General features: G+C 39.7%; 6 protein-coding genes across 13 annotated transcripts; 3 read left to right on the forward strand and 3 right to left on the reverse strand.

Moving 5' to 3' along the window:
* Positions 1–19,421: 19,421 nt before the first annotated feature.
* ddx6 (DEAD (Asp-Glu-Ala-Asp) box helicase 6) lies at positions 19,422–27,908 on the reverse strand. 3 transcript variants are annotated; one of them, XM_087795248.1, is made up of 15 exons: positions 27,808–27,883; positions 27,305–27,355; positions 26,686–27,221; positions 26,535–26,598; positions 25,493–25,597; positions 25,198–25,327; positions 24,882–25,028; positions 24,116–24,210; positions 23,911–24,033; positions 23,619–23,747; positions 23,398–23,514; positions 23,054–23,117; positions 22,383–22,484; positions 22,127–22,306; positions 19,422–21,988 (listed from the first exon to the last, which is right to left on the reverse strand). In XM_087795248.1, exons 3-14 carry the CDS (start codon positions 26,865–26,867, stop codon positions 22,131–22,133), a joined length of 1,434 nt encoding a protein of 477 aa, XP_087651374.1. In that variant the 5' UTR covers positions 26,868–27,221; positions 27,305–27,355; positions 27,808–27,883; the 3' UTR covers positions 19,422–21,988; positions 22,127–22,130. The 3 variants fall into 3 exon arrangements, with proteins under 3 accessions (XP_087651374.1, XP_087651373.1, XP_087651375.1); XM_087795247.1 differs by lacking the exon at positions 27,305–27,355 and having other exon boundaries at positions 27,808–27,908; XM_087795249.1 differs by lacking the exon at positions 27,808–27,883 and having other exon boundaries at positions 27,305–27,693.
* A 1,518-nt stretch (positions 27,909–29,426) lies between these two features.
* cdca9 (cell division cycle associated 9) lies at positions 29,427–34,272 on the forward strand. Its single transcript, XM_087794909.1, has 10 exons — positions 29,427–29,529; positions 29,587–29,718; positions 30,862–30,887; positions 30,953–30,998; positions 31,060–31,103; positions 31,164–31,219; positions 31,280–31,330; positions 32,159–32,240; positions 33,367–33,453; positions 34,107–34,272. Exons 1-10 carry the CDS (start codon positions 29,427–29,429, stop codon positions 34,158–34,160), a joined length of 681 nt encoding a protein of 226 aa, XP_087651035.1. The 3' UTR covers positions 34,161–34,272.
* Positions 34,273–35,033: 761 nt separating this feature from the next.
* st14a (ST14 transmembrane serine protease matriptase a) lies at positions 35,034–46,742 on the reverse strand. The gene is made up of 19 exons (XM_087795791.1): positions 46,584–46,742; positions 42,745–42,904; positions 41,808–41,938; positions 41,672–41,742; positions 41,214–41,377; positions 41,100–41,135; positions 40,687–40,921; positions 40,238–40,380; positions 39,576–39,679; positions 39,414–39,514; positions 39,218–39,354; positions 39,032–39,136; positions 38,387–38,494; positions 38,206–38,319; positions 38,019–38,141; positions 37,762–37,945; positions 36,738–37,009; positions 36,457–36,593; positions 35,034–35,449 (listed from the first exon to the last, which is right to left on the reverse strand). The coding sequence occupies exons 1-19, from the start codon at positions 46,623–46,625 to the stop codon at positions 35,291–35,293; spliced, it is 2,526 nt and encodes an 841-aa protein (XP_087651917.1). The 5' UTR covers positions 46,626–46,742; the 3' UTR covers positions 35,034–35,290.
* Positions 46,743–48,516: 1,774 nt separating this feature from the next.
* On the reverse strand, positions 48,517–112,031 carry aplp2 (amyloid beta precursor like protein 2). Of its 4 annotated transcripts, XM_087795060.1 has the most exons (18): positions 111,818–112,030; positions 78,492–78,665; positions 76,446–76,575; positions 67,424–67,536; positions 64,832–65,055; positions 63,247–63,470; positions 62,666–62,833; positions 61,244–61,377; positions 60,446–60,520; positions 60,195–60,353; positions 59,054–59,182; positions 56,863–56,962; positions 55,917–56,099; positions 55,171–55,206; positions 52,902–52,984; positions 51,193–51,270; positions 50,780–50,935; positions 48,517–49,729 (listed from the first exon to the last, which is right to left on the reverse strand). In XM_087795060.1, exons 1-18 carry the CDS (start codon positions 111,887–111,889, stop codon positions 49,628–49,630), a joined length of 2,340 nt encoding a protein of 779 aa, XP_087651186.1. In that variant the 5' UTR covers positions 111,890–112,030; the 3' UTR covers positions 48,517–49,627. The 4 variants fall into 4 exon arrangements, with proteins under 4 accessions (XP_087651186.1, XP_087651188.1, XP_087651187.1 ...); XM_087795062.1 differs by lacking the exon at positions 51,193–51,270 and having other exon boundaries at positions 111,818–112,031; XM_087795061.1 differs by lacking the exon at positions 55,171–55,206.
* A 3,451-nt stretch (positions 112,032–115,482) lies between these two features.
* On the forward strand, positions 115,483–129,662 carry prdm10 (PR domain containing 10). Of its 2 annotated transcripts, none has more exons than XM_087796351.1 (23): positions 115,483–115,729; positions 116,799–116,913; positions 117,933–118,094; positions 118,165–118,224; positions 118,285–118,389; positions 118,695–118,851; positions 119,617–119,858; positions 119,937–120,137; positions 120,333–120,405; positions 121,280–121,397; positions 121,768–121,888; positions 122,742–123,017; positions 123,829–124,173; positions 125,036–125,191; positions 125,727–125,906; positions 125,981–126,091; positions 126,158–126,358; positions 126,433–126,576; positions 127,172–127,342; positions 127,405–127,542; positions 127,623–127,797; positions 127,865–127,962; positions 129,009–129,662. In XM_087796351.1, exons 2-23 carry the CDS (start codon positions 116,842–116,844, stop codon positions 129,192–129,194), a joined length of 3,492 nt encoding a protein of 1,163 aa, XP_087652477.1. In that variant the 5' UTR covers positions 115,483–115,729; positions 116,799–116,841; the 3' UTR covers positions 129,195–129,662. The 2 variants fall into 2 exon arrangements, with proteins under 2 accessions (XP_087652477.1, XP_087652478.1); XM_087796352.1 differs by lacking the exon at positions 115,483–115,729 and adding an exon at positions 115,738–115,818.
* An 859-nt stretch (positions 129,663–130,521) lies between these two features.
* LOC148075268 (uncharacterized) lies at positions 130,522–135,666 on the forward strand. Of its 2 annotated transcripts, none has more exons than XM_087795646.1 (9): positions 130,522–130,676; positions 131,497–131,740; positions 131,808–131,869; positions 132,363–132,501; positions 132,560–132,666; positions 132,728–132,908; positions 132,968–133,051; positions 134,834–134,917; positions 135,065–135,666. In XM_087795646.1, exons 1-9 carry the CDS (start codon positions 130,573–130,575, stop codon positions 135,281–135,283), a joined length of 1,224 nt encoding a protein of 407 aa, XP_087651772.1. In that variant the 5' UTR covers positions 130,522–130,572; the 3' UTR covers positions 135,284–135,666. The 2 variants fall into 2 exon arrangements, with proteins under 2 accessions (XP_087651772.1, XP_087651773.1); XM_087795647.1 differs by having other exon boundaries at positions 131,500–131,740.
* The last annotated feature ends 8,513 nt before the right edge of the window (positions 135,667–144,179 follow it).

Raw genomic sequence — 144,179 nt, forward strand, 5'->3', positions numbered from 1 at the left:
ATCAATTTGCCTAATCGTGGCCGATATTCATGAGCGGGATCGAGAGACGATGAGGTGACGACGGACACGTCGACCATTGGGTCAGGAGCGATCGAGGACGTCCGATTCTTCGTGTTCTTGACCCTTGTGTTGTCTCTGGGTCAAGTTGAACGACCTTCACCGCTGCATATGTATTGATGGAAGCCAGAGAGGTCGTTGAACTTGAGAACACAATGGATACCAAAATCACATTTGTTTTCTGGTCACTGGGTCAGCTTGATCCAGACACCGCACAAGGGATACCACAAACACATTTGTTTTCGGGTCTTCAGGTCATCTTGACCCAGAGATAACACAAGGGATACCACAAACACATTTGTTTTTTAGTCTTTGGGTCACCTTGATCCAGGAACAACACAAGGGATACCACAAACACATTTGTTTTCGGGTCTTCAGGTCATCTTGACCCAGAGATAACACAAGGGATACCACAACACATTTGTTTTCTGGTCACCGGGTCAGCTTGATCCAGACACCGCACAAGGGATACCACAAACACATTTGTTTTCGGGTCTTCAGGTCATCTTGACCCAGAGACAACACAAGGGATACCACAACACATTTGTTTTCTGGTCACCGGGTCATCTTGACCCAGATACAAGCTCAAGGGATACCACAAACACATTTGTTTACTGATCACCGGGTCAGCTTGACCCAGACACAACACAAGGGATACCACAAACACATTTGTTTTCGGGTCTTCAGGTCACCTTGACCCAGAGACAACACAAGGGATACCACAAACACATTTGTTTTTTAGTCTTTGGGTCACCTTGACCCAGACACAACACAAGGGTTACCACAAACACTACTATACTGAAAAGTGCACTTTTACTTACTTACTTTGATTCATCATATGTGGAAAAAGTTTTTTTTTTAGCAATAAATACTGGAGTTAATTTTCAAAAAATGACAAAAACTTATGTTCTCTTGAATCCCAAACTGGGTATTTTACACAAATTTCTTTTAAATACTTCAAAAGATGTTATAAACAACAAAAATGTTAAAAATCTAACAACTGATCAATTTTTGGGAAAAATGTATGGAGTTCAGTAAATACTGCATTTATGCCATTATTATTTACGCTAACATATTCCTATAATAAGGTGTAATATCTGTTTTGTATTTTGTTTTCATTTATATTTGTATGAATGAAAATGACTAAATAAACATATGATACAAATAAATATATATAATAATAATAAATAACAAGTAGGAAGCTTTGAAAATAAAAATTGTATTGATACTTTTTTATATTATTATGTTTTTGTTGGGCGTCTTCCTCGTGCTCGACCCGCGACACGATGACTTCCTCCACGAATCACCAGCTGACGCCTCAGGAGCAGATAATAAACATCATCAGCGAGATAAACGACATCAACAAATTAGTAAATAATAAGTTAAACGGCCGCGGCTGTTCACGGGCGTATATACAGGGGTGACGTGCGGGTGATTGACAGGCGCTCCACACAGATGTCAACTCTGACAGTTGCGACGACACAATCCCGCCGTTCTGTCGCCGGCAAATCAAACCAATTTGACTCTAAATGTGTTATTTTGATTGACGGCGCCGCCTCTCGGATTTTGCATCCAAATAGAGTTCTTTTATTCTTAGTTAAGCGCCGGGATTCTCGCCTCTGATACGATTCTCTGGCGCTGAAAGCGCGACATTTGAGCGCGAGCTAATGTATTCGTATTGTGCTCGACGGCGCCGCCGAAGAAATTGGGGTCAGTTGGTACGAAGAGCCGAAGTCATGTCGAGAGAAGGAGGTTTTTTTTATTTTTCCTGGAAGGAAGGAATTAAAGCGAGTCTTGTCGGGAATTGAACTGATCGGGACGAGCGGCTGGTGGTGGTTGTTGGGAAAATGGCGTCACGGCGCCGCGAACGTTTGGCGCGAAAAGCTTGTGCCGTGTCTCAAATCGCATACTTCTCTAAGTATACTAGAAGTTAGTATGCATCAGGATAGTGTACGTACTCAACACAAGGGATACCACAAACACCTTTGGTTTTTTAGCCTTGGGTCACCTAGACCCAGAGACAACACAAGGGTTACCACAAACACATTTGTTTTCTGGTCTACGGGTCAGCTTGACCCAGACACAACACAAGGGATAGCACAAAAACATTTGTTTTCTGGTCACCGGGTCACCTTGGCCCTGAGACAACACAAGGGATACCACAAACACATTTGTTTTCGGGTCTTCAGGTCACCTTGACCCAGAGACAACACAAGGGATACCACAAACACATTTGTTTAACTAACTAGTACGCAAATTCTCCACAGATAGTATGTCTCAAATCAAACACTGCTGCTACACACTAACAGGAAATGACGCGACAGCTTCTTCTTCTACATAATATATATATATATATATATATATATATATATTTGACGTAACTTCCGTTTACAACGTCAACATCCCTAAGATGTTGGCCGTTTAGGGTAGATATGCTGTGTCTCAAATCGCATACTTGCGTACTCAAAGTTAGTATTATAAGTGCGTAAGTGCGTCTCAATTCTTAGTATATGAAATGTAGTGCGCCATGCACACTAAATTGACACTAAAACGCCCACAAAACTGAGTATGGTTCGATGGACACTATCTACCCTAAACTGCTGCCATCTTAGTGACGTTTTAAACAGAAGTTACATCATATATATATTCATATATATTCATATACTTACAGGTGTATTTTCAGCAGCAGTAGGAGGATAAACACGTCTTCGGTGCTGATACCGCCGTAAATATCTTGCGAATATTTCAATTCTCATATTTTTTCTTTATTTCTTCTTCCAAACTTTTAAAACGCGCTGCCAGCAGGTGTCGCTAGTGTTCCTACAGCTGGTTGCAACCATCGTTAAATAGAAGTAGAAGAAGAAGCTGTCGTGTCATTTCCTGTTAGTATGTCTCAAATCAAACTCTGCTGCTACACACTATCTGTGGAGAATTTGCGTACTAGTTAGTATGTACACTATCCTGATGCATACTAACTTCTAGTATACTAAGAGTAGTATGCGATTTGAGACACAGCTTGGGTCTCGTCGGGAATAGAACCAATCATGACGCGCGGCTGGTGGTGGTTGTTGGGAAAATGGCGTCATGGCGCGGTGAAGTTTCGCGTGGATCAGAACCATCAGAACCGTCAGAACCTTTAACTGCTTCCCCGGTGACGGAGCTTTTGTTCGACCCAATTTAGCTTTTTTTTCCTTCCTGCCTGAGCGTGAGGACGACACGACGATGAAGCGCTTTAAAGAAAGTTCAGTCGATGAATGTTTCACGGATTTGAAGAAGAGGAAAAAAAGGAACGAGTTCGGAAATATGATCTGACGCCGGATGAACGAATCCTTCACATGTTAATTGAACGATATGAAAGCAGATGAATCTCTGAGGCTAACAAGCTGCTCTGACTGGTGGTCCGTGAGCACCCCCTGCTGGCTCCGCAGTGTACTGCATGTATTTTTTTATTAAATATTATTTCAATTTTAAAAAAAAGTTTTTATTTCATATATAAAGGAATATAAAATAATATAAATTATTGTTTTTTATCTGATAAGTAAAAAGATGTATTTACTTATATAATCCAACGTTTTGTTGTGTAGTAAAAATGTAAATACAAGTAGTTTAGACGATTAGCAAGAAAAGAGATGAAACTGAACTGAATAAAAAAAACACAATAGTGAGGATCAGTGAAGATCAATAAGCAGAAGTCTTCAAATTTGAATGACAGATTCGTCTGAAGAAAACTATTTTATTGGAAAAAATATATATTATTTTATCAGATATAGTCTATTGTTATTTGTTGTTTAATACAAGAATGGAAATAAAAGCAGATAAGACTATTAATACTAAACAAAAAGCGATTTTTTTTTCTGGTGTTTTTGGGGGACATGACGAACCTTATAGGACCCCATGAGATCTATCTTTAATATTTTAATATATACTGTATAGAAGTGTTATCAATAACACTTTCACGTTTATTATCTTAAACTTATAAAAGTTTATTTAAGGTTTTTAAGCTGAAAAGTAGTTAAATGGCCATAAAAATGATTAATTCATGGCCATAATTAATTAATTAAATTAATTCATTTAAGGAAATTAATAGAATATTATTTAAGATATTTAGTATATAATTATATATCTTAATTAGGATTTTAAAAAAATGATTTAAAGAAAACTATTATTATTATTATTTTAGTATTTGTTGTTGTTATTTTAACAGTACAATTTGTGTAAGAAAGAACAGTTGAATTATTTAAATGGAGTCATTCAAGGGTTTATTTAATAAAATAAAGATAATAAATGACATAATACATTTAAAACAGGATGATGGTAATGAGTATTTATAAAACTGGCTTCAGATCTGTGAACTAAACTATGAACTAAATGATGTTAAGTGTAGTGTGGGCCGGAGGTGTTTGTCTAATGAATGTATCCGAGGGAACAATTAGAGAATTTCTGTTTTCTTCGCTCATCAAAACAAGTTGTTCGGTGGCAAGCTCCGCGTCGCCGTGGCAACAGCATCGCTCCTCTTCCTCACACTGGTCTTCACCAAAACACGCTATTAATTAAAGACTTTAAGATTCGCACCCGGAGGACCGAGGAGTCGTTCTATCAGAGTGTTTGGATTCCAGTTCAAGTTTGAGGTGAAAGACGTCACTTATTAACGGCGTTGATGTTGAAATGGTTATTCGAGAGGCGTCCGGAGGATCTGAATGCAAGTCTAGACTAAACAGTCAATTAAAAAAGATGCCAGTGATTATTAATATTATTAAAAATAAAAATATAAATGAATAAAATAGAGATGTCTTGAGAAAAAAATGAACAATTATTACAATATGAACTGAAAACCAACAAAAAATACTTATTTTAAATTATATATAAAGTGTCTTAGTTGAGACTATATACACAGTGTTTATATATATATATATATATATATATATATATATATATATATATATAGTTGTTTGTTTTTATTCTAAAAGGAGAGAGAAAACATTAGTCCAGTTGAAAAAGATGAAACTGAATAAAAAAACACAATATAGACTAGAGTCTTGTTTGATTGACAGATAGAAAAACTTACATTTACAACAACAACAAAATACCTAGTGCCTAATTATTATTTAAAGTATTATTTGACCAACTATATGCATTTCGATGTCTTGCAGGTATGAAATGAGTTCACAGGCTGGATTTGGCCAGTTTCATGAAACAGTGTCATGTTGTTTGGAGGTCAGTAGGTGGCGCCATCACTTTAAAAATGATGTTTCATTAGAACAGTTGATCAAAACGGTTTGCTTTTTAAAAAAGGAAAGAAAATTAAACTTGACATTTAATTTTTATCCCAAAAAAAGGAAGAAAAATAGTTAAAAATACGTTTTTTTAAATGTTAAAATTGTTTTTATTTTTTCTAAGGAAAAACTACAAGTAAAAAAAAAATATAAAATCATTTCTAAAACTTGAGATATAACTAGACCTGAAAATGAAGTAAGACATTCATGTTCACTGAATTCAATTTTTAATTGTTGATAATAATAAAAAAGATTGCGGTGTAAACTTGATAGTTTACAAGTCAATACCTATTTAAATGTGAAAATAAATAAAAACGAAAATAAACCAACCACAGTGTTGTCAGACCAGGAAGTGACAAACTGAAACGAAAAGCCTGGAAAATGATCCGATTGATATATTTTGACGGAAAATAACAAGAATCTTTCATAATTGGTACAAAGGGTCGTAAAATACTTCAAACTTTAATTAACACGTCAAAATGCTTTTAAAAACTGCAGGATGTGACATCATCACTCAGTGAGTACGAGAAACTATTTATTTAGACATTATTGTGACAATGAGTTTTTGTTGTTGGTGTGTGTGTCAGTGTTGTTGGTGTGTGTGTGTCAGTGTTGTTGTGAGTGTCGAGCCAAGATCAACAATATTGACTTTGAATAAACGTTGTTTGTTGAACAAATGTGTTCCTTTGTGTGTTTGTTTAATTGTCATCATTAGAGAATGATGAGGGTGTTATTAACCATTATGAGTTGCATCTTGTCGTATGAATAATTAAATAATATGCTATTTTCCTCTTCTTATAATTGACTTCATTAAGTACTTCAAAATGTAATTATAAAGCTACTGGTTCAGTAAATAGTTTTCTTCTAATTGCTTTAAAAGTTGTGTTTTGTACATGAATAAACTTGCACAAAACGATCGTTGATCTCTAAAATGTTTACTTTAATTTTTTGTTTTTTTGCGAAAAAGTTATAAGTTTAACGACATCCGTCAAAACATCGTCAACTGTATTGCGATCTAAATAGTGATCGACTGCTTCTGTCTGGTCGCTGACAGAGTTAGAGAGACCAGTGCGCATGTTCGTGTGAATACTGTAATCGTGTTAATCCTGTACCGACAGGAAGAAAAAACAGGAAGTAGGTAAATGTCGCCCCGACAGGAAGTGGTGTCACGTTTACTGTTTTTTTTTTCTGTTTTTGAATGTAAAAATAAAATTAAAAAAACACCTTTAATTAATTTTATTTTCTGCGTTAGTGCCACCAGGTTTACAAAGCTTCTAAACAATCAAAAATGACCCAAAAAGATAAATATTTAAAAAGGTCAAGACAACATAGAGACAAACACAAGAATCTCACAGAAAAGTGCTCTATAAATACTAGTTACTTACGTACTTACGTACTTACGTACTTACTTACGTACTAAGAACTTACTTGCGTACTTGCGTACTTACTTTCTTACGTACTTACGTACTTACGTACTTGCGTACTTACGTACTTACTTTCTTACGTACTTATGTACTTACATACTTACTTACTTACGTGCTTAATTACTTACGTACTTACTTTCTTACGTACTTAATTACTTACGTACTTACTTTCTTACGTACTTACATACTTACGTACTTACATACTTACTTTCTTACGTACGTACTTACTTACTTACGTACTTACTTACTTACGTACTTACTTTCTTACTTACTTACGTACTTACTTACTTACGTACTTACTTTCTTACGTACGTACTTACTTACTTACGTACTTACTTACTTGCGTACTTACATACTTACGTTCTTAAGTACTTATGTACTTACATACTTACTTACGTACTTACTTACGTACTTACTTTCTTACTTTCTTACTTACTTACATACTTACCTACTTACTTACTTACGTACTTACTTACTTACATACTTACTTACGTACTTACTTTCTTACGTACTTACTTTCTTACTTTCTTACGTACTTACATACTTACTTACTTACGTACTTACTTACGTACTTACTTTCTTACGTACTTACTTTCTTACTTTCTTACTTTCTTACGTACTTACATACTTACGTACTTACTTACTTACGTACTTACTTTCTTACGTACTTACTTACTTACATACTAACATGACATTCTCACTATTCATTGACGTGTCATCATCAGTAAAATAGCATTTTTATTGCCAATATTGCGATTTGGCTTCTTTCAAAGTCGTCAGTATCGAAGAAAAGGTTTCATCCAAGTTCAGCTTCATCACTTCAGCCCCTTGACTTCCTTGTGACCCCCCTCACTGACCCCCCACCAACACCACCACCCACACTGCCCCCTCCCCTCAATTATTCACATTCTAACCTAATGAAGTTCTGTTTGACATCATACTTAGCATTGTTAACTGCTCCGGGGGGGTCACAGAGTTTCCTCCAACACTGGTTGCATATTAGCACAGGGTGTGTGTGTGTGTGTGTGTGTGTGTGTGTGTGTGTGTGTGTGTGTGTGTGTGTGTGTGTGTGTGTGTGTGTGTGTGTGTGTGTGTGTGTGTGTGTGTGTGTGTGTGTGTGTGTGTGTGTGTGTGTGTGTGTTAGCCTTGGCGTGCCGCTGCCTCCACCAAAGGGCGTCCACGTCCAGCGTCTGATTAATTAAACATCTCCTGAGGTCGGGAGTCACGGACGCCGGTGCAATTCATCATCGGGCCGGAGCCTAATGGAGTGTGGTCCAGTCTGAGCGATAAAGTCGCTTGTTCCGGCTCACGATGCCTCGCCGGGATTCTACTCAAGCGCCGCGCAATCTGTGTTTACCAGCCGAACCCGTGCCGGACCTCCATTGATCCGAGCGCTTGTCAGTCTTCAAGGTCGGCTCCAGGTCATATGCGCTGGAAATGATGATCTCTTCTTTTTTTTTTTAAGTTGACTTTTTGGGACCTTCAGACCTCATGCTCGGACTCTCCTGACTCACTAACATGTTTCAAATGTTGAATCTTCCTCTCCAATATGCAGTAAGTCTCTCATCATGACCATGTTTTTGAACTTTATAAAGTTCTCCCCCGTCTGAAATCTTGGCGAACGAGAGGTTACAAGAGCACAGTCAATTATGACGTAATAATAGCTTCACTCCTCCTCAAGCCTGCTGTAATCACGCCTCGATTTGTTTCAACAACGAGTCCCTTTGAGGTGTAGACTTCCGGGATCGATGACTAACCTCAACGTTTGACCAATCGCAGCAGAGTGGGCGTGGTTATGGTAACTAAGGGTGTTCAGTGGGCAGGGCTTAAGCACATTTTCTAATGTAAATATTTGAATTAAAAAAGAGTTTTGTACAAACATAATGATGAGTACAATAGAGTCCAACATCTATTTAAGACACACTTAAATCAACACTTTTGTTGAACTTTTGATTAAAATAAATTGACACTTCCGATGTCGCTCAAGTCCTGGTCCGGTTTTGTCCTCCTCAGGTGTCGCTCACCTGACAGACGTCAGCCCTGATCCCATATTCCCCGAAAACCGAGGTGTCCTTCCGCTCCTGAGAGCCTCATTTGGCAGGATTTAGAGATTACACGCTTCACGTGGCACCACAGACGAGGAAATTGGGTTCTTCATTATTCAGCTCCGCCGGGACGGAGCGAGTCTTCGCCGGACAAAAGGCGGTTTTCGACCCGTTCTGAATATTCCTGGCTGGGCGTGAGAGAGGAAGAGAAGACGGGAACGTGAACGATCGAAAGGACGAGCTTCGTCTTCTGACCATCGCTCGGTCGGAGATCGATGGAGCCGCGAAGGTGAAGGAAATGTTCGGAATTTGAATCAGGATTTATTCGAAGCTGCAGGGATGAGGATCAGCACCTCTTAGTCTGGAGTCGGTTTCAAAAGTCTTGTCAAGGATGTTTTGAAGGTCAATAAAAAGGACCAAACTATGATCGAGGGATGAGAGGGAAGTAGTTGAATGTCGCGCAAACAAGAAGTAACCGAAGGTCCCCCAAACAGGAAGTCGGTGTTTGTCGCCCAGAACAGGAAGTCGCCAAATGTCACCCTGACAGGAAATAATCGATTGTTGCACCAGATTTCACCAGAACAGAAAATAATAATAAAGTTAATTATTTCTACGGTCGTCTGAGGGAGCAGAAATAAAACATGTTTATTTAAAAATTACACAGTACATTAAGATCTGCACAATGAAAAAAACAATATTATAAAATACAAGATCGATATATAAAATAGCACACGAAAGAAAAGCAGAATAAAATGATTAATAGTCGGTAAAAACTCATGAATAAATTAAAGTTAAGAGAAAAGAGGCTCAGACTCAGAAATAGTGCAACACAAGGTATCATCTTCCTAACAGGAAGTAGCTGAGTGTCACTCTAACAGGAAGTAGCCTGATGTCTCTCTAACACAAAGTTACCGTACAAGATCGGAACAGAAAGTAGCTAAACGTTGCCCAGACAGTAAGTCGCCTGAACACAAAGTAATCAAAAGTGACCCCAAACAGGAAGTAGATGAATATCGCCCCGAACAGGAAGTAGCTGACCGTCTGCCGAACACAAAGTCAACAAATAAAACCTGATCAAAAAGTAGGTAAATGTCACCCAAACACAAAGTAACTAAATACCACCCTCACAGGAAGTTACCAAAAAGTCGACTAAAGACATAGAATAGAGTAACAAGAAATTGTCGATTGTTGCCTAAACATAAAGTAACTAAATGTCACCAGAACCAGGAAATAATAATAATGTTAATTATTATTGTACCTTTTAGACATGCTTCTGAACAGGAAGTAGGCGATTGTCGCCTGAACACAAAGTAATCAGAAGTCGCCCAAACAGGAAGTAGCCAAATGTCGAGAGAACAGGAAGTAGCTGACCGTACAGGATGTAGATGATTCTCACCTGAACACAAAGTTATCAAAATTTGCCCAAAAAGGAAGTAGCTGAATGGCGACTAGAGACATAGAAATAGAGTATGACCTGAACAGGAAGTAGCCAAATGTCGCCCAAACAAGAAATAGCCAATTGTTGCCTAAAAACAAAGTAACCGAATGTCCCCAGAACAGAAAATAATAATATTGTTTATTATTTTTGCACCTTTGAGACATGCTTCTGAACAGGAAGTAGGCAATTGTCGACCAGACAGGAAGTAGCTGACCGTCTGCCGAACACAAAGTAACCAAATAAAAACTCAACACAAAGTAGGTAAAAGTCGCACAAACAGGATGTAGGTGATTCTCACCTGTACACAAAGTAATCAAAGGTGACCCCGAAAAGGAAATAGCTGAATGTCGCAACAACAGGAAGTGGCTGACCATCTGCCAAACACAAAGTAACCCAAAAAAACCTGAACAAAAAGTATGTAAAAGTCGCCAAAAAAAAAGGCACTAAATGAATGTTGGATAAACAGGAAGTAGGCGAAAGTCACCTCAATACAAACAGGAAGTTACTGACTGTCTCCGAAACAACAGGAAGTATGAAATAGTCACCTGACCTCAAAGTAATTTAAAGTCACCCAACAGGAAGTAGCAGAAGGTAGACAAAGGAGACAAGTTTAACAGGTTTTTTTTCACTGACTTCATTACAGTGTGGCGTCGCTCAGATGTGTGAATAAAGTATTTAGCGTGAATAAACGCTTCGACATTTCACACGCGGTTAAGCTAGCAAGCTAACGACACCCGATGAAGCCGAAGATTAAACACGAGATCAAAACCTCTTTGTTGGTTATTATGAGATAATATTTGTGTGGGTGATTGGTTTCTTTTTTTTATTGACTGTCGCTGTTTTTGATTCATTTATCAATCTCTGCCTACTCTTTGTTGTGTCGTGTGTTTATGTCAGTTCTTTTGCTTTTTTTTAACAAAGTTGATCGGGCCCTCAGAATATTGAATAGTTAATTTTTTTTAAATGATTAAACTTGAATTTTTTTCATTTTATTTAGCATTTAATTATTATTTTTGGATAATTAAATTCAATCACTTTTATATTTAATGTTTGAATTTTTTTTAGTAATTTAATTAAAAATATATATATTTTTATAACACATGGAGTATTTTTATAATGCATTTTTTTTTAATTCAACACTTTTCAGTTCATAGCCTTTTACATTTTATAGGAAAATGTTGGTATAATAGTCGTTGAGAAAAGTAGCAAATAGAGAATGTCATCAGATTTTCAGCCGATCATGGTGCGAAAAATATATAAATTAAATTATTAAAAAAAAAACAGAAAATAATTTAATAAAACGATTCAAAAATAATAATTAAACGCTTAAAAAAAACATTTCAATTAAAAAAATTACAGTTTTTACATTTCGAAAAGTTAAATTCAAGCATTAAATATTCTAATATCACTTATATCACAAAGAAACGTAGTCACAACAATGGCAAATATTGTCTACAGTGGCACACATGGTTGCTAGGCAACAGCTGGTATTTGGGTCAAACACAAAGCTGAAGTTTTGTAACCTATGAGTGAGAGTTTTTTTTAGACTCTGTGCCATGAGTTTACTACAAGAGAAGAACATGCTAATGTAAGATTTGAATAGTTTATATCAAGCTCTGTAGGAGGGTCTCGGCTCTCGTGCACAAACACGTGCGTCTTGAAGAACATTCTGAGTCTCAGAAGCTTCTCACGCTCGTTCCCTCGTAGCTTTCAAGCCATATGTCAGTTTTAAATAAGTTAAAAAAGTGAGTCCTCAGGGAAGCGTCGTCCCTCAGAGCGCTGGGTTCACACTGTGAGTCCATATGCTGTGAAGTTTCTCCATCAAAAGTGTCTTCATCAACTGTCAGGAAGACTTTTGCGTCAAAATGAAACAAAAATGCAACTTAATGTGCAACATATTGGATCTTCAGTGTCTTCCCACGCAATTAGATCTTACTTTGTATGTACACGCAAGTACATACACTTTGTATTTGAACAATAATTTGTATTTATGCCTAAGGCCGAGTGTTTCGCTGGACTCGGTGGAGGAGGTGGGAGAGAGGAGGACACTCTCCAGACTCTCCTCCATCAGGGACAACGCTCTCCACCCACTGCACCTGACCGTGGAGGAGCTGGCCAGCTCCTTCAGTGGCAGGCTCAGGCACCCCCAGTGTAGGACGGAGCGTTATAGAAGGTCCTTCATCCCAACTGGTGTCAGGATATTTAACTCTCTACTTTAAATATCCTGATGCTAATCCGTAGTGTTTTTCTTCTCGTGTGTTTTTTATTTTATTTTTTTCCGTTTTTATTTCTATTTTATTTTATTTTTATTCTATTTTATTTTGTTAATAGTGTCAATTTCTAATTTTGTAAATAATTTGTATATTTTTAAGATCGTTTTTATTTTATTTTGTATTATCTCTTTTATTATTTCTTTCCTTGCACTTTATCTTTTTCCAACTGCGCTGTTGTGAAAGTGTGTTTCCCCTCTGGGGATGAATAAAGCTTTTCTATTTCTATTTAATATAAGATAAATAGAAATTGCTAACAATTATATGTCCAATAAAAGTAAAAGTAGTAACAAAAGGATTTTCAAGGACAAAACCGGAGATGGATTGAGCTTCTAAGATTTATATAAAAACAACATCCATCTCATAAAATAAAAAATTCTGTTCGCATAAAAGTCAAGAAAAATACATTTGATTTAATTTAGAACAATAATCCAAAGTGACCATTTCAACTTTACAAATCTGTTTTTAAATTAACTAGATATTACTATTATATTGTGACCCTGGTCTAGAAAGGCGCTTTATAAATAGAGATTATTATTATTATTATTATATAATTATATTAAATATGATATGAGATCTTAGTAGTGGCTTGTTTGATACATAGACCCTGCAGCTAGTGGTCTGATGAAGCTTCATGAAACAGTGTCATGTTGTTTAGAGGTCAGTAGGTGGCGCCATCAGTTTAAAAATTATGTGATGTTTCATTAGAACAGTTGTTCAAAACAAAGGAAAATAGTGCAGAGACCGCCATCTAGTGGACTCTGAAGATAATGACACTGCTTCATGAAGCTTCATCAGACCATCACTAGTTACAGCAGATTCACCTACTCTTTTTTTTTTTTAAACATGAAAGCCTTTAGGGAGTCAGTCAGACTTCGATCTTCAGTTCCATCTGGATCTAGAATTGTTTTGAAGGTTTGTTTAAATAAATAAAAATATTGTGTAGTAATAGTAACAATGTGTCTTAGGTATCCCTTGTGTTATCTCAGGGTCAATGTGACCCGAAGACCCAGAAAAATGTTTGTTCTTAATCTCGCTGCAAGAGTAAATTCTGTTAAAATGAACATTTTACCCAAATTCTCATTATCTCTTTCAATCCATACCAGTATTTCTCCCACAGGCTTTTTTTCGAGAAAAAAAGACACATCAATTTTGGAATTTATTTGGAATAAAAAGAACCCAAGGATACATAATGAACTTCTGCAAAGGTCAAAGTCACATGGAGGGTTGGCTTTATCCAATCTAAAATTATTGGGCGAAAAAAATATCCGTATTGTTGAGTACTGGATCAACTTTGAGGGTCTCACAATCGCCCGTCTTGGATAGCTATGGAAGCTGCATCTTCCAAACCAGTTTCACTGTCTGCCCTGAAACATTCTTCTGCTAACTGTCCCACTTATGCTCCTATTAAGAATATTATAATCAAAAACACCTTAAAGATTTGGACTCAGTTTAAACGTCAATCCCCATCACTGCTCCCATCATTAGAAACCACATATGTTCCCCCTCATTAGTAGACGATGCATTCTTGACCTGGTCAAGATGTGGGATCAACACTTTTAAAGATCTATTCAAGGACAACACATTTGCGACCTTTGAAGAATTATCAGAATCACACTCTCTTCCTAAACAACACTTCAGATATTTACAAATCTGTACTTTTGTCCAAAAAACATTTGATCAACTCCAAAATTTGCCTGAAAAAACTCAGTTGGATACATTTCTTTCACAAACTCCAGTGATGAACAGCTTAATAACAAACAACTATAATAGAATCCGAAACTCTCACTTCATCATCTCTGGAGGGGATCCAGGCTCTCTGGGAGGAGGAGATTGGGGAGATCATCTCTGAGGACCAGTGGGACAGAGTGACAAAGTATTTGTGCCAGACATGGACTGATCCAATGCAAGATTGTTCACTGGACTAAACTGAAACTCTCTAAAATATACGACCACGTTGATGCAGTTTGTGTGAGGTGCCATAATGGAACAGCTAACCATCTACACATGTTCTGGTCATGTCCCTCTCTGACCATCTTTAGGACGTTGTCAGAGGTCACTGAGACTAATATCGGACCGAATACATTGACTGCTTTATTTGGTATTTCTGATCCACCTCTAACCAAACTCCATGTATCTTTACTTCTTTTCATATTTTTTTTTTATGCATATACTGTATATGTTTGAGTGTGTGTGGATATATACTGTATATACTTGTATTATTACAGCTGCTAAAATGTTTCTCTAAAATTTCTCTTCTTCTGATGGACATTTTCTTCTTTCATATTTTTATTTTCTCTGTGTATTTACACTGTTGAGCTGTACTGGTTGTTTTATGTGAAAAATCAATAAACAACTTAAAAAATATATATGTTTGGTGTATCCCTTGTGTTGTCTCTGGGTCAAGGTGACCCGAAGGCCAGAGAAAAGCCTGGGAGGTCACTCACCTTGACCCAGAGACAACACAAGGGATACCTCAAACACATTTATTCTTGGGCCTTCAGGTCACCTTGACCCTGAGATTACAAAAGGGTTAACAACTGTGTTATGCTGCAAACATAAGTATTCAAAGGAGCCGTTTATTGATTCGATTGGTCCTTGGCAGAGGTATGCGTCAACCAAGTGCTTTTCAATTCAACTGAGCAGTGACTAAATCTTCTCCACACTTCTGTGAAAACGAAAGTTTCCCCTCGTCATCGTCTGCTCTTGTCTGACCCTCAACATCTGCCCGTCTGCTGCTCCCCTGCAGGACTCTCCGTCTGTCGCTGCCTCCTCCTGCTAAATTAATATTTCTCCCTCATTTGTTATCAGCCGTGACACGTCCGCGGCGGCGGCACAATAAATATGAGTGTTTCTGTTCCTCACTCCCTCTCCATCATTCTCCCTCGCTCGTCCACGGCACCATCTGTCCGGCGGCGCCACGCTGGACCACTTCCTGTTGGCTCCGGTTCCTCACGGGTCCGACCTCCGCTAATCTCGACAACTTTGATCTCCTCGGAGACCAGGACACTCGCCGTGGAGACTTTAGTTGGAATACGATCAGTTTCTGCGATGAAGCACAAATTCTTCAGTCAATTAGTCGTTTGATTAAGAACCAATTGAAACGTTGATCAATGATAGAGTTAGTGACCAGGGATGGATCAACGCTGGCAGAACTAAAAGAATCGTGGTTTGTTGTTTTCAATGTACACAAACGCTAGTGTGTAGTTTGTGACAACACATTTTTCACGTTGTGTTTTGATTTGTTTTTAATTTAACATCCTACAGAGAATAAAGCATCACGTCCAGACGTTTCATTAATATCCACCTGAAAGCTTAACCACTGTGAAATAAATTTAAATGCATTTTTAAATATTAACTTTACTTCATAGTTGTGTTTTTTTGTTGAATTACTGGGATGTTTTTCCTTAATCAACTATAGTCTTACTTCAACTGTATAGTGTCTTGAGATAACTTTGTTATAAGACACTTTAAATAAAATTGAATTAAATGGAAAGTTTTTGACCTAATTTCGAGCTGTTACAATACAAATATAAAATGTATATTCTAGTCCAAGCGACCAACTTCTTAGTTCTTTTAATAAACTGCACTTTTTTCAGCTTGATCTCCAAGTGACTTTCATGTTTGATGACACTTTTGATGTTACAGACGAGAAGTATTTGGACGTTTTCAAGTGTCTTTGGAGGAAAGTGAAGACGACAGATCTACATTAAAATGAACAAACATTTTTGCCTATAACTCTTAAAGGAAACCGATTACTCTGAATACAATCCCAACCCTTAGTCAACATGAGTAGAAAATGAGTGAACTATCACTTTAAGTAGCAACATGACTTGCAATGTATATCTATATTTAATTTAAATTCAAAAGAGAACCGTTGAGAAAACATAGAAACATGAGCAGTTTCACCAATGTTTGCCCTTAAGAACTTTCCAGGAACCAGAAACAAAATAATAAAGTGTTTCATTGTAAGCGATTACACGGTTTGTCGTTAGTCTCTTAAAAAGGACTTTCAGACGCTCAATCGATCGAGTTCTTCCGCTTTAGAAATGGTTTATTTGATAAATATTTAAGACAGCCGGTCAGAACTCTGGTCGAAAGCAAACCGTAGAGGAAAAAAAAAAAAAAAAAGTCTTCCTGAGTGAAGTTTGTTGTTGAATCTTTGTCGAGGACTCGACAAGGACACGCTGCTGGTCCACTTCATCGATCACTCATCCTTCACGTGGAGTCTCTGGAGGGAGAGCGAGGCGTGTGGAGCTGTGTCGCCTCCTGGTGGCAAACAGAGGCATCGCATCATGACTGAGCTCTGAGAAAAATATAATAGAATAATTTAATAAAGCTTTATTTTAACAGTGTCTTCACCTGACAAAGGTAGAAACAACAAAAAAGCAGAAGAAGATCTGGACGTCACTGACTTCCATCAATAACTAGTTAAAGGTTTCTTCGATCATTATCAGCTCCTCAGAACCATCTGCTTAAAATCCTCTGAATGTTTACCTTCCATGGTTCGACCTCCAAACCTGCAGATTTGCCAAAAACCCTGGAGGCCTCCAGATCTTCAGAGCTCCGTGGAATTGATCGGCGATCGAGGCTTTTTTTCCCCCCGATCGACCGCCGGAGTTGAACCTGCTGATGAGAGTTTAGGTCCAGCTCTGAGCAGCTGGAGGAGGAACCTGAGAAAATGGATTTGTATTAGAAACACCAACCACAGCGCCACCACATGGTCAACCATGATACCTTCACAGCAGATGGTCCATATTACCAGAATATTTGTTTTACCTCATCAATGACCAAGAACCTTCTTCAGCTTAAACCTAAAAAAAACAACTGAAAGTGTACATTTAATGCTACACAACTAGCACGTGAATGTACACATGGTCAAACGCACAAAAAAACGCACTAAAATAGACAAAAATACAAATGGCAACAACTTGTGAGCCTCAATGATTGATGCACGCTGAACACAAAAGCGTCACACACCTACATAAAAAGACTCACTGGGGAGCACACTTTACTACGGACATTATTCTTGCCAGACATTTAAACACAATAGACCATTAATTCAAACAAGACACTGTGCAGTTAAACACAAGGACACGACAAGTGTGAGCACCAGGCGACACCTAGACTCATTAAACACTAGTGTTCCACTAAACACCAGAGCTGGCACAAAATACCATTTTAAAAGAAACGCATCACTTGCAGCAAACTAATGTTTGATCACGTCTGTGACCTCAAAAGATGTGTGTTTAAGATAAGAAAGTAAAGCTGACAGAAGGCAACGGAGTCAAACTGGTTTTGAAAACAATGAATTTGTTGAACACGGATAACAAAGACAAAAAGTGAATAAACGTGTGAAATGGACTCGTCCTTCCTTTCGAGCGGTTCGAGCGGCAAAAACTGTCAAACGGCAAATACACGACCATCTACTAGTGATGGTCTGATGAAGCTTCATGATACAGTGTCATTATCTTCAGAGTCCACTAGATGGTGTCTCTGCAATCCTTGTTTTGAACAGCTTCTAATGAAACATCACATGATTGTTAAACTGATGGCGCCACCTACTGACCTCTAAACAACATGACACTGTTTCATGAAGCTTCAGAGCATCACTACCGTCTACAAATGTAGTGAATCTAGTCAGTTAATCTGCATATGGGAAAGACTACTTTTATCTTGAGTGTTTTCTCTCTGTGGTTGAAGCTGGACTCACTGGTGACAGTTGCTAAGAGGAGATCACTGGACAAACTACTGTCCATCATGGATGATGACAGTCATCCTCTCAACACTGTCAGTGAGCAGAGAAGCAGATGGAGCACAAATGCACCTCCCACGATGCAACACTAATAGACTCAAGGACTCATTCACTCCTCGTGCTATTAGATTGTACAATTCTGAGTTTGGGGGCAGGAGTGAAGTAAAAGTATCATGATGTTCTATTCCATGTTCGTCTTTGATATACATCATTTACCTTATCTTAAGACTTCGATTGTATCATCTTGTTCTCTTCATTTCCCCTTCCCATTTTATTTTTTATATGAATAATTGCTTATTGGAATAAAAAAGACACAATGTCTCTAAGGAGACCTCCTGAGGGATCAATAAAGTTCTACCTACCTAGCTTGAAATACATTTTATATGAATACATTGAATTTCTTGTGAATTTGTAACGACTCGTCAGTAACCCTGACCAACACCATCAAATACAAATGTTTCATTGGACTCCCATTCCAGTGTAGTTTTGTCTAAAGTTAGCATGTAAAAACTCAGATGAGGGGACATTTGAGGCCCTAATGAAGATGTAATCTGACCAACATCCATTAATTTACTTTATAGTTCAGGTAACAAATGATTTCAGAAGTTAACAATCATTTAACATGCGTTCATGATGCAGCCGTTGCCATCGTCAGCCCCTGCTCGTTAGTCATTTTGATATTGTTAAATCGAAAGACCCACAAGGATGTGAAAATGAAAAGGGAATAAGGAGAAAAATGTAGGTTGGATTAGTTTGTCAGTTGCATTTCAAAAAAAAAAAAAAATTAGCCAGTTTAACCTTAAATTATTCTGCGGCAACAACGCATTTACTGACCTCAAGAAATTTTAAGATGATCGAAACAATTTACAAAAAGAGCACTTTAACTTACGGAGGTCAAAAATCTGAAGACCATTTCATTAACAAGTGTTGTACTAAGGGGGGGGGGGGAATAAAAATAAAGAATTGGGGTAGAGGGAGAAAACAAATGTTATCATTCAAGACGATAAACCAGAAGATTGATTCATTAAACCATGGCTCACCCGTCACGCGGCGGCAGACGAGCAGAACGGTTCTCTTCACGGCTGTAAACCCAAGAGACACTGAAGCAGTTGAGGTCGGAGCTCGGCGTGAAAATGACGAAACACACCGGAAGGCCAGATAAATTCAGTGAGCTTTTATTTCCAACAGAACTTTAGATTTTCCAAATAGACTTTTGAACGCTCCAACAGAACTCCCACCTTAAAATGAGCATCACTGAAAAACAAACTGCCAATTGAATAAGGATTTTTTTTTTTTTACGTCAGATAAAATTGAAATCAGGATTTTACTTCACCTAAATTTGGAGCCTGCAATGTGGACATTGGAAAGAAAAGAATCCAAATACAAGGGCAACTTCATTACCCATTTTAAACCCTTCAATTTTTCCAGACAATCCTGTAGTTGGCTTCCCACCCCTTCCCCACTGATGCAGAATCAGATCCTCTCGAGTTGCCAAACTCAAGAAGATCCACGTCGGCATCAGGGCAGTCCTTCGCCAAATTAACCTCCCAAATTTAGTTTAAAGACCTTAAAGACTGAAGCAAATTCTCAGGTTGAATTTTTCCAATTGAACGATTCCGATGCGAGATGCCACCGCGTCAGTCTTTAAGGTTCTCCCCGCCTTCCACCACCAGCAGCGCCGATTCCCGACAGATCGATGGCTTTGGTCTGGAAACGAAACAACGAGGCGCTGCTGGTGACAGGCGGGGAAACAGACGGCTGCCAGGTCTGTTAAAGGTCCCTGCTCGCTCCTCTACTTAATATTTAATTTAGATTGAAGCATTAAAGTAAAATACACGAATATTCCGGATTGGTTTGAGAACATCAGGGGCCACAGTAGAGGCACAAGAGCAGGGACCGCCGCTCTAAAGGACGAGAGGGACGATGCACAATGTTACACTTCAAATTTCAAGCGTGCAATACACTCGTCCGTTTAGAAACGGCATGAAAAGCATCTCACACTCATCAGGGGAATCTTGTTTTCATTAAGGGCCCACGCTGACATAGTCAAGGGCCCCCAATGAAAACAAGACATTAAACAGTAACCCCCCCCACCCTAAACAAATAAAAGAAAAATGGCAGAGAAACAATCCCAAACGTTATCGGAGTTGAAAGTCCGACCGTCAACATCCTTCACATAGTTATGCCCATTTTTTTTTAAGCTCAACATGTTCCATTCTCGTTTTGGGCTTTTCTGGGTTCAAAAAGAAAAAAGCGTTGCAGTCCATGTTATTGCCTGAAGTCATCTCTGCAGCTCACGTTGTTGCATTTTTTCGTTAGCCATTTTCAGTCAAGTCCGCCAACGTGCAATGAACAGAGATCGACATTGCTGCTACATTTTTGGGTCGGACGCAATGCTCCGGTGAGCCCAGTGGGCCAAAACAAAGTGGTGAGCGAAAATGTCCGTCCTTCCGAACTCGAGGGTTCCTTGTAACAGCGCGTCAGTCCACAAGAACCAAAAGGGAAAAAAAAAAAAACTCTGCCAGTCGAGCTGCACTGCAGCAAGTACAACATGATAGTATTTCTCTTCACAAACAGCGACAAAAGGAGGTCCAGCAGAACCTCGGGTCAGTTGCACAAGTTAAGGCTGACGACAACACAATTGATAAAACGCACAAGTTGGCATCAGCCAGGGGAGGGGAATAACTTTAACGGGCCACTCAAATGGGAAAATTTTGCGGCTTCTTCAACTTAAAGTCTGATCATGCAGAGACAAGTTTTGGTTTTCAACTTTGCAACGTCTGGATTTATAAATTAATGGGGCAATATTGCTGATCCACACAGGCGTGGCAGTCAATGGTCCAGTGCGGCTGTGAAAAGGGGACGGGGGCATATCTGTTGTCAGCCGGCCTATAGAACTGGTCTAAAACAATCTTAAAATTAAGGTATATACACACACACAACTCTGCGAGGAGTCGCAGACGTCTTAAGTTTAGCCATCCGTAGGAAGATGAGAACCCAGGAACAGGAATCCTTGTGACTCTGGTGTCAAGTCGCTGCGGCGAGTTTATTTTTAGTGTCAAGATGATGACGGAGGAAAGGATGTGGGGTTCTTTTGGGTGCACGAGATTCCTGCAGAGTTACTGGCTTTCCTTTGAAACGAAAACAAAACTGTCCGTGGAAGTGTGTCCACAAATGATTGGCCAGACTCGAACACAGCAATGCAAACATCAAGTTTGATGACTCATACCATCCTCCCGCCTTAAAATGTTGCCAATGGATGAACCAAAAAATAAAATAAAAATAAAGTTCACCTCTGCGGTTGTATATCAAACGTTGCCTTCAGGTGAATGTGACGTGAGCGAGCTGACACGAAGCGGGTTATTACTTCAGAACAAGTTGAGCTGCTTGTTAAGGCACTTGATACAAATTGGTGAGATCGTTTTTTTGGGAAACAAAACTGAAGCGTGGAGGGTGCAGGGCTGGCTTACGGGTCTCGGTTGATATGAATCTCTACGACGTGCACAGAAGTCCGTCACTACGCCCTTCGTTTCCTCCGTGGTTTGCCTCCTTTGGGTCGTGTTGATGCAGCATCGAGCCTCGTCGAAAAGGCTTAAGAGTCATTTCAAATCACAGTCCAGGGAATATCACTTTCCTCCGGTGGCCTTCAAAATGATGACAAACTGTACATTAAAAGAAAATCCAGGGAAGAGGGCAGGGATGAGGGGAGGATGTGGGTGGACTGACCTGAAAAAGAAAGAGCACACATTTTTACTTGCCCAGACAACTAATATTTCACTCCCGTCTTTCAAGCCCATTCATTTCCTCCTGACCTCACTGTCAAACAGAACCAATCAATCTACAGGATTAAGCTGCGGTACTTACTGGCTCATGGCTTGAGTTCTTCGCCACTCTCGCTGTGGTACTCTGCCACGTACAGGCTCTTGTCGATGATGCAGGGGATGGGTTTGATCTCTGTTCCGAGCTGCTCCTCGATGCCTTTAAGGTTGAAGCGATCGTCGTAGGTTATCAGGTTGATGGCGAGACCCAGGTGTCCAAAGCGGCCTGAAAATCAAGAGGGTCAAGTTAAAAAAAAAAGCTAGTCGATGAGTTGGCACTGAAGAGTGAGACGAGTTCCTACCTGATCGACCTATACGATGAAGGTACGTCTCTCCCAGCTTTGGAAAGTCAAAGTTGATGACAACATTCACTGCCTGAATGTCAATTCCTCTTGTGAAAAGGTCTAAAAGATGCAGAAATCCGAATTACAAGTAATTCCGCTGCCGATCTTCTTACAAGACATTTAATATGGAAGATTAAACATTTTTTCTACACGTGTAGCTGAGGCTTGTAACTGTTCACATGCAGTTGCGCTATATAAACACTAGCTTGTTCCGCCTCCAAATCCCATTACAGTTGTACTGAAGTTAAACAGATTTATTCTTGTAGACCCATGTCAAAAAAAGTATTAAATTCAAAATTACCATTTTATGTACATTTTAGATTTTAATGCCAACCTAAACCAAAAATAGTTTGAGTTAATACCCTTAAAGCCATACACACATACATATATAGTAGATGTACCTTTTGACGTGGAAGTAATTGTACATGTTTAATCTGTCAACATGTCAGTAAACTACGAGGCTGCACCGCGAGTAGCATCATTTCAGATTCTAGAAGCATTACTCTGTGAGGCTACATAGAAATGGGCTGTGTTGAGTAATACGATGAAGATGGACTACAACATCCAGATTCAAAACTTTGACATCACAAGAAACCATTTAGCTTTTGTTCCAAAATGGCTTCACTCACCAGTGCAGACAAGATTCCGGCAGAGACCATTTCTGAAGTCATGGAATACTCTGTTACGATGCTCCTGGGGAGAGCAAGAGTCAAACATTTAAGATAAAGGTACTACCATCATGGCTACAGATAAGTAATTCACTTTTCCAGACCAGGGTCACAAAGCACGTATAAGGAATATTCAGCTCATTTAGAGTGTTTGGAATGATTCTGATTATTGGGCTAGATATACAGTACATCCCTAATGACTCGAGGTCACGTTTAAAGTTCATCTGTACACTCGAAGCATTGCTTCATAATCCAAAAATGCAATTCAACACCATTTGTGCAATCGTTCTGAATTCTGGGCCAACCTGTCTCATCTTGGCATGAATGTAGAAACAGGAATAGCCGAGCTGGGAGATCTTCTTGGCGAGAAGTTCGACTCTCTTAGACGAGTTGCAGAAGATTATGGATTGATTGATTTGAAGCTGCAAGACACATAGTACGTTTTAAAACAGGTTGGGACTTTACAGCAAATAAAACGCTACACAAACAGACCGAAGTCCACACAAGTACAAACTCAAATGCATACCTTGGAGAAGAGGGTGTTGAGGCAGTGGACCTTCTGTTTCTCAGTTACATAAGCATAGTACTGAGTCACACCCTTCAGTGTGAGTTCCTCCATCAGGTTGATCTCATAGGGCTTCTGCAGATGAGAGCTCTATGGAACAACAACAATCATTAGAAAATTACATACAGAAATTAATAAAGAGTTTTCTTATTGGTTATAAAAAAGCAAAAACAAAGTCACTATTACTTTTATATTTAAAAAAAGATTGTATTGAAACATACAATAAAACCTTAAAGGGCACTCATACACATACCATAAACTTCTGCACACTGAGGGGGAAGGTGGCAGAGTATAGCAGGATTTGCCTCTGTTTGGGAAGGAAACCCAGCATCTCCTCCATCATCACTACAAAGTCTTGAGACAAGAGTTTGTCTGCCTGTTGACACAAGAGTTTAGGACTTTAGACGGACTTGGCACTGAAAACTTTGCAATCCAAAAAGACAAGCCATCAAACTCACCTCATCTAGAACGGTCATCTGCACTTGGTTGACCTTGGCCACTCCTTTCTTAATAAGATCTAAAATTCTTCCAGGAGTAGCAATAACTACATGTACTGAAAGAAGCATCAAATAATATCAGTTTAGTTAAAACAAATAAATCTAATTGTCTCACTAAGCCCCCAAAACCAAGCCCAATTTTTCTTCGAGAAATCATCTAGTAAACAGCCCCAATAGACCCCCAAAATGGACCCCAGCGGTCTGCACAAGGTAAATGATATAAAACTGACCACTAGAAATTTTACTGACGGCCATCTCATAACTTTATTACTAGTTCAAAGCTACAGATGACTTTTTGGGGTAAAACAATGTGAAAAAAAAATGTTTGTCCTTTTTATGGGCATTCACATTACAAGTTATATATTTTTAATTAAATGTATACAAAATTAATTACAACTGTATTAAACCTTTCTTGCATTTGATGTAGTTAAATTTAATATTTTATTTAGGAATATTGCATTTATATATACACATTTTAAAATTATATAAAACCAAATTTAGACCAGTGTTTATTTTAGTATAAGCAATTATGTTTTTAATAAGAAAGTTTTCCTATCATTTACATTTTTTGATTTGTCCCCGTTTTTTTTCATTTGGCTTAGCGAGCCAACATAACAGTCACAGGAAATGTAATTTACCCAAATCTCCCTCAAGAGAGTGAGAACACGTGCCATAATCATCAGAACAAAATTGATTTTACTCAAAACCCTTTAGTGGAGCAGCTTACCAGTTTCATCCAGTCTCATAATGTCATCACGAAGGTTTGTGCCTCCTGTAGTTGCCATCACCTTCACTCCACCCATATGTTTGCTGACCTGGATACATATTTGACTGACTTGAAGAGCCAACTCTCTGGTGGGAACTATGACCATAGCTGGACAGAAATAAGGAGAAAAAAAAAAGTTCAGGATGGTGCAGAGGAGTTTTTAAAGCATCCCAACACTAGATAAGTAATGTGCATTTTAAAGCTAATGAGTATTGTCAACATTCAACACAAGGTGAATGTTGCCTTGTTAGGGATCGCCCCCTCCAGCCAGGCTCACCTTGTATGCAGTCCCTTTTCAGGTCAATTCTTTCAAGTAAGGGAATGAGGTAGGCGCCACTCTTCCCTGTGCCGTTCTTGGCTCTGGCTAAGATGTCCCTTCCAGAAAGTGCAATCGGAATACTCTCCTCCTACATTAGAATGAATGTTAGAACAAACATGGAAGTACACATCGAAAGAAAGCCGGTGCAAAATTAAACAAGGTGACGCCTGCTTCAGTGATAGTTGAAATATTTTTTAACAAGGCAAACCGAGTTGAGAAAAAAAATAAAAAAGTACAGTTGAATAAACTTCACCTGAATTGGAGATGGCTTTTCCCAGCCCATCTCAAAGATTCCCATGAGCAGCTCCCTCTTTAGGCAGTAATCTTCAAATTCATTGCCTTTGGTTGCAGTCACATCCTGCAGAAGGAAAAAAATAAAAAATTACATTTCTAATAGATATTTTTTAAATGATACGTATTGTATGGCGTTTAACTGCAATTTTATTCAAATGCACCCCAGCGTCTTTAATTTTGTGCATTCTACTTGCCCTTGTGCCGGTTATCTACTGTGAATTATTCACTTCGTTTTATTTTATTATATTACCATGTACTGCCACCCATGTTGAATTAACAAAACTTGCAATTAAAGTTTCGGAAATTTTAGTTATCGAGTTGACAGAAGACAAAAAATGCTTACGGCATCTGATGCTTTGCAAACTCATTTCATATTTTAAACTGTCCAAAGTGATGGGTATCACAAGCTAATAAAGCTAGCTAAAGTATAATACTTGTATACAGTTTTGATACAATGCGCAATACCAAACCCATGACACGGTGATTCACTATCGAATGAGGAAGTAATTTATTGACTCAATAAAAAGTCTAGAATCTAGTAATTCTCCACCGACATAATCACAACAACTGCATTTATTAACAGGACATTTTGGCTATGAACTTTTGTTACCATAAATATTTCTTTTTGACATTTTTAGCAACCATCTGGAACTTTCAAGTACAATGTTATGGAAACACGTTTTTTTTATTTCAAATATGCATTTTAGTTACCAACCTTTAAAATGCAGATCAACTATTAAAATGTCCGCTTTAAGAAGTTTAAGAACTAAACATTGTGGCACAAGAGAATTGAGGTTTACAAGGCTTCCTACTTTCATAAATGTGTACTTTGACATTCAGTTCAACACAGAAAATAAACACTGGCTATATTGAAGACAAAAAAAATACAGGAGACATTTTGTAAACGTCACTGTAACCTTTGTAAGACAGTTTGCCTAACTATAACGTTTGAATAACTGCTTAATGAGATTTTTTATTAAAATTGTGCAATTTATACGAACCGAGGTTTTCATTCGTATGTCCTTTGGGGGCAGTTTCAAACTTTTCTTCCAGTCATCTCCAGGTCTGAAATCACATTCAAAAGAGTCACATCTAAGCATTGAGCAAAACCGTGTTGATCGAGAGGTGATACTCTTAGAACAAATGACTCACTTGATGACAGAATTTGTTGTGGTGGCCAACAGAGAGTTGCCATTGTTGATTGTGCCTTTCATTGGGTTTTGCGGCTGTTGTCCTCCACCTGGCGGTCCTGTGGTCTTTACTGGGCCGCGGAGCTGCCCATTCTGACTGGACAACCCCAGGATTACCGGGTTCTCGGTCCTGGCGGTGCTCATTATGCTTCAATAACCTTCTGTTGTTTCCAACGGCAGAAAACGCTCCCAAGTGTTGCTCAATAACAGATTGTCCTCCCCTGTTGAGACTTACTTGTAAATTGTCTTTTGTCTCAGCGGGTATTGCAATATTTTCACCTTGGAAAGTCTAAAGTGGCGTTCAGTGTGCAACTTCCTTTTTATGTGTACACTTGTTGTGAGCATTAAATCCTTAGCAAAGAGGGGGTGAGCTGGAACTGCTGCGGGGTAAACGAAACTCCGGGCGGGTTTCGCTCAAGTTAGCTAGAATGTTGGCCGGTGGTTCAGCTAGCCATCTTGAGTAGTTTAACTGGCGTCTTTCTTCTCAGTAAAATGATCCTGTAACAAAAACATACAACTTCAGGGATTTTAAAGTTCAAAGGAAGAACTTTGTTCGGCAACGTTTGCAGCCACTTACGCACCAGCTAGCGGTGGATAACTGCGTAGGCCAAAGCGGTTGTTTTTGTTATAGTCTAGACAGTTGAAACGAAAAAAAAAATGGACAAACGGACCGATATGGTATGAGTAGAGGGAAAAAAAACTGCAAAAATATATTAAACTATATACCCAATAGACGTTTGACTTCTTAGAGTGACGACATCTAGTTAGCTTCCAGTTACTGTAGGTCCTGGACCGTTTGCGTTAACGAAATAAACAACCTAGTTTTGCTTTACAACCGTTATATCGTAGAACATACATGTAACATCTTTACAATCCAATTAAATACATTTTTAAAAGCGTAGCTTTAGTGTTATCGTGGAAAAGCAGTTAGCAACTAGCACGCTAGCTAGCTAGCAAGCTAACCTGCGAACAAACCATAACGAAATGTCCAGGACGCTACAAAAACAGTATTACCAATGGAAAAACACCCATGAGAAGAATACGCTTTCAGAAAGATACCGAGTTCGGTTAGACGCCGTGTTACCGTTAAGGGTGTCGATTTTTGAGGTTCTTTTCACGGTGTTTGAACTCAATGTTTAGCTGACTGCGAACGAAGCTTGTCAACTAGCGCTTCAAGATGGCGGCCGCTCCTACTTGTACCCGCCCCCACCGGAGCATCAGCTGATTTGCTTTTTTAATCAACGCTCAGATTCAGTTGCACTTTTGAGTCTCGGTTTTCACAACTTGTGTCTTTTTTATTTTATCACTGTCCCGCTTGTTTTTAAGTCGTGATAAAAAAACAACCAGCCTGAGCACACAGGGTGTCGAGGTCTAAACAAAGGACTATTTCTTATCATCACCTCTGAGACATAAAGAGCAGGTTCAATTAAAAAGTGACATATATTTAGCTTTTTTTTAAAACTGTACTTTAAACAATAAAACCTCACGAAATGTACAAATTGGGTTCTGTGTTTGACATGCAGGAGCATAAATGAATAGCCAAGAAATATTCTGCTTTCTGCTAAGATTATTCTAGGTAATCGAAGCCGAAAAATATTCTCTGTGTGTTCGCGAGTATCTGGCGATACGATACGTATCACGATACAGTGGAAACAATACGATATATTGTGATACTATAGCAAGGATATATTTGTAGTATTATATCGGAGTAGTTGACTCTGGCAATGATGAATTTACCGACCACATTTGCTTTAAAACCAAAACATGTCCAAACATCTACTTAAAAAAGCCGCGGGAGTCGACTGTATCCTCTCGTCCCCAGTCATCGCTGGGATTTCATTGTTCTTTTAGCTGTGGAGGATGTAATGGCTGCTAACTATTGCTTTTTTTCCGTTGTTGCTGTTGAAAATCAATACGGTATCGTGAAAAAGATTAGTATATTTATATTTTCTTAGACCCCCGACTTGAAACCATGACAAAAAGAAAAACAATAAAAAAAGACTCTAAGGCTCTAATCTGTTGACCATGATGTTTGAGGATGACGTGGTGATTTATAGCGAGGGTAAAGATTAGGTGGAGCAGCTGGATAGATGGATGAATGAAGAGATGAAACACAGATGTCATGTGTTGAACCACTGACGATAGTTTATGTTTATAGTTTAGTGTTTAACTCTATGATAGTTTCAAATATCCACAACAAAGTGTGGGTTCAAAGATTTTTTTTTTTTATGGAAGCAAAGTTGAATCCTTATTTATTTGGATTGTTGTTGTATATTTTTCCAGTTATAATCCCGTATTCAACCCGAGTGAATGCAAAAGAGAAACTAAAATAAAAATAAAAATCGTATTGCGTGTATTTTAATAGGATCTGTGAGAATATCTACACGCAGCTGTCCTCGGTTAAGGATGCAATACACACAGTGGACTGAAGAGGGCAGCAACACATCACAGACGGACACAATAAACATTTGATAAAAATTGTCTATTTTCAACCTGTCTGTTTTTTTTTAATTGGGACATACAAGCAAAATCAATTGACACACATTCTTAGAATTAAGTCATGTGCTTTTCTTCATCTGTCATCATATTATAAAGGTAAAGAGTATACACAGGTGTTTAATGACAGGTGAAGCCACAGGTGCGCCCACCTGCTGACGTCACCGTCTTAAGGGAGGGTCTCGGCGCGGGTCCACGACAGACAAGATGCCGGTGAGGAGGAAGAAAAACGCGGCGAGCGCGGAGGAACAAGCGCGACAGATGCGCGCGCAGCGCCTGAAGCTGCTGATCCAACAGTACGAGACAGAAGGTGCGTGTTTTTATTTCTGGACCTCCTGTGAAGCCGGAGTGACCGGTTCACCCGCAGCCCAGCAGCGGGTCGCCGAGGTCAAGGGTCGTCTGGAGGACCTGCTGGCGGGAGTCGATCGAGTGTTCGAGGTGGAGCTGCTGAAGATCCCGCAGGCCATTCAGAAGAGCTCCATCCTGGACCACGTGGGAGGTGACCTTTGACTTCTAAATAAACATTCACTCATTTTTATTTTGTATAATCACACCACAAACACATAAAGTGTGTACAGTAGAAGTATCTGATTCTGATAAATAATATTGATAATAACTACTGTAAGTAAGTAATTTTTATTTATATAGCCCTTTTCAAAACCGTGATTTCAAACAAAGCCTGCAAATGTAGTTTAAAACAAATCTATAGCCTGATCATGTTCCATTAAATAAGCATTTAACTTCTCATTAATGTCATATGTATCTGTGTTTTACATTGACGTTATAAGGCAATGTTCAAATACTGAAGGACAAAATGCTATGATTTTAATATGTAATTTAAGAAGTATTATTTAAGTGAGCTGCAAAAAGAACCAGGGACAAAACATGTTAAAATAATGGAGGTCATATAGAGTTTAAAGAGTAAACCATCATTTAAAAAAAGGACAAAAAGTTGTCGTTGAGGAACATTTCCACATGATTGGTTAACTAGTTTCACTCTGATGTCCGTCAGGTTATTTAATAAAAAAAATTAAAAAAAATGATATATAAGTGTACTAATGTGACAAATAAGATGAATCTTACTGAAATATTAAATTATATAAAGAGTTGAACCAGTAAGGATAATACTGTTGTTGTTTCTACAATTATCAATTATTTATTAATTTAACTAATCTATTATCTTTATTTATAATGTGTGCTCTGTCTCTATATAATGTGTATATCAATAGATGGATGGATAATTATTGATTCCTCTGGAGATCTCCTTCGGGAAATAGTTTTTCCAGCACACAGCAAAACGGACGATGGATTCATAAAACAAGAACGAAGTGCAAGATGACACAATCTAAAGGTAAAGAACATAGCTAAAAGAAATAGGATACAAAGATCAACATGTAATAGAATTATCTTTTCACTTCACTCCTGTCTCTAAACTCAGAATTGTACAATCTAATAGCACGAGGAAAGAATGTGCCCCTGTGTCTATTAGTGTTGCATCATGGGAGGAGCATCTGCTTCTCTGCTCACTGATGACAGTGTTCAGAGGAAGACTGTCATCATCCATGATGGACAGTAGTTTGTCCAGTGATCTCCTCTCAGCAACTGTCACCAAACATGTCAAAACTGTGTCTCTCTCTAACAGAGCGTGAAGCTGCCGTGGACGAGAAGGTAAGTGAGCTTCACTCTGCTGCCCTCTAGCGGTGACTAGTGATGACGAGTGTCTGAGAGCGCAGGTGGAGTCCATGGGTTTGCAGAAGCTTCGGAGGACACGCACCAAGGGTGAGTCGCTCAGACCCCTGAGGAGGAAAGACTGGCGACTATCAATTCTCTCTGGTTCCAGGTCGGCCCACGGTGACGCCGAGACCCTCCAGCAAGAAGACCTCGGTGAGTCCTCCAGACAGTCGACGGATGCTGGTAAAAGTTGTTGATGTTTTGTTTTCCCAGGTGGCCAGAGGAGGACGGAAAGGCCTCACCAGCAGCGTCAGCAGCGGGAACATCGGGTGAGGGTCTGCTCTGGTGAGTCTTTCAATTGTAGTGACCTTGATCCATGTGGGTTCCAGCCGGCAGAAGATGGGGAACTGTGATCACGTCCAGGGGAAACCCAAACTCAGGTGTGTTCATGACTCTTCTCTGTGTGAAACTAGTTTAGGCTGCAACCTAATGTGAGGACTAGTGATTTAAGAAAATATCAATTTTTTTTTTAAAGTACTATATCAATAATTCAAGATTCAAAGCGTTTATTGTCATGGGTACTACGTACCATGAAATTCTTACTTTATACCCCCAAAAAAAGTGCACAGTAAAAATAAATAAATATATATCTACATCTCTATCTCTATCAATTGTATTTCTGCTTTAAAATCATATTTTTTTTATCAGTTTTTCAGGTTTATATTGAAGTGGTGTGTTAAAAGAAATTATAAAATAGTTTAATTTTATTGTGTGATTAACAAGCAAATATTAAGGGTGTGTTGCATTTAAACCTGCGGCCACTAGATGGCAGCAGTCATTATGAGCTCCACTGCTAAATGAACAAGGAAAATCCCACGAGAACCTAGCGATTAACTCGGGATGAGAGGATACAGTCGACTCCAGCATCTTTTAAAGCTGATTTCATTTGTTTGGAAGCCAAAATATGTCCAAACATCAGTTATGATGACAATACTACGACTGTATTTTCGCTAAAGTGGAAAAAAACTATTGTATATTCAGACGGTGTATATAAGCAGCCTTTAAGTATATGAAAAATGTTTAAATGTGCAAAATATAGTAAAGTGTCTTTCGCTTAAATCACAGAATGTCTGTTTGTTCCACGTTTAATGTAAATTAGCAGATTTTTGAGGGGTAATATTTACTCCACATTCATTCGCCTCAAATATGAATTGTGTCCAAATGTTGACTCCCCCTGATTTCCTGTTGACCTGCCTGTGACCTTGCAGATCCACCGTGTCGACTGGTGACCTCCACTGCACGGCTGAAGGATCCATGGCTCACATCAGCTTCACCACTGCGCTCGGACAGGTACTGGTCTAGGTTCTGGGTCTCCTCAGGCTCCGTGACTGCTGCCGGTGTCTTTCTAGTCAGGGAGTCGGCCACCTGCCTCTGAGTACTTTGAAAATGATTATCAATATAAATGTAGGTATTTCATTTACATTTTCCTAGCGTTTTTCCAATGATGTATTCATAAACGAGCAGCTCTCTCCTTCACTTTACCTTTTTATTCAACAAAAACTGTTACTGTAAGACATGAGAACAACATGAAGATCGTCAGCACAGCACTCTTTGCTTTCCCCTCCCTTACCCATCTCACTCTTAAAGGAACGGTAACACGCAAAACAACGAGCTTTATAGTATTGTTTGTTCAAAAATATAATTTCAAATTTCCTTTTTTAGTTTTCTGCATTGTTGATATGATGATAATTATAATGATGATGATGCCATTCTTAGTGCTTTACATACAAATGGTTAAAAATAAACACAAGTCGATTCAAGAGGACAAACTGCAGTAAATATGCAACACATTATGATAATTATCATTACTTAGTGAAACTCATGTCGACTAAGGGTTCAGATCATTTGAGTAATCAGTTTCTTTTAGAGTTATAGACAAAAATGTTTTTTCATTTTAGTGTAGCGACTGGAGGTCAGTTGTCTTCATCTTTGTCCAAAAAGACAATATCCAAATACCTTCATACTGCTCGACTGTAAAGTCCATCTTGTGTTCTCCCTAGTATTATTATCCACTAAAACAAGCCTAAAATATAGTCTTGTGTAGGTTTTGTTGGGGGAACAATGCCTCATATTTTGATGTTTTTAAGTGTCTTTTTTAATTAATACAAAGACAACTGAGCTCCAATCACTACTTTAAAATGAACACATATTTGTCTATAACGCTAAAAAGAACAGATTACTCTGAAAATAATTCTAACCCTTAGTCGACATAAGGGTAGAATATTAGTGAAGTTTGAATTTTGGTAAACTATCAACGTTTTATTTAAATTTTGTTTTTAATTGGCATGAAAAGGCAAAGCAAGTGAAGATTATATTTAATTTTAAAGGTCAAAAAGGGTTTTCAGGGTTTTCTTTACTGTAAGAAAATGGTCCAAATGGCTCTTTGAGTGGTAAAGGTTGCCGACCCTTGTTCTAGACCGTCTGCATCTCTGAAGAGACCAAAGACGACATCGACGTGGATCTCCTGGACGCCGTGGCCATCGTCCAGATCCAGAGTCTGGCGGTAAGAATGTTTCCGTATGTGATCATGTGATGATGATTCGCCTGTGCGACGTGGATTTGTCTTAAGTTACCAACACGGCGCTCGTATGACAAAAGTACTTAATGTTAAATTTAATTTAGACTTCTCACTCTTGGTGCCGCTCATTTGTGGCGCAGGAGTTAAATCAAGTCAGAACTTGTGAAGAGAATGAAGTAAATTATTTCGCAATGAATCAACGAAAATAATGAAATAAAAATAATCAAAAACCTTTTGGATGAATAAGATGATTTATTTTACAGCAGTAAAGGTTTCGACAACATTTTGTAGCTTTTAAATGAAGTGACTGTCTTTTAGACTTTTATTGTCATTGCACAGAAAACACAGCAGTGACACTGGCAATGAAATTTCATTGCTTGGCAACCGTTAAAAAACACAGCAGAGAGATGTGTATGTATAAAAAGTATAAATATTAATACATTTAAAATAGTGCAATATAGTATAAACAGAATAAATAAATAACATTATAAATATTGCATATAATTAATGTGTATAGTAAAGTATAAATACAAATAAGTTAACAATGGTGCTAATGTTATAAATAGAATAAATACATAATATTTTAAATAGTGCAGTCGTACTTGTATGTTTAACTTCTCCTGAAACTTGTGTTGCAGATGCTGATAGGAAACCTGAAGGCTAAAGCTGAAAGATCTTCTGTTAACCTTTGATATTATTATATATATTCTTTTTTTTTTTTTTAAATGTGCAGAAATTAATAATAACTTAATAAAAGTTGAAGTGTGTCACTGTTGGCTTGTTATTTGGTTAGAAGTCAATTATTCTGACCCAGGTCTTCTCACTCATCAGTCCAGTTGACATCCTGACGATTGACTCTTAATGGAGGCAGTGGTTCTGCAGAGTAACGTCTGGGTGACTGAGCTTGTGAGGTCATCGACAACCGTTTTACTAAACTGTATTCAATATTTTCCTTGAAGCTCTAGCACGGGGTGTCAAACTGGTCCAGAGAAGGGCTGAGATGGTCCAGGTCTTTGTTTTAGTCAAGCACATAGTGGAACCAATCGGGTGTCTTGAGTAGTGATGGTCTGATGAAGCTTCATGAAGCAGTCATTTTTAGAGTCCACTAGATGGCGGTCTCTGCACTATTTCTTTGTTTTGAACTGTTCTAATGAAACATCACTTTAACTGATGGTGCCACCTACTGACCTAAACAACATGACACTGCTTCATGAAGCTTCAGATCATCACTAGTCTTGAGCAAGCAGCACCTGACTATCAACTGATTAGTCTCCAGATCACCTGGTTCAACTGTGCTTCACTGGTTGGATTTGTAGCAGCTCAGGATGACAAATGTTAGCAAGGAGGAGGACCTCGGGCAGACCCAGAACAGATTGCAAAAGGGGTGAGTGTACAGAGTCCAGTCTGGTGACTGATCTACAGTGATGACTTCATAAAACTTGTGACCAAATTAGTCACTACTTTTTTTAACTCAACAGGTGTCGACATGGTTGTGGATTATTGAAGGAATTTCATCAAGTTTAATTACTCATTACTAGAAAAACTTAAATTAAAGACCAGCGTGATTATATAAGAAATATTTTATTAAAAACCTATAAAATTCATTTACAGTTTAAAAGGAGACATTTAAAAACCAACATCGTCAACAGGAACTCCAGAGTGGGCGAACCGGGGCCTGGTGTGGGTCACACGCCTCAGAGTCTGTCAGGTTGCTTCACGTGTAACAGCCGGGGTCCTCCATCACTGGCACTAAAACTAAAGTCTGTACATCACAGCTGTGCAGCAAAAGTCTGTGGGCGTGAGCGCCCCCTAGTCTCTCCTCCTACAGTCCGGTCTTCTCTTTGATCCAGCCGCGGAACTTGGTGGTGGTCGTGTAGATGCCCGGCTTGTTCCTGCGAGCGCAGCCGTCGCCCCAGCTCACCACCCCGGCCAGGAACATGTGGCCCTTGCCGGGACTGGACAGGGGACCGCCCGAGTCCCCCTGAAGGAAAGCGGGTCTCGTTACTGCACCGGGTCTCAGGCAAAACATGCACTTCATAGTCAAGTCTTCAAGCAACATATGAATGACGTTGAAGATGATGAATAGAAACTGACGGAATTAAGTGGAAACTTGTGGCTGAAGTGGAAATGTTTTCATCAAGATACAAGATGTAGTAAATGGCTAAAAACTTGCCTGAATAAAAAATCTACACTTGTTCAATAAATTCCAGGCACCAATTGATGCAATTCAAGGTCATAAACAGACTTCATTACTCCAGAGAAAAACTACACTCCTTTTATCCATCCAAATCCCCAATATGCATCAAATGCAAACAATCAGTGAGAACTTTAGCTCACTTATTCTGCAGTTTTGGGGAGAAATTTGGCTCCTGATCCCGGGACAGCCATTTTGGGCTGCTCACAACAACTGGAGCGTTTAAATGATTCTGAGACAAAGGCGATTTTGTTTGGAATGGTTTTAGCGAAAAAAGTTATTCTTCAGGTGTTGGAACAAAGAAGTACCTCCTAGTTTTGATATGTGGCTCATGGAACTTTCAAAGACTCTTTATATGGAGGCGATCCGCTATGAACGGACAGGAAAAGCGAAGAGTTTCGACGGATATGGCAGCCTTTCTTGGACTATATTTCGGCAAAGAATGGACTCCTAAAATGTTATATTTTTCTTTTGTGTACAATATGCAAGTGTTTGACTGGATTGCCAAATATTGTTTTGTAAGTGCCGTTTCTTTTATTTTGTCTTTTTTGAGGGGGGGTGATGTGGTTTCTGTTTTGTTTTGTATTTTTCTTGTTTGTGCGTTTTGTCTTGTTCTCTGAAAAATCTAAATAAAATAATACAAAAAAAAAAAAGAAATGTTTCCATCAAGTCACAAGAAGTAGTAAATAGCTAAAAACATTATGGATACATGATAAAAGTACAAAATCATTGGCATCAACAGTAGAAACTAAAAACGGGTCGATCTATTCTGCCGCTATGAATGGTGGACTCACCTGACAGGCGTCGACTCCTCCGCTCAGCACGCCGGCGCACAACATCCTGGACGTGATCTGACCTCCCATCAGTTTGTCGCACACGGTGTGGTTTATGATCCGGACTTGAGCCTTCTGCATGACCGTGGCGGCGAACCCTGAGGACAAGAGTCCGGGCGTTAAACCACCTGTTCCGATTGGCTCTTGGTCGTCACATGACACAAACAGTACGAGGAAACGTTCACAGGAATGTGTACATTTTTTAACACTATATATTGGGGTTTTTCTTCTCGAGCCCTCACCTCCCTCCCTCGTGGCGCCCCAGCCGGTGATCCAGACCGTGTTCCCGGCGGGGAAGACGTGCTGCTGTGCCGGCAGGCAGATGGGCTGGATGTAGTCGGTGAAGGTGACCGGACTGTCCAGCTCCATCAGGGCGATGTCGTTGTCGAAGGTGTACTCGTTGTAGTTGGGGTGAGGGATGATCCGCCTCAGGTTCCTCGTCACCACGGTCTTGCCCACCGCCTTCTGGGTGTGCAGACCCATCTGAGCCTGCCACGTCTGCGGCTGCGAGAACCTTCAGGACCGGAGAAAACGACCTCAGCGTTGACACCCGCAGTTTTAAAAACATTTGAAAGTCTGGTACGTAAGATGAAGTTAAATCGTCATCATCATCCTCAGGTTCTACCGCGGGTCTCTCCTGCATCACTGAGCCTCTGAGAAACGCTCTGATCTTGAGTCACTGCAATATACTTCTACCTTTTCTTTAATTTAAACAAATATTCTTTCACATTTAGAGAAGCTTCATGACCCTCAGGACATCTGTGGAAAATGTTTGGATGAAAGGATGACCTGGTGCAAAGGATGACCCATGTCAAATTGGAGAGATTGCAAACGTGTGGTGTGAGCGCCCCCTGCTGTCCACTAAAGTCCAGTCTTCTAACCTTTGAAATTTCTGACTGACAAAATGGTACAATTGGCTGAATAAAGTCTGACTTGATTAAACTTTTGACGTTGATTATTGGAATCAGTTTTGACTATTTTTCCTTTAATCATCCAGCAGATTACCAAAATAATTCTAGATAAATATTATAGTTTGTCAAATCTTTAAGCTGCGATGTGGGTGATGCAACTGATCTAAGTCGTGGTGTCGATTTTCAAGAAATTCAAGTACTTTAGGTGCCCCTGAAATACAGTAGCTCATCAAAAACGCCCGTTTTAAACTGTAAATCTTATTGAAAATAAATTTGTAATTCGTTATTCAACCGTCAAAGCCCTAATGTTGGCACTTTCACAAGTAAACGCAGCCAGTTCAACGTAGACATTAACCTTGTTTTGCCGTCGTCCTGCACGCAGTGGGCAGCCGTGACCAGCCACTTAGGGCCGATGATGGAGGCGCCGCACACGTGCCCGAAGCTCTTGACCTGCAGGCTGACCTGCCAGGGAAACTCTCCCGGTTCGGAGTCCTGACCGCCCACGATTCGTGACGTCTTGAACTTACTCTGCCCACAGTCTGACGAGGAGAAAGTCAACATCAAAGACAGGAAGTCACGTGACACACACATGCATGCGTAGACGGCACATACCGCAGTCGTTCTCGTCTGATCCGTCCTCACAGTCCTGGTCTCCGTCGCACTCGGGGTTGACTTTGTTGATGCACTTGTTGTTTTTACATTTGTAAGTCAGATCGGTGCAGGCCACACCGGTGCCTGTGGGGGGCGCACACGGACGGGTTACATCATTGACGACTTGAATAAAGCGGGTCGGACTCACTTCTTCCACAGTCCAGCTCGTCGGATCCATCTCCGCAGTCGTCCCGTCCGTCGCAGCGACTCTTCTCGGAGACGCATTTCTCGTTCATACACTTGATCTGACCGGAGTTGCAGCCTGTAGATCGACACTCTTAGACGCCACGTTTGAAGGGGTCGGTCGGTCGATCGGTCAAAGTTCTTACCGCAGTTTAGCTCGTCCGTTCCGTCGCCGCAGTCGTCCACGTTGTCGCATTTCCAGAAGGCGGGTTTACAGAGTCCGTTTCTACACGTGACGTCTGTGCTCTTACACGCTGGAGGAAAGAAGGGTTCATGTTGTCATAGCCTTCTCCACCATTGTCACAAGAATAAGGCATTTATAGCGCAAGCATATTATGGGCGAGTATCTGCGATACGCATCACGATATACTATACATTGTAATACTGTAGAAACAAGATGTAGGATTTGTAGTATCGTTCGAGTACTTGACTCTGGTGATGCGAAATTTACAGATGACAACTCTTGACAAATTCGTAGCTACTTTTATTTGTTTAGAAACCAAAATACGTCATAACATCAGCTTTAAAGGCTGCTGGAGTTGACTGTATCCTCTTGTCCTCAGTCATTGCTAAGATCATAGGGGAATGGACTCATTTAGTTGCGAAGGACGAAAATGACGCAAGGAATTTAATGTTAATTGTAAATAATATATATATATATATATATATAGATATATATATCTATATATATCTATTAGGTACTGTAGAATACATCGATATGGTATTGTGAAAAAAATTAAATTCACGATCACCAAGTGTGTCCTTACGAATACATGTCAAACTGAACTTACTGCACTTGAGCTCGTCGGTCATGTCTCCACAGTCGTTCCAGCCGTCGCACCTGAGGCTGGTTTTGATGCAGCGCTGGTTCCCGCACTGGAACTGCCCCGGACACGCTGTCAATAAAAATTAAAATAACCAGGTGAGTGACGTCAACATGTCCAGGTGTGTGTCCTGCTGCTGCTGCTGCTTCTCACGGTTCTTGACGTCGATGGCTTCGTACTCGGCTTCGAACCCTTGATCCACGTAGGAGGCGTCGGACACAAACAGCACCTCCATGGTGTTGCTGCTGCTGGTCTCCGTCTCGGTCCGGTCAGGCTTTTCTCCACAGATCCTGGAACACACACACTTGGTGAGACTCTCGTCCAGACTCGCACCTAAGCAAATCCTCACCTCTTCCCCTTGATCTCCACGTAATCCTTGCGGCAGCGCTCGTCCAGGACGGGCAGCAGAAACCTTTTGAACGTCACCTTCACCGCCTTTCCAGCTGAAACCTAAGTATCACACGTTTTAGTATCTGTGTCCAGCTGTCAGTCTAAACACAGGGACTCTCACCTTGATGGTCCACTCACACCTGATGTTGGGAGGGTAGTAGTTGGGGAAGTTTGGGGATGAAAACTTTCCTTTGTCGCCAGAAAGTTGTCCTCCACAAGCCGAGGCTGAAACAAACCATTAAATCATCAGCATCAGCTTGATATGGAAGTTTATCAGCGCCATCAGAATATTGGATGGTTGTGTTTAATATTTAAAATGAAAATGTAATCTTTTTTTTTTTAAGCATAGTTTTATTTTTGGAATAATTCAATTCAATAATTTGAACTGAAAGTTGAAATATTCTTATTAATAACTGAATAAAATTATTATCTTTATTATTTTACAAATGGAGTTTGATTAACTGAAAAAATAATTTTCCCCAAAGAAATTGTTTTTTTTAATTCATGGCCTTTTAAATTAAATATAGATATGTTTGTACAATTTATACAAAATGTAATATTGGATTTAGAATGCTACAAATTAATACATACATTTGCAATTATAGTATCAAACTATGTGCAAAAACATTGAAACTATTTAATTCAAAACATTCAATGCTTAAAGAAACTTTCTTTTTTAATTCAAATTTTCAACGTTTGAAATTTTCAAAACAAACAGAATTCCATCAGCGCCATTAGAACAATAAGTCTTGACTGTACGACCTCCGACACCATCAGACTAACCTCTAGTTGCTCGTGGAACTTGTGAGATTTGAGCCCGAAAACCAGGGTAGTTCAGTCGGTCGTTGGTTGCCATGGTGACCAGCATGACGTTGCGTGACGACAGAAAAGTCAGAGGTTCGCTGGGAGAGTAATAACCACAGAGCCTGCGAAGAAGAAAATGTTGATTCTTAATGACCGCAGATTTGTTTTTACAATCATGCTCTGATGGTTTTCCATCATTTGGGTTTGTTCGCATTGTGACAGAAAGTTTTTGTAATCGTTTTCTTGAAGGAGTTTATAAAGTAAAGGTGTTTTCCTGTAAATTTGTTTTGTGGCATTTACTGTAGCATTTTTAGCATTTGAAATATCATTGCTAGTGATCGTGGCAGCAAAAACAGGACCAGAACTCATCACCAGTGGTGACGATATTAAAATAAATTCAAATAAACGAGTGTGAAGGTCACACTCACTCGTGAAGGACCCTGCTCTCGATGGCGACCAGAGAGTCGTAGATCTTGACAAAGTCGTTCTTGCAGTTCTCCTCCAGGTTCATGGTGTCGAAGTCCAGCTTGATGACGTAGCCGGGGTCGGCCCTGAGCTGCCACTGGACGAAGGTGTTGGGCTCGTACGGACGGTTGGGGAAGCCGGGCGACTGGATCTGACCCAGGTGGTTCTGTCTGGTGTGTTCGGCGTACCTGAAGAACCCTGAAGAAGACCACGCATTTAAGACGGATTTATAGGATTAAATGTTCAGCTTTAATATTTGACATTTCTGTCACAACAACTATTAGATTAAATATTACTAATATCAAAGACTGAAGATTATATGAAGTATTTTCAATCATGTAAAACTATTGACTTCACAGAAGAAGTGAAGACTTACTGCTGAACGAGGAAGACACCAGACGCTGGTCCACGGCTGTGATGACGAGACAAACACAACACAGTGAGTGCAACAAACATGACCTTCATCTGGCTGCGGGTTTCCTTTTCTTACCCGAGGACGTGACGTCCTCCATCACCAGCGAGTTTCCTTTCCTGAAGCTACGCTGGAATTTGTCCACCAGCTTGTCCATGTCAGACATGGCGTTGGTCACCGCCGTCTCCTGGCCGGACGGGACACTGAACTCTGACAGGTAGTAGGCGATGACGCTGCCTTCACTGACACACAAAGACACAACAACGGTTCACGGGTCGGCCTATGAAAGCAACACTTTGTGTGTCTGGTCCATTTTATAAGCTTTTTTTCAAATGCACTGTTTCTTTAAATGGCATTTAGTAATAAAAAAAAGGCCATTGATGGAAGCGTAGCAAGTACAGAGCATGTTTCCGGTCGACTTCCTTAGCAGTGTACGCTGGCCTTGAACAACAGTAACCAATTCAAGAGCTTGTATATGATGCGTTCAATGAACCGCCCTATGTAACATGAGCATATGCAAAAGGGATCAGACTGACCTGAATGCCTGAACCGACGAGCCCACGTAGTACTTGGCGAGCTGTGGACTCTTGCTGTACAGCACTTTAAGCTGGACGGGGGAAACAGCCGTTCAAGTCAAGTGGCGTCTGCAGGTGGATGTTGCGTTGAACTCACCTGCGCCGTCACCTGCTTCGCCAGCGCTTTGAACTCCGTGCTGTTCGAATCCTCGTAAGCGTCCACGAAGCCTTGGTTGGTGATGCGCATGGAGCCGCTGAACAGCTGCTTGGTGCGCACATCTTTACGATCTGAGGCGTGACAAATATTTATACCATTAGTGAACAGGAGGCCCTTTACTCAGTCGCATCCACAGGTAAGGGCCGTGATAACTAAAACGCTTTTCCATCTTTTTATTCTTACTCTGGTCTTTAATTTGTCATTTATTCCTAGAGGGTTTGAATGTTGATGTTTTAGTATTTATAAACCAGTAAAATGTTCTTTAAGTGATCATGACGACTAAGGGTTAAGATTATTTTCCGAGTAATCGGTTCCTTTTTGGAGTTTATACAAAAATGTTTGTTCATTACAATGTAGCGACTGGAGCTCAGTTGTCTTCATCTTCATATTCCTCCAAAAAGACAAACTTAAAAACATCTAAATACCTCAATACTGCTGGTCTGTAACGTCCCTCTTGTATTGAGACCACCTTAAAGAATAACATGCTACTGAATAAATATCGCCATCGCTTCCTTCTACTTGAATCGCTTGGGATATAAACCACCAAGTACTTCCTGGTAGTGTGGCATGTTATTGTTTAAACTTCTGCTAAAACAGGCTTAAAAGGAACAGATTACTCTGAAAATAAAACCAACCCGTAGTCGACATGAGAGTGAGTAGAAAATGAGTGAAGTGTGAAAGACACAGGAAGCCGATGCAGATCAAAATAAGATGAAATAAAAACCTTTCAATTTTATCCTAAATTTCATCTGGCGAAAGCTTTCAAAACAGTACATTTAATGTGTCCGTCTATTCCAAATAAACAAATCATTGGTATTAACATTACATTATAATAAATCCACACACACATACAACAATGGCATGTCAACACACTCACAGTGGAAGTGCCAAACCAGCAGTCCAGCCATCAGAGCCACGACGGCGGCGAAGATCAGCACTCCGATCACAGCTCCGATCTTCCCCGGACCTTTTTTCTTCTCTAGCTTCTTGTTGTCCGAGGCGGGAAGGAACTGTACCGACGAGTCCCAGTCCTTGCCCTGGAGGATGCACAGACCATGCATTTACACAAGTGAGACAAAACAACATGACCACAGCCCATATGTGCAATTTATAATAGAACTAAATTAGATTTGACTGAATGAAAACTAATACTGTACACAATGAAAATATTCATAATTATATTGACATATTGTTGGTTTAGATGTCTTTATGACGTCTGATGAATGATCCACTAGACTATCGTTATTCTTTCTTGCAACCACACTTTTGGACGACTTTCTTTTTCGAATAATCCAAAGTAAATCGTCGGTTTCCTTTCTGCTTAAAATCAAGAGCGTAAAAGCAGGATTTGTTGCAGGGTTCATTGCATAATCATGAGTGACAGCAGCAGACAACAAGTTGATACTTGTGTATTTAGGAATGCTTCAGTGAGTACAAACCCACAGAGCCAGGTCAAAGCAACAACTTTGCAGTACTCACTAAAAATAAACTGCACCTTGATTTCTGGACTAAATATAGGAAAGTTTTAAATCTGTAAATGAGTTTGTGTCTGAAGTGAAGAGGGAAGTGTTGGTGAGAGCGTTGGTTGTTGTCTACAGTCGGCAAAAGGTGGGGGAAGCACAAAGGTTTCAGCAGCAAAATCTGGTCAAACCTGCTAGAACACAAACCTGGCAACGACACGACCTGTAATCATGACTTGGAAAACAGCCTAAAAATCGCTGCTAGGACGTTTTTTTAATATACATTTGACCTGCTACTTCAACCAAAAGTTCCTTTTTGGTCAGACCAGGATTTTGACCCAATTCATCCATAAATGGGACTTTGTTGGAAAAATATTTTGTGATGGTAGAAATAGATTTTTTTTTTTCCTATCCTCTCTCTGTAGTTAATTTAAAGGAGGAGGATTGAAGTCATTAATTCAAAATGGTCTCCACTCTCTGGGACCTCTGTGGTCCATGCGATCCTTCAGAGGATCTATGAGCTCCCTGGGTTTTATTTTTAAAAACATATCACCTAAATTTGCTCGAAATACAAAGGTGTTCAGTTTAACTCAGTTTACCTACACCTTTACCCATTCCTATATATACCAAGATCCCCCTCAGAAATGCAATATATAATATTTTTGCGATATAAAGGAGGGCACTTTTTTTGTCGAAAATAAGTCTTTTCTTCTGTTCAACATTTTCATCCATCTTTGTTGACCCGTGGCCATGTAAAATATTTTGAATTCCTTCATCACAACACTTCAAGGACCGACTATAATTTAATAAATCGATCCGTTTCTGATGGCCTCATGAGCATCCCACTTCTGACACCACTTTTTTAGTTTCAAAACCGCAACAGCTGGCTCGACAATGAGGCTCTGAAACACGCAATAAATGCACTGGTGTGTTTATAAAAGTGTGTGTAACACAGGCATAGTTTTGTACCTAAACTTCAAGTCTAGTGAACTGGTCCGGACCGGTTCTTGTTCCTGAAAAACTTGGTCAAATAACCTCAGACTGTCATGAGTTAGAGTATTGACAGAAACAACATAACAATATGGAGTAACTGTCGAGTTAGTTTTATTGGATAAACTGTCAAATCTTTGAGATGACCTTCCATTGAATCTTCAATCAGAAGCTTCAACAGAATGAAGCCTCCGGGACTCCAACGTTGACCAGAGTCACAGCAAAGTCATAGCATGGCCATGAAAAAAACAATGCAAACTATCACAAAAATGGTTTGGCACTTCTGTTTTTTTTTTCTTGAAAATCTGTTGATCCGTTTTCAAGTCGTTTTGCAGAGCAACAGCCAGAGACAAATTCAGAAAGAAGATTTACGATGTTGACCATGTAATGGCTTCCTAACCTTTACAACTCATTCAAAACTTCCAAAAATGTTTTCATAACTTTCTAAACAATAAACAGAAGGCAACATAAAAATGAGTCTACCAGGTTTACATGAACTACTAAACGTGTCTCTTTAAAACTTTCACTACCGTGTCTACAATATAGCTGATGTGTAGCACAACAATCACCACAATCTAAGCCCCCTGAAGAAGAGAACAAGTCAGGACAAAGTAAAGGAATTCAAGTGTCCACAATGGGACTGTGACCCTAAAGATGATTCAAGCCGGTGAAGGGAGTGAACAGGGGTGCTGGTCCACCGACGGATGTGTTTACATCATCATCATCGTTGTCTTAAGCAACGTCTCGAAAAACCCTGCTGGGTTTCCACATCATGTTTGAATAGATTAAAATTACTGTATATAAGGGTTTGACACGCGTTTCTTTCATTAATGTACTAACATAATTTTCATAGTTTGCTTCTTTAATTCACTTAACGATTTTCTTTCCATTTCGTCGTTGCTAAAGGCATCTTTTGCTAGGAATCATTGAGTTTTCACCAACATGGGAGAAATGTTGTCACAACAGCAAGGTTCAAGTAGTTAAATAGGTCATCGTAAAACATGGGTAAAGTATAGCTGAGCAAAAATAAAGTATCTCTAGAGATCAATTGAGAGCTCTACTCCGAGTATCTGATGGATGAATGATCGACACCTTTATCCAAGGAAGACATTTTCAATCTGAACAAAATAAACAAAATGTTTTAAACTTTCCTTCTCAACTCCTCCTCGTGCTTGGATTCTTCATGTTTACCTTCCAAACTGGTTGTAGCAGTTTAATGGGTGAGAGATCAGATAAGCCTATATTTACAGACACTCCGTATTGTGTGCGCACCTCTCCTGAGGATAGCATGGTTAAGAGGCTTGTTACAATAATATCTGACCTAACACAACTACAGCACAGTTTTGAAGATACAAATGTTCGTCTTTTTTACTATGCCACCGATAATTGACAGATTTAATAATAAACGGTTAGCGGTAAAAATACAATGATTATATATATATTCCTTTTTTTCTTATTGTGAGTTTGCTAGTCAACTATTAGCTAGTCTAACACTATCGAAAAGGATCTTTTGGTTTCGATATTAAATGCTTCAACACAACAACTCAAACATTACAATAAGTTATATTTAAAACCAAATATTAAAACAACACAAGTGGGCAAGATTTATACGATTTCAATTACCGAAGTTTAAACTTCTTAATCGTGTGGATCACATTAAAAAGAAATAAGAGTTTAAAGGGCGATATCATCAGGCAACTAGTAAAGCAGGTCCGTTTTTTTCGTTAATGTATTTTTAAATGTATACTTTTAACACTGAAAATGCTACTACTGAAAATGCTAACTACCTTGAGCTAAATCATGAAATATTAGCATTGTGACAAGACTAGTTTTAACATTAAAAACTTGTCTATGTATTAGGAATACAGAAATAAAAAGTGAAAACATTTGTAGAACATTTATTTTTAACCCTTAATGTACAATTTTAAATCGAATTATTACGTTTTAAGTGCGTTTGAGTGGAAACTGTAAATATTAGCATGCTAACCAAGCTATTTAAACATTAGCATTACACTGAATATTTTCCGTTTCCGATGATAGCGTTCAAACCGCGTTTAGTTTAGATAAGTTTAAAACGATTCTTTATCCTATTTCCAAGTGTTTGTCTAAAGAAAGTCAAATCCTGCGCAAATAACATTCTCCACGCGAGATAAACCACCTTATCGCGTTTGACCTAATTTTGACGCAGGTTTCTTCTGCAGCAGCAGCTACTTCCTGTCCGCAGGTGGACACTTGGATACAAGTGAAATAAACAGAAATAACTCACAGCCTTGGGTGTGTACTTGAGTCCGCTGTCCATGTAGTCCATCAGCGGGGAGCGTAGAAGAAGAAGAAGAACACCTGAGCTGCTCCACCTGTCGCGTCTGGACAGAAGAAGAATAAGAAGAATCCACGGACGTCTGGACGAGTCGACCTCTGCAGTGGAAGCAACGAAACCAAATGAAGCCGGAAGTCAGGTTTCTGTGGAAGGGAGTGTACCTGTCAGAGCACACCTGAACCCACTTCCTGTTTACCTGCGCGAACCTTTCGTCACACTTTTGACGAACAAGGAATTAAAAAAAAAACATTGAAGGGACTTTGTTTGAACTCATGACTCAGATTAATGTAGAGAAAATATGTTTGAGATGTTTATGTGGATTAAATCATTTTTTGTTTGTTGAGAAAGAGGCACACGCGACGATGACTCACGCGCTGATTCACCTCAGTTTCTGCTCTGGAAATTGGAGAAACCCCGCCGGCACGTGACGTCACGCAGGTGTATTTTTACCTGGCGGAAAATAAACTTTTTTTTAGAGAGAGAGAGAAGAAACCAGCGGGGCGTGATTGACTCATTTACAATAAGGATGTCGAAATGTTAAACATTCCGACTCTTTCAGACAAAACAAGAAACTAAGGAAGATAAACAACTATTGTTATCTTACTTTATTTAAACCAATATGTTTCAAATATACGTTATGTTTTAACTAATTGTTTAACTAAAATCAATGCAATGTTTAATATATAAGTATATTAGTATATTCCTTATATATGTTGAGATGTTTAATTCTGTTTATATTTCCATATATTTGTATTAAACCAATTTATATACCTTTTGATTATTATGAGCTAGTCACGTGTTGTAATTTCACAACAATGTATAAAATACAATTTTGGTTTTCTGTCATAAGAATGTCTCATTTGATATAATATATATATTGAATTTTTTAATACAAAACAAACACAAAACTATATATATATATATATATATATATATATATATATATAGTTTTGTATTTGTTGATTTTAAAAATTCAAATGTTAAACGTATACAAAGTGGGGTTTCACTTGACGTCAGCTAGGATTGTTAGCCACTAGCAAGTATAGCATTCACTTGAACTATCCTTCAGTTAAAGGGTAACTCATTTGAAAACCTTATTCTCCTGACTCACTCTCATGCTTCAAACGTTAAAGTTGTCCTCTCCAAGATGCAGTAAGTCCCTCATCACGACCATGTTTTGAACTTATTACTTTATGAAGTCCAAAATCTTAGCGAACAAGAGGTTACGAGAGCGGAGTCCATTATGGCGTAATAATGGCTTCAGTCGTTATCCAGCAAGTTGTAATCACACCCTGCTTTATTTGTTGGTCATACTACCAGTCACTTGGTGGTGGGGACTTTGAGGATTGATGACACATAGTGACACACCTTGAAGCTTGACCAATCACAGAGGAGTGGCCGTGGTCATGTTAAACAAGATTTAATCTCCAGAAGAGTTTTCATTGGGCGGGGCTTAAGCACATTTTCTAATGTAAATACTTCAATGAAAAGAGAGTTTTAAAAACAGACACATACTAATGAGTACAATAGAGTCCAACATCTATTTAAGACACACTTAAATCAACACATTAATTGACCTTTAGTACTACAGTCATACTGTTAATCATGTGTTTCGGGGTGGTATGTTAAATTCACTACTATAAAACAACGAAAAAAGTACAAACAAATCAGATCAAACTGCTTATGACCTTGGCTCCTGCTAGTGTTTGAATGATATCATCTTCTGTCACTTTGTGATAGAATATTTAAGTTTTCTTAATATAAGGTTTGGCATTTTATTTTGAAAACTCTTCATGTTGTTGTAACAAAGGCAAAATATCTCCAAGACATTTTCCAGCGACACGGACCACACAGTAAAGATTGACGACAGTACACATGTAGATGGAGGTCGTGTTTTTTTTTATTGACGTGTTTCCTCCTGCAACCATAAATCTCTTTCCACTGTCACTCATTTTATTGTTTTTTTTATTAAATCACTAATAAGCAGATTATATTCGTCCCCTCCCCCCGAAAATCAAGCAGGCAGTCACGAGATTGAAGCCGATCGGTGCATAGTGAGACAGTCACATACAGAGATACTGTCACGGGAAAGAAAATTAGAAAAACACAACTGAAAATATATATTTATATGTGTATCATTTTCATAGGAGAACAACACGCACCACAGATGGGCGTCCAGGAGAGACGACGCCATGATTGCGACTATACAGGCAAAGACGATACGAGAGAGGATTCTTCACTTTCTCTAGAGAAAACACACAAGCTTTTTTTTTTTTTTCTTTACAAACCAGTCGTTCACTTTGTGTCGAACACAGACCGCCAGCTCCTCAAAAAACCGATTCACCGCAGAGACGTCAGCGTGGTCGAACTAATTGTTTATGAGCGTCAGAGTTAGGATGGCGGTGAGCGTCTTCCTGTCTTGCGAATACTCGACGACAAAAACGATAATCTGGATTCGTTTTTTTTCCAGCTGGCGACCTGTGCACACGCTCCCTCGCCGCTCTCAAACAAACATCTTTTAAGTCCGTTCTCGCTCCAGAAATGAGGAGTAAAAACATCTATTATATTTATATATATATATTTAAACCATTGTTACAAATAAATCATGATTTGTACTCATCTCTGCTTCCGCTGTACATCCGAGTCGTACAAAGAACCTTCATATACAAGCCGTCTCAAGAGGAGAAAAAGATGGTTTTGCTGTAAAAACACTTAGATTTAGCTTCCGTTAGCAAAAAAGCGAATAAAAACACCTGAAGAAAGTTTTACATCTTGATCGATTGGTAATTACAGAAGTGTTTTTTTCCTCGACACCTTTAAAATAAAAACATGAAGAGTAGTAGTAGAAGCGTTATTCAGGATCGTTGCACCAAAAAACCAGTAGAAGATTTGAGATGCTCGCAAACCATTTGAACAAAAGCATCATGTGTTATTGGTCAGTAGTATGTTCCCCCTCTGCTGCTGTCCTCCGTCCCCCCGCCCGGTGCTCCTGGTTAGATCTGCATCTGCTCCAGGTATTTGTAGGTGGGGTTCTCGTAGCCGTGGTTCTGCATCTTGTTGAGGTGACGCTCCTCTGGTGACAGCATGGGGTCCACCTGAGGGAGGATGGAACACTGATGTCATTGAGCAGCTGGAGACATTAAACCGGCTTTAAAGTGGTTTACGACGACAAATTTGTCACGACTAAATACCCTTTTATTTTGAAGGTTTCATGAAACAGTTGAAGAGGCGTCATGATACAGTGTGAATGTCAGATCTCAGTAGGTGGATTGAAAATGATGTAAGATTGTAGGGATTCTTTGTCATTAAGTTTTTAAGTATGAAGTTGTTCAAAAATTGTGGAGGAACCGGGGGTCACATTCGGCCATATAACTGCAATTATGAGGTCAGAGTTCAAGGTCAGACACATATCTTAAAATTATTCATTACAGGTACAGCTCTTAATGTAACTTAGCAAGTTCTACAGTTTTACTTTTATTTTCATTTGTTCTTTCTTCAATCTTGAGTATTTTTTGATCCTCAAAATAATTTGAAGTTAAAATTTTGAATACAAGTATTTAAAAAATGAAATAAAATACAATAAAAAAACTTTTTTTTTGTCAAATTACATCTGGAACATATGTGATAGCAGACAGGTGGATACTGGCAATCATCCTTCCTTCTTATACGCAAGACTTTCCACAGGCGGGCGTCAGCTCGTTTTACAGTCCTGCCTGGTATGACCGATCCCTTTTTACAGAGCTTGACCTATTAGATTTGTGATTTTCAGGACTCTTTGACTTTTTGTCTTTGAATGACAACGCCTCTAATTACGTGATACAGTACGTTTTATTTTGATTATTAACTTTCTCTTGATCTTTTTCTTTAGTGGTTCTGTGTCTGGCTAACGATCTGGACTCCCTTATTCGAGATTATTTGGATGTATTGTGCCGCCATCTTGTGGACTTTCTTATAAGGGTAGACTATGTTTTTAAAACAAATTGTATATTTGATCATTTAACGTTGTTAGTGCATCGTCTTCCGCTCCTGGGTCTCCTTTGTTCTCTGACAATTTGCTCTCTTTTAACTATGTTAACATCATCGTCTTCTTTAACAACCGTTCCATTCAAAACTCCTGTTTGAAGAGCTTCTTCTTCTTCACTCACCTCCACGATTCCGTGACTGATGGTGCCGTACTGTCTCTTCCTCAGCAGCACCAGGCTGATCACAATTACTGTTGCTATGGCGATGGCGATCACCAGCAAGCCAATGAGAGCGCTGCTGCCGAAGCTGAAGTCCTCCCTGAGAGGGCGGAAGGCCTCCTGAGCGCCCGGGAGAGCAGGAAACGCAACATTAGAGAGGAAAAGAGATTTTAAACATTATCAACACACACACACACTGGTACACACAATCTTCACGTACGACACAAAACTTATCACATGTTGTCATCACAGGTGTCGGTGACACATTCAAAGAACAAACATGCTTTCATGCAGGATCAAACCGCAGCTGAGCTCGAGGGTGACTTATCATGTTGTCATTTCGTGGAGAGGCCACAGGGGGGCACTGCTGTACTCACCAGCTCTTCCTCGTGTACAACGCGGACTCTCTCCGCACTGTAAACCACTTCTTTAACATCCAGAGACTCATCAATCACCTGTCAACACAGACGGGGGTCCAGGTTACACTTACCGACTGTGTGTGTGTGTGAGTGTGTGTGTGTGAGTGTGAGAGTGAGAGTGTGTGTCGTTGACAGGCCGTCGGTTGAAGATTGTCTAGAGGGTGACTTTGACCCGTTCATGGCTGACGAGTCTTCTAAACTGAATATAATATTTAACGAGTTAAAAAAGTTCATTTGCAAATTTAAGTTTAGGTATTTTTCCCGGAACAGTTTTTACTACACAATGGTAACTAATTCATTGCCGGGTTACGCTATGAAAACCTCCTGCATCCAACAAAATCAAAGTAGAGACCATTTAATGTGTAACTATTCAAATACATGTTGAGGCCTCACAATCCCTCCTTGCATTCTTTGCAAACTGTCATTAACATTTTTTACATTCTCACACAGCTTATACTCTCTCGACAATCTCCGTCGTTTTAACAACGGGGAATTATTAGCAGTTGGACGAGTAGATGGACAATAGACAAAGGTTCTTATAAACAACATTGATTTGACAACATTCATTCAAACCAAACTCAACGTTGCTTTTTAGGTGCCATCTCTCCTGAACAGCTTCCATAATGCTAATGATGCTAATGATCCAACAAAATAACAGCCGACTAAGCAACATAGACTTAGAATTTAAATACGACCAAAGAGCGTCCAACCCTCCGACACTATATAGAGCAGTGTGAAGAAAGAGGACACGGCAGTTCGCCATTTTGTTTCAAGTAACCTAAATTTGGTTTTAAGTACTTCCCAAGTTCTGTGTTGAAGTTTATTCGCTGTTCAAATAAATCATCTGTTTATAACTGTGTTGGTGATTAACTCAAAAAAATAAATAGATCATAGCAGTTTGTAAATTACGTTTTTGAAAATAATTTAGAAGAGAAGCTCAAGTTCCAGAAGGAAGTTAAACCCGGTCAACAATCAGAGGGACTTAGGTCTGCCTTATTCTTTAGGGAGTGTGTAGGACTCAAAGTTAAGTTAGGTTACAAGAACAAGAACAAGATTCACAATTGAATTTTTGGCAATGTCCAAGTTTCTAAAGAGCCGATTTTGGTGGCAGTACTTAATAGAAGTTGAGTTAAAAACAACGTAGTTTGTACTACTGACGGTCTGATGAAGCTTCATGAAACAGTGTCATTATCTTCAGAGTCCACTAGATGGCGGTCTCTGCACTGTTTTCCTTTGTTTTGAACAACTGTTTTAATGAATCATCACGTCATCTTTTAAACTGATGGCGCCACCTACTGACCTCTAAACAACATGACACTGCTTAATGAAGCTTCATCAGACCAGCACTAGTTTTTAGGGTGTGCTGAAAATAGGATGCCCTCTAGTGGCCACCAATCTGCAGGAAGCCAACTACTGCGGTGAATTAAAGCAACTAAAGGTTTCGTCGTCTCGGTTGTCGTCAGCTACACAATATTGTCGTGCAGGTTCAACACAAACCAGAGTTCATGACAGACACAGGTGCAGCAGTGCAGGATGAGTCCAGATACAAAACTCTGAAACAGTCTCATGAACACATGCTCCATCACGCGCAGGATTCATGCAAACACCAGCAGGGGGCAGCACACAGTCCGACCACAGATAAAGGTGATAAACGAGGAGGTTCTCACCACGTTGTTGCTCATCTTGGGTTTGCTGTTGATGATCCTCTCCTCGGCGCCGATCAGACCCTCCAGACCCGACATGGCGGAGCCTGCGAGGACAGTAAGGGGGAGGAGTCACGAGGTGGGCCGCACACAAACAAACAAGCTGAAGCAGCTGCACACAAACATCCATCTGTCTAACGACAACAACAAGCTTTTGTTCACACACACGGTTTTGACTTCAGTTATCGAGCAAGTGACAGTTAGACGCAAGTGTAGAACCTGAGTTATACCGTTAAGACAAAAACCAACCAGAACTAGGTCATCAAGTCAAATATGAATGTGGGGGGTTTTGAGGACAAATACACAGACACACAAACACAAACACACACCTTTGAATAAATCAGAAGGAAACAGTTCTTGTCATTTCTGTTTTAGGATTCACTCTCATTACCATTGAAACTTCTACAACACAAACGATTGTCTATCAGTGAGAACATCCTGATACAACATGGCATCAAAGAACAAACATCAAAAACTACAAAACTACAAAAACCTTCTTCACCACTGTTTCACAAATACTACTTTTACAACTAAACTAATAGTAAGTAAGTAAGTAAGTAAAAACGCTATATAAATAAATATTACTTACTTACTTACTAAACTAATGTTACTTTTATAGCAGTTACACCTACACAACTGTTACACAAATACTACTGTTACACCTACACCACTGTTACACCTACATTATTGTTACACCTACACAACTGTTAAAAAAAATACTACTGTTAAACCTACACCACTGTTACACCTACATTATTGTTACACCTACACAACTGTTACAAAAATACTACTGTTACACCTACATTATTGTTACACTTACACAACTGTTACACCCACATTATTGTTACACCTACACAACTGTTACAAAAATACTACTGTTACACCTACACTACTCTTACACCTACATTATTGTTACACCTACACAACTGTTACACAAATACTACTGTTACACCTACATTATTGTTACACCTACACAACTGTTACAAAAATACTACTGTTACACCTACACTACTCTTACACCTACATTATTGTTACACCTACACAACTGTTACACAAATACTACTGTTACACCTACATTATTGTTACACCTACACAACTGTTACACAAATACTACTGTTACACCTACATTATTGTTACACCTACACAACTGTTACAAAAATACTACCGTTATACCTACACTACTCTTACACCTAAATTATTGTTACACCTACACAACTGTTACACAAATACTACTGTTACACCTACATTATTGTTACACCTACACAACTGTTACACCTACATTATTGTTACACCTACACAACAATTACAAAAATACTACTGTTATAGCTACACTACTCTTCTCGCACAAATACAACTTTTACACCTAAACTATTGTTACTTTTCCAGTAGTTACATCTACAATACTAAAACACACAAACTACTTCAGCACCTACACTACTGTTACACCTAAAGTCGTTACACCTAAACTACTGTTACACAAAAATTATTTTTGCTGCTACACTACTGTTACACATATACTAGTGTTTCATAAACACATAGTTTCTTATTATTATTATTGAATAATGTTGGAAAAAACATGTTTCTAAACACATTCACACTCTCCCCTCCCTTCTAAACACACACAATCGGTTTATTGTACGGTGCAGTCAGCTGACCCCCTGCTGTGAAAGAATAATGTTTGTGTTTCAGCTATAGTCCTGAACGCTCCGACGAGTTCTCTGATGGTACAGCAGGGGGCGGACACACAAACACACAAACACACACAAACATAATCACAACACAGCATCTTTTTTTTTCATTTAAGAATAGCAGCAGGGATGAGGGTCAAAATGAAAAATGGAGTAAAACATGTCAACTGTCTGTGAATGTGCTGGTTGCCCACGATGGCGTGGCACCTCCATACTTGATTACAAAACTTGAGGAGCAACTACACACATCTCATGCTCCTCTAACACAACCGACTCACTAACCATTTGAACACACAATCGGCTTTAACAGAACGACCACTGAGAGGTGGAGAAAACCACAGCTGCCTCGGTAGGCTTGAATAAAACACGGACCATGATGTCTGCGGATGACGTGGTGATCTGAACTTAGAATTTGAACGAGTGACGGGAAAAGTAAAGGGTAATGAAAGAGAGGGAGGAGGAAAGAAACGGCAACAGAGGAAGGGAAAAAGCTGACGGGATTTTTGTCAGATGAGGAGAGTACGAGACGCAGCAGAGGCACCAACCTTTCTTGAAGGCACGTGGGGAGTCTGATAAATCTCCTTCATCGTGTTAGAAAATGAGCAACAGAAACAGGAAAAAGAGAAAAAACTGTTAATCGTGTAATAAAAGGAGAAATTAAAAACAGGTGGAAAAAAAAGGTGATTTTTTTTTGTGTTTATTCAAGTGTTCCCTAGCCCCGGCTTCTGTGCTTCACACTGTCACTGTTTTTAAGTTTAAATTCAGGTTTGAACGGGAGAAATTATTCAACTGAGTCGAACAACAGAAATAGAAATAATAAATATAAAAATAATAGAAACGCAGAGGTAAAAAAACCCTCTTTCTGAGATTCAGTGTTTGTTAGCTGATGCTAGCTAGCACTGGTTAGCTGGAGGGAAGACAAACAGAACTTGGTCTGGACATTTTCCTGGTTTTCTTGATCCTTTGGGTCATTTGTAAATTTGTATTACTAAATAAATTGATTTAAAAGTGGAAAAAAAAGCAAATCAGTATTAGCTAGCGTCAGCTAACAAACAACATCTTTCTGGATTAAAAACCTTCAAATAGAAAGCTTCAAATCTCTCACACACTGACAGAAGTTAATAAAAAAAACTACAATTCTGTGTGTCAGCACAAATGCTTCTGCTAACATGGACGCAACACACCAGGAGCACCATCAATGACACCACACCTGGTAGAACTCTCATGAGCGAACTTGAACTACCTTTGACCTCTGACCCTGACGCTCAGACACCTAATCTGTCGGTCGTACCTTCAGGTTCTGCAGGTGACCCCAGAGAGTTGACCTTGAAGGGCCGGTAGGGTTTCCCCTCGGGCACCAGGACCTCCACGCTCTCCTCTTCCTCCGACGATGACACGGTGAGGTCCGGCTGCGACTCCGAGATGGACGACAGGAACTGATCCATGTCGGCCTTCTGCTCCTGCAGCAGCTCGTCTGTCGAGGAACACCAAAGCGTGAGCCAAGAGCTGTCAGTCATCTTGTTTTTTTTTCATAATCACAAAGAACTAAATATGATGCGTTAAATATCATGTTTTAAACTACTATTTTTGTCTTAAAATGTTCTTTTTTTCTTGTTAATAGGCTTTCCATGTACTGGAGGGACTCACAACGATATAAGATAAAGAGAAATGTAATCAAAAAAGATTTTCTCCATATTTAAATCATCATTTGATAAATATGTGCCGACAAGCATGAAAAAGATGTTCCATCCCAGAACTACCGAGCGTCCGCGATGACGACCAGGAAACCACACAAGCCGTTTCTGTCTCCAATTAGTGAACAGAGTCATTTTAAGAAACTGTCCACTGTGGACTCGAGGGCCCCGAGAGCTTCAGCTCAGCTCAGCTCGCCGACGGTGACGTCTCTGAACGACTCGTCCGTTTTCCTCGTCCTCTTAATGAGCAATTAGCATCTTTCCAGGAGATATTTGGAGAGTAAATGTGAAACGTTTCCCAGCAGAGCGGCAGGAAGAAGCGTGACCCAGTTCCGTCAAACGGCTGGCTTTTTTTTTTTTTATCTCGAAACATCATACATGGCTTTGTAATTCAGCTCAATAATAATTTCCACGGCACCGCTGAGAGCAAACGAGGGGCTTGTTAGTGGAGACGAGAGTTCTGACTGAGCTTCTATAACAAGTCTTTTTTCTTTTGATCCGTTCACCCCGGAGACGCCATTTACACTTCGCCCCGTCGCTCACCAATTTCCTCCTGGATCTCCTCGGCCACGTAGGGGACTTTGTAGAGCAGCGACAGACTCTGGTTCATCCTCTCCTCGATCACTCGAAGGTGGGTCATCACCTGGAAGAACACACTCGTCAGAACCGGTGACAGAAGGCTCTACTCAAGTCTCTGCCTTGAGGAAGAAAGATTCATTCAGGTTCAGATCAGCTCAAGTCCCAGATGATAGCAGGTGGAGAAATGCAAGTATCTTCTAGCTTATTAGTGAAGGAAATACTGAGCAAGTTAAATTTAAAAAGAGACAAAAATCCCTCTCTTATTTTTAGTCTTTAATTCAAAAATAATTGTACAAACATAAAAATCTAAACCGTCATCATTAAGATTTACTTTCATCTCTGCACGGCTCAAGACTTTTTGCTGCAGTTCACTAAAAACGGCAGCAGGTGGCGCTGTTGCACCGCTGTGCTGATCGAGACAGCTGTTTCAGTTGTTGACTTAATACATCAAACGTTATTACGCAACATAAGCGAGTGATGATAGTTGTTTGAACAGAAGCCTGCGTTGACGTGTTTAGAACCGAATCTACACAATCACGCAAATATTTCTCTCAACTTTATAACGATTTTAATTATTTTTTTAATTTATTATTTCAAGCTTACATTATTATTTTACTTTTTGTGATTTATATAATTAATTAAATTATGTTAAAACATATTTTTACAGAGAAAAAAAAAATGCTAACAAGTTTTTGATTTACTGTATTTTATCTTTCAGAATAACAAATGTTGTTATACATAAAGTATTCATATTTAGTGTCAAACTAGAATATTGATTTCATATCATTTGCACATATAAAATCCTCATGCGTTAAAAGAAAGATAATATTTTTGAATTTATACTGGTACTCTTTAAACTGCATCAAGATACATTTTAAATATATATTTTCCTCAACAAATCGTCATGAAAATTAAAATACATTTTCTAATTATGTGACGCCTCTGTAACGCCAGTATATATACAGTAATGTGGCCTCACAGGAAACTCAATGCGCATGAGTGTGGACTTCATCTTTAAAAAAAAAACAACGTCTGGATGATGTATCCCAGTTTTTCGTTCCCAGCAGGCTTCACACTCCCACTTCAATGTGGGTCACATTTGAGAAAGAGCAGGTGGAATGTGCAGGAGACACAAAGGGTCTGAACATCAGCTCTGTCTGGACGAGAAGCTGCACTGCTGGTCACCGTGAGGCGGCGTCTGCTGCTGCTGCTGCTGCGGATCGTTGTTGACGAGTCAGAGGCTGAGAGAATAACGTTTAACTGAAAAGCTTCCAGCCAGATCCCCCGAGCAGCAGCCCAGACTTCAGCCCAGAACAAGTGCAGCGTGGTGTTAATCTGCAGCCTGGAGTCAATGAAAAACCCTCCTCCTCACGCTCAGATTTCCTCCCACGTCGCAGCAGCAACGACAGTCTGAGTGTTGGATGGAGGATGATGGAGGGAAGTCGGTCGAGCGGTTTATTTTACTGCTCAGTCACTGGCGGAGTGATCGATGATGATGAAGTTTCATTTACATTTTAAATGTTTCGACGTTCTCTTAAACCTCTTTGAGGCAGAATTGATTCTACGGAACTGAAATCTAAACCCTGTAATTTTGCTGGCTGTGCTTTTTTCATTTATTTTTGATTATTTCTTTATAGTCCAGTCAAACTGTTGGTCATCTTTTTTTTAAGGTTTTGAATTATTTATTATATTTAGCTACTTTCGATTTTTATTTTATTCCATGTCTCGTGCTTCTTTTTCTAAATTCTCTTCCATATTTGTACATTTATTTATATCAGTTTTTTATGTCTAATGTTGATTAAAAAACAACAACAACAAACAACAAACTTTTTTAATCTGCATTTTAAATTATCATGAATCCGTGTTTTTGTATTTATTTGTCTATTCTTTTCTCTGACAGAATTATTTTGTGTAGCTGGTGTTTTTTTAATTTAATTTTTTTTAATGATTAAAATGTATTTATATATAATTATACATGTTGATTTTTTTTTTACATTTTGCCAGCAACATTTCGATCAACAATAATATTCAAAAATAAATTTCCTGTTAGTTTTGTATGTTTTTTTTAACCCTCTTCCTTCATTATATTCTACATTTTGTTTCTTCCGTGAACCGCTTTGTTTCCAGTGATTATGTTCATCCAACTGCGACCGACCTGAGACTTCATCTGCGCGGCCTTCTCAGGGTCCACGACCAGCACGTGTTGGTAGTGTCTGATGGTGTGTTGACGGTCTTTGTTCTCAGCTCGGACGTATCTTCGCAGGGCCTGCAGGATGCGGTGAGGCTGAAGGAACAACAGTTGTCAGTTGAAGCACTAAAGTTAAGTAGTAAAATGTAGTGAAGCATTTCTAACATAAAAAACTGTGTGGATATTCCTATACTTCGATACTGTACTTGAATTTGTGTTTGTTTATGTATTCAGAGTCATGCGTGTGTGAGAGAGTGTGCATTAGTTTGTGTGTGTGTGGTGCATTTTAGAAAGTGTGTTTTTGTATGTGTGCATGTGTATCTAAGTTCGTGTTTGTTTGTGTGTGTTTGTACGTTGCATTTAAGCACATGTGTGTTCACGTATATGTGAGAGTGTGTGTTTGCTTATTCATAGTTGTGTGGGGCAGCATGTGAGAAAATGTGTGCCCTTGTATCTAAGTATTTTTGTGTGAGTTTGTATGGGCAATTGTGTGCAAAGTGGAATGGGTGTGTTGAGTGTTTGCATGTGTTTGCATGTGTGTGGTAGCCTATGAGAATGCATGTGTTTGTATATGTATCTAAGTGTGTTTGTGTATTTGTCTGTGTAAGAGACTGCGAATGTTTTCATGTGTGTGTGTGTTTGTCACCAGAATGTGTGTGTTTGTATGTATGCATCTATAGGTTTGTGGGTGAGAGATTGTTGGTAAGTGTTTGGGTGGTGGTGTGTATTTGTGTGTGCACAAATATGTGTATAAGAGTGTGTGCATGAATGTTAATAAAGGTGTGTATGTGTGTGTTTGTTTGTATACATGTGTGTGTATCTGCGTGTCTACATTAGTGATGGTCTGATGAAGCTTCATGAAGCAGTGTCATGTTGTTTAGAGGTCAGTAGGTGGCGCCATCAGTTTAAAAATGATGTGATGTTTCATTAGAACAGTAATTCAAAACAAAGGAAAATAGTGCAGAGACCGCCATCTAGTGGACTCTGACAATAATGACACTGCTTGATGAAGCTTCATCAGACCATCACTAGAATATATATATATATATATGTATATATATATATAGAGATATATATAATATGTCTGTGTGTAATTGTGTGTATTCACCCTCGGTGGGTCGGCCTGCAGGGCAGCCAGGTAGTTCTCCAGGGCCAGACGGCGGCGGTCGTTCAACATGGCCTCCACTCTGGCCAGGTGTGTCTCCACCAGCTGCTGCTTCTCACTGGCTGCCTCCTCCTCCAGAGACTCCACCATGGCCTGGAAGTGCTGCGGCGGAGACAGGTGGTCAAGAGGGTCTGTCCTCAGACTTATTTAGACCCAAAGTGGTGAAGGCAGCAGCCCGAGCTTAAGGGTCTCACCTGGATCAGGGTTTGTCTCTCGGCCTTCGGCAGGTTCTTGGCCTGGCGGTCTGCCTCCTCCCACTCCTTCCTCACCTGAGGGGGAAACACATGCACATGACTTAAATTAACTTTTGACCTAATAAGATTGATCTGTTATTAATATAATTGTTAAAAAAAAAAAAGATTTCATTATTTCGGAAAATATAGTGTACTTTGTAAGACTTTTGTAAAAAAAAAACAAAAAAAAACAACGATTCACCATTTAACCCTGGAAACATATCTGTTTTTTAATATTTTATAAGTAAAGTAATATCATTTTGCTATTATTTGTTGTTTATTTATTTAGTAGAAAAAGTTTATTGTACATGTAAAAATATAAAAAACATATTTTCAAAACCCCAACATAATAAATCAAAACAATATCATCAACTTTTCTATTAAATAATAATTTGAATTTCATTATTAGTAATTTAATGTAAATGTATTTATAATATTTAGTACTGTTTTTTGGAGGATATTATACACATCAGTCACGTCAGTTCATTCTTCCAGGTTTTCAAGTACAAAATAGTTATAATAAATTAAAAAATAATATATATTTTTTAATGTAATAAATACTATTGTTTTTTTTTATATATTAATTATAGAATCACCTTTTACTTTACAAATATAAGGTTAGGAAAAATTTTAGTTTGGTGCATTTTTAATAATGTTTAAGAGTTTTCCCTGTATAATGTATAATGTTTAATGGCGCACAACTTTATTAAAATAAATTCCTAGTTGGTGGAACACTAAAGAGGATTCTGATTCTCTCACCCTCTCCATGCGGTTGCGGTGCCTGATCTCCAGCTGCTCCTTGGCCATCTGGAAGCGAGTGTGCTCCTTGTCGTCGGCCGGAGTCTCGAAGTAGATATCGACGTCGTCAGTGGGCTGAGGGGTCGGCGGCACGGCTGCGTGGTCACAACAAGGCGAGGACAGATGCTGTCAGACAGATTCAATTTGGGAGAAAAAATATCTTCTCCTCCACGTCCTCCCATCTTCCTCCTCCTCCTCTCCACTAACACAATGTGACACACTTCCAGAAACATCTCCAGAATATGTTGGTATCTCTGCTGTGCTGGACAACTGAGGTCAGACTGGCCCTCGTGTCATGAAGAATACTCCATGAATACTGTCAGCTACTTCTACAGAAGTTATGTTGGTCAAAGTAACAGAACCGATATTTGAATTTTTATGTACTTGGTAGTAAATGTATCCGCCACAGTAGTAACAATTGTAGTAAACAATCTTTGGTAGTTTTTTAAAGAAGAACCTGTATTTTGTGGAGGTCATGTGATCAGTGTAAAGTGGAGGTCATGTGATCAGTGTAAAGTGGAGGTCATGTGATCAGTGTAAAGTGGAGGTCACGTGATCAGTGTAAAGTGGAGGTCATGTGATCAGTGTAAAGTGGAGGTCATGTGATCAGTGTAAAGTGGAGGTCATGTGATCAGTGTAAAGTGGAGGTCATGTGATCAGTGTAAAGTGGAGGTCATGTGATCAGTGTAAAGTGGAGGTCATGTGATCAGTGTAAAGTGGAGGTCATGTGATCAGTGTAAAGTGGAGGTCATGTGATCAGTGTAAAGTGGAGGTCATGTGATCAGTGTAAAGTGAAGGTCATGTGATCAGTGTAAAGTGGAGGTCATGTGATCAGTCTAAAGTGAAGGTCATGTGATCAGTGTAAAGTGGAGGTCATGTGATCAGTGTAAAGTAGAGGTCATGTGATCAGTGTAAAGTGGAGGTCATGTGATCAGTGTAAAGTGGAGGTCATGTGATCAGTGTAAAGTGGAGGTCATGTGATCAGTTTAAAGTGGAGGTCATGTGATCAGTGTAAAGTGGAGGTCATGTGATCAGTGAAAAGTGGAGGTCATGTGATCAGTGTAAAGTGGAGGTCATGTGATCAGTTTAAAGTGGAGGTCATGTGATCAGTGTAAAGTGGAGGTCATGTGATCAGTGAAAAGCGGAGGTCATGTGATCAGTGTAAAGTGGAGGTCATGTGATCAGTGTAAAGTGGAGGTCATGTGATCAGTGTAAAGTGGAGGTCATATGATCAGTTCAAAGTCGAGGTCATGTGATCAGTGAAAAGTGGAGGTCATGTGATTAGTTTGAGGTAGAGGTCATGTGAAGAGTGTTTTATGAAGGTCATGTGATCTCACAGTAACACCAGAGTGTTCCAGCAGGTGTTGTCGAGGTGACACTTACTCAGGCGCTTGCACACGGACATGCAGTATTCCTCGAATTGGAAGTTGTTGCGGTTGCCGCCGCAGCCCCCGTAGATGAAGCGCACACACTTCTTCTGGCTCACGTCGAAGTGCCAGCGGGGCATGGAGGCCCGGCAGGGACCCGTCTCAGCCTCCAGGGAGCACACGGCTGTGAGAGGAGGCACAACAACAACACATGTCAGCCCTCTTCATCACGTCTGTGTTCGCGCATCTGTGCGTTTCTAAGGCAAACATCACTGACAGATGAGCTGCGAACACAGGGTCTACTGGTGCATGTTGCCATGGTTACCTTCACGTTACTAAAAGTTAACCTCGAGAGCATTTGAAATTGCAGAAAAATTATAGTATCACACTTTCAGTTGAATATCTGTTATATTAGGTTAGGTTAGGTATAACTTTATACTACTGAAAGATAATGAAGATGGTTGTATACGTTGAAACTGTACGTTAAGAACTGTTAATGCTGCACAAAAAGAGCTGAGCCAGAAGCATTCACATCTTGTCTGTGATGGTCAGCTACAGTTGGACAGGAAGCTAACTGTGACAAATGTCTTCACCAACCTTTCACTTCCTGTAATGTCTTGTCTTCATCAGGACTCCCCAACAACCTGCTGCTGTCCTCCTTCTTCTCCTCCTCCTCCTTCTTCTCTTCCTCCTCCTCCTCCCCTCGGACCTCCTCGTCCCCGTAGACGTATTCATACTCGTCCTCCTCCCAGTCCACCTCGTCCTCGTCCTCGTCTTCGTGGTCCTCCTTCAGTGTGGGCTCCTCGTCTGCAGGCGACTCGCTGGTGACAGGGAGCAGATGATGGAGTGAAGGTGGTGAAGCACAGAGGAGGAGTAGTTCATCACAGCAGACAGAAGGTCAGAGAAGAAGAAGGTCATGTCTTCTCCTCTCTTGCATTATTGAGGCCAGTGAGCCACAGTGTTGTCATGAATGTACTCAATGTTTTGACGGATAGGCTTTTAGTTTGACATGTTTTTAACTTATTCAACCTTTTTGATGATATTCTCTTGAAATGTTCTCTATTCTTCTGCTCATCCTATTTTGTTTGGACACTTCCTGTTTGCGTATTTGAATCTTCCTCTCCCTCTGTGTTTGATGGATCTACTGACTCCTTCAAGAAACATCTTAAGACGTTTCTATTTGTTCAGGCTTTTCCTTGATTTTCTGGAACTCCTGTTGTGTTATCAGTTTTATCTTGATCTTTAAAATATATACTTTATTGAATATTGTTTTGATTGTTTAAGCGCTTTGTGACCCTGGTCTGGAAAAGCGCTATTAAAATAAAAATTACTTAATTACTTACTTATTTCTTTAGTCTTCATACAACTCATTTCCTTACATTTATTTATCTCATATTGTTTATGTTTTTTATGGCATATCAACTATACAACATCTTACAATTTTATTTAATTTCTTCTGCAGTTTCTTTTCCATTCCATCTTTACTACGATCACAATTCTTCTAAAAATATCATGTTTACACTCATCTGGTATAAAAAAAAAAAAAAGTATTTTGGTAATATCTGTGCCATTTGTTGAATTTGAAATGTTTAAACTTTATTTATTGAAATGTTTTATAGACAATTCATATTTGTTTTGAGGAATGGAATTCAAAATATGTTTTCATCAAAAGGTTAAATAAGCTTTTCTTGAATAATTTAATTGAATAAGTTGTTTAATGAAATGTTTTGATTTAAAATAAATGAATATACCAAAGTGCAATATTTATATATTAGAATTTGATTTTCTACTTCCTAAATTCAATATTTTTTCATTCATGGCTTTTCAAATTAATTTATTTGAAAACTACAAAAAAAACAATCTAAAACACAACTTTCATGATTTTAAAGGTAGTAATAATAAATAATAAAGCCATCTTTTCTCAAACATGTTTAAAAACTTGGCAGACGTTGTCTGCTACGTTGCCTCTGCTGTAAAAGTTGCATTTTTTTTAAATTATATTTATTTATCTAAATGCATGAGAGGCCTTTTAAATTTTGTTAAAAACATTTTAATTTAAGACAACTGCTGGTGTCTGAGGTTATTTTAGGTAAAAGTTCTATAGAGTGTATAGACGTTAATTATTTATGTTGTCTTAAAGCTTCAGACATATGATCAAAATAGACTTTGAAAGATTTCCAACCTCTCCACGATGTGGTCCTCCTCGTTCATTTCATCCATGTTGATCTCCTCGTCCTCCACGTCCTCCTCGCGGTCATCCTCCTGGGACGGCAGGGAAGGAAGTCCACTCTGGCTGGCCGGGCTGGACGAGGGGCAGCAGACGTACTCCGTGCCGTGGAACTTGTCGATGCCGCAGGGCAGCAACATGCCGTAGCTGTGGAGGACGGAGGACGTCTTGGAACAAGCCTGGGAGACGAAAATAGAGGACGAGGAATTTTATTCCAAGTTTGAAAAAAAGTGTTGGAGTGAACTCACTTCTGGATAATAACTAGTAAGTAAGTAAGTGAGTAATTTTTATTTGTATAGCGCTTTTCCAGACCAGGGTCACAAAGCGCTTAAACAATCAAAACAATACTCAATAAAGTATATACTTTAAAGATCAAGAAAAAACTGATAACACAACAGGAGTTCCAGAAAATCAAGGAAAAGCCTGAACAAATAGAAATGTCTTAAGATGTTTCTTAAAGGAGTCAAGTAGTTGAGCCTCAATTCTACTGGAATAACCTTTACCAGCTAGTTAGCTGTGAGCAAAACATTCCAACATTGCTAACATAGCTTAGCTAATGTGTCAGCAACACACTGACAATATTCAATTGTAAAAAGGACCATTACTAGCTTAAATAAATGAAAAATGAAACGAAAACAATGAACCTTAAAAAAACCTCCTGAAAAAGTGTTACCAGAGTTTTAAACGATAATGCAGAAGTAGCTTAGCAACGACGCTAATACAACAGGTGGCTAATGATCATTAGAGAATCTTCCTGACAAGCTAGCTAATAAAGCTAGTGTTAGCATGCAACAGAGATCATAAATAATTGTTTAAATTAGTATTTCCATTTCTTTTTTCCCAATGTAAGAGAACACTAAAATTTAGAACACAAACCCTTTGCAAATAATTGTTGAAAATAATTGATTTATTTATATATATTTTAAAAAATCTTTCATCAGGAGTGAGAAGACGGCTGCAACAGTCGTAGCGTCGAGACCCTCTCGCTCCCGGACGGTGATCCATCTCCTCACCTGAGAGACCATCCATCGCTCAGCTGCTGCTGCCGGAGGACGATTTATGAACTTCCAGAAAGTCACGCAGCTCCTGAACTGACGTGATACTTATCGAGCGACGGAGACGTCCAGGTGTTTTGACGTCTCACTCCGGGTGCTCGACGGACTTGTCCATCTGTCTGCTGCACCGGATTAAGATTCTATGGTTCTATGATTTAAAGTATATTTTCTCATGATTACTCAGTGTTAACATGTGAAAAAAAAATATATATATAATATATAATATAATATAATAGAGATGAATCTCTGATGAATCTTTAAATCAGTTTAAAGGGAAAGCTAGTTCTATTTTTAGAGATTAGAACCGACACAAGATGAATTATTATTAGCAACAATTATCTGCTACATTAAAGTAGTTAACCATGTTATGTTTCCAATGTTTTTGTTTTATTTTGTTTTTGTGTTTCCTGTTTTCTGTTGTGTTTTTCTCTTGACAGACGGGGAGATGATTTAGTGGTGATGGTTCTTCTCATCTGTACCCGTTTTATCCTGGATCGTTTCAGTGTTTCGTGTTGATTCAGAATTCTGACCCGCTCAAGTAGAAGAACTCACATTTCTCCGATCCTTAAAACTCTTCACTGGCTTCCAGTTTCTTTCAGGATCAACTTTAAAATTCTGGTTCTTACTTTCAGATCTATTCTAGGTCAGACTCCTCCTTACATCAGTGATCTGATCCAGCCTTACACCCCAGCTCGGGCTCTGAGGTCTGTGGATCAGAATCTACTTATGGTTCCTGAACACGGTTCAGGACCAGAGGAGAGAAATCCTTCCAGGCTGTTGCTCCTAAACTTTGGAACAATCTTCCTCTCTCTTTGCGCTTGATGGATCTACTGACTCCTTTAAGAAACATCTTAAGACGTTTCTATTTGTTCAGGCTTTTCCTTGATTTTCTGGAACTCCTGTTGTGTTATCAGTTTTATCTTGATCTTTAAAATATATACTTTATTGAATATTGTTTTGATTGTTTAAGCACTTTTGTGACCCCGGTCTGGAAAAGCGCTATATAAATAAAAATTACTTTCTTACTTACTTACAGTTTCTGACATTGTCAGCGTTTTTAGTTACTCATGTGTGTCCTTTTTTATGTTGTTGTTTTATTTATTGTATTTATTCTAAAAATTGTGATTAAACACTTTTTTTCGTGACTATTTTCGCTCCCGTTTACTCACTCATGATACCATCAACCAAGTCATTCACTTATAAGCGCCGAGATAAATGCAGACATATTTAAAAATGACCTCAAATTATCATATATTTGTTTAATTATTTACTTATATTAAAATACATTTGAGCTGAAGTTAATGAGCTAAGATGAGTTGAGTTTATTCCTACGAGCGGATATTGTGGAAACCCATGAAAAATGAAATAAAAAGCATTTTAAATCAGGCGATGAAATAAATAATGAAGCAACAAAAAAGAGATGTAAAAGAATAAATGGGTTTGATGTTATCGTGACGTTTTTGTGTTGTCGGGGGTTAGATCGACGCCTCACCTCCTTGGCCACGGCGTGCCACTGCTGGTGACTGATGCACATGTCCATCCTCTCCTTGTGGAAGAACTTGCACTTCTCTGGCACCAGCAGCACGTCGCTGACGAACTCTCCCACTGCAACAACAACACAACACGGCGGACGTGAGTCTGGGCGACGCTTCACAGGCGCGAGAGAACAAAACGAAAAAAAACGGAATTGCAGATGCGAGCGCATCACTCAATTATTCATGCCCTTTGAACAACACACACAATGTCTGTCCATCAACACCGATCGCAGTGGTGTGTGTGTGTGTGTGTGTGTGGGTTCATGAGCGGAGCTAAAAAATCACTGGTGTCAGTCGTGTAATTGTGTGTGTTTTTGCCTTGTGTAATTATGCTACTTTGTTTGTTTTTCTTGGTGTTGGTGTGTGTCATTCTTGTACTACATTTGTGATATTTTGTATTTGTGGTTGTGTATCATCAGATGTGTGACTCTTTCTGAACCATTATGTTGTTGCGCAACATAATGTTTTATGAAGTGTTTTTCCTTCTGTTTTTGTGTCTCCGTGTGTGTTTGTGTCGCTGTTATATAATTTTTGTTATTTTCTGTGTTTCCGTGTGTTCCAGTTTTTTGTGTGCAACTTTCCAAGTTTGTGTCTCTGTGTTTTATTGCTCTTATATAGTTTGTGTTATTTTTTGTCTTTCCCTTTGTGTTTCTTCCAGTTTTTTGTGTACAACTTTCCAAGTTTTCTAGTTTTATGTGTTAAAAGTGTGTGTGTGAGTCCTTTGTTTTTCAGAAATGTAATCATTACACCATGTGTGTGTTAGTGTTTTGTGTGTCATAATTAAATCAACTTGTGTGCGTGTGCTTGTGTGTCTTTACGTTTAGTATGTGTGTGCTTATTTTTCACATCTTAATACATCAATATTTGTGTGTAAATGTGTTTGTGTATTTTTGTGTTTACTTGTGTGTGATTGTTTTTTTGTATACGTTTTTTTTTCAAGAGGGCATTGTCATATACATGTCGTTTGTGTTTGTGCGACTATTTGTGTGTTTGTGTGTGTGTTTTTGTGCGTGTATGCTTGTTTTTTAGACATGCCATGATTTTATCAAAGTGTGTGTATTTATGCTTGTATATGTTTAAGTGTGTGTATTTGAACGTCTATTTATACGTGTTTTTGTATAAACTCGCTTTTGTGTGCTTTTGTGTGCGTTTGTGTTTGTGTGTGTGTGATTTTCAGCTGATATAAAGACCATTTCTCTCGTCCAATCAGACACGAGCGGAGATGACGTCGCACATATTTAACGGCTGAAACAAACAAACATCTGGACAAACGTTTGTCAGTGGAACCACAGAGAGAGATTCAAACACCGCAGAGGTTTGCCACGATGACTGTGTCGTGGTCCGACTTGACCCGAGTCAAAGCAGCTGGATCCCTACTGGAGTCTATAGGAGGAAAATAGACTGTTTGGGAAAATAAGAGGGTTGGATGGAAGAGAGAGCTGGAAATAGCCGCTGCTTCTTGGCACCACCCAGGAGGTGAACACACACACACATGCACACACACACACGTGAACACACACACACACACACTGATATAATAGTGACATGTCTAAGAAATAACGCACACATTGATATAATAGTGACATGTTCAAGAAAGAAATGCACACAAATACACACCGACACGTGGTTTAATGATGACATATCTGAAAACTAAGCACGCACACACATTATTAGCACATACAACATGTAGTCCTACTCACACCAGCACCACACAACATCATCCTTTTCTTTATATTCATCATAATCTTCATAATCATCATGTACATCAGCTGTAGCCTTTTCATCATCAATCCTTGTCATCATCTTCATAATCATCATATTCCTCATCATCATCATCATTCTTGTCATCATCATCTTCATAATCATCATCATCATTCTTGTCATCATCATCTTCATAATCATCATCATCCTTGTCATCATCATCTTCATAATCATCATCTTCATAATCATCATCTTCATAATCATCATCATCCTTGTCATCATCATCTTCATAATCATCATCTTCATCATCATCATCATCCTTGTCATCATCATCTTCATCAACATCATCTTCATCATCATCATAGTCATCATCCTTGTCATCATCATCTTCATAATCATCATCTTCATCATCATCATCTTCATCATCCTTGTCATCATCATCTTCATCAACATCATCTTCATCATCATCATCGTCATCATCCTTGTCATCATCATCTTCATCATCCTTGTCATCATCATCTTCATCAACATCATCTTCATCATCATCATCGTCATCATCCTTGTCATCATCATCTTCATCATCCTTGTCATCATCATCTTCATCATCATCATCCTTGTCATCATCATCTATATCAACATCATCTTCATCATCATCATCGTCGTCATCATCCTTGTCATCATCATCTTCATCAACATCATCTTCATCATCATCATCCTTGTCATCATCATCTATATCAACATCATCTTCATCATCATCATCATCGTCGTCATCATCCTTGTCATCATCATCTTCATCAACATCATCTTCATCATCATCATCCTTGTCATCATCATCTATATCAACATCATCTTCATCATCATCATCGTCATCATCCTTGTCATCATCATCTTCATAATCATCATCTTTATCATCATCATCATCATCTTCATCCTTGTCATCATCATCTTCATCAACATCATCTTCATCATCATCATCGTCATCATCCTTGTCATCATCATCTTCATCATCATCATCATCGTCATCATCCTTGTCATCATCATCTTCATCATCATCTTTATCAACATCATCTTCATCATCATCTTCATCATCATCATCCTTGTCATCATCTTCATCAACATCATCTTCATCATCATCATCATCGTCATCATCCTTGTCATCATCGTCATCATCATCATTATCATCATCCTTGTCATCATCATCTACATCTTCATCATCTTCATCCCTATCTTTATCATCATCTTCATCTTCATCTCCATCATCATAATCATCCTTGTCATCATCATTATCATCGTTTTTATCCCCATAATCTTCAACGTCATCATCATCTTCATCATCTTTGTCATCATCATCATCATCTTCATCCGCATCTTCATCATCATCATCATATTTTTTCCTCGGTTCTAATAAGCATTTGGGTCAAAACCACAGGAATCAGCATCATCACTATTATAATGGCTAATAACATCCATCAACGTGAGAAACTGAATCTTATTGTTTAAAAAAAAACATTTAGTTAGAACCTTGAAGGTCCTGAAGTCCCACAAAAGAGGACCAGGACTTCCATGAATACAACTCCGGGTTCAGACTACACAGCAGTCCTTGAAAAAGTTCTCAATGATGTGGTGTAACTTGGGAAGCAGAAGCGCTCCATGACGAGGTGACAGCAGGATTTACTTCCCCGCAGGATCTCTCATCAGAGGAGGAGCGCCGTCGTTAAATCCTCCTTTCATTAGGGAGGTTTTCCACCGACGCCGGGCCGGAGTGATGCAGCGCGACAAGCCAACATCATCATCGTACAGCAATTAAGGGAGCTGCAGTGGAAGCTCAGACCTATCTGTCCACACTTGTTTCTCCTCCATCACACTCACAGGTGCTGCTGGAGAGAAAAAGAGGCTGCATGGTCACACCGCAGTGGGTGATGGATGGCAGCGCCGGTAGAGCATCTGTGTGTGTGAGAGTGTGTGTGAGTGTGTGTGTGTGTAGGTGAGTGTGTTTGAACTCCAACTTCTCTTTTTTTTGTCCTTTATTTTCACCCTTCAGAACAAAAACTACATCCACGAAAGAAAAACAAACGAAAGAGGCTCTTATTTTGGTTTTATTTTGTGGATACTTCTTCCTGTTCCTGTTCATGTAAAAGACGATTTTCAAAGACATCAATTAAATCTAAAATTCGGTAATAACACTGGCCCTTTTAAGTACTATTCAATTGTCAATATATTTGAAAAATGCATTTGTTTCTTTAAAAATGTTTTTAGCAATATAAATCTAATATATATTTTATTGTGATTTAATTCAATTATCTTCAGAAAAAATGTCCTGTTTGTGTCCAATCATTTGTAGAAAAAATACAATTTAGATAATACATTTTACAAACTAAATTTTACAAATTAGTTTTTGGTTTGTAAACTGATGTGTCAATATCTGTATTTTTAAACCAAAATCAACCATGAAAAAAATAAAATAAATGACTAATTATGCTACATAAGAGTGAAACATGTAAAAAGATCAGATAATATTTCAGTATTTGTTGATGAAACACTGTCGTTGTTTTCAGACCTCACTAGGTGGCGCTCTCAGTTCAAACATGTGTCATTGAATTGATGGTTCAAAGAAGATTTAGAATAGAGTGCCATCTAGTGGCCGTTAAAAACGATGAGACCGTATCGTGAAGTGTCATCAACGATCTGTAAAATCAGAGACAACCATGTTGTGTTCAAAAACAAAGTTTGGTCTTAAATACTGCAGATGGTTGGAGTCCAGATGGAGCTTTCTGTGGTTTGTGTTGCGTGACGGTTCTGTCGTGATTCAGTAGCAGCAGCTACACATGAGAGCACGTCGACACAGAGATGTTGTTGAGTCGGAGAGAAACGAAGACCTCGGATCAGATCCCAACATGTCTGCTGGATTACAAACTGCTGAATAAGTCTCAGTAAATCAGAGCGAATGAAAGACGGCAGCAGATTGTGGACACATGAAGGTGTGGTGTTCTGACTCACGACCCTTGTTGACCAAGTTTATATCCTCAGGCGCGTTTTTCGTATTTCCCAAGTAATGAAACCAGAACATGTGACTCATATCCTTCGTCGGATTTCTTTGACAGCGTTTGAGTCACGACGTCTGTTACTTTTGGTAATTCTTTATGAGTTTTTTACTTTTAGTGACAGTATTTTTTATTTCTATGATGCAGTTTTATTTCTATATTTATACGTTTTTTTCTTTATTTGCAGTATTTAAGTTTGTCTTTTATTTTTCTTTTTTTTTCCAGCTGTTTGTTGTTGTAGACGATGATGATAACATAATATATTGAAAAATATATATCTCACAAAAAAAAGAAGTTATAGTAGTAATGGCACACAGTATTGTTGGCGGTTTTGTTTCCAACCCTACCATGCATTAGCATTAGCTTATGAGATATATGAATTAATATTTAATTCTTAAATTGGAAGTAGTTTTGACAATATTTTTAATGTGATTAGTGTAGTAGTAAATTGGCAAACATGTGAAATTACTAGTATATATTTTTTCATAGTCATGAGCATTAGAATGTAAAAATATCTGTAGCACATTCTAGTTAAAGTATTAGTTATTAGTAAGAAGTGAAGTATTAGCATGCGTTCATACAATGTATTTATAAACGTATTAGTAGTTCAGTATTAGCAGATATTTTTGGAGCAGAGTAAGTAATTAGTTAATGTGATGTATTATAAGTAGTTTTGTAGCAGAAGTATAGTATATTAGTATTAGCATACAAGGTAAGTATAGGAGTAATTAGTTCATGTGATGTATTATAAGTGGTTTTGTAGCAGAAGTACAGCATATAAGCATTAACATACATGGTAAATATAGAAGTAATTATTTCATGTGATGTATTATAAGTAGTTTTGTAGCAGAAGTATAGCATATAAGCATTAACATACAAGGTAAGTATAGAAGTAATTAGTTCATGTGATGTATATAAGTTGTTTTGTAGCAGAAGTATAGCATATTAGCATTAGCCGACACGGTAATTATAGAAGTAATTAGTTCATGTGATGTATTATAAATGGTTTTGTAGCAGAAGTATAGCATATTAGCATTAGCATACATGGTAAGTATAAAAGTAATTAGTTCATGTGTTGTATTATAAGTGGTTTTGTAGCAGAAGTATAGTATATAAGCATTAGCATACAAGGTAAGTATAGAAGTAATTAGTTCATTTGATGAGTTATAAGTGGTTTTGTAGTCGAAGTATAGCATATTAGCATTAGCATACAAGGTAAGTATAGAAGTGATCAGTTAAAGTGATATTAGTATAATTAGTTTTGTAGCATAATTAGCATTAGCATACAAAGTATAGCAGTATATAGTTTAGGTTTTTAGGCTTTGATGAAGCTATAACATTGTAGAAGTCAAAATACTGACAAAATAATAAGGACCGTGTCTTCAATATTCCAGTCTTAGGGATTAGACGAGTCACAGTTGTTTGCAGACGAGGGAACACGGCGAGCTGTTCGACTCGTGGAGACGAACGACCGCGACTCGTCTCCTCCTCCAGCGCTTGCATTATTCATAAAAACCTATTAGCCCGACATGACGCTGATCTGCCGCCTTTTCATCTTTCAAGCCACTGAGCCTCGGTCTGAGCCGTGTTAGCGTCTCTCTGATTCGGGGATAATTAAAAGAGAAGACGAGCTGATAAAGGAGCGCCGAGTCGAGGGGGCGGCCATGACACGTCAAGACTCGGCGGCGGCGCGATCGTAACCCCTCAATTAAACACCCCAACACACCCCATTACATGATTAAGCCGACAGCTTCTCAGTCACGTCCACACCTGTCGCGGGTTCTGAAGGTTTTTAAAAAGTCGCTAGTTAGCGAGAATCTGAAAATCAGGGACTGGGCGTCCAAGCGACTGTCAGGAGACCACCCCAGTCGCTGTCTCAGGGGGAGAAAAAAAACAACTCTGCACTTGCCAGAACCGGCTTCAGAACTGAGGCCCGTTTCACAGTCCAGTGCAGTCGCTAATGACATTTTCATCCCACAGAGTCGCACGACTTCATCAGCAAAGAGAAGCTTCTCCTGCTGCTCCGGGATGATGTCAACGATGACTCAGCACAATGTTTGTGGTCCTTCAGTTCGACTACAAAGTTTTATCGAATAAAAAAAAATGAATTTGTTTTTCAGTGACGATCCAAAAATATCTTCTGATGAAAGAGATGGAGAACTGGAAGCTTCTTCACAGCAGGATTCAGATGAAGCTTTTGTGGTGAAATAGTTTTTTTTTTCTTCCTGTAACTCAACATCTAGACTGAGCAGAAGAGATTTAAACTGGGACCATTGCCCTAAACTTGGCTAAAAATAAAGAAATTCTATGTATATAAATATATATTTTTGAATATACTGCATATATTCATATATATATATATATATATATATATATCATAGGGATTTACAGTATTACCCCTATTATGTGAACAATATATGTTCCAAACAATTAATATTTTATACTTTTTTAAATTATTATACCCATTTGTGACAATGATTTCTGTATAGAAGTATCTAAGTGCCATCAGAATATTTTCATTTGTATTTTATATAATTTATATAATGAAATAATAATAATCGGAATTCTTTCGTTGTTTTTTTATAACCATTTATTTTTAAATCATTAAATTCAATATTTCTATTTTGAAAGGTTGACTTTGTTTAAATGGATATTATAATTTAATAGTTTTTAAATTATAAGATTGACTTTGTGTTTTGTTTGAAGTTTTTTATATTGTAATCACAATAAATACTAAAAGAAAATCTAAATTTAACATTATTTTGAATTTCTTTCCTTTTAATATCAATACATAAATGTTAATAGTGCAAACATTTCTATATGTGAATTATTGGAAATTAAATGATTAAATAAAAAACAAATCCATCTATTTAAATTAAAAAAAAAGACTCAATTGATATGAAAAACATTATTAAAAGACAAACGTTTAATAAAGAAAACCCAAATCCAACACTTCAATATTCTGATGGTACTGATTTATTTTTATAATTGTAAAAACAATTATTAATACCAGTCTATAAAACCATACCTGCATGGATCAAAGAATTAAACTTAGGAACGACTCATTTCCTGCTGACTCATTTGAATCTGTGTTCACACTCACCGGCGACTTAAAGGGGAAACAACGTCACACTTTCATCTGACATTTAATAAAGCAAGAATATTGAAACGGTGGACGGCGGCGACGGTTCGACCCGGGGGAGCAACAGGAAGTGAGCGGCAATAAAGCCGACGACCTTCTACGAGTACAACCGTCGCTGAAGAGGACGTGTCTTTATAGAGCCCCCACTTTATTTTAATGACCTCGCTCACGGAGACGGGCGCTGGAGGCCCGAATGAATCAGATGACTTGGACTGCGATATTGCGAAGTGTCATCACCGCGAATCGTCATCATCATCTGTATCGAGAACACGTCCCATGGTCACGAGTCACACAGTTGGACAACAAACCGAATCAACACGCAACACAAGTGGACTGTTGTCGACCGGTGCGGGACTCAAGCAGGAGATGGCAGCGTAAAAAACTGCATCAACAATGATAATATAATGGGAGGTTGCTGGTTCGAAACCCAGGTTAGATTTAAGTGTATCTGGATGTGTGTGATGACAATTGCTTCTGGGATTTGCAAGTTGTTTTAAACACACACACAGATTTGCTGCTCATTATAATGAAAGAGAAGGGAAATAATTTCGGCTGAGCATTGTTGTGAGAAATCAGCTTAGTAAGTAAGTAAGTAAGTAATTTTTATTCATATAGTGCTTTTCCAGACCAGGGTCAAAAAGCGCTTAAACAATCAAAACAATATTCAATAAAGTATATACTTTAAAGGTCAAGATAAAACTGATAACACAACAGGAGTTCCAGAAAATCAAGAAAAATTCTGAACAAATAGCTCAGGTGATGAGTTCACTGAGAGGGAGTGAGTCGGCGAGTGTGTGTGAGGGAGTTGTTTGTTGAGTTAGAAAGTGATTCTGTTGGAGTTTGGAGAAGTGTTGTCTCGCTCAAACACATCATGAGGAAATATTAGTTTAGTTTCAGCTTCAAGTCCAACAAAGCCACTGAAAAAACGCCTGGAAACTGACTTGAGACGAAATGTAATGATAAAAAAAAGTTATTTTTAAATATGCCAAATGGTTTTAAATCATCGCCTCAGTTGATTATTCAGGTCAGTTTACATTTCGGATTTTTACCATCTGTTATTACAGTCGAAAACGTGAAATAAAGTTGTGTTCTCACCCAGACATTTGTACGGCACCACGACGTGGGCGTGTCCTTTGCACAACTTCTTCTCCTTCCTGCACCAGTTCTCGATGCGGATTGGCTGGTTGGCCTCCACCACGTTTGTGATCTGGAGCTCGGGGTACATCTGTTGCAAGGAGAGAAAGAGAGAGAGAGATTAAAACCCATGAAAGGATGGAGGAGGAAGATAAGTGAAGGTTGAATCCTGGAAAGGCGGGTCGTGAAAGAGAAGATTTACACGAGCAGCAACAAAAGCCATCGCGGCGTCATCAGGAGAATGAGAGTGAAGCGCGAGGACGAGCAATTTAACGTCTCGTTTTTTCTTGTTTTGTTCTCGGCATAATAAAGCGTGACTGTGTTATCGGGCTGGAGACGAGGAAATCCACGGCGAGCGGCGGCGGCGGCAATGATTCACCAGGAGAGCAGAGCTAATTCATCAAATCGTCTTCAGACGCAAAAAAACATGGTCTTTGAGGGAAGTTCAGTCGCGGCTGTGGAAACTATTTTGACTGAAGATGAACAAATGTATGAATCATCCTCGTCTGATGCTTCTGTTTGTTCATCATGACTTTCCTGTTCAGACACAAAACAACAACAGTCGTCTCCATGTTTGTCTCAATGTTTAAGCTGCTGTCAATCAACACACACAGGCAAACACACACACACACACACAAAATGTAATATTAAAATCTCAATATTAATATTAAAACAAAGTGGGGGCACAAATAAACAAAGACCAACAGTTAAGATCTTTCGTAAACACACACCAAAAGACACACTTCACGAACATTATTATTTGTTATAATTATTAAAACATACAAAAACAAGCATAATAAAAATAAATCTTAATTTGTGTAATAAACACCCCCAGTGGCATGGACACACAAATCCACACATGCATACATATAAACACAAACAAACAGAATCAAACACTTTTCTTAACACAAAAAAAACAATCACTTCTAGTGGTATGGACACACAAACGCACACATACATACATATAAACACACACAAACAGAATCAAACACTTTTCTTGACACAAAACAACAATCAGACTAGAAGCATGGACACAAACACACACACACACACACACACACACACACACACACACACACACACACACTTTTAGTAATATTTATGTTACAAACACAACAACAACAATCACTAACTGTGGCATGGACACACACACACAATAAAACAATTTCATAATATTTGTGTTACAAACAAAAAGAACACAAAAACTATTAGTGGCATGGACACACACAAACAGTCGTAATGTAAGTTTATGACATAGTTTATAATATAAGTGTTAAAAATACACAAACAATAACTACCAGTGGCATGGACACACATAAACACACACTAACAGACGCATTTATATATTTTCTATAATGTTTGTGTAACAAACACCTAAACAACCAATCGCACCAGTGTCATAAGACACACAACCCAAACACAAAAACAGGCATAATCTAAACCATTTTATATTATTTGTGTTTCAAACAAACAAACAACAAACACTATCAGTGATATAGACAAACAAAAATGCGCGCACACATATATAATACATAATAAAAATCATTCTATAATATTTGTGTTAAAAAGACACAAAGACTCTTGCAAAAACACTACACAGTGAAGATGCAGAAACACACAAATGACAAATACTTCACAAAAATAATTTTAAGTATTTGTTTTACAAACAAAAACACAAACTATATTATCATGTTGCATGTCAATGACTTCTTACTATCTTTGTGACAAGAACACACACACACTTTCACACAAGCACTACACAAAGACCTTGAAACAAACACACGTGTGCAAATGAAAACCACAAATACTTCACCCACTTGTGAAAACACACACAGGAACAAAAATGACCGTTGTCATTAACAACACACACCCACACACAGTCATAGATCCCACGCAACATCATTGTTACACACACGTTTGTGTTCATCACCATGTTGTGTGACTGTGTGTGAGTCTGCGACAGATGTGTAACTTTCCTCTGGCTTCTCTCAGACACAAGAGACTCACCTCCTGGCAGTACTGCAGAACTCCCTCTTTGGTTCCCACGCAGCTCTCGGTCCCGGACGGGTCGGGCTCCCAGCGGCCGGTCTGGATGTTGACGTGCATGTTGAGTTTGCCGCAGAACATCGCCACCTGCGGTTCGGCGACGGCGAAGCCTGTCCCCGCATTGGCTGCCAGCGCCTGAAGGGGGAGACAGAGAGTGGAGTCAGACATGAAGGACGAATCGATATTCAGCACTTTATTGAATCTTCGATTACAATTAACATGAAAAGTGTTGCAGTAAATTTCAGCTGCCATTTTCCCACGAGGTTGCGGCGGTAACTGAGGACGAGAGGATACTGTCGACTACAGCAGCTTTTAAAGCTGATGTTTGGACATATTTTCAAGATTCAAGATTCAAAGCGTTTATTGTCATAGGTACTACGTACCATGAAATTCTTACTTTGTACCCCCAACAAAAGTGCACAGTATAAACATATATATCTAAATATATATACATACATATATAAATAACTATATATACATTTGAAAGAATAAAATCTAAAACAGAGCTACAAAAGTACAATTTGGTATTTTGGTCTAAAAACGAATTCAAGCGGTTACAAAATTGTAACTACAAATACTTTGTTGTTACTACGGTATCGTAATATATCGCAATATGTCGTATTGTTACCCCGGTATCATGATACGTATCGGATCACTAGACTCTTGCCAATGAAACCCCCTCGTGTGGACCATAATGACCTTCAGTTTAGGATCTAATGACCTCTTGTTAGTGATTGACAGAACACACACACGCACACACATACACACACACACACACACTCACACACACACAGAGTTGTGTTCAACAGGCCGTGACATTCCGGACGGAAGCTTTTCTCGTGTCATCCTGCCGAAGAGCTTTTGAGCGGCGGACATATCAGTTACTGCTCGAGCTAAACATTGATCGTCCCCCATGCTCTTCCCTCTCGACGACAACTCATCGAGTCTGATGCAACAACACAACTGCAGCGACTACACACTTGATCTGTGACTCACTGTGATCTTTTGAGTCGATGTCAATAAGAGAGTAAATAGTTTTAATTGTTTTTTTTGGGCATTAACTTTGTCAAGCGTTAGCTTGACACAGTTAAATACTGTCTTCTACGCATCACTTCCTGTTAGTATTCTACGTCGGTCAATGTGCTGGATTCATGAGGTATGAATACAACACAATAAAGCTGTTTTTGTCATTTATATTGAGAATTAAATGTACAAAAACGTTTTTAGTTCATATGTTAATTTAAATTGATAAGCCTGAAATGATGAATGAGCTGCCTTGGCAGAGGTATGCGCCTTCTCAGTGCTTTTCCCGTCAATAATGCTGTATCTTGAAGCATCGTTTAAGATAGATATTGAGTTTATTAAACCTTAAACACATTTGGAGTGACTCAAAATCGCAAGAAATACAAGTCTGACGTACACTGGACTCACTATGATTTTGTAAACATAGTAGGTTACAATCCTTCTTCTGACGCCATTTATGACCGACATTGTTTCTAGTTTCCTGATCTTGTCCAGAGAAAGGAAATAATGTATTTATCATTATTGGGAATAAAAGACTCATTCTTGTTGGTGCTCAGATTTCGGGTTTTTAATCTCCTGAGCTCAGACTTTGGAGGAAAAACCCTGAAACAACATGTGATTGTTCCTGGAGCAGAGGAAGGAAAGGCTCCTCCTGTCATGCGCTTCCTGTCCGGACCAGAGACGGCAACAAGATGTTCGCTGGCGAGCGAACAGTGTTATCGGCGTCGACCGTCGATCCGTGAGGAGAGTCACCTGGAGACGCCGCCGAGATCTCGACACAGCAGGGAGTCTCCGCGGAAGGAAGTGAAACGTGAAGATAACATGGTCTGTCGGAGCTGCCGAGCTGAATGATCCGACTCATTGTCAAACAAAGACGGAGGAAATGACTCCATGACTGGACACGAAATGTGTTTCAGTGAAAAGCTGCAGCACTGAAGTGATGCCAGTTTAAAAACAGACAAATATCATAGAGAAAAGTCTACAAAAATCTAAATAATATGGTGATAGGATTAATATTATAGTTAGAGTATTAAAAAAAACAGCAACATCATCAATTATGAATGAACAACAGAATTTTCATCACCAAAGTCTCATTAAGGTTGATTTATTTAAGTGATCAATGTGCTGTGTTAATAAAGTTTTCTTGTATTATTGAAATAAAATCCTCATTGCCTGTATTTATCTTTTTTTAGTTAATGGGGTTTTTTTTGCAAGGGGGGGTTATAATGTTATTATTATTTTATGAAAAAAACAACAACAATAAATCAAAATATACTATAAATACAACATTTGACAAATTCAACATTAGTATGCCAAAATATTGCTGTATATTATCGATACATTGTGTCACGTATGGATATTTAAATAAATAAACGATAAAAGAAGATCTAAAACTATTCTGCTGAAATTGAGTCACTACTTCAAGCCTCCACTTGATGGCGTAAATGAGTGCTGTGGTAGAGTAGTGGTTCAGATGGAGAAAAGAACAAAAAAAGAAGTCAAAATAACATTTAAAAAACGTTTGATCAATTTGCGCATGTGCATTGCATTGTCCGCTATATAAATACGTTTTTCTAACGCAATAAGGTTGAAAAAATATCAATACAGCAAATTTATCTCCGTCATACTGTACCGAAAATCGAGCCGCAATGTATCGATTACCTCTTCTTTTGCAAGATGTTTTATTCAGTTTTTACCAAAACTCTTTTATGGTTTTATAGTTTAATAGATTTTGTTCACAAAAAAATGATCTAGTTTTTTCACTTAACATTAACATGGATTTGTTCACAGGGTTTTTCATGTTAGTGTTGCAGTTAAATGCCCGGCCACTAGATGGCAGCGGTAACCACTGAAATCCAGAGAGATACTGGTGATGACCAAGGACGAGAGGATACAGTCGACTCCAGCAGTTTTTAACGCTGAACTTTGGGACATATTTTGGCAACATACTTATCGTTGCCCCTGTAACGTGATACGAATCGTATTGACAATACACACAATACAACACACATGCGCCAATGGATCATTTTCTCAGATCTTGTACCGACAACCACTACATACTCCATTTTTTTGACCAGATCACGTTGCCATAGAAACACGCCGTATCGAGACGAGCCATTGCGTCAAAAAAAATCGCACAGATTTCCATGTAACTGTACCGACTTTCTCCGCCACAACTTGCTCGTGTGTCATGTGTCACACTAGCATCCCCGTCTTCTCCTTCCTCTATTGACGGGCTGCTGACTTTGACGGTGCATAGCGCCCCCTACCGTCGCCTTTTTTTATTTTCTCTTTTGTGATTCTACTACATCGTGATGTCGATTTTAATCATGAAAGAAAAAAATGAAAAAAAGTTCAGGCTTATTTTCTTCATGTTCAGTTGTGGTGTTCACATATAAAAGCAAAACATCCTTCAAAAACATCCCTGGATCCAGATTGCCAGTACATGACTCCACTAAAAACCTTTTGTTGTTTTTGGATTTCGACACCGTCGGAGCAGGAGGGCGGCTTTTAACTGGATGCGAGCGGATGAGAACGCTCGTGTTCCAGACAAAGCTAAATGATAACAGAAAGGATCAACAACAAAACGACTGCTGCGTCAACAACTGACTCGTGTGAAGAGCAGACACACACACACACACAAACACACACTGTTTCCACAATGGACGTTGGCTCTCAGTCCTCGGCTGTAACTCAATTTTTCCCTCCGTCCTGCTTCACTTCTCGCTCTCTCCACCACCACAGGCTTGTTTACTCTGCTGCTCCCGTTCCTTTGTGAGATTCTATGTGTGTGTGTGTGTGTGAGTCTGTGTGAGTGTGTGTGTGCGACCACAGCCAGCCTGTGTGACGGTGGCGCGTCGGGCGGGTCCTGCTCCTCTTTTGGCACAAAGTGATAAAGTCTTAATTGTCGGGGGCCCGACAAAAGGACGGCGACAGGAAGGAGGCGCTAAATACCTCCGCCCTGGATCTGCCACCATTAACTTGTTTACGTAAAAGGGGGTCTGATGATGCTGTGTGCAGATAGGGGGCGCTAGATATCCTGACTGGACCATAGAGTTTTGATCAATAATACTGGAGCTTATTCAAGATATGTTTTTTATCCCTTTATTTTGTTTATTAAAAGCTTTTAAAATACAAAACAGTATCAACAAAATACAAATATGTTAATTGTTTATTACTTTTATGTTATTATTTGGTTACTTCAGATTCATTATAATAAAATAAACTCAATATTTATTCAAGCAAATGCTTGGAATTCATGTGTTTTTATATCTGTAATGGTATGCGAGCGCTGTGAGTAAAGTTTCCTCGTGATGGCGTGCGTGTGCGTGTGCGTGTGCGTGATCGCTGGTGTTTCGACTTGAGTCGAGAGGTCGTCGCAGGTCGAGAGAAACGCGGCCGACGATAACTTTTGCTTCAGCGACTCGTTCTGGACGGAGCTGGTTCCACAGCAGAGCAGCTCCAACAACACGTCATTGATCTTTGTTTTTCTGCTGCTCTTGTTTGTGTTAATAAAGTTATTTCAAAGGTGTGATAATAATGGGTCGTCCTGCATCTTTGTGTTATCGTTGTCTTTCTTCATCTCCAACATTCTCGGTTCTGTCTCTTCTCTCCTCGTCCTCAACTGTCCTCCTTGACTTTGTCTGATTCTCTACTTCAGCACGAACTACAACAAGCACCGACAGGAATGTCACTGAACGACACAACTACACACTTTTGCCGTCGTCGATATCAAAGTCGTATCAGTCGACTTGAAAATAATGTTTTGGTGCTCAAATGTGTTCAGTATTATGTGTGTGTGTCTGTGTGTGTGTTCACGTTTCTGTGTGTGTGTTTTCATGTCTGTGTGTGTGTGTGTCCATGTGTCTGTGTGTGTTCATCTGTCTCTGTGTGAGTGTCTTATGTGTGTGTGTTCATGTGTCTGTGTTCACGTGTCTGTGTGTGTGTGTTCACGTATCTGTGTGTTTTCATCTGTCTCTGTGTGTGTGTCTTCTGTGTGTGTGTTCATGTGTCTGTGTGTGTTTGTTCACGTATCTGTGTGTGTTCATCCGTCTTTGTGTGAGTGTGTGTTCACGTATCTGTGTGTGTTTATGTCTGTGTGTGTGTGTTCATGCGTCTGTGTGTTCATGTCTGTGTGTGTTTGTTCACGTATCTGTGTGTGTTCATCCGTCTTTGTGTGAGTGTCTTCTGTGTGTGTTCATGTGTCTGTGTGTGTGTGTTCACGTATCTGTGTTTGTTCATCTGTCTTTGTGTGTGTGTGTGTTCACGTATCTGTGTGTGTGTTTATGTCTGTGTGTGTGTGTTCATGTATCTGTGTGTGTTCGTCTGTCTCTGTGTGTGTGTGTTCACGTATCTGTGTGTGTGTTCATGTCTGTGTGAGTGTGTTTACGTATCTGTGTGTGTTCATCTGTCTTTGTGTGAGTGTGTTCATGTCTTTGTGTTTGTATGTGTACATGTATCTGTTTGTGTGTTTATGTCTGTGTGTTTGTGTGTGTTCTCATATCTGTGTGTGTGTTTATGTCTGTGTGTGTGTTCATGTATCTGTGTGTGTTCATCTGTGTGCGTCTGTGGTACATGTGTTTCTTAGCATTTGTGTCTGCAATCTGTGTGTACAACTGTTTTGTGCTAGTAAGTATATTCCACGAATATCTATGTATATACCTGTGTTAGCTACATGTGCGTCTATGTGAGCCTCTGGTTGTGTTTATTTGTGTACAACCATAATATATTCAGTGCTTTCCTGTTAATCTTCATTTGCATTCGTGTGTATCCTTCCAGCACACACTAAAATATGTGAGTTCTATCCACAGCATATAAATGTGTGTTGTGTATATTAATAATTTCTGTATGTTTGTCTTTCTCTTGTGTCTTGTCGTGTTGTCACATTTGTGTTAGCATTTGTATGACAGTGTGTTGTTGTAGGTTTGTTTAATCAGTGTGCGTCTGCACATAGATGCTAACCTGCTGTGTTAGTTCTAGTGTGTAGAAGAAGCTACACATTTCTACACAAAAGTCACGGCTTCACTTTAACGCGGATCCGGAACCAGCCGCGGGTCGGACCCACAGATTCCCAGAATGCTTAGTGTCCATGTGACGGCAGAAACGCCTGGCACCGCTAATCTGGCTAATCCGTCCACGCGGTGACTTAATACCTAACCGGGGATGACGCTCTCATGAGGGGTGTGAGGTTTGGGGGCCACGACCCCTTTATTACCCTTTTACTGTCCAGATTTACGACGACAACTTTTGTGTTGTCTGTCGCTGCGACAACACGCTCAAACTGCACAACTGTGCTTGAATAGAAGGAGGAGATTGTAGCGAACTTTACGAGTGAAGGAAAAAAAAGGATCTATAAAAAATGTAAAAACGCTTTTTTGTCTGAACAAAAACTTGAGCCAATCGTCGTGACAACGATCCTGCATTGAAGAGGAACTTACTGTTGTGTAGTTGATGCAACAGAGAGTCTCATTCTATTTGTGAAAGTCTTCTAGTCCTGAATATACTAGGATAAAGTATGAAAGTATATCAGTGCCATCAGAATATTACACGCTTGATTACAATGAGTCAAATGCTGAAACATTTTTTTCTAGCATTGAATTATATTTTTAGTAATTTAATTATAATGTGTTCATACAATAGATTATATTTGTTTTGATTAAATCAGTTGGTTTTTTAAAAAAAATTAGAACCTTCAAAATGTTTAAACACATGATTCTAAAATAAAATCTCTAAATTTTAGAAACTTTCTTAAACTTTCTTTATTTGTAGCCTGGTTTAATTAAACTCTACATTAAAAATGTTGGCACTATTAAACCAACATTTTATGTAGAATTTAAAAAGCTACAAATAAAAAAATATATATTAAAATTTCGAAAGATAATTTTGAGCCTTACAATATTAAACTGTGTATATAAAGAAATCTATCAATTAGACATACATTTTTAAATGTAATGCTTTTTAAATATAACATTTAGACAAAATATGTTGTATTATTATTATTTTAATTAGAATATCAAACTAGTGGTAAAAAATATTTAATTTGAAAATAAATAAATCCAATTATTATTATTTATTTATAAAGTAACATTTTAATAAAGTAATTTTTGAATTCAATTATTAAAAAAAAAGTAATAAAATGCTTAAAAAAAACAATCGCTATTAAACTGGTATAAAAAAAGAGTCACCAGAAAAAAACAGCTAAGGCTTCTGGGGGGTCTAAAGTTAGTGAAAAGTCAAAATGGTGTAATGAAGAGCTTTAAATATAACATTTAATTGGCGCAAAAGTTAATATACTTTAAGTCTTTAATGAGGAAGATGTCGTAAAGCCAGCACCATATTGTATTGCAACAACTCGCGCTGAAGAACACAATGACTCCACAAGTAAGTCAGTCGAATTGGTCGCACAATTTGTGAATTTGGGAAAATCGTTGCTTAAAACTTAGGTCGCTTGACATAACAGCGGATGTGACCTTTGAAAAGAACAGTTGTGTGTTTGGCATTCTCTGATCTGGGACAGATCAAACATTTAGGAGAGTAAATATTGTGTGTTCATCGTGACTTGCTGAAAACACACATCAGGGCAGAGGACTCACAAGAAGCTGCCGCAATTCTCACCACAAAGATTTCATTAACACTCCACTGACGGTCAACACGACCGGCCAGAGATGAAGTTGTGACTCACACCAGTGACCACACACGTGTGTGTGTGTGTGTGTTTGTGTGTGACGTTGACATTTCCCTGCTGACCACACACCTCCGCCACCTCACACCCTGAAAGGCCTCACAGGGAGAAGAAAGGAGGCGTCGTGCCCTCGACTCTAAAGGTCGGTCGTCCACGCGAACACAGGCTTTTGTCTTCTCCGGAATCTTCTCGGGATGAGTCACCACTCGAGCCCACAAGACTTCTCAAGATGTCACAACTCAGACTGAAACAGTCGCTCTATGTGTATACTTTTTTTTTTAATTAATTATTATTTCATTGACATATTTTCTGGCCTGCTATTTTATTTTCAATTTCTATTTTTCCCCATTTTTGACCCTCCAGGCAAATGTGTATTTTTTTTCCCTATAAAAGCTTTTGCTTTAAATTTTGTATTTTCCCTTTAAAAGTATTTATCTCCAAAATGCTTCCTTGTTTATTTTTTTTCTTCCATTTTATCGATTGTTTTACGAAATATTTTTTCCCCATTTTCAGCATTTCTGACTGAAGCATACTTTTAGTTTTCTTTCTAAATATCAGCTTTTGTTTTATTTTTTTTGTTAAATGTATTTTCGTATAGAAAATACTTCATGGTTGATTTTTTTAAATGTTATTTCTTTTCTTGTTTTTAATACATATTGTGACCGTCAGGTTATAAGCATATTTGTTGTTTTTTCCTAAAATCAGCTTTTTTTGTATTATTTTTATCACATTTACATTTTCTTTTCCCAATTTTAATGCCTATGTTTCTACCAATAATTTCACAATATTGTTCTTTATATTTAATATATTTACATTTTTTGGGGGGGCAGTTTACCATTTATTTGTGTTTTTATTATTGTTCTATAATACATTTTGTCCCTTTTTTATTTAAAAAGATTTTAAAAATGTATTCTTTTATTCACCGTTTATCTTCGGATTATTTTCATCCGTTATATTCAAATTAGAGTTAAACCGTTTTTTTCCGCTTCGCTCTCCTGGCACCTCCTTTGTTTCTCTTTCAAAGAAGTTGCCGTGAATCACTGACTAAAGCGCCAACAATTCACAAGTTAAAAATTTACAAGGAGGAGAACCAACACTGAGATCATAAAATCACACACACTCACCCAGCCGCTCACACACACACACACACACACACACACACACACACACACACACACACACACTGACTCACAATCTCATCCAAGACAATGGGGATCAGACTTTTAAGTTAGTTTCCAGGCCTCCCAGTTAAAATCCGGGGGAAACAAGAGCATGCGAAGACGGTCCAAAAGGGCGAAAGACGAGAGCCTTCGTGACGCAACCACGTTCTACTTTCATTCAAACAACAAAAGAAAACATATCTGACGATGAATCAGCAGATTTGACGAATTTAATCTTTTGTGTTGCGTCACCAGAAATCCTAGTCGAGGTGCTGCGGAAACATTGGGGGGGGGGGGGTGTCGCTAGCGTTAGCATGTTTGCGATCCGACAATCCAAACTCTATTCACATGGAAGACAAAAACATTGTTTTTCTTTTGAGCATCTCCTCCTGTTCCTGGACAACTTGTCACCATGACTGTCACGGACGGCACTAAAGTAGACGTTATGCTGATATGATTCCAAACGGCTTGGTAACTACCAAAAGTGCCGTCTTGTTTATGGGCTCCTGTGGGGCGGATAAAGATTTTCATGGGTTTTCGTGGAGGTCGGGAAAAAAACGAGAGAATCTCTCTCAGTCGCAAATGAGAAGTCGTCCAATTGACCCGTCTCCATGGAAACCGAGCAGCTATTCACAGAGACACATTCATGCTGCGAAGGAAAGATAGAAGAGGGGAGAAAAAGGAGTAAGGAAGCGGGTGATGCTGATTGAAAAAAGTGGTGAGGAAGAGGAGCAGGATGAAGACGACACCAGACGCCGCCTTCATCGCCACTTCTGACTCCAGCGTCGTCCGGCACATACAGCGCTTCTGTCTCGGCCGACAAAGAGCTAATGACCGTCACGAGTGAGGGCGTCCACCGTGTCACGTCACGAGTGAGGACGGACGCCGAGAAGTTCACCCCAAACACTGGCCTCGGCTCGAGTAGAATGAAGGACAAAGAAAGTCAGCGCTGTGATGTAACCAGGAGGCGCCAGAGAGTCAGACGAACACGATGCTGTTCTCTGAGCTTTTCCCAGCTACACAGGGCAGGAGCTCAGGTAAACTTTTACCAACACTTTCAGAGAATAACACGTACTTAAAATTCTTTAACTTTCTCAGATGTTGACAGTGCACCATATTATCCGATGCTTTCTGGTTGTACAGCGAGGTGCCGTAGTATTATACCGAGAGCCTTTGTATTATTATTGCTAGAGGCTTCGTAGTATTATTCCAAGAGCCTTTGTAGTATTATTGCTAGAGGCTTCGTAGTATTATTCCGAGAGCCTTTGTAGTAATATTGTAAGAAGCTTCGTAGAATTATTCGGAGAGCCTTTGTAGTATTATTGCTAGAGGCTTCATAGTATTATTCCGAGAGCCTTTGTAGCAATATTGTAAGAGGCTTCATAGTAATATTCCGAGAGCCTTCGTAGCAATATTGTAAGAGGCTTCGTAGTATAATTCCGAGAGCCTTTGTAGTAATATTGTAAGAGGCTTCGTAGTATTATTCAGAGAGCGTTCTTAGTAATATTGTAAGAGGCTTCGTAGTATTATTCCGAGAGCCTTTGTAGCAATATTGTAAGAGGCTTCATAGTATTATTCCGAGAGCCTTTGTAGTAATATTGTAAGAGGCTTCGTAGTATTATTCCGAGAGCCTTTGTAGTATTATTGCTAGGGGCTTCGTAGTATTATTCCGAGAGCCTTTGTAGTAATATTGTAAGAGGCTTCGTAGTATTATTCCGAGAGCCTTTGTAGTATTATTGCTAGAGGCTTCGTAGTATTATTCCGAGAGCCTTTGTAGTAATATTGTAAGAGGCTTCGTAGTATTATTCCGAGAGTCTTTGTAGTATTATTGCTAGAGGCTTTGTAGTATTATTCAGAGAACCTTTGTAGTATAATTGCTAGAGGCTTCGTAGTATTATTCCGAGAGCCTTTGTAGTAATATTGTAAGCGGCTTTGTAGTAATATTGTAAGAGGCTTTGTAGTAATGTTGTAAGAGGCTTCTTAGTATTATTTAGAGAGCCTTAGAGAGTGTTCGATATATTACGCAACAAGGCTTTGTAAAATTACTCCTTGAGGCTCTGTAGTATTATTCCACGAGGCTATTTACTATAACTCTAGTACGCTCTTAGGTATAACTCCACAAGACACCGTAGTATTCTGCTTGGAGCTTCGTAGTATTACTGAACAAGGTTTTTTGTCCATGAAGACGACACAATACTGGCTTGTAACAGACGACTACACTATTACAGTGAAAGATAAAGACATAGTTTCATATTTTACCGGATTCAGGGCGGTATCTATCTTATGCATCTTTTGACAGTTTTCCAAAAATATTCCCGTCAAACAAGCATGTGATAGAATCTTGACGTTCCTGGTCTGGGATCCAGTCGTACAACAGCCACTGTAGGACAAAAACTGCCACAATCTGCAGTTTTCTGAGGGCGTCCAGGGAAACATCTTCCAGTCTGTAAGTGTGGAACACACGAGCGCCCCCGAGGCTCAGCGCCGGCTCGCCACCGAACGACACGACTTATCAATCATCTGCAGGTTGTTTGCGAATCTGTGTCAAGGCGGGCCGGGAGGCAGAGAAGCGTTCGCCTCGCCCTCGCCAGCTTCCCCTCGCCTGCCTCCGAATGAAAGAGAAACGACATAAAAGATGCATCAGGACGTCCTGATGTTCGACCGCCGGGCGTGCGCCGGCTGGCACGCGTCCAGGAAGCATCTGTCTGACACGCCAAAGATGGCCGCCGCGAGGAGACGGCAGTCGGACACGCGGAGATTAAAATAGCGAGGGCTGCAGAACCTTCGCCCTCTCATGTCAGAGAATACGCTTAGATCTCGGTTTTCACTGCGAGTGACCGACCTTTGGTCCCTGGTGTGTGTCCGTGTGTGTGTGTGTGTGTGTGCGTCTGAAGTGGAGTCCATTGTCTCTGTCCTCGCTCGACCACTCGTTCATCACCCGGGTTCATAAGAACTCTTTGTACCGAGCTGCGATAATGGACTCGACCCGAGCCGCAACGACTTTTACATCAGGAGCCCCGGCCATTATATTTCCATCAGGGGAGACATTTTACACCGTTACCGTCGGCAACCAGAAGACGTACAAAACAAATTAACTATTGCAATCTCATCTACTTGAGATTAAAATAAAATTGTACAGCTTATATAAAGTAAATCAATTTAGAAAAATACATTATTTTTATATCTGTCACTTGGTTACACTTTTACTATTTCAATGGAATATTGACTTCATCGTTTGTTATCTTTGTTTTTATTGTCATTAGTCGTTTGATGGTTTACTTTCAGTTTTGTTCTTGATAATATGAAGTAGTCTGTGAAATTATTTGGACATTTGGAACCAATAAAATAGAAAGAGGAACATATATTTATCATAAAATCATAAGAATATTACACATAAATACATGTAAAATATAATACATAAATATAAAGAGCAAATTATTCTTAATTAAATGCTAATGAAAATGACTTACATGGTGAGAATCTTAGTAAAAGTCAAAAATATAAATAACTTTCTAAAGAAAATGAAACAATTAATTTAGACAGTTACAAACTTAACTAGAAATACATTAAATAAATACGTTGAAAATTATAGCATATCTTAACTTAAGGTAACTGATAAGATGAGACATAATAACCAACCAAAACAATTGTACAATATTTCGTTCTTTAATTCATTTTTAAATTGAAACACAGAGAAATTGAATCCAAGAAAGATAAGTTATCAATTTTAATGGAAATAAATGACGACATAAATGAAAAGAAAGGCTTTTCTAGTGTATTTATAACACCTGTTACTGTCAGGGATCTTTCTTTTTGATCATTTTATAGTTTCAGTGTCTCATGAGGGCCACATATATACAGTCGAAGGGCCAAATGTGGTCCGCAAGCCACACATGACCCTGGAGTTTCTATTATTCTTTCTAAAGAAACACGTCGGTAAAAACTCTCGGGAAGGTGAAAGCATTATTCACTAAATCATGAACTCTTATCATCATGGAGATGAGCTATAATTAAATATTGATCCTCTTCTCTGGCTTTTGTTGAAAGGAGGACTTGGAGCGGAAAAGAAAGTAATCTCCGTAATTGAAACCGTTTGCCTTCAATAATGTTTTCGATCCGCGAGCCTGTTTGATGTGACGACAGCATCAGCAGCAGTGAGAGGCCACACAAGTGAACGAGCATCAAACCTCATGACTATTTTCCTTTGTTTTGAACAACTGTTCTAATGAAACATCATTTTAAATTGATGGCGCCACCTACTGACCTTTAAACAACATGACACTGCTTCATGAAGCTTCATCAGACCATCAATACAATATATATAATAGATATAAACTGTTAAAAATCAACAACAAAAAAAAGCTCAACTGAGTTAATAATAAACACAAATGTAGATCAATCACAGAGGTGGTCATAAAGTTATGGTTCTCTGTCTGTGATTGATCAATCATTAGAGATGTAAAAGAGGGGGAAAAAAGATAAACAGCCTTTACTCAGGTTTCCGTGGTTACGGAGTTGTTTAGAAGAATGAAGAATACACAAAATAATAATATTAATATATTTTTAATTAATTATTAAAAAAGATTGTTTGTTTGTTTTTTCTTAAACTCAAAGACATGTGTTTTTATCAATTAGAATTAAATATTTGTATCTATTTCCCAAATTAAGAAAATTTCATAAAAAAAAAAAGGAATTTAGTGACAAGACAAAACCTCCTTGGCAGGATTAACAATCATTGAGATTGTAAATCAAACGCAAAGGTGGTCATAATGTTATGGCTCTCCGTCTGTGAGACTCTAAGAGATGCGGAAGATGGACTCAGTGATGGAGAGATAATTAGCGGTGCCTCCGGTTTCCACGGTAACACAGCTGTGCGACGACGATAATGGGAGATTTTCTCATCTTTCGAGGGTCGAGACGTCGCGGGTCCGTCGCGGGGTTGACGGGTTTGACGGCTGCTCTCGCTTCTCCTGCACAATCGAAGCGCCGTGAGCGAGAGAGCGACTGTCATCTCAACGCACTTTCGAAGACCACTTTCTACTTTCATCTAAACGGACCCGTCGCTTCCATCTGATGCTGCGTCCGAGTCCTACACACATGTGCCAGTCCAAGAGGCTCGGATTTATTCTTGACATCACCGCGCCAGATGTTCACCTGCTAGCATTCTGTTTTGGCTAGATAGTACCCTTGCTCTAATGGCTACATAAAAAGTACTTGCCCTACTTTTGGAAGTGTTGGAAAAAAGTTATATTTAAAGTTTAATGACTAATACATACGTATGTCTTTGAAATTGTTGCAAAAACAAAATAACACGACATTAAAACTGATGTCAAATGCTTGAAAAAGACAACTTAATAGACCTTTTCCTCTGCAACAAGATGGTCCGACCTGGTGTTTGCTACTTATTTGATGTTTCAAAGGGCAAATCCAAATTGGAGAAAGTAGTTTTTCAAAATAAAACACATTAAGAATATTCATTATTTCTCCGAGGTCAGGTCTCTAAATATCTTTTAGCAGTTGTATCGAGCCACTAGTCAAGATGATTCACAAACAAACATCAACATCTACACTAGTTTTAAAATGTCGATGGCTAACAAAGCTACAAAAAGCTCAACCTTCGACCAAATAAACAAAAATGTCATGGTATAAATTCACCAAATAACTTTCAAAACACCAGTAATACGGTATAATTGGGTTGACCTTCTGGCAGAATTGCTACTTTTTAATCTTTCCTTACATTCACTATACAGTTTTTTTCACCATACTGTATCAATATATAACAGCACTGTATCAATTGTATTTATTTTTGGCCTTAAAGTTATGTGTATTATTTTTTGGGGGTTGATTTATTCTCAATAAAATCAATTTTAATTAAATGTTTCTTTTTATTTTTTACAATTATCTTGCAAACTATTTGCAGCTTTTATTCAGTTTCTTAAGTTTTGGCTGCTAGATGGACGAAAATGTTACATGGTCCTCAGCTGAAGGAACAATGAAATCCCAAGAGATCCCAGTGATGGCTGAGGACTAGAGGATACGTGCGTCTCCAGCTGCTTTTATGCGAGTGGGACAATCCCAAAATGTCAGTAAAATTGTGCACATGTACCGAAACATCTTGAATCGTATCGAGAGATCAACAACAACAACAACAACAACAACAATAGAGAGCCATGACAAAACTATAACACAAATTCTACACACATCGAACTAAATTCTGCATCTTTGTTAAGGTTATCAACGTGTTTGAACCCGTGACGCTCTGACTTCAGAGTCCAGACCAGACTGATCTGGACACAGCCGTCGCCTCTTCACCGTTTAATTGGGCAGATTTACACGAAGACTTCTGGTCTCTGATGTTCTTCGCTGGAAACAGAGGCAGCTGCCTTCATTACCTTGTTCAGGGAAGTAAATTGACTTCCTCCAGAACTCACACTCCCCCGTCTCCTCACCCCCGCCTCCCCCCCCCCGACCCCTCCACAGTCTGCCCTCGTTCCTGGTTCCTCCTTCTGCGAGGAGGCGATGAGTTGCCAGCTGGAACCGAACACATTAGCGAGATCAAATTAGCTCTGGCGAGATCATTTATTAAAAGCTGTTGTACGACGTGGGAGGTCGGTGTGACTCTATCGCCGACATGTTCGGAATGTACCCCCCCCACATACCCCCCAGAACACCTCCCGGATGTCAAGTTCTAGATCTGATGGATGAAGAACAGCATTTTTTACTTGATCCGATAATATATAATTGGGTCTATGTTGTGTGACCTGGAAAGATAGAATCTCACATTAAATTCAGAAGCTAAGTTACAATTCTGTATAGAATTTCCAACATTTTATGGATACATTTATTTTCACCACAGCCAACATTTTCTGTCAAAATAAATCGGGAAATTATTTATTATTAATTATTATTATTATTTTAGATTTACAGAATATAATTTCTATTCTTTAACATCATCGACAGCTAGCACTGTTAGCCTCCAGCTGAGCTAGCAAGGATAGCATTCTGTTAGAATATGTCGATCACTTTACATTATGGTAGACATTTTTTTAAACTCTTTCTTGAGAATAACATATTTTAATTTTACCACTATCTAAACCAAAAATAAAGAAATATATGCCTTCTTGAGATTGTGGCTCCTGTATTGGCAAAAAAAAAACAGTGTCTTTTTAACAGATAGATCAGATAGTTGTATGTTAAACTGCATAAATAATTATTTTAATATAAGAAGTTAAACTTTTATTTTGGAAAAACATGTGGTTTAGTATGTATTAAAAGAATAATTCAAATTGTTTAATTTGGTTTAAAAAAAATGTAAAAATGTGTTTGTTTATGACCAAATGGACTGAATATGTGACACCTATTAGAAACAATTTAATTTTAAGTTGTTTTATTTTCCTTATTTTCCCTGAAAAAATGTATAAAATATTTTACTTTTTCCTAGATTCAGAAATGTTTGCTTCCTATGTTTTATGTGGTTTTTTTTAAAATTATAACAATTTTGTATTTGATTTTATTTCAGGTCATGCTTAAAGTACTTAAAGTAAATGTAAAAAATTACAAAAAATAATTTTACATTGACGTTAAAGAATAATGTGAGAATAAACAAGTTTTGTAGTTTCCGGTGATCATAAAATGGACCAAAAAGTTCCGTTCATGGCCGACACGATAAATCAGCCTAAAAGCTTTCACCACTTAAAACTTCAAACGCCATCATCTGACTGTTGCTCTGAAGCCATGAAGGAAAAAAAAGTCTGGCGGGCGAGACAGACCCGGGTCGGACGGTTTTGACTGCCCCGGGGTTCAGCTTGTTTAGCTTGTTTTCTGTGGAAGACTCCCTGCTGTTCTGCTGCGTCAGCACTTCTGAAGAGCAGGATTAGAAGCAGGAGTGTGCCCTCGCCGGCGCCCTCTCCCTCTCGCTGGAAAAACAGCCGACTAATCTCTCGGGCTGAGACGAAGGGATTTAGGAGACGTGACCTCTGCTCGCAGCATCCCCTGCTTCCTCTCCTCCGTCCGTCCCTCCATCCGTCACTCCCACATTCCCTCTCATCGGAATGCAGCGCCGGCGCTATCGCAGCCGTCGATAAACTAACAGAGGGATCTCGCCGACGACCCACAGCCTCGACCCGCCTCGGCTCATGAGCAGCTAATTGTTCAGAGAGGAAAACCAACCCAAACTATTCGTCCGTGGAGATAAAGTTCAATATAAGTGGCTACAAAAGTCACCACAACCGAGTTTCCCCTCGCAGTTTTAGTGGTTCAAAGTAAAGTAGGATAAGTCGTTTCACATAAGGTATATTTGGATGAAATTCCAAGATTTCCCCAAAATTAAAAACTTTAAAACAATAATCAAAACAATGTAGACATGCTTCATTAATGCACGAATGCTTCTTCCTATGATGCAACACTAATAGACTCAGGGACTCATTCATTCCTCGTGCTGGTCTAGAAAGGCGCTATATAAATAGAGATTATTATTATTATATTATATATTATTAGGCTGTTTAATTCTGAGTCTGGGGGCAGGAGTTGACGTTAGTCTTTGTATCTTTTATCTTTGTTATCTTATTTTGATCTACGTTCTTTATCTTTAGATCGTGTCATCTTGCACTTTGATTTTATTGCACTTTGTTCTTCCTTTATGAATCTATCGTCTGTGTTTCAGTATGCTGGAAAAACAAAGATCTTGAAGAGGGATCCATAAAGTCTATCCATCTATATATCCATCCATCCATCCATCAATCTACCATAGAAAAAAAATATTTTTTACTATTCCAAGATTCAGATTCATTTTCTGGTTCATTGTCGTTTTGTTTTGTTTTTGTTCATTTCATTTGATTTAATTTCACGTCATACTTTGTACTTAAATAAAATGTAAAGAAAATATACAGGAAAAAACTATTTGTTCTCAACTGTAAAAGCCTCTCAGACAAATAATAATTAAATAACAAAAATGCACATTAAAAACAAATTGTGAATAAAAAAATCAAAACAAAGGACATAAAGTGTTAAATTGATAATTAGTTGATAGCTATTGCCTAATAACTTTTAAAACATGAAATTGGTACTTAAAATGACATATAAAATTACAATTTGACTTTAAACCAAACTTATATAAGGAGGAATAAGCGTAAACAACATTTTGAAAAACACAATCTTTCCTTGTTGACTTTCATTCAGCAATAGTTTTAAAAACATTTCTGGCAGGGAAACATAGCCGTACTTGTTTTCCTTGTAAAAAGTCAAAACAATGACGGAACAATGACGTGATAAAGAATATATTAACAGTATCTGTTTGTTAATGTCATTTAACGTCCAAACAACCTCGGACTGGATGAACCACAGAGCCGTTGAGTGAACAACATCTTGACACAGATGTCACGAACGGACCGTCTGCATCTGAAGGACTCCACTATAAAGAGTCTCGAGGGCGACTCCAGGAGTTCCATTATTTGAGGGTCGGAGCATCATGACAGGCTGAAGATCAAGGACCCCATAGATCTAAAGCCAGTGACAGACGCTTGGAGGAGGAGGAGGCCCTGACCTTGTTACCATTAGCACGTCTCACTTTAGCGCTGAATACAACATCGATCTCTGCTCTCCACATGCACTTGGGTTTTTTCGACCAGAGGAAACAATCTGGCGGATTTTCTGCTAACAGTCAGAATAAGTGTGTGGTGAGTGTGTTCTCACCAGGAATCCTACGCTATTGAAGTCCACGATAGCTGCTAATGCTTGGTCTCCATTAGCTCTATAGCAACTGTACGTAAGTAAGTTATTTATATTTATAGAGCACTTTTCCAGACCAGGGTCACGAAGCGCTTAAACAATTAAACAATACTCAATAAAATATATACTTAAAAGGTCAAGATAACACAGAGAACAACACAGGAGTCTCAGAAAATCAAGGAAAAGCCTGAACAAATACAAATGTCTTAAGATGTTTTAACAGCCTGGAAGGATTTCTCTCCTCTGGTCCTGAACTGGTGCCTAGAACCATAAGTAGATTCTGATCCAAAGACCTAAGAGCCCGAGCTGGGGTGTTAGTCTGGATCAGATCACTGATGTAAGGAGGAGTCTGACCATGAATAGATCTGAAAGTAAGAACCAGAATTTTAAAATTGATCCTGAAAAAAACTGGAAGCCAGTGAAGAGATTTAAGGATCGGAGAAATGTAAGTTCTTCTACTAGAGCAGGTCAGAATTCTCGCTGCAGAGTTTTGTATTAACAGCAGGCGAGGCAGCTCCTTCTCAATATAATAGCTGATCATTTTGGTCATTTTCAGATGAATTAGCAATAGCTAAGCAATGAGCGATATTTCATTAAAATGAGTCTTGTTTTTTAAACTAGTGACTCTCATTAGGACTAAATAAGTAATTTTTATTTCTTACATTGAGTAGGAATCAATCCTAGTCCTATCTCTAAACTTTTTGGCATGAGTCTCACTCACGTGAGTCTTTTTATGGAATCCAGTACTTTTCTCTGAGTCACAGTTATACCGTGTCTACAACACAAACCAACCTCTTTATTTGAGTTTAAGAACCGGTCAATAATCTGGATCTAAGAGCATTAAAGAGTCTACGGAATCTTCTACATATTATGAATCCTTCACCGACTAAATGAGTCATTTTCTAACTCACAAGTCCTGCACTGAACCTTCAGATCACAATAAAAACCCATGACCCTTGAACTACCACTTCATCTACAGGCCTATTCTGATTTCATCATCTGTCTCTCTCCCTCTCAGTGAACTCATCGCTGCAGCTGAATAGGTTTTAAACATCATTAATACAAGTTATTTTCCTACACCATTAAAAAGCTACGGATTCCATTTTAAAAGCATGCATCGTTCAGGACGTATTGCACTGAGAGGCATGTTTTTTATGAGATCAGGTGAATCTGTGTTCTTGTCTTCATCTCTCCTCGTCTTCTCTTCACTCGCAGCGAAGACATGTCAGGAGTGAACGACGAGAACGGGAGGAAGCGGCGGAAACTCTATAATTAGCCGGAAGATCAAATGACTTTTAATGGGCTTGTCGAAAAAAACAAGACGACTATTTCAGATTTTGCGCTCGCAGCGATATTCATATCTCATCAAACTAATGGAACTCTCGCGGGCGCTTGATTCGTTTTCATTATGGATGAAGGAGGCGCTCGGCGTTCCCGAGGCTGAGGGACCGGGTTTAACACTCGCACCTCCGTTACAGAGGAGGGGTCCCACAGGAGCCCCGCGCTAATGGCTTTATAATCAGTCCGTGCAGCAGGTAGAAGAATTAATGAGCGTGTGTGTGTGTGTGTGTGTGTGTGTGTGGGGGGGGGTGTGTGTGTGTGTGTGTGTGAGTGAGAACGAAGTGTTTAATATTCCTGACGAGTACAGACGTGGGACCAGTTCACAAGCGAGGCTCAACCATTATCACATCTTCAAAAGTCCATTTCAGGAGGAGTCTTTTAAAATGTTCCTCGTGTCGACTAAATCCAAAATGAAGGCTGTACTTAAAAGGGATGTTTTTAAGGTGGAAGGGCCAAATTATAATCTTTGGTGTGGGGGTCACATGGGTGGAAAAGAGGGTGCACCATTTATTCTTAAGAGGGGCCACACACTGACACTGTGGTGAGATGCCGTAAATATTAGCGACGGTGTGATGAAGCTTCATGACCATAGGTGGTTTAAAATGATGTGATGTTTCATTACAACAGTTGATAAAAACAAAGGAAAATAGTGCAGAGACCGCCATCTAGTGGCCTCTGAAAATAATGACACTGTTTCATGAAGCTTCATCAGACCATCACTAGTCAATTAAAAAAGCCAATTATTATATTAATTATATTGTTTTTTATTTACTCATCTTCTTCTGCTTACCCCTTATCCGGGTGTTATTGTTGATGTTGTTAATTTTTTGTTTTTTTGTTTTTTTTACATTAATGTTATGTTATTATGATGTTATTATTATAATAATACATCCATTTACAGTAGTTTGATGTGGTTGATATTGTTAGCATCTCATTAGTTTGTATGTGCCCTTATGAACTATTAGTGATTATGTGTTTAAATAGTAAATCATGAAAAATGGACAGTTTTATTTTAGTTAATAAAATATTTTATCATTTGAATTATTATTATTTGATAAATAGTTTGCAGGTCTCCAACCTCTGTTCTATTGATTATTAGTTTAGGAGAAAATGTGTTTTGGAGAGAAAAAGACGCATTATCTTCGAAGTAACATTATCAAAGTTTAGTTAAAAGTTAAGTAAAAATATGTTAACTAGTGAAAGTGATTTTACTTTTTGCATCTGAAGGTCGATCTGTGAATATAACGCCAACATTAAACCGGTCCCTTGTTAAAACAAGGTTCCTGCTTCAAAACATTATTATGTATTAAAATAATAAATTATGAAAAATATCAGTTCGAAGAAAAAAAAAACGTGAAATTGTTGTTCAAAATGCAAGGGGTTGCATGTTAAATTAACAAGTATAAAATATATTAGATTTATTCATCATTTGAAGTTAAAGAATGCCATTTTTATCAAAATGCAAAGGGAACTCATCTTCAGTTATTATGTGATTAAATAAAACTAATCTTGAAAATTAGCAAGTTAAGAAAATATGTCTGAATTGTTATTCATAAAATATTCTATGATTTGATTTATTTTATAACCAGTCAAAAGATCGCCAGTATAAACTGAGGAATAAACTAGGACAAAAAAAGACACTCTTTTCATCAAAAAGGTGCACATGTGGCCCCGCTATGGACACAATTAAACCACCACAAGGACCGGATCCGCAGCAAGTCAAGCCATGTAACTTTCATTTGGTCTCCTCCGAGGCCGGGACCAGGACACCCTCCTGTCTCCTCCTCGACGTGGCTCTCTGTTCTCCAGAGGAGCCATTAAATTGAAATGTCAGAAGTGAAAGAGATAGAAGCAGCGCAGTGTAACTGTAGATCCCGAGGGAGAGAAAGAACGAGGGAGAGAGAGAGAGAGAGAGAGAGATGGAGGAAGCTGCAGTTATGTGGCGTCCCTGTTAGCAACTGTAGCACTTTGTCAAGGAGAGGGAGGACGAGAGGATCCAAGAGCTTCGACCTCAGTCACGGAGCTTCAAACGTTCTTGCAAAACTGCCTCGTACCAGTCCTTGAACGCACCACTTCAAGTGCTGTTGATGTTGCAAACTGTGCTTTTTAAATTAACAAATGATCAGCAAATACATTCTTTTAAAATCCAATTTCTTTAACCAAATTTTCATCGTTTCGTGTAAGAAATTAGACTCTTTGAACTAATGTTTTTAAAAAAATAAAAGTTCAATTATTTAGTATACAAATTATTATTGACATTGTGATATTTACAACAGACAGATGCAGGAGCCAAGGTCTCAAGCAGTTTCATATGATGATCCAATGCAGGGGAAAAAAAATTAAGTTAAATGCTTTAGTGGTAGTTATCAAATGCAATCTTATGTTTCCTCGTATGTATTTGTAATTTAAATTCAACTTGAAATATCGCTCGCAGAGAAAGAAAAAACAATTCATAGAATGTACTGATCTACGGATTATAACCGTGGGGAAATCGTTTTGTTTTGAAAACAAACGGACGCTTCATCTCTTGAAATAACATAAACCAGGAACTCGCTTGTTTCCCGTAATGTCTTGTTACAAGATCGACCTGTAAACTCACTTTTACTGATCTACTGATACCAAAACGGTTCTTTCCTTTCAATTCATCTCTTGTTGGACGTCTACCACATCAACATCGCCATATTCTACCTTCATTTACCTCCATTAACCCAGTAGGCCTCATGAAATGAATCGGCAGCTGCAGTTTGTCACCAACAAACATGTTGAAGACTATATTTGGACTTTCATCGAGGGTTTTTTTCTGAATTTAAAATGGCTGAAAACAAAGGGCCGACTAGTCGGACTCAAACGACAACCAACAGTAGCATCCCCGTGGTCACCGAAACAAGCTTCAAAACATCCAGAAAAATCGTATTTCTTCAGCCAGACAACTTGGACCGAAGAACAAATCCGACCCGTTTTTTTTTGTTTTTTTTCGCTGCAGCCACGACGCTCGGTTTCTCTTTGAAGCCTTTTGTTCGACGCGCCGGTTCTTGCCGAGAGAATCCGAAGAGAAGCCGCCGTCTGTCGCCGTCGAACCGACTCTGTGTCTCAGCTGCAGGGAAATCAGAGCAGGAGGAGGATGAGTCACTGAGGCTGCAAGAATGAGAGCCGTTTCACCTGAGCAGACGAGCCGAGGGGGCACGATGCTCCACGTGTGGGGTGGGGGGACTCCAACCACAGATAAAGATGTTTTATTGATGCGCAGCAGAAGAAGAAGAAGAAGAAGAAGAAGAAGAGGAGGCGGCAGTGAGTCACATGAGTGGTGGGGTGACGGGGTTTAAAGCCCCTGCATCGCCCCGGACCGCTCGTCTCACACGGAAATGCATTAAAAAATAAAGTCGAGCAGAGGCTCCGGCGCCATCACGGGGAGGAGGGCGAGTAGCGGTGTGGTGGCAATGAGCCGTTCACACTCCAGGCCATGGATTCCTGAGCACAAAAAAAAATCCTGGCCGCGGTTATCGTTGGCCGCCGGCGGCTCAGGTGGAGCTCCAACGATCAGAAGATTCATCGCAACATCCGGAATCTCAAATTGGACTCTAGAAACGTTACAAATACAAACGGGGTTTTTATGACAAATAAATCCAAGTCGACGACACAAGTCGATTGATGTTCTTTTGAGTCGGTGCTGCACTTGAACTGCAAACCTCCAGGTCTGGAATCACGACCATGACTCATCGTTTATTACGATTTCTTTTTAATGGGTTGTTGGAGATGTTTCCCTACGGAGGTTCAGAGCTGCCAGCAGGCTTACACAATTATTTTATGATAGTATCACGTCATTTCTTGATACTAATGGGGTTGTTTCCTGAGATTATCGCGTTATTTCATGGCATCGTCATGTTATTTGCGTGATATTATCAAGACTTATTTCATATTATCAAGTTATTTCGATACCAATCACGTTAATTTATTACACTATTCATGTTATTTTATGATATTATCACACTATTTTGTATAACTTATCACATTATTTCATTATTTTGTCACGTTATTTTGTGATACTTATCACGTTTTGATAGTATCATGTAATTCCTTGATAGTATTATGTTATTCCTTGATAGTATCATGTTATGTCTTGATAGTTTTATGTTATTCCATGATAGAACCATGTAATATCTTGATAGTATCATGGTATTTCTTGATAGTATCATGTTATGTCTTGATAGTATTATGTTATTCCTTGATAGTACCATGTTATGTCTTGATAGTATTATGTTATTCCTTGATAGTATCATGTTATGTCTTGATAGTTTTATGTTATTCCATGATAGAACCATGTAATATCTTGATAGTATCATGGTATTTCTTGATAGTATGATGTTATGTCTTGATAGTATTATGTTATTCCTTGATAGTACCATGTTATGTCTTGATAGTATCATGGCATTTCTTGATAGTAGCATGTTATTTCTTAGTGTTGTCTTGACCTCCTGTTTTTAAATTTGTGTATGTATTTTAACTGTGTATAGTTTTGTTGAATTACTTGCTTACTAATCGTGTTATTGCACAATACTGTCACATTATTTCATGACATTATCACTTTTTTTTCGATACTAAATAAGTGAATTCATGACACTAATCATGTTATTTTAGGATATTATCACAATTATTCGTATTACTTATTGCATTATTTAATTATATTGTCACGTTATTTTTTAGGTTAGGTAAGGTAGAACTTTATTGATCCCTCAGGAGGTCTCCTTCCCTTCCTTCATTTTTATGATAGTATCACGTAAATTCTTGATATTACCACGTTATTTCCAAGTGTTGTCTTCACCTTCTAAAGTTTTTTAATTTGTATGCTTTTCAAATGTGTACTGTTTAGTTGTTTAAAAGCTGTTGTTGTAACCCTGGTCTGCGAAAAAAAGGCACTTTAAGAATAAAAATGACTTGCTTACTAATCATGTTATTTCATAATAACGTCACGTTATTTTGTGATACTCATCACATTAAGTGTTGATAGTATCATGTAAATTCTTTATAGTATCACGTTCATTTTTGATAGTGTCATGTTAATTCTTAATACCAATCATGTTATTTCATAAAACTATCACGATATTTTGTGATACTCATCACATTAAGTGTTGATAGTATCATGTAAATTCTTTATAGTATCACGTTAATTTTTGATAGTGTCATGTTAATTCTTAATACCAATCATGTTATTTCATAAAACTATCACGTTATTTTGTGATACTTATCACATTAATTGTTGATAGTATCATGTACATTATTTATAGTATCACGTTAATTTTTGATAGTGTCATGTTAATTCTTAATACCAATCATGTTATTTCATAAAACTGTCACGTTATTTTGTGATACTCATCACATTAAGTGTTGATAGTATCATGTAAATTCTTTATAGTATCACGTTCATTTTTGATAGTGTCATGTTATTTGTTAATACCAATCACATTATTTCATATTACCATCACTTTATTTTCTGATACTTATCACATTAATTGTTGATAGTATCATGTAAATTCTTGATAGTATCACGTTCATTTTTGATAGTGTCATGTTAATTCTTAATACCAATCATGTTATTTCATAAAACTGTCATGTTATTTTGTGATACTTATCACATTAAGTGTTGATAGTATCATGTAAATTCTTGATAGTATCACGTCAATTTTTGATAGTGTCATGTTATTTTTTAATACCAATCACATTATTTCATATTACCATCACTTTATTTTCTGATACTTATCACATTAATTGTTGATAAAATCATGTAAATTATTGATAGTGTCATGTTAATTCTTACTACCAATCATGTTATTTTATAAAACTATCACGTTCTGTCTTGATACGCATCACATTATTTCATGATGTTATCATGGTATAACATGATTAAATAGCGCAAAATAAACTTTTCCAAAAACAACATTTCAACTCTTTTGTCTATTGGTTTAGCAAAAATAAATAAAGGTGAGAAAAAGCTCATATTTGATAGATGGGATTAATGGGCCATATTTGAGATACAGTTTATATTTACACGTTATGCTTTTTTTTAAAATTATTATTCTACCATCTTATTTTATATTTATCAGTAAAATGTTATATTTTCAATTGTTAGATTGTAAAAAAAATGTTTGCAGCTCCGTAAGTGTGCTTCTGGTTCCCTTGAATCGATGGCTGAGTGCAGGCGGTGGGATTAGAACCTTCCAATAAACACCCACGGTGTGTCTGGTCCTTAAGAGGATTTCCCGGGCCGTTCCACCGCCGAGCGCGAGGTTTTACGTGCTAATCTTCAACTTCAAGGGCGAGCGGAGGTGGAGGCGACACATGCCCCGTCAACATGATTGACACGCCACACCGGGGGGGTCAAAGGTGAACTCTTTACGGCAGCGAGAGGATAAAAGAAAAAGGGCCGACGAGAGAGAGAGAGAGACATCCATCATGTCTGAGGGAGCGTCTCGGGGCCTCGGCTCAGGGTCGTCCAGGAGTTTGACTCCAAAGATTCACCAAATTGTATAAAAGCCAGTGAGAGTCAGACCTGACGGGTCGATGAGTTCGTTTAGTTTCTCTTTGGTGACTTGTCAAGATTTATTTTCTCTTTCTTTCCCCAGCAACCTTTCATGTGATGTAGAACCTTTTCGTGACCTTTCATCTTTCCGCCGACCTTTATTCCGTACATCCCATTACTCGCTGAAACAACAAAAAAAACCTCTCGACAGTAAATATAACTCGATCTTTAGAACAACTAATGCCAACGAAGGCAGATCAAACGTTGTTTATTCAGAGGCCGACCGGGACTTCCTGTTTCCTGCAGAGCGAGGAAGGACACGGTGATGAAGACCAAACTCTTCCTTCCTTCCCTCGCAAAAAGGTCAGCGACGAAACCAACAGAAGCGCTTAACGTTTGCCGAGGAAACACACGGATCACATGACGTGCGTGAACTTCTTAAGAGTCACGGGACTTTTTAAAATGAGTCACTTTCTCATTGAACCGACACCTGAGCACTCGTGGCCATGTTTGAACACTTGTTTGACATTTCATTATAGAATCAACAGCTTGTTTGACTTTAAGATTTGCTCACAATGTGCTAATGCTAGTCCTGAGAGAAGCTAGTTTTACAAAAAAAGCTAAAGCCGTCCGTCCGTCTTCAATCGGGATTTCCTGCTCTCTGATTGGCTATCACGACACAGAATGTATCACATGATCTCTGTGAGACGTTTAAAGGAAATTTTCCAATAACATCGAGAAATAAGTACAATTTCCAGATGATCTGTAGATCCAACGGTGGCTGAGAAAGGTCAAAACAAATGCAAACACCCAAACACAACACCAGGGCCACACCCAGAGTATAAACAACACCATAAAAGGACCAAGACTTTGACTGTAACAATCATCCGGGGCGATAAGAACGATAAAAAGGTTGGAAAGTAAATGAAAGAGTTGACTTTCTTAAATTAATTTCTTGTTTATACTGAATTTCTTGTAAGAATTTAATAAAAATCTTACCACAGATCTATTATCGCATCATTTAATTCTGATTGATGTATGGAATTTATTAATAAATAAGATACATTTTAACTGTGCGATGGTTTTACGCAACAACATGAGCATGTGTTTAGTATCCTGCGTTCTGATTGGCTCGGTAGCGTCAGAAGCAGCCCACCCCTTAGTTTGTGTAGAGATTGTGCGTTTGTTTCCAGGCCTTTGTGTGTGTCGACATGGAATTCTGGCTCTGAAGCTAAAGTGAAGAAGCAGGGACGCACCACCACATGTGGAAGGGATCAGGATCAGGACCAGACCATCCATCATAACCAGGATCAGAAGAGATGCACGTCTTTATATTACATTTTTGTTTTGGATGCCACACAACAGTAAACAAGACGGCAAAAAAAAAACCACTATGGGTTTTTTAAATATAGGCATTAGCTCCAGAGCTGACCACGAGTGCCACATCCATCTATTTGTGGACGTCTGGAAAGAACCAACTCTGGAGGTTCTTAACAATCTGGTGTTGTTGCAGATTCACCAGGAGCTCGGCTCGGCTGCACAGAGCCAGCAGGGTCATGTGACGCAGCTGAAGAAACAAGAAGAAAGTCTTCTGCACGTTGACGCAGCTGGTCCACGGACAGTCACAACACGGCAGCAACAATGGAGGCCGGATATATAAACCTGATAGACCGAGGGACATGAAACGTGATAATAAATCTGAGCTCAAGGTTCAGATCGACAAAGCGGCGAAGACGAGGTCGCAGCAGTAATAGACGACGACTCAACAGGAGGAACCGTTTTTTATTTTATTCCTCACACCAAACCAGTCTAGCTAGTCATGTCACTCTCAGTGACCTCTTCAAGCTGATGCCGACGGAGTTGGATTTCAGAAAATGTATTAAAAAAAAAAAAAGAAGTCAAGATTACAAAAGAAGTCTGAAGATACTTTTAGCGGCTTCTGAGTTAGTTGCAATTCTATTGAGACCTCGAATAAAAGTAAAACTGATGTTGAAGGACAGGACTGTGTAGTTTTTGAAGGAGGAAAAAAAAACCAGATAATTAAGAAAGGATAATTGAAATAAAAAAACACCATTACAATCATACTTCCTGTTGGGTTTAGTAAATATAAATCACTGTATTATGTAATATTGTTATAAGGCTTTCTAGTCAGCTTTTTTTATACTCAATTTAAATCACTTCAACAAAGTTTCTTATTATTTAAGAAAAAAACGTTCAGAAAATGTATTTTATTTTATTAGTGATCTTTTACTTCCATTTAATTTTTTCAAATTTACTATTGTGTCATCTTTAACTAGTTTACTTCACTAGTTTTATTGGTTACTTTTGTTTGTATTTTTCATTATAATTGTTATTTTAATGACTTCGGAGTTTCTGTATCAATTCTATTCTAATTTCTATTTAATTTCTTTGTTATTTTTGTCCTAGTTTTCTACTGGCTAAACCTTTTATAATTTCATTATTGTTGTTTTGAATTTTCTGACATGATAATAATACTGACTCATAATATTCTTATCTTTCTGACCATTGAAACCTTTTTTATTGACGAACAGTAAAGGAGTTTTATTTTCCACTCAGGTTAATTCTGCATTTTTAGACTTTTAAATTTAATTTATGTTGCTGATCAACTAGTTTCTCCCACATAATCACCATTTTTTTTCTATCTGTGACTTTATTTGTTATTTTCTTTGATTTAATGTAACAATTTAACACCTTTCTTTTTATGTCTTGATTGTTTATGGCCTTTTTTTTTGGCTAACAACTTCGGAATATTACTAAGGTTTTTGAACGTTTTTATAGATTTTATTTTATTATTTTTCTCTGATGATCAGGTTTTGATTTCATTTCTTTCATTTATTTATTTTTTTTATTATTATTATGGGTTTCCCCAGACTCTTTTTTTCCTATGGAAAAGTTACTATTTTGCTAATTAAATTATACTATTATTTAATGCTCCTCTGATGGTCATTTTTTCATGAAATTTTCAGGTGCGTTGATAATTCTATTTTATGAAAACAGTAGTTTAAGTTTCTGGGGTTTTGTTTACTCTACTCTTTTTTCTCTTTGCCCAACTAGCTTTTTTTAATTCACCGTTATCTTAACACTGTAAACTTGGCAGTCAAATATCGGATCAGAGTTTCAGCTAAACTTCCTCAGTGTTGAGAATGACTTCGACACCAGAGGAGTCTCTTCCTGCCTCGCACACAGTGGAGCCCAGGAAGCTTTCATTGTCGAGGTTCTCTTTTTAATTGGAGTGAGTGATCAGGAAAGTGGACTCGATCCATCCGTCGTCTGGACAGTCTGCACTTCATCGATTAACGGCGAGGAAGGGCGAATCGCTGGTGCAGCGGCGTGGATTATGTAGAGACCCAATATCCATTATTCCCTCCAACAATAGAGTCGAGCTGACCTACACATGCCGGAGCGGAACGTTTCCTGATAACAACAACAACGGTGGAGTCGGCAGCAGACAGACGCACAGAACCTTCTGTGAGCTTCTCTCTCCACCGCTATTGAGCACAATATACTTATACAAGTGTAACATCAAAATTACATTCTCATAATTGATCAATTGTGTAGCACCAGAAAATATATAGTATCATTATAAGACACTACACTGTACTGCACCATTCTACAGTTTTACTATACTGTACTTTGTCGTATTATACTGTAACATGGTATGACTATAAGATCATAAATCACTCCCCAAGACTACACAGCGTAACGTATGCAAGGTAACGATGCACAGTGTTACGTCGCACAGCGTAACGTCGCACAGTGTTACGTCGCACAGCGTAACGCCACACTTTGTGACGCCACACTACATAACGCCACACAACGCAACGCCACACTATGTAACGCCAGATTATGTAATGCCAGACTAAGTAAAGCCACACAGTGTAACGCGACACTGTGTAACGCCACACTAAGTAACGCCACACTAAGTAACGCCACACTGTGTAACGCCACACTAAGTAACGCCACACTGTGTAACGCCACACTAAGTAACGCCACACTGTGTTACGCCACACTGTGTAACGCCACACTGTGTAACGCCACACTGTGTAACGCCACACTAAGTAACGCGACACTGTGTAACGCCACACTAAGTAACGCCACACTGTGTAACGCCACACTGTGTAACGCCACACTGTGTAACGCCACACTGTGTAACGCCACACTGTGTAACGCCACACTGTGTAACGCCACACTGTGTAACGCCACACTGTGTAACGCCACACTGTGTAACGCCACACTAAGTAACGCGACACTGTGTAACGCCACACTAAGTAACGCCACACTAAGTAACGCGACACTGTGTAACGCCACACTGTGTAACGCCACACTGTGTAACGCCACACTGTGTAACGCCACACTAAGTAACGCGACACTGTGTAACGCCACACTAAGTAACGCCACACTAAGTAACGCCACACTAAGTAACGCCACACTAAGTAACGCCACACTAAGTAACACCACACTGTGTAACGCCACACTAAGTAACGCCACACTGTGTAACGCCACACTGTGTAACGCCACACTGTGTAACGCCACACTGTGTAACGCCACACTAAGTAACGCCACACTGTGTAACGCCACACTGTGTAACGCCACACTGTGTAACGCCACACTGTGTAACGCCACACTGTGTAACGCCACACTGTGTAACGACACACTGTGTAACGCCACACTGTGTAACAACACACTGTGTAACGCCACACTGTGTAACGCCACACTAAGTAACGCCACACTGTGTAACAACACACTGTGTAACGCCACACAGTGTAACGCCACACTATGTAACGCCACACTAAGTAACGCCACACTGTGTAACGACACACTGTGTAACGCCACACAGTGTAACGCCACACCATGTAACGCCACCCTAAGTAACTTCACACTAAGTAACGCCACACTAAGTAACGCCACACTGTGTAACGCCACACAGTGTAACGCCACACCATGTAACGCCACCCTAAGTAACTTCACACTAAGTAACGCCACACTAAGTAACGCCACACTAAGTAACGCCACACTGTGTAACGCCACACTGTGTAACGCCACACTATGTAACGCCACACTAAGTAACGCCACACTGTGTAACGCCACACTGTGTAACGACACACTGTGTAACGACACACTGTGTAACGACACACTGTGTAACGACACACTATGTAACGACACACTATGTAACGCCACACCCCGTAACGCCACACCACGTAACGCCACACCGTGTAACGCCACACCGTGTAACGACACACTGTGTAACGACACACTGTGTAACGACACACTGTGTAACGACACACTATGTAACACCACACCCCTTAACGCCACACCCCGTAACGCCACACCACGTAACGCCACACCACGTAACGCCACACCACGTAACGCCACACCGTGTAACGACACACTGTGTAACGACACACTGTGTAACGACACACTGTGTAACGACACACTATGTAACACCACACCCCTTAACGCCACACCCCGTAACGCCACACCGTATAACGACACACTATGTAACACCACACCCCTTAACGCCACACCCCGTAACGCCACACCACGTAACGCCACACCACGTAACGCCACACCACGTAACGCCACACCACGTAACGACACACCACATAACACCACACCAGGTAACGCCACACAACGTAATGCCACACCAGGTAACGCCACACAACGTAATGCCACACCACGTAACACCACAATATGTAACACCACAATATGTAACACCACAATATGTAACGCCACAATATGTAACGCCAAATCACGTAACGCCACACCACGTAACGCCACACCACGTAACGCGACACTACGTAACGCCAAACTATGTAACGCCACACCACGTAACGCCACACCACGTAACGCCACACTACGTAACGCCACACTAGGTAATGCCACACTATGTTAAGTCACACACCGTTACGCTACACAATGTAACAAACTACGCACAGCGCTAACCACGTAAAGAACAATTTGCAACTGAACACTATGCTAAACGGCTCAACACTATTCCATTACATGCTCTGCTCTTATTTCATAAAAACCATCCAGAACTGTAGATAATTGTGGAAGGAGGAACGTTGGGAAGAAGAATTTTAGAATCATATGAGGTCAACATCCAGGATTGTGGATGTGATGAAAGCAAGACATGTTCACTTCACGTCCAACATACCGACATTGTTACTTGTTGGTGGTTTTTTGACCTTCAGGTCGGATTGTGACCTTCAACCTTGAGAGATCAATGACTGTGAGTCGAGTCCGTCCATCTTATCAAACTACAGGACATCAGAAGACACTAGTGTTCCACCACACATGAAGGACCACAGGTCTGGCCTTTGGACCACTTGCTGGGTTTTTAAACCCACGACCTCCTGATCTATGGTCATGAACCACGGGGGGACTTCATGTTGGGAGTCTCTGCTGACATACTACACACTGGAACTTCTAGCCAGGTGTGAGTCATGCTGGAGAGAGGGGTCCATAAAGCAGGTTCATGGAGGGGACATCCTGAGGAAGACTGGACTCAAATATCTGCTCTATATTTACACGCAGAAGCGGCGTGTTGTTGACGATCCATTGCAGTGTTTCCCAGGAGGCCTGACAAAGCTCCACTTGTCTTCCATCTGATCTCTGCAGCAGACCATTAAAAGTCCAGCGATCCAGCCTTTAGAACCTGGACCAGAACCAAGACCAAAGGGTCGGGACTCAAGAGCTTCTAACACACACCACATCAGATTTTTGGAGAAAAAAAAGTTGGGATCTCGAGATCTAAACTCAAGGTGCTCCACATGGAGTTGACCCAGCAGCGTGTCAGGGATTAAAGCGGATTACGAACCTCAATGTATCCGGCGAGCGCAGGGACCACGACACCCAGAATCAGGGCTGTTATCGCGGGCACGGAACCCATCTCTGAGCCACGATCTCCGCTCGTCCGTATACTTCAGAAACACACGAGGTGAATGTTGAGAGAATCAAACAAGTCCCGGGAAAGATCAGTTTAGTCTCCACAGTCCTGCGGCGCCTGTTTCCAGTCTGGAGCTGAGAGAGGGAATGTTGGAGAGGAGGGAAGAGTCGTCTGTCGACGAGTCGAGTTTAGCAAACGGATCTTTCTCAGAGCGAGTCTCTAACGGGAATAGAGGCCACAGCGAGAGTTGATTCTTCTGCTGTGTTTGGGATGAACTCAAGAGCGACACACGTATATGTTTGCTTTTTATTTCAGTCGACGGGGGGGAATAAACGTGTGATATTTTGTTCGGCGTTGACAGTACCAAATCTTTGTATGGAGGGCAAAATCCCACCGAGTGTGGCGGCAACAGAGCGGCGGTCGACTTTTAATTAACCGAGAAAGTGCGACATCTAACGGCCATTTTTGAGAACTACAATATTTACGTTTCTTCAGAAACAGAAACATTTAGTCAGTTTTGAAAACACAACATTGGATTTTTTTGTGGTATTACAGATTAAAAGAATGAAATAAGATAACACTCGAAATAAGCATGAAAAAAAAGCTTCTCCTCAATATAAACTTGTATTTATCAGAGGATGTACAGTTAGAAACAGCTTCTTTCCTCTGGCCATCACACTGCTGAATGAAATATAACTTGAGCTACGCAATATTTCATATATAATGTATTTATTCTATTCATAACATATTGCAACTTATTTATATTTATACTTGTATATACATTAATTATTATATGCAATATTTAAAACGTTATTTATTCTGTTTATACTATATTGCACTATTATTAACTTTCTATTTAGACTATTTATACAGTATATACATTCACTCTGCTGTTTTTTTTAAACGGTTGCCAAGCAACGACATTTTGTGGCCAGTTTCACTGCTGTGTTTTCTGTGCAATGACAATAAAAGAAAGTCTAAAGTCTAATGTCTAGATAAATAGGAGATTTAAACATTTGGAGTGTAAAATAAAACAAAAACTTGATTTTGTCATTGAATACTTTTTGTATCGTTGATATTAATAATATAATATTTTATATAACACATTTGTCATTATTAGTCAAGTCAAAATTCGTTAGCTGTGTTAATGAAAAGTAAAAGTTATAACGCTTTTACAACTATTACATTGATGATAACTTGCAGGGTAACCTGAGAGACATGAACTCCAAAGTCCAGGGGACGTCCAGACATGAACCAACTTAACTGTCTTCCTGTGGACCTTCTCTGAGTCTCTCTTGGATGACTTGTCTTTCTCTCACTCCTGCAAAGTCCACATATATGCAGGGGAAAATTTTTAAAGTACTGATGGACTGATGAAGCTTCATGAAGCAGGGTCATGTTGTTTAGAGGTCAGTAGGTGGCGCCATCAGTTTAAAAATGATGCGTCATTAAACAGTTTTTTAAAACAAAGGATAATAGTGCAGAGACCGCCATCTGGTGGACTCTGAAAATAATGACACTGCTTCATGAAGTTTCATCAGACCTTCACTAGTTTACAGACCGTCACTGAGGACGTTGCATCGCTCCAAATATCCATCTCATCCTTTCCTCGATTGTGAAAAAGACCCAAAGACACTTATATTAGATTATATAGACTTTATTAATCTCTCTGGAGATCTCCATCAGGAAATTCGATTTCCAGTACACAGAAGACGATAGAAGGTACAGCAAGTTCCTAAAAGTAAGAACAAAGTGAAAAGAAAAATAAACATTTTCTCTATTTTATCATATTAATAAGATTTTCTTCATTAAAATAAAAACCTAAACTGATTCACATGTTTAAGACAAGCACAAGAGAACATTATTATTTTCTCACAAATATGAAAAATAAAGTAAAATAAATTTAAAAGCCACTTTGTTTATATTATAGGTCAGTGGTCCCCAACCTTTTCCGACTCAGGGCCCACTTTTAAGTCTCAAAAACCTTTGAGGCCCACCTCCGACCCCATAAATATGAAGGCATTATAATGCGTTCTCAGAGCTCTTTTTTTTATTGAAGATTGAACATAAAGGACTGAAATCAATAGAGAAGAAACATATTGGATGCTCCGCAGTCACTAACAACACAGCATCTGTAACATGTTGCAACACCTTCAGTATTAGACAAATAATATTATCTTATTTTTTTTTAGTATTGTTTTGATTGTTTAAGCGCTTTGTGACCCTGGTCTGGAAAAGCGCTATATAAATAAAAATTACTTACTTACTTATCATAACAATATTATAAAAACAATATAATGAGGAGAATATTTGAAAATGTTTAATACCCTTTTAAACTTAATGAGTTTCAACATTTAAAACATTATTATGGAAACCATTTTGCTGCCCACTTGCATTAACTCTCTGGTGGGCGGCGACCCACGGTTGGGAATCACTGTTATTGGTAATTATTTCTCATCCACTCAGTTGAATTGTTAATGAGAGTATTTTTTTTCTCTTGTCTCTTTTTATTTTGAAATGAAATTCTGGGAGTACTTTTCCCGGAAATGCTTTTAATAGCTGTAATGATATCACCAAATGTATGTTTGCCTGGTTTTAATGGTTGATGTTTATGTTGTTTGTAACTCCGGACACTAGAGGTCGCTGTGAGTCCGTGACCAGAGCAAGTTAAGTTGGACATGCTTGACTGTTGGTGTTTACATTCTGCCGAACACTGATGATAAAAGTACCTTTCTTCATAAAAGAGTGTTTTTATTAAGAACCCACAACAGAGAACAAGACAATAGCAACCGATCGTAATATAGTTAAAAAGTGTATTTTTAATTGTTAAAAAGTAATTTTTTATCAATTGATTTTGGGACAAAAAAAATTAAATGGGTACTTTATTCTGAAACAACGATAACGGATATGCATACATCAGTGTGCTTGTGTGATACAGTACCAAAATATACTTGACGGTGAACAAAAATAAAATTAACTTTTAAACTATTTAAAGTATATTAAACGAAACTTCAGGAATTGCAATGAAAAAAAAATAAAAGTAAAAGAAAAACGACAGCTTGAAGGATCTGTGAGACAACCTGTATAAAACTGAAACTAAAACGCACTTATGTATTTAATATGAATACATTTATGTACCGAAATATAATTTAACAAACATATTTCAATTGCTTTAAAAATAATTATCAACTAATAACGAGACCTATAGTCACGTGATCATCATGCTGATATAGTTCCTTTGAGCAGAGTTAGCGTTATTTTTTCACTTTGTAAACATACATTTATGATACAAGTTTTCACACTGCGTCTCACGATTTCTTTTTGTACATCTTAGTATCTATCGAGTAAAAAGGTTAAACACCAACATGTTAATCGCTAAGGTAACCCTCATAAAAATATACTTTTAATGGAAATATTTTCTGACTATATAATGGATTTACTTAAAAAAAACCTATACTATCTTTTCACAATTAATGAACATTACATTAAAAATGTTTCTTAAAACATCCAGATTATTAAATAAATAAAAGGCAAAATGTTGACAAGTCCATTTTTACTGTTTATTTATGTTTTCATTATTATTATTATTTACGTTAAGTTGTTGGGGAAAACACAGACGAAGTTAGTTTTAAGAAGAAAAAAAAATACCCCGCATGTAATTTCTGAGCAAACACATTTACGTTTACTACGTTTAATTGTTTTAATAAGTCTTTCTAAGCTAATAAATAAAACTACTTTCCGCGCAGGTTTAATTCTACCAATCGGACGCTCCGCTTCTGTCGGTTGCCAGGCAGATTATGTTAAAACATGCAAGGCGGCCATCTCTGCTGCTACCATTCTGAGGTAAGACCGAGCAGATGGCCTCCAAAACAACCCTCAAAAACAACCATGGCGCCTCGATTAAACAGCGAGCTTGATTCCTCTGCGTCTATGTAGGTAGTTGGAATAAAAAAAGCGCGTCTTTCGTGTCGCTGCGCCGATGAAAGCGGGTTAGAATCTTCCGAGTGTCGTCGGTGTGGATCGCGTCGTAGTCCCACCCAAAATGGAGTCGCTTCTTCCTGGCTCCACAGCCGCCTGCGAGGGCCGTGCTCAAGTGAGAGGAGGAACGGGTGGATCGCGTCGACCGTCTCGGCTCTTAGCGGATCCCAATCCGGTTTTAATAATAAACCCGAAACGGTTATAACAGATATAAGGCTTTTTAGAGTTTTGTTTGTCACCCATACCGGTCGCTAGTGGAGCAAAATAGCAGAAATGCTACCGTAGCGGAGCGGTGTGTGCCCGGGTTTCTGTGGCGCTGGTTCTTATGGTATGGTCCGGCTGGGACTGAGAACCTGTCGGCTCGAATAGGGGGGGAATAGATCAAGAAATGGATTATATCAACCCCGCTTTTGTGAACGCATTAAAAGTCATATTCGTGAACTAGTTTTGAGCAGAGGGAGGTTTTTAAATGTGTTTTTGAGGCGGCCTGCGGAGCGAACCGTAGCCGCTCCATGAGCCTCGTACCCCCGCTGAGAGTGGCGTGAACGGAACCGAATGACACGCGGGTTTATTTTTGCTGACGATCCGCACGGACGCGTCCTGCAAAAATATAAACATTTACGATGATTTAAATCTCGTCTGAGAGGAAATGTTGTCACCGTGGTTGAATAAAGGAAAAAAAACGAAATCAAATAATTGTCTCTTCTGTATACAATAACAACAATATTTGATATATAAATAGTAATAATGAAGAATTTATTTCAAACTGATACACCATGAAGTCAATTTACTTGAGGGATATTTCCGTGTTATTTATGTAAAAGTAGAACAATCTATAATAGATATATTTAAAATATCAACATCCACAACTACTATCAGACAATTTACCAACTTGGACAGCATTGTGACAAACGTTTGTCCCTGTGATCCACAGGTGCCTGGGATGAAGTGGTAAGGGTCCATGGTACGTGGCTGCCATGGAAACCAAACAGGAACCCTCAGCTGTCTGGAGTCAAGACTCAAGCACTGACCAAACCACTGCCACACAGGTGAGAGTCAATGTGTCACTTTTATCGCTGTTGTTGTCTTTATTGGGCTCGTGTATGGCTTTGATATTCAGGAGTAAAGCGTTGTTTGTAAAAACATGCAAAAGTTAAAAAAAAAAGCTTAATCAAAGCACTTCTCTAAAAGTGTTTGGTTTCAAACTCGTATCCGCCTCTGTACTGATGACAATGTTTTGTGATGTTACCTTCTGTCAGAAGGACACAAGAATGATTAATAAAAGTAGCGCCATAGACTACAAATTATCAAATTTCAGTAATATAGGCATACATGAAAAATAAAATATAATTGTTAAAATAAACTTTAAAAAGTCATATATTATACATTTGAAAAGATAAAATAAGAAGTAAATATACATATACATATATAGCTTAAGAAATAACAAACTACAAATATTTATAAAATGATTAAAATAAAAATCAAGAAATGAATATATAGTAAAAAAAACAAACATGTAATGGTGATTTTAAAACAATAAAGGGTAGATGAACACATAATCATTTTGAAAGTTGGATGGACTTTGTAGATGAAAAAAACTATTTTTTTAAATGATTCAAAAATGGTATGAAATCTAATAATAATATTAATAGATAGAAATATCTGATTGACCAGATCAAATTGTTTTTCCAATTAGAACACAGCAATACAGACTTTTTCATTAAAAAAAAAGTTTCTATAAAAAGAAAGTACAAGATAACACAATCTAAGTCTAAAGATAAAGAACAGCTCAAAGACAAATAACAAAGACAAAGGATACAAATAATAATTAATTATATTATTATAATTATTATTATAACAAATAATAATAATGTAGCTTTAAACATGGCTTTAAAGATGTATGTTTGTAATAATGAAATAGTAATAGATTACTTAAAATAATTATAGGTGATTAATAATAATACTGATATAATTATTTCTTTCTTAATCTTGTAAATCTTTGATTTCAGTAGTGAGTAAAGACAAGCACAATCCAGTCTATCTTTAACTGTTTTTACCTGTGACTCAGGTTCATTTTGAAGGTGGCGCTGTGGCCCAGATAGTCTACAGTGGCGATCAGGCCGACCGCGGGCAGCAGCAGGTGGTTTACACAGCAGATGGCAGCTCATATACCTCGGTGGAGTCGGCCGAGCACACGCTGGTCTACATACATCCTGCCGATGGATCCCAGGTACAACAAACTGACCCGATCCAGATAAAAGGAAGATGTTTAACCATAGGTTGTTTTTCGTTCCATCTAGGCCGTGTTTACGGATCAGCCTCAGGTGGCGTACATCCAGCAAGATGGAACAACTCAACAGGTGTGTTGGTCCCCAGCTGAAGTTTTGTTCTGTTTAAGTCTTAAATGTGTTTAATCACAGGTCACAGTCCTGCTGCCCACTGGACAAAACATGAACGCCGCCAACCTGCATGTTCTCAGTAACGTAGCGGAGGGACCACAAGCCATCCTGGAGCCAGTTCCTCAGGTGATGACACGACTCCAGACGCACCTGGAACAACCTCTGTCGATCTGCTAAATTAGGATCTGCTGCCTTCAGCAGATTTGACAGTGACTCAAAAACGGGATCATAGGACTCTCTTTGGACTCTCTTAGAAAGAAACTCAGTCATCCAGGAAAGACTTTTGAAAGAATTTCTGCTCCTGGAATAGTGTTGAACCTTTAGGAGGCACCAGGGCAGACCCATTTCCAACTAATAACTCATCCAAATGCACACTTCAATATGATTTAAGATCCTGTTTGTTGAGTTTATCATCCATGGCTCTCCCACAGGAGCAGCTGACGTCCCTGACAGACATGGGTGAAGCCCCGATCAGCCCACTCGGAGCTACAGACTCTGCCGAAGATTCGGAGGAAGAAGAGGATGAAGACTCCGACATGGAAGACTGGGACCCGCGTCCACATGAACCCTTCAACCCTCTGAACCTTTGTGAGTGTCGGATGACTCCTGACCAGGGTTCATTTGCGACTCATGACATGATAATCTGTGGCCCTCCATTGATTGGTTGAGTTATTAGTGCAGGCAAAGTGAGGGACTTTACCCTGTAGATAGATGGATGTATAGATAAACTTTATTGATCCCTCTGGAGATCTCCTTTGGGAAATTGTTTTACAGCACACAGCCACACAGATGATAGATTCCTAAAACAAGAACAAGAACAAAGTGCAATAAAAGAACAAAAAGACAAATATAACAAGACATACATCTAAGAATAAAGAACATAGATCAATGAAAAATAACAGAAAAAAAGATACAAAGATTAACATTGAATAGAATCATACTATACACTAAGAATTGTACAATCAAATGGCACAAGGAACAAATTAGTCCCTGAGTCTATTAGTGTTGCATCATGGGAAGGAGCATTCGTTCACTCAATCTGCTTCTCTGCTCACTGATGACAGTGTTCATCCATGATGGACAGTAGTTTACTTTGTTTAATATCTGGTGGTTAAGAAATGAAGATCATCACATCAAATGTAATCATTTATAAAGCTTTAATTAAATAGTTAAGATAGAAAGAAGATTTATAAAATTGAATACACGAAAAAATTGACAGACTTTAACCCAAAAAATGGTGGAAAAAATCCCAACCTGTGGTCCAGTCTCCACAAGAATTTACCTCTAGTCAGTAGAGTTTGAGACCCCTGCACTAGATCGTTTGTAACAATCTTCAAATCTGATTTCTCTCAGGGTGCGAGGAGTGCAACAACACCAACCCTTCCGTCTGTTTAAAACATGGCCCTCTGACCCCCGTCCCCAACCGACCCGTGATGTCCAGAGCCCACGCCAGTCTCCCGCTGGTCCTGTACCAAGACCGCTTCCTCGGCGGAGTCTTCTGCAAGAGACGCATCCCCAAACGCACTCAGTTCGGCCCCGTGGAGGGCCCTCTGGTTCCCCGCAGTCAACTGCAGGATCACTATATGCACCTCAAAGTGAGTCGACGACAGAACACACCTGTTTGACGATAAATCAAAGTTTTTTTTGTTTATTGACTCTGATTTCTGCACCAGCTCTGCACGCTGGACACAGAAAAAGAGGCAGTGAAGTCTGATGACGCCTGGTTTGACCTCTCGGACGAGGAGAGCTGCAACTGGATGATGTTCGTCAGGCCGGCACAGAACTACCTGGAGCAGAACCTGGTGGCATATCAGTTTGGAACAGAGATCTTCTACACAACCATCAAGAACATACAACCCAAACAAGAGTTGAAGGTGAGTTCTCACTGTCCATCTGGTTGTGTTGTCCAGTGCTTAGAGAGAAAATGTTCGGTCAAGAGAAGAGTGATCTAGCTTCTTGCTCATGCTAACACGATGCTAAAGTTATTGGTTGATGCTGCTTTTGTTGTCTGGGCTTTAATGGACCTAACCCTAACCTTAATCCAACACATTTGGTGGATCTCTCCACAGGTGTGGTACGCAGCGTCATACGCTGAGTTTGTGAACCAGAAGATCCACAGCGTGACAGAGGAAGAGAGAAAAGGTGAGACATGTTTCTACAAGAGCCAGATTGATGAAATTGAAATGACGAGTTGATGGCAACGGTTGCCTTGAAATTAGGCGTGATTACAAAGTAAATGACGACATTAAAAAAACAGGAAAATTACAATTTTACATTTATTTGCAATCTCAGAAATTGTAAGATTCAATGTCAAATCTTTATTTAGGTTAGGTAGAACTTTATTTATTGTTAAACTGCAAATATACGTACATTTTACACATTTGTACTTTATATAATGATACATTAGGGTTTTTTACATACAGGTGCCCAATCTAAATGTACCATTATAAGTTATTATTGGAGGGTGATATGTAGGGGTGTAAGAAAATATTGATACACTCAAGTATTGCATAGTATCTTTCCATGATACCATAATAATAATTCAACAGCACTTTTAGCACACAATATTTCCATAAATGGTGTATAATTCAAAATAATTCGATCTTAAAATGTACAACTAACATGCAAATATTCAGGGTGTATTTGTGTTGCATTTAATTCCAACGCTGGATTGCAGCAGTTAATAGTGATGGTCTGGTGGAGCAGTGTAATTATCTTCAGAGTCCACTAGATGGCGGTCTCTGCACTATTTACTTTTGTTTTAAACAACTGTTCTAATGAAACATCACATTTTAAAACTGATGTCGCCACCTACTGACCTCTAAACAACATGACACTGCTTCATCAGATCATGATCATGTTTTCTTAAATCCAGGATCAGATTCTTTTTATCAGATATTTTCGTTTCAACTGTAAATAAGTTCTGGTGACACTTTGTGAAGCCTCAGTTCTGACACTAAGGCAGAGATGCATGTAGTCAAAATTGATTGTCAAAAACTTTGTGTCGCTCCTTCAGTGCTGCGTGAGCAGGAGAAGAACTGGCCGTGTTACGAGTGCAACCGACGCTTCATGAGTTCCGAACAGTTGCAACTGCATCTCAACATGCACGACGACAAACTGAGTTTTCCTGTGAGGTAAAGTTTCCTCCTGTTTGTTTTTTTCACATTATAATTCTATTTTCACATTTCCTATTATGCAGGTGTCTTTATGTATATCATGACTCAAGAAATAGAATCGTGTAACTACAATGTTATTGGTGCATTGATGTGGCCACGTACACGCTCTAGTGCACTTGAGACAACATTTTTATTGATTTCCATCATGGCTGAAGTACTTTTTCCCGGATGATAAAGCGAGAAAGTGGCAATTCTCTTCCACACTTGTTCAGAATACAAGTTTTCACGACATTGTAATTACGCTGTTATAACGCTAGGGGGCGCCAGAAACTAATATGTTCAGCCCTGCGTACTAGAGTAAGTAAGAGCTTTCGTCACTGCTCCACAGGCCAAGAAGTCGAGGCAGAGGAAGAGGAAGAAAAAGATTCGGCATCGGGAGAAGACATGGCCGCCCACCAAAATATATACGACCGGATGCTCCAGAAGAAGTTAGTGAAGATAAGACAACAGTAAGAAACATCACTCACACACACAACCTAATCTTCCTTAGAGTAAACCTTCAACACTATTGATCGGCCTCCAAACAAATTTGGGCTTGGAACCCAAAGAGAAGGGGTGCTAATGAGGACTAAAGCATCTGGTAGAATATTGTCAATATCAAAAAAATAAGTGTTTCCTATGTTTATTAGAGGTGGTAATTGATGTTTGTAGCTAAATAAACCCTTTATTTATCTGCTCTGCAGATTTACAGCAACATCAGAAAACATCTCCTCTCAGTCTGAAAACATCACTTTCAGACAAGATTTCAATTTCACCATAATAAGGTCCAGCCAGTTTGTGAAATTCCCCCACGACATCTCTTTGTTTTGTGCAAAGCTTATCCTGAAAACAGAAAAAACATTTTCTTTTATTTAATATCAAATATAGATTTGTGTCGACACATTCTCTGTCAATCTGAATAAAGAAAGAGAAAATGCCAAAATGATTGGTTCATTTCTGCGACACCCTATATAGTTAATATTAAGTGGATTAAGTTAACTGTCATAAATACATCCTAATTTTAGTCCTCTGACGGCTCTGAGTGCAGTTGAACTTGAGGTGTAGTTTTCACCACTACACTCAGTTACTTAAAGCATAAAGTGTCTTCTCCATTTATATGTTTTTTGTTTTTCGATTTTGTTTAGCATTGTCTCGTAACACCAGTTAAACCTCCTCATTGGTCCACACTTCACTGATCTGTATCCATATTAAGAATGTTATTCTAATGTAGCATACACCACAAGTGTATTAATGTGTATCTACTAACTAAATCTACAGTAGCATAAGATGTCTTGATTATAAACTTCACAAATGAATTCTCAGGAGCAGATGTTGGAGCTGACGGAGAAGCCTCCGGAGCAGCCAGAGGAGGAAGAAGAAGAAGGAGCAGCAGAAACGGCTCAGAACGGCCACAAGGAGTCAGAACCGGTCAATGACGCCGACTCGGAAGACCCGGTCGTGACTCCAGCAGAGGAAATGGAGTTAGATGCTCCTGCTCCAGGTCACATGGAGGCGCCTCTGAAGGAGGATCCCACAGTGAGCAGCCAATCGGACTCACACCTCACCGCTCAGGACCTGCGGCGTGCAAAGAGGATACGGGTGAGACGAAGTACAAATGATCATCAATCCTGTAGTCAAACCCACCGTAGCTTTCAGCTTCAGCGTTTCTCCTGCGGACATTTTTTCAAAACCCAAATATCTTAGGAGCACAGCTAGCACCTACTTGTCTGAGATATGGTCGTCTACACTTTTTCATAGAAAACTGTTGCTTGAGTTCTTTTTCTGACATGCATGGAACCTTCTTAGTGTTGTTAACAAAATTAAAAAAAACTGAATGAAACAAATCTAGTCATTAATAATCAACTCAAACCATAGAATCAATGGCATTGTTCACACACACAAACAGGATCATTTGTGTTTAGACACTGAAAAGAAGGTTGATAAACTAGTATGGCCTTTTACCTTTGTGTACTTTAAACCTGGTCAACCTTCTGAGAGACTCATGTACATGGTCCACTTTTGTTTGGAATTATATTCTGAATGTTGAAAACACGTCGGTCTGCCGAAGACTCAACTAAAATAGTTCTTCAAATATAATAAAGAGTATTTTAAACAAACAACTGACCACTGACTGAGGAAAGAGTGAGAGGTGATTCTTTACTTTCCCACACAAGGTAATGACTTAAAAAACAATTCAGAATTTAGTTCAGTTTTAGTTTAATAAGCTGAAGTTTAATCTTTTGAGACAGCAGAAAATTCAGACTCAAAAAATACATTTGTCTGATTCTATGTGTGTCTCTTTCTCAATGCCCTCAAAGATGGACGTGCAGGTAGGTCGGGTCAAATGCTTCCATGCCTCTTGTTCCTCCTGACAAAGCTCCACTGATGATTTCCTCCTCCTCTCTCTCAGAACGCAGCTCTGCAGCACCTCTTCATCCGGAAAAGCTTCCGGCCGTTCAAGTGCGCCGACTGCGGGAAAGCCTTCAGAGAGAAGGACAAGCTGGACCAGCACCTGCGGATGCATGGCCGGGACGCGTTCGCCTTCACCTGCCACATCTGCACCAAGAACTTCCCCAGCGACTCGGCTCTGGAGGACCACCTGCTGGTGCACACGGAGAGCCGCAGCTACGCGTGTCTGCTGTGCCCCGAGTCCTTCGAGAGGCTGGATCTGCTCAAAGAGCATGTGGGGGTGCACGCCATCGACGGACACTTCACGTGTCCCACCTGTAAGAAACACTTCAATGACTTCATCCAGGTTTGTGGACTAAGATTTTAATGGAGATTAAATATTAACACTTTTATATCTGCAGTTCTACACATATTGTCGGAGTATCTGTGGAATTTGTTTTGAGTGAGATTTTTTGTGTGTGTTTCCAAGAAGTCTAGACAGACATAAATGACCAAAATGATGACTTTGTTATAGTAAATATGTCATCGTTTATATCTTTACATTTTGACTTTTACACTTGTTGGCCAGTTAGTGTCTAGATATTCTTAGATTTATATTTATTAAGATTTTTAATGCATTGTGAAAATTCCCTCAGATTAGTGTCCTAGTCACCACACAGCAGCCAGCAGGAGAACAAAGTACACACAGATCAATAAGATCATGAATAAGAAATGAATTAAATGTATAGAAGTAAGAGTATAAAGAATAAAGCGCGTCGATTTAAAAGTCTCTTAACTCAAATAAAATCCCTTTCAGACTCACTTTCTAACTTAACAAACACTCTTCAACTCACTCCACACTTGATTAATGTTCTGCGGCTCACTCACTCTCAGTGAACTCATCTTTGCAACTGCGCGTGTTTAGTTGTATTTCACCATCTTCATTTGGTTATGTTGTTGATAATTTTGTTTTCCGCGGATTGATCAGGCATTATTTTATTGTTGTTTTTGCTAAATCATCAATTCTCTCTGTTCCTTTGTTTATTTTCACGCATCTACATGAACGTTTATCTACCTTCATTTTCTCAGATCACATTAAATGAATTGAAGAGCCACATTTGGCCCACCAGCTTTCAGTTTGACAAATGTATTTGACAGTTCTAATTAGCTCATATTTGTGAAAATAAGATTTCTGATCAAACATGTCATCCTTCAACTGTTGTGTTCAGGTGAAGAAACACATCCGGTGCTTCCACTCGGAGAAGATATTCCGCTGCTGCGAGTGCGAAAAGGCCTTCTGTCGACCGGATAAGCTGCGACTGCACATGCTGCGACATTCGGATCAGAAGGACTTCCTGTGCTCCACGTGCGGCAAACAGTTCAAGGTGGGAAGTTGTAGAGAACTGAACACACAGTTATGTTTTTACACTTTTGGATTTGCCTCAGATCAGCAACTCACACAGGAGAAGCTAGAGACCAAAATGACATCGTATTCTGATTATTTCTACACAGCAAAAGAGCTGCTTTCAAATCATATTTTATTATTTATCAAAGTTCTTTTATGGTTTATTCAATAAATTGTATATAAAATAATTCGATCTTCCTTTATTTTATTTTTAATATGTGGCAATTATGGCGACTTCCTGCCACTAGATTGATATCCTCTGCAATAAAAGGAACAATGATGTCCTGCGAGATCCCGGCAATGACTGAGGACGAGAGGATACAGCAGCTTTTAAAGCTGATTTTGGTTTCAAAACAAATAAATAAAGGCAGTTACAACTTCACCAAGAGTAATCTGTGAATTCTGTGCGACATTATAACAATATTGAGATGCGTACTGTATCGCCAGATACTTGTTGATACACTCCCCTAGTGGCCACCATTTTTACAAATTTTGTCACACGATTTGACCTTCAGCGCAAAGATAAGCTGCGAGAGCACATGCAGCGGATGCACAATCCCGACCGAGAGGCAAAGAAGGCGGATCGGATCCAACGGACCAAAGCTCTGAAGCTGAAGGTTCACAGCAGCGACTTCGAGAGCTTCGTCTTCAAGTGCCGAGTGTGTATGATGGGATTCCGACGCCGAGGGATGCTGGTGAGAACCCTCTCTTTGCTCCATCCACATGACCATGGTGGTGTTCGGAGTCAAGTCAATGTTTGGACCCGCAGGTGAATCACTTGTCCAAGCGTCACCCGGACATGAGGATCGACGACGTTCCGGAGCTGACGCTGCCGATCATCAAGCCCAACAGAGATTACTTCTGCCAGTACTGCGATAAGGTTCGTCAGGATCCTGTAGTTCCGGCGACAGTTTCCTGCATCATCTTCTTCTTCTTCTCCGATCAGGTGTACAAAAGTGCCAGCAAGAGGAAAGCCCACATCCTGAAGAACCACCCGGGGGCAGAACTTCCTCCCAGCATACGGAAACTGAGACCGGCGGCGCCCGGGGAGCCCGATCCGATGCTCAGCACCCACACCCAGCTGACCGGCACCATCGCCTCGGCGCCCGTCTGCTGCCCTCACTGCGCCAAACAGTACAGCAGCAAGGTCAGCCGCTCACGCTTATGGGATGTTTTTTTTCCTCACTGATGGCGACTTCATAACCAAAGTCTGGGTTTCAGACCAAGATGGTGCAGCACATCAGGAAGAAGCACCCGGAGCTGGCCCAGCTCACCAACCGCATCCAGACTCCTCTGGCCGCAGGAGTGGTCAGCAGTGCTCCCGCGGTCATCAGCGCCGATGGAACCACAGCGGAGTCCGTCGTGGTGAGTTGCGTTCGGGTGTTGACAGGGAATCGAGCAATTTCATTAAATGAATAATCAAACCGAGGCGATTTATTTGAACTAAAATACTGTATTTACAAGAACAAACTTTCACTGCTGGACTAATTATTCACTTGTTTAAGTATTTATGATGGTTTTGACTCAATGTGAAACTAAACTAGTCTTTTAACTGAAAATAAAATCACTTTAAGACTCACTTCATGGATAATAAATGTTCTAGAACTCACTCAGGTGTCAAACTGGTCCAGAAAAGGGCCGAGACGGTGCAGGTTTTGGATCCAACCATTCAGGCACATATAGTTGAACCAATCAGGCGTCTGGATACAGTAATCAATTGATTGTCAGTCAGGTGTTGCTTATTTACGCCGCATCTGATTCGTTAACTCATGTGTGCTTAACTGGTTGGAACAAAAACCTGCACCGTCTCGGCCTTTTTCTGGACCAGTTTGACACCCACAGCCATTTACCAACACTCATTAATTTCATTAAACATCGTTCATTTTCTACTTTTGGAAACGGTTCACATGAACTTCCTGTTGGCATCCATGATCTTAATAAACTGTCGGTGTCGCCGCAGACCACCGACCTGTTGACCCAGGCCATGACGGAGCTCTCCCAGACGCTCACCACGGACTTCCGGACCGCCCAGGGAGACTTCCAGAGGATCCAGTACATCCCGGTGTCGCAGGCAGGAGGAGGAATGTCGCAGCCGCAGCACATCCAGCTGCAGGTGGTCCAGGTGGCGCCGGTGAGTTTTAAAAAATCCTAGATCCCACTGAAGGCGGTTGTTCAAAACCTTCGGTCCCTCAGGCGTCATCACCAAGTTCACAACATCCCACCGTGGACGTGAGTCACCTCCACGACCCCCACACCTACAGCCAACACACCATCCAGGTGCAGCAGGTCCAGGTGGGAGAACCCATCGGTGCCGAAGAGACGACAAACCAGGTGAGACTTTTAAGTTATAAAGATGGTTATATTTTTATAAATAAGTTGCATCTTCTCACAAGATTCTTCTCCTCTGCTAGAACCCAGATCAGCCTCTCAGCCCGAACTCCCAGCAGCCCAATCAGGAGCTGAGTCCGGCCCAGCTGACCCCGGTCACCCTCTCCCAGAACAGCAGCCTCCAGACGAGCAGCGGCCAGCAGCAGGGGGCGGTGCAGCACACCTACATCCCCGGGAACTGGAACTACCGAGGTTACTGTGAGTGAACGCCGGCCAGACCTCAGCCTCCGCTCTGGTTCTGACCCGAAACTCTGCGTGTCCACAGCGTCCGAGATCCAGATGATGGCGCTGCCTCACACTCAGTACGTGATCGCTGAAGCCAGCACGCCGGTCAGTGGCGTCAACAGCAGCCCGGTGAAAACAGTGAGTCTGTCTGTCCATCAATAAGTTATGCTTCACTTCAACTGATCCAATGTTTTATGTGGTTATAATGACAAGAAATACTTAAATCTTTTTTTTTTTAGTTACAGTTTTTACATTTTATGTTTGTCATCAATTGTACAATTTCATAATTTCACATTTCAGTTTATTCAGTTTAACGTATTTTGTTTTTCGATGGATTTATTCCAATCCAATAAATTGTTTATTGAAAGGTTAAATTGGTTTGTTTTTATAATAAAAATGTAATATTTTGAATTAATTTTGAATTAAATATGCAATATTGTTATAATAGTGCCGTATTTTTATATCGCGTGCTACTTTACATTAATAAAGACATTATTTATTCGAGTAATTGAATGCCTTAAAGAAAAGATTTAAAGTTTTAACATTTGAAATACAATTTAATTCAACCATTTTAATATTCTGTTGGCACTAACTTACTTCCATATTTTCCTTTTTGGTTGTTTTCTTATCTATGCTATTTTCCTATAATATAATATTATCATAGTCATCATGAACTTTATGTTGCTTTTCTTAGAGTACCAGTCTAAGGCATGCTGGGACAGAAAAGGTACAAAGTGTCGCAAACAAAGCTCGATAACTCGCTAAAATATAAACAACATCTGCTGTAGAAGCTAGATGTTGGTTTTGGACCTTTTAAGATAGAGGTTTCAAACTCAATCACACAAAAAATAGCCAAATAAATAAATATTTACCATCAGTCAGTATGAATCTGATCGCAATATTACATTTTCATTCTTTGCCAAACGTGGAAAAGATCAGGATAAATCGCTCGTGACACACAGAAGGACTTTCCTGATCCTAACCGTTAGCATCCTGGCTAACAACGACTTCTGCTCGTGAGAGAGGGAAGAGGTCCTACGGTAGGGAGGCCATACAGGTGGAAGAAAACTGAGAGAAGATGCAGAAAACACTGCTTGTGTGATGCTAGCAGTGACTCACCAGTTTGAAGGAGCTTCTATGTCCAAGTGACAGTTTCAGGACTCAGCTGTGTTGACCTCCCTCAGGCCACGCACTACGTGATCTCCGAGGGTCAGACGGAGCTGGACGACAAGCAGTCCACTCCTCAGAGCTCCGCCCAGAACCACGGACAAGCGCTGGAGCCGCAGGCGGCGGGTCAGAACGCACAGTTCATCATCACCACCAACGCTAACGGCGGCGGCGCCGGCGAGGTCCACATCAGCAAACCCTGAAGGAAGACTTGAAGACCAGCACAGTTTTATGTGCACGAGTCCAGTGTCGTGTCCACGTGTTTCCTCCACTGCTGCTACAACTCAGGAAGGATTTTAAACCAGATTCTATTGTGACTCTTTCCTGGACGATGAAGAAGGTCGTGACCCCGTGTCGACCCGAGTGTGTAAATAATGACCATCATGTTGTCTTCCTTTTCCGTTGTAAATCATTGTCATTATTTGTAAAGTGTTGTTGTAACGACATGGACGATGTGTTGTCAGAACCTCGCAGTGTTTTGTAAAGTAAAGAAACTCCTGGTGAATAAACTAAAGAACCTTTTTCGCTACAAACATGACGTGTGTGTTTTAAAGTGTGTGTCTGTCCATCCATGTCTTAGAAATGTGCGGCGATTTTGTGCGTTTCATTGAAAAAAAAATAATGCAATGCTTAAAGAATATTTTTATAAAAAAATTAAAAGTTTAAATGAGCATCTTCATGTTTTTGTGTAGGCTTGTTTGTTTTTGAGGTGTGTGTTTGCTGTTTGTTTTAATGTGTCTAAAGGGTTTTTGTGTAGGTAAGTAGACGTGTGTTTATCTGCTTCTTTAGTGTTGCTCTGAGGTGGTCATACGAGTTGTGTAAGTGTGCATTATTGTCATTTGTGTATTTTGTGTTTGATGTTCTGCCCATGTGTGAGTTGTTTTGTTTGTTTGGTTTGGTGTCATTGTGAGTTTGCAGGAGTAAAGTTGTGTATTTTGATGTGTGAGAGTTTGTGTTTGAGTTGTGTATCAGTAGACATCAGTGTGTGTCTCTGTGTTTTATTGTTCATTGTGGAGTTTTGTGTGTGTTTTGCTTCTTATTTTGTGTAGCAGAAAATGTTTTGGTGTGTCTAATGTATTTGTCATGGTTGAAGCATCTTTGTGCGCATGTTTGTGTGCACGTGTGTGAAATCATTGAGATGTTTATGTGCCTGAGGAGAGTAGAAACTTTGTTTTCCTCCCACTGGTTAAATCTAAGGAAAGTTATCTGAGGTGATTGTTCAATGGATAATCTTGCACGTCAATATTTGGTTCTCAAGTGGTGGTTATCGGTCGATGGTTCCATTCAGCATCATGTCGTCGAGCAAAGGCTCTCAGTCGTCATCCTCTCACCTCCATGTTTTCTTGAGCAGCAACATTCCAGCGACTGAAGTTCACTCCACGTCTGGGCCACTCCAGGGCGAGGTGCAGCACGGACTCGGACTCTCGAGGATGGAATGTGGAAAAAAAAAGAAAGGCGCCTCCCAACGTTGATCGACCGGAACCGGTGGATCCGGTCGGACGAGTTCGTCCTCAAAAAACTCGACGATGTTTCAATTTCCTTGCAGCGGCATGACCTCGGACGAGGAGTCCAGGAGGGGACATGGGACGAGGTGAGAAGGTCGACCTCGACACGACTCATCGGTGGATGGAGGGAGTGAAGGAGGGAGTGAAGGAGGGATCGGAGCTGAAGGGAGAGGAGCAGAGGTACGTGTCAGATCACCTGTTGCCAGGATTACAGTCTACAACTAATAGAAATCACACATGGAATTATTGACAAGATTTACCTTTTGATTATTAAAATAATGATCTCAATACTATACTTAAAAATAATGTTGAATGTATTTACTTCTTTTTTTTCATACCACCTTGTTTCTCTTACATGTTCTTTTACAAAGACACTGTTGTTTTAGGTTGTTTAACATACAGGTTAGACTTGGTCCCGGGCTAGAGATTGACACAGGCTGTAACACAGTAGATAGAAATTGTAACTTTGAATTTTAAGTGAAAGACGTTTTAAATTGAATTTGATGTACTTGCTAGCTTAGCCCAGTGGTTTTTAAACCTGTATGTGCTTGTAAGCATGAAACACATGTTTCTGACTGGAAAAACAAAACCAAAGTAGCAGGTGAACTGACTTATGTGGAAGATTCTACTGCTGACAAACCTAAGATCTCATGGTATATAGAATAAAATAATATAAGTCAGCAAATGTCAATTTAAAAATGGCCACAACTTCCTGAAATGCTTAACAAATAAATATATTGAAAGGTGAATAAAAGACACTTTACAAGGTTATTTATATATTCTTGAAGAATTTGCTGTGTTTTAAGGGGGTCCCTGTTCATAGACTAATGTTTTTTTTCAGGGGCCTTGACATGGAGAAGATGCTGGGAAAACCCCTTAACACTTTTTATCTTTGTTGAAGATTGGAATGGAAATTGTGTGAATCTAAAATGAACATGTTATAATTTTTAATATCAAATTGAGACATTTTAATGACACGATTTTGTTTAATAATTTCAAGCAGCTCCGCTCCACATCCGTCCCCATCCTGGTCTCTGAGGAAGTTCTACTCCTGGGGAGGATGGTGCAGTCTGGCCCCGGTGGCTGCAGTGTGGGCGGTGTGCCAGCAGGAGGCGCCGCTGCTGCTCAACACTCTGGCCCTAAGGGACTTGTGCTGGAGGGTCGTGCTGGTCTGCGTCCTGTGGGTCCTGATGGGAGCCGGTCTGAGCGCGCTGAAGACTCACCTGCTGCCGCCTGACGCACAGGTGAGACGATGACGTCACTTTGGAGAGATGTTTGTGTTTATTTTAGCTAAACTTGTTGTTTTTGCAGAAAAATGTTGTGAGGTCCAAACACCAGGTGAGGCCCGAGAGGAGGAAAGTCACCTACACATGGTGAGTCAGCACTTTTTATTATAGATGCGCTTGAACTTTGAACTTGAATTAAAACAAAGAGTTTGACTCAAGATTAAAAAATATTGCATATGGAGAAAAACAAAAATCAAACCAAATAAATACATAAATACAATAAATAAACGCGTAAATACAATAAAAATATAAAAATTAAATATAAATATAATTAGGAATTCAATTAATACTTAAAAAAAAAAACAATAATTTAATGAAAAAAGTCTTGAAAAATAGAATGACATTACGGAAAATACTATTCTAAAGTTTCAGTTCAAATTTACATAATATCCAATATTAAATTATGTAAAGGTTTATGTAAGTAATACAATGTTGCTTGAATACAAATAAAGGGACATAGTAATGGTTTCATTTTATAGTTAAAAATGGTCTAGACTGCTGTAATAATACTGCAATAAAATGAGATTAGCATGTCAGTGAATACAAGTGGAACGCTCCTCTAACCAGGCTGCTCCTCCAGGGCGTCCAAGTCCAGAGGGTCTTCTTGCAGGGTCTCCCCAGGTCTGGCCCTGGCTGACAGTCTGCTGCTGTGTGTCCTGCAGGAGCCCCTCCAGGACCCCAACATCCCCCAGATCCTCACCCTGCTCTCCAGACTCACGGTGAGAAAACCTCCTGTAGACAAGACGACCTGCTGACTGACTCTTCTCTGGTCTCCAGGCTGTGGTCCGCGGTCTGGAGCTGGCCGACCTTGGCTCGGAGGCGGACGACCCGGACGCTGCTGTGTGTGACAGAGTGAAGCGTATCCTCGCCTACCTGCAGGACAGGTGAGCTCCCAACCCCTGCCCCTCTGGTGGCACTGTCGTTGAGGCCTCCCTCTGGTGGCAGGATTGGGACACTGCACCGTCTGATCCGGGCGCAGGGCGACCTTGAGGGGAGTGTGAAGGTCATGCTGGACGGACTGGAGGGTCTCTGGCTGCAGCTGGAGGAGCTTCATGCCGGGGTCACGCTCACCAGGGAGGGCAGCGCCGACAAAGGGGACCTGGGTTCTGCTCTGACCCGAGCTGAGGTGAAGCTCTGGCGCCACCTTCAGGAAGCACAGAGAACTGACAAACCTTTCACTTCTAGACTTTGTTTAATGTTCTGGGTCAGTACCGCAGCAGACTGGACCTCTGTCAGAACCACCTGAAGGACAGCACACAACTCCTGCAGGTGAGAACACACACACGCACACACACGCACACACACGCACACACATGCACTAACATATACTCACATGCACCTACACTTGCACGTACATGCACTTACACATACACACATGCATTAACACATACACACATGCAATTACACATACACACGTGCACTCACACATACACAAAAAGACAGATAGGCACTTACACAGACACACACGCACTCAAACATACACAAAAACACAGATAGGCACTTACACAGAGACACAAAACACACACATACACATACATGCACTCAAACATACACAAAAAAAACATGCTCTCACATATACACAAAAAATACACCGAGGCACTTACACAGACACACACATGCACTTACACAAAAAAACACAGTAACAGACACGCACAAACTATCAGAATCACACACAGAGGCACAGACACAGACACACACACACATACTGACACACATGCATACAGAGACACACACATACACATACACTCAGATACACACAGCTACAGACACACACTGACACAGATACTGACACACATACATACAGAGACACACACATCCACATACACTCAGATACACACAGCTACAGACACACACACAGATACTGACACACATACATACAGAGACACACACATACACATACTCTCAGATACACACAGCTTCAGACACACACACAGATACTGACACACATACATACAGAGACACACACATACACATACTCTCAGATACACACAGCTACAGACACACACACAGATACTGACACACATACATACAGAGACACACACATACACTCAGATACACACAGCTACAGACACACACACAGATACTGACACACATACATACAGAGACACACACATACACATACTCTCAGATACACGCAGCTACAGGCACACACACAGATACTGACACACATACATACAGAGACACACACATACACATACACTCAGATACACGCAGCTACAGGCACACACACAGATACTGACACACATACATACAGAGACACACACATACACATACTCTCAGATACACGCAGCTACAGACACACACACAGATACTGACACACATACATACAGAGACACACACATACACATACTCTCAGATACACACAGCTTCAGACACACACACAGATACTGACACACATACATACAGAGACACACACATACACATACTCTCAGATACACACAGATACTGACACACATACATACAGAGACACACACATCCACATACACTCAGATACACACAGCTTCAGACACACACACAGATACTGACACACATACATACAGAGACACACACATACACATACACTCAGATACACACAGATACTGACACACATACATACAGAGACACACACATCCACATACACTCAGATACACACAGCTACAGACACACACACAGATACTGACACACATACATACAGAGACACACACATAGACTCAGATACACACAGCTACAGACACACACACAGATACTGACACACATACATACAGAGACACACACATACACATACTCTCAGATGCACGCAGCTACAGACACACACTCAGATACTGACACACATACATACAGAGACACACACATCCACATACACTCAGATACACGCAGCTACAGACACACACACAGTAACAGACACACACACACTCTTACATACATACAGTAGAAGCACAGACACACACATAGATAATCACACACAGAGACATACACACGAGACAAACACACAGACACACACACACAGACACACACAGACACACACAGACACACACACACAGATAAACACACTGACTGAGTTTGTCCTGACAGGAGCTGACCTGGAGTCACAGTCACATGAGCAGCAACAGTGAGTCTGTTTGGCCTGAACTGCTGCTGCAGTCCAACATGGAGCAGGTGAGTGACGAGTCATCGATGAGTCAGTGACGAGTCAGTGACGAGTCATCGATGAGTCAGTGATGAGTGAATGACGAGTCATTAATGAGTGATTGACGAGTCAGACTCCTGGTAAGCAACCTGTCGTACATCATCTCTTGTGTTCAGTTTGACAAGGTGCAGGAGAACTTCCTGTCTCTGGAGCAGCAGACGTCCACGTTCCAAGCTCATCTGCAGGGACTCGGGAAAGTCCACCAGGACAGTCTGGTGTCCTCGAGTCCCAACCCTTCCCACAACTCCTCTCCTCCACCTGAGAGACGATCGGAGATGGACGGCATCCTGTCGCTGTACGAGCGACTGCGCAGGACAAGCTGGAAGAAGAAGTGAAGTGAGTCGTGTCATTCATCACAACGACTCGTAGACACTCGTTCCACTCGTGCTCCGAAGCCTCACCGAGCAGAAGTCAGACGGCATCAGTTCCCTCTGGAGGATGGACTCGCATCGTGGCCACATTTGACCTTGAGTCGTCATTTCAGTGTCCAGTTGTGCGACGATGTTGGTGGCAGATGTGTCGAGTCAACAGTTCAGTTCAGATTTTTCGCGTCCTGATGTTAGCTTTGCTAGCAATGCTAACGAACATTTTGAAGAATCTGCTTTTATTGTTACTTTCTATGTTTTTTTATTTCATGTATTTTTAAGTCATTTTGTTGCTCTGATTGGACAACTTGGTTTTTCATGTTGTGATAATATTATTATTTATTTAAACTTTTGTTTCTGTGTTTTTCTTTTGAAGTTCTTGAAACGTCTTCTTTATTTTTTCCACCCTGTTTTTCTGAGTAATCTTTTTCTCGAAACGACCATTTGTTTCAAAATCCTGCGAGCTGGGACACGAGTCCACACACACACCCATGGGAGTGATCTGCTTGTTGGAGGTTCTCAAAGGGTTTCGATAATTAAGGAAAAATAATACTTGGAAGAACAGAAGAAATATAGGAAGACATTAAAAAAAAAAAACTGAAAACATAAATTACTACAACAAAACCTAGAAAACCAAATTATACTGACAAAACCGTTTTATTAACATTATTGGAAATATACGGGGTTTTTTTATGTAAAACTCTATTTTTAACGAAATAATAATGTTTTTTTTCCGTGCATAAGAGTGAAGTGCATTGAGAAAACCACAAGATGGCGGAGTGCAACAATATTCCAGCTGCGTGACCCGCAGAGACAGTAAAGTGTTTTAATGTTCTTTGGATGAAATGTTTGTTTTAAAGGATGATGTTCAAAGGTTAAAAAAAAGAAAAGGAAAAAAACGTTCCCCACTATGGTAGGAATAAAGGAGAATCTTACATTTTCTAACAACATGAATGTCGATGTAGCACTGAAGCTACGTTAGCTTATAAGTGACAAACACGTTTTTAAGTCCTTTTTTCTCATGAGTTTGATCAGATTTAAGAAAAAATACAAGATATTTAGTTTTGTAAAACACAAGAATCGCAAGAATAAATCAACTTTTATGTCTAAAACTAGATGTAAAGAAAAGTAGATACAGACTTCACAAATACAAAAAAACATTAGACAAATTTGCATTGACTTGAAATATTTCATTTTCATACAAATACGTTTTTATAACATATTTATTTTCACAAATGTGATGAACTTTAACTGCTTGTGAATTTGATGCTAAAATATAATTTTTGACTCTCAATTCTTTGAAAGCTACATCTAACAAAATGACTCGCAACAAGCTGACAGTTATGCTAACAATCCGGTAACATGCTAAGCCTCGTCGTAGTAAAGGATGGAAAAGAGAAGTGAATACAATGTTGGTGTTTGTAATACTGTGATAACAAACTTCAAGATAAGATAATAATCAACACTTTCATTTTAAAGATAATAAACTTATTTATTTTGGATTTTTGTCGGTTTCTGGTTCCTTTGCAAAGGAAGTGTCACATTCTTTGCTCGTTCTATTGACCTAAAGTCTTGATACAGTTTCTTGACTCTCCGCCATCAGTGCAAAACTCTTGCCCAGAGGTCAGGAGTTCAAACGACCCCGGACTCCATCGCTCTCCATCGTCCCCGGCATCAGACGAGGCGACCGCGATGCCTCGGGCCGCTTCAAAGCCGAGCTCTCGGGGCGCAAGGTGGTGAGGGGGTCGGCCGGGGTCAGCGCCGGAAGCGTTTCTGTTATTACTAAAAACCGAAGCGCCTTTGATCCGGATTCAATCAGCCCTGCAGCTGAAGGAACACTCTCCAAACACAGCTCCTCGGCCAACTCTCCATTCCTCGCTGGTACTGTAACATCTGTGGAGGACGGGAGCCGGGCCGGAGGAGGAGGAGGAGGACCTTCCCAGTCCTGATCTTCTTCTCATCTATGAATCATATCCCGGGCACACCTGGGCCAGGGTCTGGTGCGGAGACGCTGTTCCGCCGCAGGCAGTTGGAAGGATGTCGGACATCTGCGCGCCGAGACCGAAACATCAAACCTTTAGCGCACATGTACGCAATTAGCAACATGGTAGAGATTTGGAGCGAGAGGGCTTCGTAGACGCCCGCATTCCTACAGTTTATCTCACATGACCAAAGACAAGAACTGGCTCTCACACGGTTGATGTGGCGTCTTGTCAGGAGCGCTGTAGTATCGGCAAGAATTTTGGAGATACAATACGTGTCACGATAAAGGGGCAACGATACGGTATATTGCGATATTAAAGTAACGTGGATATATTTGTAGTATCGTCCCAGTAGTTGACTCACCACGTGACTCTTGACGAAGTCGTAACTGCTTTCTGCTTTTTTTTAATATTCTTGAGTTGACTGTATCCTCTCATACTCAGTCATCGCAAGGATTTCATTGTTCCTTTAGCGTCGGAGACACCCAATGAAGTATAGGGGAGTCTGGGCCGTCTTTACTTCGGGCTGCTGCCTCTGCGACCTGACTTCAGACGAAAAGAAGGAAAAGTTTTTTTGCGATTTTAAGTAACAAGGATATATTTGTAGTATCGTCCCAGTAGTTGACTCTGGCGTTGCAGAGTTTACAGACCACCTGACTCTTGACAAACTGTTTTCTGTTTTTTTTTATATAATGGAGTTGACTGTATCCTCCCATACCCAGTCATCGCCAGGATTTCATTGTTCCTTTAGCGGCGGAGTCACCCAATGAAGTTTAGGGGAGTCTGGGCCGTCTTTATTTCAGCTGCTGCCTCTGCGACCTGACTTCAGACGAAAAGAAGGAAAAGTTTTTTTGCGATATTAAAGTAACAAGGATATATTTGTAGTATCGTCCGAGTAGTTGACTCTGGCGTTGCAGAGTTTACAGACCTTGTGACTCTTGACGAAGTCGTAACTGCTTTCTGCTTTTTTTTGTTTTATATTCTGGAGTTGACTGTATCCTCTCATCCTCAGTCGTCACCAGGATTTCATTGTTCCTTTAGCGGCGGAGACACCCAATGAAGTTTAGAGGCCGTCTTTACTTCAGCTGTTGACTTCAGACGAAAAGAAGGAAATGTTTTTTGCAGCCTTAAACAATCAACGACGACCTTGTGACCTCCTGTTTTGTCGCCAAATCACAGTCTGGCGAGGAACTGAGGAGTCTTCTGAAGGTCACCACCCGCAGCCAACAATGGCTTACAGCTGTAGAGACCGGAATAGATCAAACTTCTCTCTCATGACTATTGGACGCCGACTGGAATCATCTTCAATTGTTTTATCTGTAAACCGTGACGATTGTTGCGGCATAAAGTCGTATCGTTCGAACTAAATATTTCACGAAAATGACTCGTGGTGTTGGATGTAGTCGACGACAGGAGGTGAAGAACTTTTAAAAGGTGAAAACACCTTTTAGGAAAACTGCAGTTTGTGAGCTGACGCATGAGCGATGTGTGCGGCGCTCCTCTCGAAGAGGGTCTAAACAAACAGGCCTTCGTGACAAAGGAGTCCGCCACTCACGGACATGTGGCACCAGAACCCCTCTCGATCCACACCCTCCAGCCGCAAACACTCGCGCTCCCCTCCGAGCCACTGGCGTCCCCAGGTTGGGGGAGAGAGGGAGTCGAGGGAGGCCGAAAGGGGGGAGATTCTGATTCCTATTCACCGAATGTCACCACCTCACAAAGGGGACCGCATGACACAGCCACTAAATCAGAGTTAATGGACTCCTTTCTCAGTCCTGAGAACATGACAGGGGGCGTGTGTGTGTGTGGAAGGATTGAGGATCGTGACTTCGAGGGGGGGGGGGGTTGGAACCGGGTTCATGTGGTGGTTTGGTTTTCGAGAGTCACCTCGCTACGCTGATCTCTGATAAAGGCAACAATAATCCATTGATCACACCAACTGACGTAATTGTTGGAGGACATCAGTCACATTTACGTTAAGTTTAAGTTACTACCCTTAAGGTAAGGAACTGGTGCCATAAAAGTTCCATGTATCGGCACCCATCCCCACACAGAAACCTCTTGACGGACGTTTAAACCGCATGCCTTCAAATTGCGGCATGGTAGCTGTTGAACTGAGGCCTTTTCCTTATTTGTCTTCCCCTTTCTAGAATCCGACATTTGACTCAGTGGTGATATAATTGCAGATAATTCGATGCCTCATTCCCTTGTGGCATCACTGACGACCTGTTCCTTAACTGTGCGTCACCTTCAATGTACTTAGTCGTCATCATGTCCATCGATGCCACTGTCATTTCTTTATGACATGTCCCAAATGACTCGCTACCACATGTGTCATCGGCACACCTGCGGCATACATGCCACATCACCAAGAAGGGAATCCTCGGTACACCTTGTTCTACTCTACATTCCTGAATCTTGACGGGAACCATGACTTGTCTAAGTAGCATACCACCGACAAAACACCCCGAAGACATGTCTTCTTGGCATGCTGCGGCACCTACCACGAGTTTAAATGCCATCTTCTTCTGTCTCATGCCGCACTCCGGTATTATTTCATCGAGCCAACAACACGTTGTGGCTTTTCATCTACCTGACACTCTCATGACTCACTTGTCAGAACCCTACGTCCAACTTTTTATTTGCCTCTTACCACAGCTCGACTTGCGTCTGGTGCCTCGTTTTCTACCTCCCATGTCACTCTGAGATCTATGGCAGGTTCATACAACGTCATGCTACTTTTCTGTAGCGTGGCAAGTCACCTGCTTCCAGGATTTTACCTTATCAACGACCGATGCTCCCAGAGTGAGTTCACCTCTTTGCATTCTTCGGCACCACCTGCAGGGCGGCGCCATCGAGCCCTCTTGTGCCACGGATTTGCATGTGAACCCGTTGCGGCACAAAGATGGCACCCATCCCTGTAAGGCAGAACCAGACACTTGGCCATGAAGGAAGACGAGTGAGGAGGGCATCGGTGTCATTGGTCGCCCTCACCCGTCCACAGTGCCGCAGATACCGACCTCATTAGCAGATAAAAGCAACCTTTCCTCGTGACCCCTGATCCCAGAGGTTGCTATGGAGCCTTCCAGTCGCGGCGTGTGATTGCTGGAGCACATGTGTGCTGCTGTGAGAATTATTAACCCCCCTACACACACACACACACACACACGTTCAAATCCACTCTCGCCCTCTCAATGCTCTCCTGAACTCGCTTGTGAACGTCGTGCCGGAGCTCATGAGCAACTCGTCTCCCTTTGTTTCTGCTCAGTGGTCCTCATGCGGGGGGAAGACTTAAGCTCACGGGTTCACTTTGAAGTGCGGCGAGAAAAGAAAAGTCTTGTTTACATCGGCGTGAAGAGAACTTCCTGGTTTCTTACCTCCACAGAAGTTGTGTGTAGTCGCGCGGCAACATGGCGACGCTCGCTCTGAGTCACATCTGCTCCTCAGGTGTTCGGTCCTCACAGCACGAAGGTCACGAATGTTCTTCTCTGTCTAGAGCTTCAGAAAACACTGTGATTTCCTCAGTGTCCCTGGACATACACACTGATGACTCTTAATGTGTGTGTGTGTGTGAGAGGTTGTGTCTGTGTGTTTATGTGTATGCGTGTTTTTGTGTGTGTGTGTGTGTGTGTGAGAGAGAGGTTGTGTGTATGTGAGAGAGGTTGTGTGTATGTAAGAGAGGTTGTGTTTGTGTGTTTATGTTTATGCGTTTTTTTTTGTGTGTGTGTGTGAGAGAGAGGTTGTGTGTATGTGAGAGAGGTTGTGTGTATGTAAGAGAGGTTGTGTTTGTGTGTTTATGTTTATGCGTTTGTGTGTGTGAGAGACGTTGTGTGTATGTAAGAGAGTTTGTGTCTGTGTGGGTATGTGTATGCATGTTTTTGTGTGTGTGTTTGTGTGTGTGAGAGGTTGTGTGTATGTGAGAGAGGTTGTGTGTATGTAAGAGAGGTTGTGTTTGTGTGTTTATGTTTATGCGTTTGTGTGTGTGAGAGACGTTGTGTGTATGTAAGAGAGTTTGTGTCTGTGTGTTTATGTGTATGCATGTTTTTGTGTGTGTGAGAGGTTGTGTGTATGTGAGAGAGGTTGTGTCTGTGTGTTTATGTGTATGCATGTTTTTGTGTGTGTGTTTGTGTGTGTGAGAGGTTGTGTGTATGTGAGAGAGGTTGTGTCTGTGTGTTTATGTGTGTGTGTTTGTGTGTGTGAGAGGTTGTGTGTATATGAGAGAGGTTGTGTCTGTGTGTTTATGTTTATGCATTTTTTTTGTAAGAGATGTTTTGTGTTTTTCCCTGTGTTTGAGAGGGTGTGTGGTTATGTGTTTATATGTTTTTGTGTGTGTTAGAGATGTTTTGTGTTTTTCCGCGTGTTTGAGAGGGTGTGTGGTTATGTGTTCATGTATTTTTGTTTGTGTGAGAAAGTCTGTGTATGGTTTTGACCTTCTAAGAGAAGTTGTGTGTGTGTGTGTGAAAGGATGTATGTTTTTAAATATGTGATATAGGTTGTGTGTTGGTGTGTGTATGTGAAAGAGGTTGTGTGTTTTTGTGTGTGTGAGAAAGGTTGTGTGTTTATGTGTATGAGAGAGAGAGAGAGAGAGAGTGTGTGTGTGTCTAAAAGTATTGTGTGTGTATGTGTGTAAAGGAGTAAAACAATCTTGACAAATTATTAATGAGATTATTTGGATTAGTGTGCGACACATGTGACATGAAGCAGGTTATGTCATCGTCTGCGTGTGTTGAGGTTACATGTTGGTCGTGCTGACTGACTTTTATAAGCTGCGGCTAACCTCACTCCCACAGCTGACTGAATATTAAATAAACACAGTGAGTTCAGCAGCTCGCCGGCCGTCGTTCTGGCAGAGGCGGCGGTGGGGGAGGGGGAGGAGTCACGTGCGGGGGGGGGGCGGGGGGGGCGGGGTCAACTAGGATAACAAAGTCAAAGTTGTGTTGCTTTAATGTTGTGTCTCCAGTCCCTGTTCTGGGACGTCCTTGGTTCTGAATCCTAAACTGGGACCTCCACATCCTGCTGCAGGTGAGATACGTCAGAGAAGTGAACCCCCCTTACACACACACACACACACACACACACACACACACACACACACACACACACACACACACACACACACACACACACACTCGTCTTGTGTGGTCAGAGCTCCGACTCATTCCCAAACAAGCTGCAGTAATCCAGAGACTTGAGGCCCGAAGTTGTCAAGACCAGCATATAGATCATAGCTGAGAGGGTGGAGAACCAGAAACAGCAATGACCACAAATGTATGTGCAACACAAATGCAACACAAATGAAAAACAAATGCAACAAGATCGCAAAACAAAAGCAACAAAAATGCAAAGCAATACAATGTTCAAGGTTCATGGTTGGAATTCCTTGCACAGGGTTCTCAGAAACATGGTTAAAGTCGTATGCAACACAAAAGCACTCCAAATACAACAATAATTGGACACAACTGCAACAAGCGCACTTCAAGTGAACCGCAAGCACAACATAACGCAAAGTGCAACGCAACGCAAAGTGCAACGCAAAGCAATGTACAATACAACACAAAGTACAACGCAACACAAAGTGCTACGCATAGTGCCAAGGGAATTTCAACGCAAAGCACAAGCAATGTGCAACGCAAAGTGCAACACAAAGTGCAATACAAACACAACGCAAACCCAAATGCAAACGCAACACAACAAAAATGCAAGGCAACGCAACACAAACGCAACGCAATGCAACACAAACGCAACACAATGCAAATGCAACGCAAACACAACGCAATGCAAAAGCAAAGCAAGCACAAACGCAAAAGCAACGCAGCTCAAACTCAACACAGCTCACCACAACACACCTCAAATGTAACACAGCGTAAAAACAATGCAAACACAAGGCACACCACAACAACAAAACACAAAAACAAATGCTTAACCAATATAACCAGCGGGTCACAGAGCCGATCAGCGAGCACTTATTTCCTCGAGAGATGATCAGTAGTGTGTGGTTGTCACAGCACACTCTGAGATATGAGAACATGTCTGAGTGTGGAGGAGCGAGAGACATGTAGTGTTGATCTATTTCTGGACATCACACTGTAATAAGTCCACATGAAGGCGTTACTCACTCATCACACATGACAACATCACCTGACCTCACCCCACAACACCACGTCCGGTTCCCCGACATGGCTCCCCGGGGCTCGGGCCACAAGGTGGGTCCACCGCTGGGAGGATCCAACTAGAGTAGAACCGGGTCACTAACTCTGTTAGGACCATTACAGTAATCTCACTCGACACCCGCAATTGTTTTCTCTGCAGCAGAAAGAAGGGGGGGGGGCAATTAAAGAAGTGTGTGCGTGTGTTGATGTAAGTGTGTGTGTATGAGTGTGTTGATAAAAGTGTGTGTGTGTGTCTGTGTGTGTGTGTATATGAGTGTGTTGGTGTAAGTTTTCCATGTGTGTGTGAGTGAGTGGGAGGAGTGAGCAGGTGATGGACTGCAGGATTGACTTGTCAGTCCAGGTTATGATCAGAAGGTGCAGATGCGACCATGTGAGAAATGAATTTCATGCCTGTTGAGTCTGCAATTTTTCCTGGAATGTGTGTGTGTGTGTGCGTGTGTGTGTGTGTGCGTGTGTGTGTGTGTGTGTGTGTGTGTGTGTGTGTGTGTGTGTGTGTGTGTGTGTGTGTGTGTGTGTGTGTGTGTGTGTGTGTGTGTGTGTGTGTGTGTGTGTGTGTGTGCATGTGCGTGTGTGAGAGAGGAGTGTTTCTCCTGCAAGATCTCCGGTTCTGGAGTCTTCCATAATGTCAACAGAAAGTCTTGGAAACACTTGTGTGACTAATTGTGTATTCATGTGTATCTCTGCTGTGTGTTTATCCTGAGCTGGTCCTCAACA

The sequence above is a fragment of the Callionymus lyra genome, chromosome 7 (genome assembly GCF_982586985.1).
Source record: "Callionymus lyra chromosome 7, fCalLyr1.hap1.1, whole genome shotgun sequence".
Classification (NCBI taxonomy): domain Eukaryota; kingdom Metazoa; phylum Chordata; class Actinopteri; order Syngnathiformes; family Callionymidae; genus Callionymus; species Callionymus lyra.

Bases quoted from the DNA above. Each gene is read 5' to 3' on its own strand.
- ddx6 (XM_087795247.1), bottom strand. From the start codon at position 26,867: ATGAGCACCGCCAGGACCGAGAACCCGGTAATCCTGGGGTTGTCCAGT. The intron at 23,748-23,910 runs GTATGTGTATGA...GTTGTTCCATAG, and splicing joins TCAGTGTGCAGAAGTTTATG to AGCTCTCATCTGCAGAAGCC. The intron at 22,307-22,382 runs GTAGGAACTCGT...CTTGATTTTCAG, and splicing joins TCATCGTATAGGTCGATCAG to GCCGCTTTGGACACCTGGGT.
- cdca9 (XM_087794909.1), top strand. From the start codon at position 29,427: ATGCCGGTGAGGAGGAAGAAAAACGCGGCGAGCGCGGAGGAACAAGCG. The intron at 30,999-31,059 runs GTGAGTCGCTCA...CTCTGGTTCCAG, and splicing joins TCGGAGGACACGCACCAAGG to GTCGGCCCACGGTGACGCCG. The intron at 32,241-33,366 runs GTACTGGTCTAG...CCCTTGTTCTAG, and splicing joins TCACCACTGCGCTCGGACAG to ACCGTCTGCATCTCTGAAGA.
- st14a (XM_087795791.1), bottom strand. From the start codon at position 46,625: ATGGACTACATGGACAGCGGACTCAAGTACACACCCAAGGCT. The intron at 37,946-38,018 runs GTATGTGCCGTC...TCTCCTCGTCAG, and splicing joins ATCAGACGAGAACGACTGCG to ACTGTGGGCAGAGTAAGTTC. The intron at 35,450-36,456 runs GTGAGTCCACCA...GCTTTCCTTCAG, and splicing joins GAGGAGTCGACGCCTGTCAG to GGGGACTCGGGCGGTCCCCT.
- aplp2 (XM_087795060.1), bottom strand. From the start codon at position 111,889: ATGGGTTCCGTGCCCGCGATAACAGCCCTGATTCTGGGTGTCGTGGTC. The intron at 67,537-76,445 runs GTGAGAACACAA...TTGTTGTTGCAG, and splicing joins GGTGCCGTACAAATGTCTGG to TGGGAGAGTTCGTCAGCGAC. The intron at 50,936-51,192 runs GTGAGTACAGCA...CCGGGCGCTCAG, and splicing joins TTGTACACGAGGAAGAGCTG to GAGGCCTTCCGCCCTCTCAG.
- prdm10 (XM_087796351.1), top strand. From the start codon at position 116,842: ATGGAAACCAAACAGGAACCCTCAGCTGTCTGGAGTCAAGACTCAAGC. The intron at 118,095-118,164 runs GTACAACAAACT...CGTTCCATCTAG, and splicing joins ATCCTGCCGATGGATCCCAG to GCCGTGTTTACGGATCAGCC. The intron at 121,398-121,767 runs GTAAAGTTTCCT...ACTGCTCCACAG, and splicing joins AAACTGAGTTTTCCTGTGAG to GCCAAGAAGTCGAGGCAGAG.
- LOC148075268 (XM_087795646.1), top strand. From the start codon at position 130,573: ATGGGACGAGGTGAGAAGGTCGACCTCGACACGACTCATCGGTGGATG. The intron at 131,870-132,362 runs GTGAGTCAGCAC...CTGCTCCTCCAG, and splicing joins AGGAAAGTCACCTACACATG to GGCGTCCAAGTCCAGAGGGT. The intron at 133,052-134,833 runs GTGAGAACACAC...TTGTCCTGACAG, and splicing joins ACAGCACACAACTCCTGCAG to GAGCTGACCTGGAGTCACAG.